Source organism: Mastigoproctus giganteus, chromosome 7 (assembly GCF_048544385.1).
Source record: "Mastigoproctus giganteus isolate SK-2022 chromosome 7, ASM4854438v1, whole genome shotgun sequence".
Taxonomy (NCBI): Eukaryota; Metazoa; Arthropoda; class Arachnida; order Uropygi; family Thelyphonidae; genus Mastigoproctus; species Mastigoproctus giganteus.
In genome coordinates this window covers 197,430,471-197,574,649 of record NC_143581.1, presented here as the reverse complement: position 1 = coordinate 197,574,649, position 144,179 = coordinate 197,430,471, and the positions used below count along the sequence as shown (strand labels likewise).

At 38.5% G+C, this 144,179-nt stretch overlaps 3 protein-coding genes across 4 annotated transcripts; 2 read left to right on the top strand and 1 right to left on the bottom strand.

Moving 5' to 3' along the window:
• The first annotated feature begins 11,750 nt into the window (after nt 1-11,750).
• LOC150083533 (large ribosomal subunit protein eL34-like) lies at nt 11,751-32,885 on the top strand. Its single transcript, XM_090377340.1, has 5 exons — nt 11,751-11,816; nt 11,951-12,020; nt 21,023-21,116; nt 30,405-30,508; nt 32,745-32,885. The coding sequence occupies exons 2-5, from the start codon at nt 11,956-11,958 to the stop codon at nt 32,833-32,835; spliced, it is 354 nt and encodes a 117-aa protein (XP_090233466.1). The 5' UTR covers nt 11,751-11,816; nt 11,951-11,955; the 3' UTR covers nt 32,836-32,885.
• A 10,696-nt stretch (nt 32,886-43,581) lies between these two features.
• Nucleotides 43,582-44,058, bottom strand: LOC150083532 (uncharacterized). The gene has a single exon (XM_090378518.1). It carries the CDS (start codon nt 44,056-44,058, stop codon nt 43,582-43,584), a length of 477 nt encoding a protein of 158 aa, XP_090234644.1.
• A 7,293-nt stretch (nt 44,059-51,351) lies between these two features.
• LOC150083531 (uncharacterized) lies at nt 51,352-133,846 on the top strand. 2 transcript variants are annotated; one of them, XM_090377339.1, is made up of 2 exons: nt 51,352-51,454; nt 132,333-133,846. In XM_090377339.1, exon 2 carries the CDS (start codon nt 132,551-132,553, stop codon nt 133,535-133,537), a length of 987 nt encoding a protein of 328 aa, XP_090233465.1. In that variant the 5' UTR covers nt 51,352-51,454; nt 132,333-132,550; the 3' UTR covers nt 133,538-133,846. The 2 variants fall into 2 exon arrangements, with proteins under 2 accessions (XP_090233465.1, XP_090233464.1); XM_090377338.1 differs by lacking the exon at nt 51,352-51,454 and adding an exon at nt 94,972-95,068.
• Nucleotides 133,847-144,179: the final 10,333 nt, after the last annotated feature.

The following is a 144,179-nucleotide window of genomic DNA, read 5'->3' as shown; positions in this document are numbered from 1 at the left end:
AGAAGTCTAAGGGAAGATCTGCCCTAGATAGAAGAAATAAGTGTTAAGCAAGTAGAAAGATTCGGCTACTCAAAATGGTGGGGGAATAGGGGAAAGGTGAGTTTTGATGTTGTTCTCGTTTAATTATTGTCCATGAGTTGGCGACTGCAGGTCCAGTTCGGACGTCCTCTCTTCTTTTGAAAGCCTTGGTGGCAAATGTGTTAAAGGCCTTGAAGTTACTTTCTGTTGCAATCAGGTTTTATTTATTCATTGGCGGTATGGCATCCACCAAGGAGGAGAGCTCTTATATGAGGCCTTGATACAGTATTCATCGAGGATGTGGTCGGGTGTATCTATTCCACCGCAATGGCAGTGCGGTGCTTGATCCCGTCCTAGTTGGTGCAGTTTGGCATTTATACTACCATGTCCCGTCATAAGGAACGCTGTGTGTAGGCCTGGTGCCATCCATAGCTTTTCTTTCTTGGTCAATTCTCTTGCTTCCGGGATGAAGCGCCTAGTCATATCCCCCCAGTCAAGCCGTGCACCCGGTTTCCTGCCATCTCTCCTTCAGTTTATTTCTTATTCTTGTTAGTTCCTCTTTCTTTCCCGCTTGTAGGTTGATGGTGATGTCATCCAAGGTGGTGGGTATATTCTTTATTAGCCTGTATTTAAGATACCGATATTGTATTTCCACATGGGCTGGCATCTTCCCATGCAGTGCCTGTAGAGCCATAATAGTTGTCCGGCAAGCTATGGACATGGTTAGTAGTGCTAATCATTGCGCTTGATTCAGCTGCTTAATCAGAGCCACCCTGTTCGCTCTATAACCCCAAGCCCCGGCACCGTAGGAAAGGGTTGTGAGAAAAATGCAGTTGTAATAGAGCCCTAATATAAGGCGCCACTCTCGTCTGGTTATCTGTTTTATTGCAAACAAGAAGGTTTTGTTTTTTTTTCTTCTTTTATATATTTGACATGAGGGAGGAAGCTGAGTGTCTCATCTACTATACTGGTGTGCAAAACATAAGGACCGACACTATTTCTAAAGGTTACAACCACAAAATCTTTACTTAAGGTACTCTTTACTGATGAGAGTAGATTCAGTCTCAGCAGCGATTCTGGACGTCAGCTAATCTGGCAAGAGTTTGGCACATGGTATCACTCCGCAAACATCACTGAAAGGGATCGACATGGCGGTCCAGGTGTTCTCATCTGGGGAGGCGTTACCTTTGATGGACGTACACAACTCCAGATACTGGAAGGCGGTACTGTAACAGGTGTACGCTACTGTACTGAGGTAATCCTTCCCCATGTGCGTCTGTTCCGAGGTGCCATTGGCCCCGAGTTCGTGTTTATGAATGATAACGTCACACCCCATCGCACTGCAGCTGTTGATATGCTTTTGGAAAGTGAGGAAATTGTTCGTATGGATTGGCCTGCCCGTTCCCGCGATCTAAATCCCATCGAACACACATGAGACGCCTATCCGCACGTCCACACCCACCAGAAAATGTTCACCAGCTGAAGATGGCGCTGACAGAGGAATGGACGACGTTACCGCAAAAACTTATCAACAACATTGTTCTAAGTATGGAGTGGCGGTGCACAGCCTGCATCGACATTAGGGGGTGGCCATATCTCCTACTGAGGATCACCTCTTCTCTTTGTTCCATCATGGCAGCCAGTGCTATGTTGCCATTTTTGAATAAAGTCCCTCTGTACCATTTTGTTTCCGTTGTTGTGTCAGTGTTGTTTCCTTCATAATTTCTCAACCTCACGAGGTTCCTTTGGTATGCTTTTCCCATATCCAGGCCACTCCTATGAGAAGCTACAGGATAAAACCTGACTGGTCCTTAAGTTTTGCACATCAGTGTAATAAGAAAAAATCATATTTATTATCACCTTTCTCATTTTTAGGGAATAATGGTCTGACTATTATCTATTTCTTCTGCTTCATTGAAATAATGGGTTGGGGTTTAAAAAGGGAAGTAATTCACTTAAGTAGAGTATTTTAAAAATATCACGGAAAGCAAATTTATTAAAATATTCTTAAAGGTTGAGAAACAGCTTTCTATAAAAGTATGTTTGTGTACTATGGGTAAAGTGCGAAATTAAATTGTTAGTTTTATTAAATGTCCTGCAATAAACAGTGAGCAGCTTCCTCCGAGAAAATGTGAAAAAGTAATATATATATATATATATATTTTTTTAATATTTTGCTTAATAAATTGATATTACTGAAATTCCACAATTTCATACACTTTACTTCTTCAATCTGCTGAAAGAGGGCGCCATCTCCTCTCAAGACAAAATTCAACAATGCTAGTAGATGGCGCCACAGTCATTCTTTAACGGCTGTTCTTTAGAGACATAATGTACTGACTTTGGGTTTTCGTAATTTTCATTTTAATTGTCTTCAGATTTTAATTGATTTTTTTTGTTTATTTTCAATGTAACAGTTTTTTTTATAAAGTTAGAATTAATCAGGGCTGTTTCTGAGATTAACTGTAATTTCATGCACTGTTCGAATATTTTTACATCAAATTATATCGTTTAAACTATAATAATAATTTCTAGTTTTATGCCTACACACACCACATCTTTGATTATCGCTTCTGGCTGAATATGAACCTAAAACGTAACTATAATTATTTTCATCCTTCATCCCTCTCTGAAATGTTTCACGAATGCATCCTCAGTTTATAATTCTAGTGAAAATAATTATCAGATGTATAGCTATAAACATTAGAACTTACAATTAATGCATTAGTCCATAACTCTTTTCATCAACGTCATTGTACTCACCTGTTATACGATTAGTCTGTAATCTTGGTTATGGCGCCATCTACTATCTAAAATGGAAATTATGTTTTGCGAAATATTTAGAAAATTCTATTATTTATTGTAGAATATAATTTTTTTTTTTGAGAGCGGCATGATAATTTCACAGAAAATAATGCCATGTGGACCATCATTGGCCTATTAATAAATTTTTTAAAACTCCAAATTTAAACTGCATTTAAATTGCCATTAATACAATAAATGGGGTATTTTTTTATAATTTAAGAAATGTATACTCTTACCATGAAAGAATTCATGCTAAGAGTATCCATGAAATTTAAGATGGATGAAACAGCATTAAAAATAAAAGACGACTTGGAAGGAATTCTATTACAATGACAGCAGATAGTCAATCCAATAGAAAGTCTTCGGAATAACACGATTATTGGGGATAGATGAGTCACAGCTGCCGGAATTTTACTGTCCCATAAACTAAAAAGTTGAAATAACTCGTGATGTGTACAAAAGCTTATGGTAAGCCTTTTAAAATAACCAGTCGGGGGGGAGGGGTTGATAGCTTTTACGAATTTTTTGGACAACGGCCCCGCAATCAGAAGTGATTCCAATCTTTTGGCACCCGAGGAGATCAGGAGGGAAATCCAGAAGTCACAAAAATCAGTTTCATCGTACTGCACCATAATAATTATTCAGTTCACAACCTGAGTCACAAATGCATATGTTTTCACAATTGCAGTCGTTATGAGCTACATTGTGAGATCTTACAATGTAGATCTCACAATCTATGGCTCCTATTTGTTAAGTTCAATGAAGAACGATATTCATGAAATGAAAATGGCATTGACTACTTGGGCAAGAAACTGAACATCCGCGTTTGGTGGAACGATGCTGCAAATGTTTTTAGCATGCCGTTATTAAGAAGATTCGAATGTAAAACTAATAACTATGATTAGTGAGAGGAGTTTTGGAAAATGCACTTATTTCGTTTTTAAAAGCATAATTTGAACAAAATTATATATGCAGCAAACCGTCCTAGAAGATGAATGGAAGTCATAAATATCCGATCATCCAATGTACATTCAATTATTTTACAAAAAAGATAAAATGTGTTTTGGAATGAAAACTGTTAAGCATTCATAATGGATTGGAGAAAACAAACTTTCCATAGAACATGATACTGACAATAGAATTTCAAGAACAAATATGTGTCATGATAATTATTCTTGTGCACTTTGGTGAACTCGTTGGTTAACTTGAGTGATATCCCTTTGTTATCAAATTTGGTTTCAACTGGCCTTCTATTGTCATAACTGTTCTCAATTATGTTCATTATATGAGCACTTTTTTAAAAGCATGGGGTGGGTTGGGACTCTATTCAACAATCTATGAAAAAAATATTAAATTGAAAAGGTAATATTCTGTGTGGCGTGTGTAGGAAAGCGCAATGAAACAACGTGTCTCGACTATTATCTAAATAGGTTTATGGGCAGTGGGGAACAGACAAGATCTCAGTCTTTAAAAGAGGCATACTTACCTGGCGCTGGGGTTTGCATTGATCAGTCTTTAAAAGAGGTTCGACTATCGGTGCACGTAGGTAAGTGCTACAGCAGAGAGGACACTTGTCAAAAACACAAGGTTTGCTATCATTTGCGTCTTTAAAGAATGAAAAAAACATCCGCAAACATCACAAGGTGAACAAGCGAGGTGCTCGATGTCTGGAACAGATTATCAATTGCAACCATTGCCAAACAACTGAACAATTAACTTCTGCATTCAATGGGGAACATCACATTATATCAGTAACCGTACTATGCGAAAAACCTAGCAAGAATGCACTACTGGAATTGGAGGCCTCAGTGGAAATCACTGATCTTGGACATCAACTAGAAAATTCAGCTGGATTCATGCCAGAAACGCAAAGGGTTAATGTAAAGGACGGGACGTAAGTCACGTGGTCCAGTGACTCCCAATTTCCACTAATACAGGAAACCACACCAGAGATTGTAATCATTTTGTGTACTAACAGTGCAGACTGCTGCAGAAGATGTGATGGAGAGAGACACGTTGTTATGCTACACCCTTGGTCCTCTGATCCTATTAGAGGGTATTGTGAATCTCAAAGCACATTCGAACATAGCTGCAGAGAAGGATATGTCATTTGCCCCATGAAATGCGGCATATTTAATCCTTAAGGACTAGAATACTTTCAACGTGACAATTCAAGCATCCACCGTGCCATGTATGAGAGTGTGGTCAGAGGAACACAAGTAAGGTTACAAGCATCTGCTTTGTCCATACCAGTCTGATCTCAGTCTCATTCGGCAACTGTGAGATGAACTGAGAAAATATTTATCAGCACATTCCTCTGCTTGGGTCACTCCAGGAATTGAGGAGCGTTTTCTAATTCGAATGGTACACAGTTTTCGTATCGTTTTTCGACACCATGTTGACTCCGTGCCACGTCGTTTGGCTGCTAATTACTCGTATTGATTTTCATCTCATTCTCGTTTGTAAACAAACACTTCAGAATTGATACTCAAATTAATAGTTTCTTATCTATGTTAACAGCCGTTACTCAATGTGGATGAACTCAACGCATACACTTGTTTCAGGCGGGCAATTTCAATGACGAGCAGTGTATGCCTACCCTATACAATATAGTAATCATAAATTCCTGGCCATGTAATGAGTTGAAAATCGAGATAAAGTGCTTTAATGTCTATGTAGACATTCGGAGTGTTCTTTTCCGTAAATGTGTTAATAATATATCCTTACGCTCATTTTTGTTTTTCCAGTAATTATGTAATACGAAACTGGTTCGGCATTCACTGGCAGCCCACAATGCCTTTTGGATACAGTGCCGCATACAATGCCTTTTGGATACAGTGCCTTAGAGTCTATATGCGTTTTGACCAAAACTCTTACTCTCCCTGCCTCCTCTTCTGTGTGTACTTTCTGTACACATTTTACTCACCATGGTCAGGTCCACATCCCCTTATGAGTGCAACATGTTTCTGATATCTCCCTGCAATGTTCACATTTGATGACTTCACCGATATTACAAATTCAAAAAAATTATTTAATGTGCTCTCAGCATTGCTGCCCAAACACATGTGCCTATATTTACTATTAAAAACCATAATATACCTCATATATTTGTTTGTCCCATGAGGGATCAGTTGGAAATTCTTATAATCTTCTGCACCTAACTATTCAGGCTGTTGCTGTTGATAACAATAAAAGTTCCATGACCAAGTCCTGAGGTACTCTTTCATCAAGTCAGCACATAAAGAGCAGTGACCATTTTTAACCACACTGTTTCCTTTACTACTTGACCGTTTGTTTCCTTATACTAGTATCTTTGCCTTCGTGCGTGGCACAGTTGGAATAATCACCATTCTCCCCGCACCGGGTGCAAAAGACCTGAGTTGGAATCAGTCGACCAAACGAGAAATCTTTATGGGTCTTTTTTTCGCAACTGGTTGAGTTAGACGGTCTCAGATGACGGTAGTAGGGTTTTTCCTCCCGGAAACAAGAGTTGTTCATACAGAAAAACAGAGAATCGACTACAGTTGTTATTGTAAAAAGGTTTCCCGAGCATCAGTGACTAAGGCCATATTGCTCCCTATATATAGTGTCTCTAAATTGTGTGTGCTAGATTTACTGTTTTCTGTACGAAAAACCCGAGTTTCCGGGAGAAAAAACCATGCTATCCATCGACTACAGAACACGTGCAATTTAGAGATATATTATATACGGCACAATATGGCCTAAGTTGCTGATGACCTAAAACCTTACAATAACGAACCAACGAACGAACGATTATAATCACCGTTCTACCACTACCATACCAATTGGAAAGTTTTGAGTTTGAAATCCCTAAATTACGCAAAGAATTTTTTTGTAATATGCGAAAATTCAGTTCGCGAGTAAGAGTAGCATGTTTTTTCTCTCAGAATCAAACAAACTGACCGAATCGCACATGCAATTGAAGACATGATATACTTTATAGCCTTAATTTTTTGATGCTCAAGACGACGCCACTAACGCCACTTCATCTGATATCTATTTTGGTCAAAACCTTCAATGATATCTCATGATTGGCATTAAATGCTTAGTGGATAAATGAAAATGTTGTTCTTCGTGGTATGGAATCAAAGGTATTTACAGGGTGCCGCAACATGCAGCACCCTGTCGCAAGTGCTGACTCATGCTGACTTGATAAATTTCCACAATTACTGGAAATTCGATGGTTGCAGATACTTTCTCAGGAGGCGTCTCTCACCAACCGATTCGCAATGTATTCATCTGCGAATGGGTTTCTTCCGAAATGATAATGTGCCATGTTACAAACTCAGAATTGTAAAGCATTCATTCCCAAACCACGAAAGTGAATTCAGACTTGTGCAGTGGCGTCCAGTGTCGTCAGTACATTATAAGCACGCCTCATAGCTTTAGTTGCTTTGACGTTTAACACACACTCACCAGACTACAAAGCTTTTTTCTGTTTCTCCACTGTCAAGTGTTGGTGTTCCAACTCTACTCTAACTGTACCTTCTTGTTTTCTGCTGACAGTAGTGCACCCTGGTAGCAAACGTATTAATTCGAGAGCATTCTTACTCATACTCACAACACGCATAAGAGTCGACAAAATATAAATTGATACACTGTGCTGCCACTTTATTAGGTACACCTACCTAGTAGCGTGCTGAGCCTTCTTTAGCCTTCAAAACAGCCTGAATTCGTCTAGGCATGGATTGAACAAGATGCTGAAAACGTTGTACAGGAATGGAGTACCATGCAGACATGAGTATGTCCAGCAGTTCCTGGAGAATCGCTGTTCCTTGACTCTCACATCTGGTAAGTATGGGCTTGGCAGATACGTACCAGATGTGAGCCCCGGAGGTGTAAGCTTGCAGTGAACAGTCCTTTCCACATCATCCCAAAGATGTTCAATACGATTGAGATCCGTGGACTGAGTGGGCCACTGCAGCAAAGATAAGTCATTGTCATGTTCCTGGAACCATTTCATAGTGATTCGGGCTTTGTGCACCGGCTCATTATCCTGCTGGAGTTTATCATCTGATTGAGGCTAACCTGTCAACATGAACGGATGCACTTGGCCAGCAACGATGTCGCATTCAGACGGGAATCTATGGGTATCAATGGACCCAAAGTGTGCCAAGAAAACATTCCCCACACCATAACATTGCCCCCATCACCTTGCACAATAGTCGTCAGACATAACGGGTCCATGGAGTTATGGTGTTTTTGACAAATTCTGAGCCTTCCATCAACATGATGCACTATGAACTTCGACTCGTCAGACCAAGCAACTGTTTTCCAATCCTCGATAGTCCAGTGCTGGACCCACAGTGTTGCTGTGCCCACAGGAGGCGTACTCTCTTGATCTTCATTCATAACAAAGGTATGCGATGTGGCCGTATGCTGTTGTAGCCCATTCGCGAAAAAGTGCGACTAGTGGTCCGTTACGATATTTTGTTCTGCGCAACAAGATTGTATTGTGACGTGATGTGCGACATTGTGGCCCGTCTGTTTGCTTGCACAATTCTAGCCATCCTCCTCTGACCTGTCTCATCAACAAGCGATTTTCTTCCACAGGAGTGCCTTTGAGAGAATGTTTTCTGTTCGTTGCACCATTCTCTGCACATCCTTGAAACTGTGGCGCGTGAAAATTTCAGGAGAACTGCCGCTTCAGAGATGCTTTGTCCAGCACGTATTGCACGTCACCTTCTACCATGCGAAGTTCGCAGTCCGTTAGATCATTCCTCTACCCCATTCTTGCTATGGTTTGTACGCTTAACTGATACAAGAAAGGTTCTTCTGCTACATTTATATAAACAACTGTGGTCATGTGATTTGCAACGTTGTGGGATAAACCATTTGTGTGCACAGCAGGGATGTACCTAATAAAGTGGCAGCACAGTGTATGGCTGGCTGCAGAATTATTTTTGCAGGCTCTAGGCGCCTTAGCTACTCAGGCTGTATTGTACTGTATATATTATGCCTCTATATTAGCATTAGCATTAATAGAGGCATATGATGCAAGAAAGCAAGTTTACACAGCATCAGCCAAAAAAAAAAAAAAAAAAAAAACCCTTCCCATTTCACCCATCCATTCGCTCCAAATATTGGTCTAGTTCTGCCTTGATTTCTTAAACTGTTCACTTCTACAACCGCAGATGGAAATTTGTTCCAGAAATCAACCACCCGCTAGCTAAAGTCAAATTTTCGCAGATTTATCTCTAACTGTGTTTCGTCAATTTGCATTATTGTCCCCTTAGGCGATTAATCTGGGGAAGAGGAAGAATCCCATTAGCATTGAGCTTGCTCAAACCATTCAAGGCCTTATACACCTCAGTCAGATCACCTCGCAGGTGCCCAGTCTCCAGACACAGTAGTTTGCATAACTTAGGCATTTTTTCACAAGTGCAATTTCTTTGTTCCATTCACTAATTTTATTGCCCATCTCTGTACTCGTTTCGACATCTCTACTTCCTTCCTGAAATGAGGCCTGCAGACCTGTACGCAGTACTCAAGGTGTGTCCTGACCATTGTCTTAAAGTAGGGGCTAATCGCCTCCTTATCCTTGCTAGAAAAAATCCTGTATATCATTGACAAGACACCATGAAGTAATCTTGAAGACCGTCTGCACTGCTCAGAAAACTTCATATCTAACTGCACTGCTCAGAAAACTTCATATCTAACTGCACTTCTCAGAAAACTTCATATCTAACTGCACTGCTCAGAAAACTTCATATCTAACTGCACTGCTCAGAAAACTTCATATCTAACTGCACTGCTCAGAAAACTTCATATCTAACTGCACTGCTCAGAAAACTTCATATCTAACTGCACTTCTCAGAAAACTTCATATCTAACTGCACTGCTCAGAAAACTTCATATCTAACTGCACTGCTCAGAAAACTTCATATCTAACTGCACTGCTCAGAAAACTTCATATCTAACTACACAATTACCCCCAGTTTCTTTTCATTCTCTACCACGCTGAGAGTAGTATCACACAATTAATACGTTACCCTGGGGTTACTACTACCCATATGCAGTACTTTACATTTATCAATGTTAAACTTCAGTTCCACCTCTCAGCCCATCTGCTCAAATTTTCTGGATCCTGTTGCAGTAGCGTACTGTCATTAGGGTCATTAACAACCCTGCCAACCTTTGTATCGTCTGCAAACGTTAAGCCTGATATTCCTTCATCAATATCGTTAATAAATACAGAAGACAACAATGGATCCAAGACGGTACCCAGTAATTGTGTTGTCTCAGGTTGATTTGTCCACATGCTAGACGAAAAATCCAAATTTCCGGGAGAAAATGCCATTCTGTTTTCGACTGGGACCACCTAACTCAGCCATGTCGTGAAGAGGGGCAATAAAAATTATTTACGTCATCCATGAGATCCGAACCCACGTGTTTTCTAAGCCGTGTGGAGAGGACCGCGATTACACAAAAATTTGCTACTGTCGAGGTAGGAGAATTGCCGACTGGTTGTAGTTATAATGGCTGTCACAGCTGACTACCTTGTCACGCTCAAAGTCCATTACACGGGTGTAATTGTGTAGTCAGATATATAGTTTTCTGAGCAGTGCAGACGGGCTGCCAGAGTGGATCATGGAGTTTGTCAATGATATAAGGGAATTTTGTTAGTAGGGAAAAGGCGGCTTTTGTAAGGCAACGATCAGGCCACACCTTGAGTACTGCATACAGGTCTGGAGGCTTGATTTTAGGAGGGATGTAGAGTTGCTTGAGCGATACAGAGAAGGCGAGAAGATTAGTGAGAGGATCAAAGGGTTAAGTTCTGCAAATTGCAGCGTCTGGAGACTAGGCCTGCGAGGTGTACTGATTGAGGTGCATAAGGCCTTAAATGGGTTGAGTAGGCTCAATTCTGATGTGATTTTCCCTCTTGCTCAGATTACGAACCCGAGGGGGGCATAAATTCAAATTGAGGAAAGACAGTTGTAGATGTGTGGAAATTTGCTTTAAGTCAGCGGGTGGTTTCTTGCTGGAACAGATTTACATCTGTCGTTGTGGAAGTTGATAGCTTAAATAAATTCAAGGAGGAACTGGACAAACGTTTAGAGGAAATGGATGTCTGAAACGTTTTTTTTGGTTGATGCGACATAAGCTTGCTTTCCTGCACCACATCCCCTTACTACTAGTATTACTATTACTACATCATTTTTAATTCTCATTCTAGTTCTGAACTGCACATACAAAGAGAGCCCCTATGCAACTGTCCACCTATTTGATATTTCCTGATACGGATACGTGATTCTGTTACTGAGGGAGAATTTAATAATGATTAAGGTAAGTTTATCTAATAAAGCGACCCGTCAGTGTATATAATTCTTATTGATAAGAAAGACCTAAGAAATGTAATCATTTACTGCTTTCAGGAACTGGTGTTAAGTTATAAGGATGTTGTTGTTGTGGGGTTTTGGGAGCATCAGGTATTAAAACCATATTGCTCCGTATATACCATCTGTAAATTGCGCGTGGTCTATGGTCGATTTTCTGTTTGCTGTATGAAAAACCCAAGTTTCCGGGAGAAAACTCCATGCCACGCTCGTCCGAGACCGTCTAACTAAACCATGTTGGAAAGCAGTCTAAAAAATTTCTCATGTGATCGACGGAACTCAAACTCAGATATTGTCCACCTTGTGTGGGCAGGGCGGCTATTCTACGAACTGTACTATCCACGAGGGCTTATAAGGATGCTTGAGTATGACTATTATTGTATACCTTGTTAGAAGTAGACAAGAAATAGCAAAACGATTACCATAACTGAATTTTATCATTTAGTATTTATTATAATATTAATAACATAATTTAAGTGGTATTGATTTTTTTATTTATTATGCATTTTGCTATTATTGGGCGAATTAATGTTTTAGTTTTTGTTTTTCGTTGATAATTAAAAGCGTCCTCTATCGTTTGTGATTAGTGTTCTTCCCGTCTGGCATTTCTACATTCTACTGTATCTGAACTGTAAGGTAAGATTTTGTGGTTTTACAATCGGTTTTCATCTGAAGTTTCATGCTTTGCTAATGTAGTTTCGTGTTATGTATAGTTTCATTCTTCGAAGTAAGATTTGTAAATAACTACAATTTTGAACTATATTCTTTAGGCAAGATGGTTCACCGGTTAACTTACAGAAGGCGTCTTTCTTACAATACGAGGTCTAATCGTCGGAAAATGTAAGTGTAATTTTGATATTAAAGTGCAAGGACGTTACAGAATTTGAAATGCTTCATTCTTAGGAATTTGAAGGTTCCATAAACCCTATTAGAAAATGAGTATCATTAAGATTTGAATTGATGTATCTATATTACTTCCTTTATGTGTAATGGGAACATCGGTACGTATGATATTGATGGCTTTATTGCACCGTCTTGAACTGCATGCAGTCGCATAAACAAGAGCTGACTACATATGCTACTTAATGTAGTATTACTCGGACGCGTACGATTGCATAGTTAAAACACCTGAGTAGTATTAATGAATCCCCCACGTATCTTAATGTGAATAACACTATGCAACATATTTTCACAAAGGTTCTGTGTATTCATTTCTTTGTGTTGCTTTACGAATTTGGCTATGCATTAAATGCATTAAAAATCCATGACTAGATAACTGCCATCAAAATTGTAGGGTGACATGCTTGATGTGAAAGCATTGCCAAACAGTGGAATAATTAACCTCTACATTTAATGTGGGAGCATCACAAAACATTAGTATCCAAACCATGTGAAGAACCCTACAAAAAAGTGTGCTGTGGGAGTAGAAGACCTTACGAAAGCTATTGATCTCAGGCACCAACTGGAAAATACAGCTATATTGGTGCTAGGAATGCAGAGGATTGGTCCAAGAGTACTGGAGGCATGCCACGGTCCTAATTTATGCTTTTCATTACCAATAGAAGAGTGCACATGCGAAGAAAGCAGCAAAATATTCGAACCATCCTGTTGTGTGCCTACAGTTTGTGCTGCTGGAGATAAGGTGTAATGGTGTGGGGCATGTTTTTGTGGCACACAGTTCTTCCATTAATCCCATTGGAGAACACTGAGTGCTGGGAGCATATCTGAACATTGTTGTGAATTAGATACATGCATCATTGCTGCATGCTTTCCCTTATGGAGGGGTACTTTCAAGATAATACATATTATCTGCTGTGCCAAATCGGTGAAAGAGTGGTTTATGGAACATGTGGAAGACTTCAAGTGCCTGCCTCAGCGAACCCAATCCTGTAATCTCAATTCCATTGTGTGTCTGTGGGATGATCCAGAAAGTCTTACTCCTCTGCTCATATCATTCTAGAAATTGAAGGCAGGTTTGTTGCAAGAATGGTTCAATTCTCATGTCGTTTTTTAGTACTTCATTGGCACCATGCTACGTAATGTTAGAGCAATGATTCAGGCCAATGGGATCCAACACGTTATTAGCTCATGGTCCTAATGAAGTGGCTAGGCAGATATTATTTATAAGAACCTGTAAAATCAGATCATTTTTGCTTGTAAAGTTTAAGAAAGCAACTTTCTTAGAAGAATAAGTAAAAATACGGTGCTCTGCACATCTTGCTGCCAACATAGTAATTAAATGTTGTGATTGGTATAAAATTTGTGCTAAACCAATTGCATATCATAACTACCAAGCAGCTGTACGAGCTGTCTGGTTTTAAATTGTGCAGACATATTTAAAGAGGGAAGAAATAATACATGCTTAAAATACTTAGTAGTTCATTTTGTTTATCAAAATTTTCTGTACTCACAGAACAAACTTTGTCATATGTTTGGTGGCTTATAGACCCTTAAGGATAGTCCACTTGCTCTTCTCATAAAAGAACAGACTAATGTTTTCCTTGAGTTGTCTTACTCTTTTAAATACACAGCATACTTGAAAGGGTATTTCAATTGAAGGGTAATCTCAATCTCATTGTGTGTCCATGGGATGAACCAGAAAGTCATACTCCTCTGCTCATATCATTCTAGGAATTGGAAGCAGGTTTGTTGCAAGAATGGTTCGATTCTCATGTCATTTTTCAGTACTTCGCTGTCACCATGCTACGTCATGTTAGAGCAAATTATTCAGGCCAATGGGATCCAACACATTATTAGCTCATGGTTCTAATGAAGTGGCTAGGCAGATATTATTCATAAGAACCTGTAAAATCAGATCATTTTTGCTTGTAAAGTTTAAGAAAGCAACTTTCTTAGAAGAATAAGTAAAAATATGGTGCTCTGCACATCTTGCTGCCAACATAGTAATTAAATGCTGTGATTGGTATAAAATTTGTGCTAAACCAATTGCATATCATAACTACCAAGCAGCTGTATGAGCTGTCTGGTTTTAAATTGTGCAGACATTTTTATATAAAGAGGGAAGAAATAATACATGCTTAAAATACATATTTAGTAGTTCATTTTTGTTTATCAAAATTTTCTGTACTCACAGAACAAGCTTTGTCTTATGTTTGGTGGCTTATAGACCCTTAAGATTAGTCCACTTGCTCTTCTCATGAAAGAACAGACTGTTTTCCTTGAGTTGTCTTACTCTTTTAAATACATAGAGTACTTGAAAGGGTATTTATTTTAAATATCCATAAAAAGTCCATTTCTTTCCTTCCATTATAAAATTGACAATACAGCCCATCAAGTGACTCAGAAACCTATGGCAGATATAAGCTAGTCTGTAATCAGGTCACAAAGGATGTTAGGCAGGTGAAGGCAGATAATGAGAAATCTTTGCCAAAGATGCTAAGAAAAACAGCAAGGATTTCTTTACTTATATAAACTCTAAAAGGAAGGGGATGAATCTGATTGGTCCACTTGATATCGATGGTTCGACTGTTGATGATCCTGCTCAGATAGCAAACAAACTGAAAGAGTTTTTTGCATCTACATTCACACATGAGGAATTATTAAGGTTTGAAAATGGCAGAAGGTTATCAAATTGTAGCAGGGTGCTTAATGATTTTGTAATAACTGAGAGCAAAGTGGAGGAGAAATTGTTGAAGTTAAACATAAGAAAGGTACCTGGTGTGGATGGGATCTATCCAGTTATATTAAAGCAGGTGGAAAAGCAACTAAGTAAACCCTTAGCCATAATTATGAGAGCATCCTTGGACTCAGGGGAGGTCCCCACGGACTAGAGATGTGCAAATGTATCCCCAATTCACAAAGGGGGGATCGAAGGGTGACACAAGTAATTACAGACCAGTTAGTTTAACTTCTGTTCCGGGTAAAATAATGGAGTTACTGGTTAAAGATGCATTGCAGGCTCATCTAGACAAGACTGCAGCAATAATTGAGACACAGCATGGGTTTGTTAAGGGAAAGTCTTGTCTGAAAAATTTGATAGGATATTATGATGTGGTTACAAAGGAACTGGATGCAAAAAATAATTTTGATATCATATATTTGGATTTCAGCAAAGCTTTTGACACTGTTGCGCATGGAAGACTACTGTACAAATTGGAGCAGAATGGTATTAAGGGTAAGTTGCTACAATAGATAAAAGGATGGTTAAGTGGGAGAAGACAGAGGGTGGTAATCAATGGGTTCCGCTCTTCGTGGACTGATGTTATTAGTGGAATCCCACAGGGTTCGGTGTTGGATCCACTGTTGTTTTGTTTATTTATCAATGATATTGATGAAGGTATATGAGGCTTAGTGTCGAAGTTTGCAGATGATACAAATGTTGGCAGGGTTGTTAATGACAGTAATGGCAGTGTGCTACTGCAACAGGATCTAGATAATTTGGGCAGATGGGCTAAGAAGTGGCAACTGAAGTTTAACCTTGACACATGCAAAGTACTGCATATGGGTAGAAGTAACCCCAGAGAAATGTACCAACTGTGTGGTACTACACTTAAGGTGGTAGAAAATGAAAAAGACCCGGGAGTAATTGTGCAGTCAGATATGAAGTTTTCTGAGCATTGCAGACAGCCTGACAGGGCAGGTCATGGGTTTGTGTCAATGATATATAGGAATTTTGCTAGCAGGGAAAAGGAGGTGATTGTCCTTCTGTAAAAGGCAATGGTCAGGCCACGCCTTGAGTACTGCATACAGGTCTGGAGGCCTCATTTTAGGGAAGATGTAGATTTGGTTGAATGTGTACAGAGATGGGCAACAAGATTAGTGAGGGGAATGAAGGGATCCTCTTACCAAGAGAGGCTTAAGTTCTGCAAATTGCAGTGGCTGGAGACTAGGCACCTGTGCGGTGATCTGATTGAGGTGTATAAGGCCTTGAATGGGTTGAGCATGCTGAATTCTGATGGAATCCTTCCACTTGTTCAGATTACGAACCTAAGGGGCCATAAATTCAAATTAAGAAAAGACAGATATAGAATAGATGTGCGGAAATTTGTGTTTAGCCAGCGGGTGGTTAATTGCTGGAACAAACTGCTGAAATCTGTCATTGTGGAAGTTGATAGGTTGAATAAATTTAAGGAGGAACTGGACAGGCATTTGGAGGGAATGGTGTGATTTTTTTTTTTTATTTTTTTTTTGGCTGATGCTGCATAAGCTCATACACTTGCTTTCTTGCATCACATGCCACTACTACTACCAGAATGAGATTCCTAATTTCAAGTGGTACTAGTATATGATCATATTCACTAAATACTTGGAGGCCACTGACAGAGAAAAAAACCAGAGTACTCAAGATCTGGCCAGTTGAGTGAATTTATGGCCTCAGTTACCTTATGATGAGATAGAGAAGAAATTAAGAACTTTGGCACAGGTGGGTTTTTTTCAAGTATTAGAAGGCAATGAATGAGCTCTTAGTACCTGAAAATAGAGATCCTCTAGTGGCCTTAGTGGGTGTCCTGAATACAGAGAGAGAGAGAGCTTCCTTGTGGCAAGGGAGACTTGTTACAGAAGAATTCCATGATTAAGACTTTAGAATGTCAGCTCATTTAATTTTCAAGAAAAGGGCTAATGCCCCCACTTTTTGATTTTAAATTTGTGATATGTAGATCGAAGGTTATTTGTCCTTCAAAAAAGTAAATTTATATGTGCATTGTATATGAATCAATAAAATAAAATACTGTATTTGTCGGCTTATAAGGCGCTGCGGCATGGAAGATGTACCCTATTGGAATGGTAGATTTAAGAAAAAAAAACTTGAAAAAAATTTGTTGTTAATACAATGGAAATTTAAAACTCAATAAAAATAAAACTCAAAAGCCAATAAAGAAAGGTATAGGATTATTACTCTTATTATTTTAGTATTCAACTTCAGATTCATTACTGACTTGATCATGATCCTCTTCACTGGTATCACTGTCACTCTCATACAATAAGGATCTTCAGTGCCATCCAGTGCATTACTTATACCACATTTAGACTATGTATATAAAGTGTTTAGCATCATAATACACAGCCATTTCTGTATAAACAGAAAATTTTTAAGGTGGCATCGTTTTAGGTTATATCTCATATTGTGAATACCTTCACAACGAGTTGCCATGATATTGCACTACTTCGAATAAGTAATGCTTCACCTAAGGAGAAGACTAGTGTTACTTATTCTCAGATAGGTACCACCACCCAGACAGCACTGTTTCAGGGCTATTTGGCCCTTCGTCAGTGAGTGGGTAGGTACCCAAGTGATGCAATAATGGCAAAAACAGTTATGAAGTATAACTCCACAATATGAGAGATGCCTGATGGTGTATGATGTATTTAGACTAAGGCGCATTTAGGGCTAGAGCCTCAAGCTGCGAACAAATTTAGACTATGTATATAAAGTGTTTAGCATCATAATACACAGCCATTTCTGTATAAACAGAAAATTTTTAAGGTGGCATCGTTTTAGGTTATATCTCATATTGTGAATACCTTCACAACGAGTTGCCATGATATTGCACTACTTCGAATAAGTAACGTTTCACCTAAGGAGAAGACTAGTGTTACTTATTCTCAGATAGGTACCACCACCCAGACAGCACTGTTTCAGGGCTATTTGGCCCTTCGTCAGTGAGTGGGTAGGTACCCAAGTGATGCAATGATGGCAAAAACAGTTATGAAGTATAACTCCACAATATGAGAGATGCCTGATGGTGTATGATGTATTTAGACTAAGGCGCATTTAGGGCTAGAGCCTCAAGCTGCGAACAAATTTAGACTATGTATATAAAGTGTTTAGCATCATAATACACAGCCATTTCTGTATAAACAGAAAATTTTTAAGGTGGCATTGTTTTAGGTTATATCTCATATTGTGAATACCTTCACAACGAGTTGCCATGATATTGCACTACTTCGAATAAGTAACGCTTCACCTAAGGAGAAGACTAGTGTTACTTATTCTCAGATAGGTACCACCACCCAGACAGCACTGTTTCAGGGCTATTTGGCCCTTCGTCAGTGAGTGGGTAGGTACCCAAGTGATGCAATGATGGCAAAAACAGTTATGAAGTATAACTCCACAATATGAGAGATGCCTGATGGTGTATGATGTATTTAGACTAAGGCGCATTTAGGGCTAGAGCCTCAAGCTGCAAACAAATTTAGACTATGTATATAAAGTGTTTAGCATCATAATACACAGCCATTTCTGTATAAACAGAAAATTTTTAAGGTGGCATTGTTTTAGGTTATATCTCATATTGTGAATACCTTCACAACGAGTTGCCATGATATAAGATAGATATAATATGATATAGATATAAGAATAAGTAACACTAGTCTTCTCCTTAGGTGAAGCGTTACTTATTCGAAGTAGTGCAATATCATGGCAACTCGTTGTGAAGGTATTCACAATATGAGATATAACCTAAAACGATGCCACCTTAAAAATTTTCTGTTTATACAGAAATGGCTGTGTATTATGATGCTAAACACTTTATATACATAGTCTAAATTTGTTCGCAGCTTGAGGCTCTAGCCCTAAATGCGCCTTAGTCTAAATACATCATACACCATCAGGCATCTCTCATATTGTGGAGTTATACTTCATAACTGTTTTTGCCATCATTGCATCACTTGGGTACCTACCCACTCACTGACGAAGGGCCAAATAGCCCTGAAACAGTGCTGTCTGGGTGGTGGTACCTATCTGAGAATAAGTAACACTAGTCTTCTCCTTAGGTGAAGCGTTACTTATTCGAAGTAGTGCAATATCATGGCAACTCGTTGTGAAGGTATTCACAATATGAGATATAACCTAAAACGATGCCACCTTAAAAATTTTCTGTTTATACAGAAATGGCTGTGTATTATGATGCTAAACACTTTATATACATAGTCTAAATTTGTTCGCAGCTTGAGGCTCTAGCCCTAAATGCGCCTTAGTTATACCACATTTTTAAAGGACTTGACCACAATTTCAGTCTTAACATCATGCCATGACTTCAGTACCCATTCACACACTTGTGCTGTTGATGGACATTTCATCCTTCCCATAGGTGTTGTATCATGGTTCCCCTCATCATCCATTTATTCTTGAATGACTTATTGATGCTGATATATAACAGATGTAACTGGGAAGTTAAGTCACCTGGAATTACTGCCAAATCTGTGTCCATCATTTCGGCCAGTAGTTTGATGTTTTCAGTCTTATGTGCTGTAAAATGATCCCATACTAGTAGTGCATTTTTACGCAGTAGTCCACCAGGATGCTTTGACCAAACTTTTACAAACCAGTCCTTGATACATTCTTCAACCCTCCATTCTTACAGTTGTACAAGTAAGTGAATTCCATTTGGCAGCTTATCATTCAGTAAAGTTTTTCTTTAAAAATTAACATTGGCAGAAGTTTGGTCCCATCAGCACAGGTTAAAACTGTAGTGTAGTGTGTCTTTTCATGTCCAGTGGTTTTAATAGTAATAGATTTTTCCCTCTCAGATTTACGGTTTTATTGGGTGGCACATCAAAAGTCAGTGGAATTTCATCCGTATTCCCGATTTGGCTGAGTTCGTAGTTGCTTCGTTTTCTAGCATTAAGGATAAATTTATGGAAATATATTTTCTTTTCATGAAGTGATAACACCAAGATTCATTTCCTTTAAAATCATTTATTCCAATATCAGCTGCTCATTTCTGTGCTTCTATTATCATTTTAGTATATCCACTGCAATACCCATGTCTCTAAGTTCCATTATCCAACTACACAAGTTTTCTTTTAAATTTAGCCATTTAGGAGGAATTTTATGAAGGTTGTGCATTGTTTTATCAGCTACTTCTAATAAAAGTTCCTGCTTCCTCATTGACAAATCATCTTCTCGGTGGTGGGAGTCTGAAATTTTGTTCTGCTGCTCTGTTACCGTGTTCAAAACATATTGTACTACTTTTAGCTTAAATCCAATAGTATAATTTTGCCTTCTTGATGCACCTGCCATTGATTAGGTCTTAATTGTATAACTGGAATTCACTTGTTATTCCAACAGCAGCCTGGTAATTACATATAGTAGTTTCCATTAACTACTATACGTTAACTCTCGGTTTTGCACATGTGCTGTTTTCCCACTTTCAGCTTCTAAGATGCAGGACTTCGTCCTGCATCTTAGAAGCTGAAAAAGGGATTTGTATCCAGATTTATGACTCCAGTGGCCAGTTTTATTACAGGTGTAACATGAGTTTATTGCTATATATCTTTGTTTTGAACCATAATATGCTTCACGAACTATTCAAAGCTCCTTCATTGGATAACTTGAACTGCTAAGGAGCTGAAACCAAACTTAACTGTGAACTTTTCTCACATTATTTTATTTATTTTGTTTTATTTTTATTTATTTATTTATTTATTTTTTGTCACAGTGATGAAAGAAAATAATTAATCTTCAAAACACTCGTGTATTTTAAGCTGTTTATTTGTTTGTTTTAACGCTAAAATAATAAAAATACAGGGTGTAAAAAAAAATTCAGGTTCAGTGCTTCATTTTCTATCTCACACTTTTCAGTTTCTGAACATAATGTAATTTTAGAAATTAACCAGGTGTTATAGGTCTTCCATCTTGCACACTGGAGATTTTATCATTGATATAGTTGTATGTAATAGAAAAGCTACCAGTATAACAGTATATAGTGGCAGCTTTATTACCAGTTCTATATACAGATCAGAGGAACTGTAATCTGCACTAACCACAGATTATTGAAAGTATAGTTATTAAAAATTATAAAGAATATTTGAAAATTTTTTCTTGATAGAAAAAGTGTAAATCATAAGGAAATGAGCTATGTTTTTTCCTTCCTGTTTAGTTCCAAAACTCCTGGAGGACGTTTGGTTTATCTGTATCCTAAAAAGCCTGGAAGTGTTCCAAAATGTGGTGATTGCAAGTTGAAATTAAGAGGGGTAAGAAAGAATTATTCCAGTTATCTTTAAGAGTTTTTTTTTTTTTTTTTTGTGAAGTTTAAATTTAATAACTGAAAAAACTAACACACTAACAATCAGATACGGTATTGTGCTATATTAACAGTTGGGAAAATCTGAAAAAGAATTCGTTATGGCAGATTATTGTTATATCCAAATTAGTAGTTAAAATGTACTCAAATGCCAAATAAAGAATAGAAAAGTTCAATAGTATATATGCAGTTGTTTGAGCTGTCAAAACTTTGACTTATACATTGCCTGACTAGTGCCATGGAAGTTTGAATTATATGAAAACCAAGTAAATCAGAGAGGTATTTTGAATTGTGTGAGATTATCACATGGGTGATATACAGGAAAGTACTCTGAAGTTGCTACCTATTTCCCAAATCAGCTCAGTAACAAGAGCAGCGAGGATCTCATTGGGTCAAGGTATGATTGTGCACATTTAGCAGACGCTACAGCAGAGAGAACTGCTGTACTTTTGCATGTTCAATGACCAGTGTCATTCAAGTCCTTAATAAATTTAAAAATTCCTGGAAAACATAAGCGAATGAAACTGTAACTGAAAGTTTAATGTGAATGAGCAAAGTGTTCAAAATCTAGAGAAGTTTGTTTAGTGTAATTATTGCAAGATGATGGAATGATGAAATGATAGTTAACCTCTGCATTTAATGCAGGAATATCACAATATAACTGCACCATTGTTAGGAATCCTTCAAAGGATCCACTACTGGAATTAAGAGACCTTTATGAATGCCACCAACCTCAGATTCCAGCTGGCAACTACAGCTGTGTTTGTGTTAGGAATGCAAAGAATAGACACAGAAGGACTAGGGGGTGAGTCATATGGCTGATATCCCAATTTATGCTTTGCAGCACTGAGAGAAGAGTGCACATGTGGAAGAAACCACGTCACTAACCATTCGTTTCTGTACCAACAGAGTAGGCCATGTTCCTTATACCAGGAATTCCTGGTACTAAAACATAACACTAAACTGATTGGCTTTTATCTGGTATAAATAAATAAAAATTATTGCACACATCTGTCGATTTTGCCTTCGAGAACTTTGAGCGTTATGGAAGTTGATTAATAGGTATTAATTTTGAAGCTTGAATATATAGATCCTTAGAGTAAATCTGTAAATTGTGATTATGTATCTGTGTAATATTTTCTATATGATATTGTAAATATATGGCCGTGTGGCCAAAGGTTGGCTGGGACTGTATAGTATAATAAATTTTAAAAAAATGTACTGATAGTACTGGCTGCTTGAGGAGGTGTTAATGGTGGGAGGCATGTTTTCATTATATACATCAGTTCTCTTATCTCACTGATGGGGAACTGTGGAAATGCCAGAGGATCAGGTACATCCAATGATGTTGCCCATGTATTCCTGTGAATGGGTATTTTCGAGATACACAGTGCAGCCATCCATGCAAGAGTGATTTGTGGAACATGAAGAAGATTTCAAACATCTATCCTGGACAGCTATTGGGATGTACTGGAAAGGCATGTTCATCAGCAGTCTTCTGCTCATGTCATTCCAAGAATTGAGGATGGTTTTGTTACTTGAATAGTTCATTAATCCTCATGTTACTTTTGAGCACTGTTGGCTCTGTGCTCCACAATGTTGAAGCAGTGATTCAGGCCAGTGGTGATCGAATGTTATTAGCTTATGTTCCTAATAAAGAAACCAGGCAGAATAAATAAAAGCTTTGACTAACAGATTTAATTAATAAATGATATGTTAATAATATACTGTACCATGTATTAAATCTATTAGTCAAAGTAATCACTAAATTTAACAGATATTTGTGCAGGGTTGATATTTTTAACTAATTCAAAACATTTAAAATTAAAGTAAAATTTGGCATCTAGCTGCACATCATATTTATTCACATATTTCATATAGTGTGTGCTTTAATTCATTTTTTAAATAAAAATTCAGTTCATTTTAATTCCAACTGGCATTATTAATTTTGTACGTGGCACAAAAATTTCAGATTGCTTACAATGTGAAATGTGCTTAAATGTGCAATATTAGTGATGATATATTGATGAAATATATCATCACTAATATTGTCTTGGGTTAACCGTTTTGGCATTACCTATGCATGTACATTTTAAAGGTAATTTCAAATAATGTGTCCATTAATGCGTGAATTGTCTTATCTTCCAGTAAAAGCTGCTCTCTTATCAATGTTTACAGCTAATAGCAGACAGTTTAATAGCTAATGTCATGAAAATAAACCTGAAAATGGGGGGGGGGGCTGCAGTTTTTAGCCTTAGCTATCTAATTTGGGCCCAAGAATTGAAGAAATTCTCTGGAATTCAAATCCAGAAATTAAAATTGAATCAAATGAAAAAATAAATAGGATATTATTGCATCAAAACCAAGAAGTAAGTTTTTTTTAAGTTCCAAATTGACTTGATTTTTTAAAATTTTATTCTGATGTTGGGCACTATTGAGTCAAAATAAGGACAAATTAATATTTACAAGCATTGTATGACGTATACATTTTTACACAAGTATGACATATACATTTTTACAAAACTTCAAATGCTATAAACTCTCCAGAGTTGGTTCCTGATTATTGCAAGGCTAGATGCTGATTACTCTTTGTCTAAAAGTTTTTTTTTTTTAAATCCAGTCTTCAGTTATCTTTCCTTAATTTGAATTTGTGTTTCCCCCTTATTTGTATCATCCAGAAAGAAAATGTTCCCCCAATCATTATGCTTGCTCTAACCATTTTAATTTTCTAGGCAGATCATTAGAGATGCTTAAATTTCAAACTTTTTAGCTTCCAGAACTGCATTATCTTCCTGTATCTTTTTGTGTTCACCACTAGCCTCATTGCCCTCCATTGTACCCTTTCAAGCAAATCAAAATCTTTCCTGAAATGAGGCTTCCAAACCTGTATATAGTATTCAAGATGTTGTATTACCATTTATACAGTGGAATAATTATATTTCTCCTGACAGAATTGCAGTGTTGCTGCAGAACTCCATGCTCATTGCTCTAATAGTCTTGTTATACTGTTGGTATTAGTATTGGCAAAATAGAGTTAATTAACGAGCTTTATGCAGCATCAGCCAAAAAATAAAACTTAACCCGTGTCACCTAACCTCACTTCATTAATCTGATTTTTTCTTCTGTCTGTAACCTCCTGGCATTTTCTGCCATGAAGGGAATTTGTCACTTACCAATGTATTATTATACAAGTAATTCCCGACTTTGAGTTAATTCGTTCCTAGCGCACCCTCGTAAAGCCAGAATTATTTCTCGTAGACGTAATGTTAAAAACAGGTTACGTTCTCAATGATGAAATGTGACCAAATGTTAAATAAAGGTCAACAAAGAATAGTTTATGCTTAAACAATGAAATTAAAACATAGCCTTTAAAATCAAGCAAATTATAATAATAAAGAAATTATTTGTCATCATCATCATCATCATCATCAGCCATTCTCAATCCACTGCAGGATGAAGGCCTCTCCAGCAACTTTCCAGTTCCTTCTGTTTTGAGCACTGGACATCCATTTACTACCCACAAACTCATGAATTTCATCTATCCATCTCCGCCTTTGTCTTCCAGGTTTTCTTCTAGCTCCTCTTGGATACCATTCTGTTATTTTCTTAGTCCATCTGTCATCATGTCTTCGAGCTATGTGTCCTGCCCAAGACCATTTTAGTTCTTTAGTTTTGATAAGAATGTCCTTTACTTGAGTTTGCTGCCTAATCCATGTGTTTCTCTTCTTATCTAACAGTCTGATTCCCAATATAATTCGTTCCATTCTTCGCTGTGTAGTTCTTAGCTTCTCTTCCATTCTTTTGGTGAGTGCCCAAGTTTCACTTCCATAAGTCATGGTGGGGAGTATACATTGGTTCATTATTTTACGTTTCAGACAAACTGGGATATTGCTCTTCAGTATGTGACTATATTTCCTGAATGCTATCCATCCAAAATTTATTCTTCTCTTGACTTCCAGCCATTTATCATTATTACAGCTAATAACTTGTCCCAGATAAGTATATGACTCCACCTTTTCAATTACTGCTCCTTCAATCATTATTTCCCTTTCCGTGGCATACTTGTTCATCATTACTTTTGTTTTAGCCATATTCATCTTTAGTCCAAAATCCTTACTAACTGTGCATAACTGATTAAGATTTTCCTCTAATTCTTTGGGATCGTGGCTTATAACCACAATGTCATCTGCAAATCGTAAATGGTTTAGGTATTCTCCGTTCACATTGACTCCTTTCTGTGACCAGTCTAATCTTCTGAAAGCTTCCTCAAGGGCAGCAGTAAACAGCTTCGGAGATATTGTGTCTCCTTGTCGAACTCCTTTCTCGATTTTAAATTTGCTACTGTCTTTGTCTAGTCTAATAAAGGATGTAGCACTCTCATATATTTTCTTCAAAATCATAATATACGGAGTATCTATGCCTTGTCTTTCCAGTGCCCGAAACATTGCCTTATGCTGTATGGAGTCAAATGCCTTTTCATAATCCACAAATGCCAGGCATAATGGTGTTTTATATTCATTTGCTTTCTCCATTAGCTGTGATATTACGTGAAGGTGATCCATAGTTGAGAATCCTGTCCTAAAGCCAGCTTGCTCTTTCGGTTGATTCTCATCAAGTATTCTTTCTAATCTGTTAGTAATGACCCTTGTGAACAACTTGTAGATATGGGATAACAAGCTAATTGGTCTATAATTTCCAATTTCTGATTTATCTCCTTTCTTATGCAGCAAAACTATGATTGCATTATTCCACTGCTTAGGCATCACACCTTTTCTAATGCACTTTGTGAAGAGCCTTGCCAGTTTTTGTGTTATGTCTCTTCCTCCCAATTTTAACAACTCTACAGTAACTTTATCTTCCCCCGGGGCTTTCCGATTCTTCATTTTCTTCAATGCATGTTCTACCTCATCAGGAAGAATATCGGGTATGTTGTATGTGTTGCTACTTTGCAATCCGTGTTCCCCACTGCTGGTATCATTCCCTCGCTCCTTGTATAATTCTCTATAGTAGTCTTCTGCTATTTGAATTATGCCTTCTCTGCTGTTTATAAGTACACCATCGCTATTCTTCAGTTTCAGTATCATTTGTCTTTCTGTATTACTGCTCATGGCTGCTGATTTAAATCCTTTGTTTTCCCTTAATGCTTGTTCTACTTTTCTTGTGTTAAATCTTCTTATGTCCTCTCTGAGTCTCTTTCTAATAGCTTTGCATAACTCAGTATACTCAATTTTCTCCCTGTCAGTGTTTTTCTTGATCTTCATTTGTCGTCTTTGGTTCATCATGACAAGTGTTTCTTGACTAATTTTTTCTTCTTTGGATTTCTGTTTCCCTATAGGTTTCTTGGGCTTTATCACTTTCAGAAAGTTGTAATATTCCTCGTCAATATCTTGGTCCTGAGCAGTCTGCAGAAGCTCAAACTTGTTCTTAAGTTCCAGTACATACTGCTTTTTCTCCTCCTCTGTTATTTCAAAGACCTTTGTATTATTTACTCGAGTCAGTTTTTTCCTTTCCTTTCCTACATCTATATCAAGTGTACATCTTACCATTCTGTGATCACTTCCAACATTTACCTTATTCAGGACGGTAACATCATTCACAATATATCTTCTGTTAGTGAGGATGAAGTCGATTTCATTAGTTGTTAATCCATTTGGACTCTTCCATGTCCACTTTCTGTTCACCCTTTTCTTGAAAAAAGTGTTCATTACTGACAGTCCTTGAGATTCTGCAAATTCCACAAGTCTTTCACCTCTTTTATTTCTTTCACCAATTCCAAAATTTCCTATAGTTCCTCTTTCTGCGCTGTTTTGCCTTTTTCTAACCTTAGCATTGAAGTCCCCCATAATAATAGTGTAGTGGGTTTTCTGCTCATCTAGAAGACTCTCAATTTCAGTGTACATTTCTTCAACCTCTTCATCATCATGGCTCGATGTTGGTGCATAAATCATTATAATCTTTAGCTTGTACCTCTTAGAAATCTTGAATATTAGTCTTGACACCCTTGGTGATGTACTTTTAAATTCCAAAATGTTGTTTTTAAAATCTTTATGGACCAGAAACCCAACTCCACCTTCACTCCTTTCACTGTTTCCATTGGTGTACAGCAGATTTCCACTTGATAAACTTATAAGTGATTCATTCTTGTATTTGTCATACAAGTGTTAAAGAATGTTTATTCGTCATCATCGTTATTGGTTTCTTGGAAGCACATGAAGTCGTCATCTTCGTCAGAAATGCTTAAAGATTTTTTTTGTTTCTAAGACAGTCTTCTCTTTTCTTCATAAATTTCATGATAGCATATGTAAGCATTTTTAAATCTATAGCAAATTTTCTTGTGCACCCAAAATTTGAATCATGTGACTTGAAAATCTCAATTGCTTTTCCTGTATGTTGAAAAGCTCTATCAAGCCCCTTGAAGGTGAAGGAATGGACAGTTTTAAAAATCTTCTTCTTCCTCAGTTTCTGCACATTTTGCCATTTAAGGGGGATTCATTTGGGATCTCTCCACTGTGTGCTTGAAGCAGATCGGTGACTTCAGTTGTAGAAACCTTAAGCTGCAATTGGTTAGCAATATTAACCACTGCTTCTGTTTCATTTTGTACAATCCCTGCTGTTTGCTTTTGATCTCATATTTTGTTTCCACTGAAATAAGACAACAAAAACGAAGTGCAATGCAACCACTTTTTGTAACGTCAGCGTGGTAACTACTTTATGTTATGTGAGTGAGGCGTTCTTGTGTGCCTGAACAAACAGTAGTACTGTATTGTATAGCTACACACGGGGTTTGAAATATCGCATTTATTGATGTTTAGCATTTATTTATTGCAATTAATGTTCATATTTTCGATTTTGTTGATATTTGATACTAGAAAAAAAATGATTCTTAAACCTGGGAACTCGTAAAGTGGGAACTGCCTGTATTTATATTTGATGGAACAAATAAAAATTTATTTAGCCCCTGTTTAGGTGAACTACCAATCTCCAAAAGAGTAAGAAGAAATATAATTTAGCAGCCAGTCACTTTCCTTTTTGACTAAACAGTTCTGCAGTTATCTTCTCTCAATTTAAATTGTTTGCTTTTGTATATCTTGTGACAAAGTGTAAATGTGTCCCTAGCATTTAATTTACTCAATGCTATCAAAACCCAATAAATTTAGGGTCTTAACACCTTAATAAGGTAATTTTAGCATATGCCTGGTTTCTGAACACTTAAGTTATGGTTGGGTTTTTTTTTTTTTTGTGGTTTTTTTTTTTTTTAGGAGCATTAGCAACTAAGGCCATATTGCTCCGGGATATGCGGTGGTCATTCCCTGACCTTTCTGCATCCTCCGTATTTGGTGGTGACGGGCTCGAACCCCGGTCTAATCAAGAAGCGTGTGCTAGCACTGCTGCTCCTTCCCACCTGGCTACGAAGGCACCACTTAAGTTATAGAATTCAATTCTCTTGATAATAATACTCCTTTGCACCTGTAATCTACCGCGCCTCCGTAGCCAGGTGGGAAGGAGCAGTAGTGCGTAGCACACGCTTCTTGATTAGACCGGGGTTCGAGCCCGTCACCACCAAATACGGCAAAATGCGGAAAGGTCAGGGAATGACCACTGCATATCCCGGAGCAATATGGCCTTAGCTGCTAATGCTCCTAAAAAACGAAAACAACAACAACAACTGTAATCTACCTTACTGCTCTTCTCTGATCCCCTTCCCAAATGTCCACACCTTCCTTAAATTTAGGCTTTCCAAGACTGTGTGTATTATTCAAGATGTGGCCTGATTGCTCTATGCAAGTATAATTGAATAATCACCTCTGTATCTACTGGCATGGTTACCTTTTATTTTTGGCAGAACCCCCATGAGCTGTCGTTTTCATTGTCAAACATTTTAAGTTTGGTGCCACCAAGATGCACGACCTTGCATTTTCTAGGTTTATACCTCATCTGCCATTTCTCACCTCAGCTCATTTAAATAATTTATGCAAGTCTTATTAAAAGAAAGCTAGCAAGACATTTAACATAAATCAAATCAAACTTGCAAACTATGAAGGTTTTTCTTTTGATCCTACCATCTTGATGTGTAACACTTTAAAGACGTAACAGTTGTCTTTTATCATTTTTTCTCAAGAAATTTCAGAAAAAGTTTTATGGTGAAGATTCTGCTTTTTGGATTTTGAAACACAAGTAGACTAACTATTCTTGTGTATGTGCTGTTTCCAGCTGATTATTATGATTATTACTCCACAGTTTGGATGTACATTTTTGTTCTTGTCACAGACATGCTTGAGATTCGTTTTATTTGACTTACATTGGTCAGTTAGGGGGTCATAGCACATAAACATGACGACATATGTACATTGTGATGTAGTTGAAAGTAATTCCAGTCAGCACGTGTAGAAAAATGTTCAAAGTAGCTCCAGAGTTACATTATTGTGACATTATTGGAACATAGCACATCAGAAGTGCAGTACTATAAGCTTTTAGGAACGGTTTTTGTCACTGTTTTGGATGCAATATGTACAGACAGCAACTTTAGTATATATATGGCCTTGGCAACCACTAGACAAGTTTCATGCTTGTGAAACATTGATAAAATCAAGATGTTGATGAGATGTGGAATCAGTCACTATTCTTGTGTATGTGCTGTTTCCAGCTGATTATTATGATTATTACTCCACAGTCTGGATGTATTTTTTTGTACTTGTCACAGACATGCTTGAGATTCAGATTGGAGGAGTAGGCAGTCCACTCTGTATAGATATCATGCTTGATTAACTGCATTATGAAAGTGTTAACAGTATACTATTATTATTTAATTTATTAATCACAGCCTAAAATGTGTATGCTCTAATAAAGAGCATTTTGTATGCTCTTTATTATGAAGTATTGCAAAATGTGGAGTGAATACTATCATGTTGGGAAGGGTGTGTGGTGAAGGAAAGCAATTTATATTTTATTAATTAAGTAGTGATTAATTGATAACAAGATAATTAGTTTTTTACTTTTAATTTCTCTTAATTACAAAAAAATCCCCAAGAAATTCAGTAAAGAAATTCAGAAATTCTCAAGAAATTCAGCCTTGCTACTGTAAGATTGAGCTGTAAAATACTGGGTGGCAAAGCAAATTTTTTTTAGTCCCAGTGTTTGGGATCTTGTGCTATTCAGGTTTTATTAAGAGCAACATAAGTTATTTATTTATTTATTATTTTTTTGGAAGTTAATGTTTTTTTTAATTTTTTTTTTTAAGATTACTCCTGCACGTCCTCGGGAGTTGTCATCTCTCTCAAAGAGACATAAAACTATTACAAGAACCTATGGAGGTTCTCGTTGTGGAAAGTGTGTTCGAAGCAGGTAAGCCGAAAAACCAATTAATTTGAGTTCTTTCTTGCAAATTCTTTCAGGAGGTTGTCAGAACAAACTTCTTAACATTGCTTAATATAATATAGAATTTTGCATTAAACTTTAATAACCAAAAATTTCATTTTCAATGTATTTGATATACAATAGTGACAAAGTTCTTAATTTTGTGTTATCTGAATTTAGCAGTTTAGTGGGAAGCCCATTGGTGTGCATAATTGATGCACTTACTATACTGTTAAAAATGTATGTGCTTGGAATGGATGGACTCTCTAGAATGGAGCATTATTTAGATATTAGAATTAACATGTTTTGTAAGTTTAGCTCCATTAACTAACCCAAAATGCTAAATACAGGAAACCCTTGATTAGTGCGGTTAATAAATCCTTGAAATATACCGCACTAATCAAACTTAAGAAACAATGGGAATAATTATAACGAATCCTTGAAAATTATAAAATTGTAAAAAAATATTTTTTCTTACTCAATACATACCTATAATGCACTGCATAATTCTTAAATTATTAAGGAATAAATTTTAAAAAAGATAGTATGATTTAAATTTTATTTTTTGCAAAAAAAACTTATCTAACTTCAATCGAACAGTGGTAGCTTTCTTCCTTTCCTCCATGATTTTGCGGTAACAATCAATTTGCTTATCTAACCCTCGACGAACGTTCATGCTTCTCTCTGCATCGCTCGTGATCCACCAAATATGGAGGATGTGGAAAAGTCAGGGAATGACCACTGCATATCCTTGGAGCAATATGGCCTTAGTTGCTAATGCTTCTAAAAAAAACCAAACCTCTCTGCATCTGCATCAATCTCTAGTATGAGTTCTTTTGCTTTTTCAAGTGTATTAAATAGTTCCAAGTTTTTTGAATGAAATTTCTTTGGGAGCAATTTGCTTTTCTTCTGCTTCATTTTCATCTTCTTCCTTGTATGCATGTAAATGCTCAATTTCAAGAAGATCGTCGTTACTTAAGTCTTTTGAATGCGATTCCAATAATTCTCTAACGTTTTCCGAATCTACTTCCTCAAAGCCGAGGTCTTTTCCAATTGTAGTAATTTCATCAATAACTTTGTTGACAGGATTAATGAAACTGCAAAAATCATTTGCGCATTCAGGCAAAAGATTCGGCCAGACTGCTCTCGTGCAGCTGTTCGCCATTTCTTCCCACGATTTGTGTATGTTCTCAACTGCTTCTTTAATATTGTGTTTTTTCCAAAATTCATCGAGAGTGATTGTGTCATCAAGTTGTAGCTTGAATTGCCTGAGCTAAAGTTTGTCTCAAATAATATGCTTTGAATGTAGAAATAACTCCTTGGTCCATTGGCTGGAGTAAAGAAGTCATATTTGGTGGTAGAAATATAACCTTCGTATTGTTATTTAAATCATTGAGTGAGGTAGGATGCCCAGGGGCATTATCTAAAATTAAAAGAACTTTGAAATCTAAATTAATTGCCTTGCAGTATTTTTTGACTGCGGGACAAAAATGCATAGTGAACCATTCTTCAAACAATGCTTTGTCACCCAAGCCCTTTTATTTGATTTCCAAATTACTGGAAGGGATTGCTTGTTACAGCCTTTTAATGCTCTTGGGTTCATTGATCTTGAACACAATTTGTGTTCCAGATCAACTACTTTCTACTTTATGACAACCAGGGACAGAGTAGCGCACTTCTGCTTCCTTGTGCTTATTTTAAAATTCCATTAAATTAAATTTCATCCCAACTTAATGCATTAACTTAACCATTCCACCTTATATTTAGCCATCAGTCTTTTCATAAAACTATTGCAGATTATATTCAAGGTGAGTACCGCACTTTAAGCATTTCGCTATTTTTTTATATTAGTCTATTATCACGGTACTATAAGAATTCTATAACTTTATATTTATAGATTATTAAAGGGAAAAAAGTTCTGGTATGAAAATTAGAATATATAGGGTGATGAAATGAGCTTGTTGCAGTCAGATAGGATTTTCTAACTGTTAAAGGAGTGGTGCATTTTTATGTTTTCCACTTTGTTACATTATCAAAATATTTTAAAAATTCATAGTTCATATTTAATTGCTTGAATAATTCAGTAGTAACATTTCCAAAAAGGAAACATTGATTTCTCTCAGTTTGTTTTGTCAAATTAATATTTAAATGTAATAATGTTAATAAAAATGCTGTTTATTGCAACTAAGTTTTTTGATTTAATTAATTTTCTATTTTATTTCAGAATTATTAGAGCATTTCTTATAGAAGAACAGAAGATTGTGGCAAGAGTTCTGAAGGCTCAACAGGCTGCTGCCAAACACCAGAAGAGTTGAGGATTGTATATTGTTGGACGTATATTAATAAAAAAAATGTTCTACTGCTATGCGTATTTATCTTCATTATTATCCAGTAAAGCTATGCTTGTAATGAATGAACACATTTAAAAGATGATTATTATTATTTCCCTATGCATCACCAGACTTGTGGTTAGGAAAAAAGAGGTTTACACGAGGTTCTGTCAAAATTGTTCCTAGTTATAATTCAGTGAATCTAGCAAGGGAAAGCTACTCTTCACATGGCCAACACAAATGAATAGTGGTTGTATTATGAACACTTTGAAGAAGTCATAAGTTATGGATTTGAAATGCACCTCACATTTCTTGATCTTTCTGTCTCCTAGATTTTTACCTGTGAGATTTGTACCATATAGATTATTGAAGAAGTTCAGAAATTATTATGTGGAAAATATCTTCGAATTTGAGAAAAAATTGTCCTAGAACTCAGGAAATTATTCAGACCAAATTTATTGCTGTGAGTTAGTCTGAGGTTTATTCCAAGTATGTCTCTAATGTGAAAATTTTAGAACAGGGGGTTTCCAAAAAATTTTTTTACACGTCTGGGTTGCTTTGGCTAAACAGATGTTTCTGGTCTTCCCTTTCTTTTAAAATATTTCTATTACATATTGCTTATTGATGAGTTGTTTCCTGTGGCAGGAGCATAGGGCTGTATTCATTCTTCGGGATTGGTGAGAAATTCTTTTGCCAGATTTCCCACATTTGGATGTGCAGGTGTCTTAGCATTTTCACAGGGGCGGTCACATCAAAGGTTTTCACCACAATATTACTGTAGTTTAAAAGCACGTTTATGATCTGTGTCATCTGATTAGAAGCAGGTGATTTTTAAAATGACCCCACTTCAGCATCCAATGTTTGTCAGACCTTGGTGCCTAGATGGCTGTTAGCATAGCTTAGACTTAAATTTCAGTGCTTGGTGGAGGATGTAGATTTATCATTTGTTGGAAGCTCTGATATATAATAGGTTGTAATTACTGGGAATCTGTTCCCAGTAACCAAAAGCTAGTAACAGTGAGGGACATCTAGTTGTGGGAAAACACTTAGTTATCAAATTATATGAATATGCTGCAGGTAACACTTAGTATTGCAATGAGCCTTTTCATAAGACAGCTTTTTTTTTATGCCTGTGCTAAAAAATGAAGTTCTACTATAGCTAGACTTATTTACAGACACAAAGAATATTTCTTAGCTTATTTTTGAAAATGTACTATTCATTAACTTTTTGGCATTTCATTTTGTGATTTGGTGGGTTGTTAGGTGTCTAGCCATGAGGTGTTGGTATAACATGTTATTGTGCATATTCATTTGGTGGGTGTTTGTAAACAAGTTTCACAGATGGAAAAACCAAACAGCCGTTATTATTAAGAAAATCAATAGTATTAGAACAATACAAAAATGATCCATAAATTCCAGTTGGCTTTATTGGAACAGTTATGCTAAAGGAATTTTTCAAACTATTTTTCAGTCGTTTGTTGTAAATAATGATATTTAGCTGTAGCTGATAATTTCTGATTGGCAACAAAAAATGCCAAAGTAAGGAAGCACATTTTTCAGAAATTCCATTACAATTTGTCTCAATATGGGTACAGTCACAAGGAATGTCCTTGTCAGTCTAAAGAATAAACCAAAAGTTATTTTATTTGTTTGTACATGGGGACCATGCAAGTTCTGCCATTCTCTGAATATTGAAGAAATGCATTACTGGCCGGAAAAAGAAGTTGAGGGCTAATTGCACCCTATAACAGTCTTACAAATAAAATGTATTGTCAAGCAGTCCAAGGTTCTGCTTTACAATGCATGCAGGCCGTGCCTCTGAGAAATGTGGCCTGTTAATTCTATTTTTGTGAATGGAAACCTGTCAGGAACATTATCAATTAGTATGAATAAAAGTGAAAAATGCCATTTAAACTGCCTTTTAGATGAGATTGTTAAACTTGCATGTTGTAGCCTTTTGTGCAGATTATCAACAAAAGATGCAAGTTTTGAATGCCTATATTTTTTGATGTTATGCTGGCATTGATAGGTAAGTACAGAAGTTTATTTTTCTAAAAAGAATATTTACTCCATATCTCTGCATTTAAGACCACATATTTTGATTGAAGATGTTCTCCAGAGTAGCTGTGATTTCACATTTCAGTTCAATGTTATTTAGGTTATTTATATAGAGATCCTTTGGAATCTTACAGGAAATAATCACATTTCTTTGGCTACAAATGTTTTATTTACAGTTAGGTGTGTTAAGTGCCAAGACAACTTAAGCCTATGAGGGTCACTATATTTGTGCCTAATGTGTATTCAGTCAGTTTGTATTTTGATGTACAAAAACTCCAAGGTGATAAGAAAACAGTGTTCCTTGCTTGAGGATAATTGGACTATGTGAAAAAAAATATAAAAGATATTGATAGATTCAAGCTCAGACATTTCTCACTTGGTGTGGGAAAACTAGTATAACCATGTACTACCTGTGGGAGCCTTGTACACAGTATTTTTTCTCAACAGTGCACTGACTGATATACTGTTCAGACTTCTTTGTTATCCTTTACTGATCTTTCAACCTTTTCTGTAGTCAAACCTCACTTTAAACTCAACTGTAAATTGCCATTTTGATAAAATCTTTTTAAACAAAAAACTGCTCTGGCATATTCCACTGTGCCAATAGAATTTTTTCCTGTGGAGGACACTAACTGGTAAAAATACTGCCATGTCTTATATGTTTAATGACTAGTTCCAGCTGAATACATAAAATATACACATTCTGAACTTATCTTTTCTTGATGACCTTGTAGATTTTTTTTGCATGTACAATTATGTTATACAGACTTCAAATAAAGATATTTGTAGGCATTTATAGGTACAGTGGGTAGAATTGCTGTTCGTCCCACACCAGGTGCAAAAGATCTGAGTTTGAGTCCCGTCGATGACGAGAATTTTTACAGGCCTTTTTCACAATGTGGCTGAGTTAGTCTCAGGCAAGGGTAACATGGTTCCCTACCCCTAGAAACTCATGTTTTTTGTTGAGCAAACAAAATCGACCACAGCATGCAATTTACGAATGAACGCTACAAATATTTTTATCTGATTGGTTAATGGCTATTTGTGGTATCCTAAATGCCAGATATGATTTGCTGGGCTGCTATTCTTGGCATATTCCTTCAGCCAATGAGATTCGTTTTGTAAAATAATATTGTTTATAGTAACATCTGTACTGGGGACCTGTATCATACATTTGTTGATAGCCACACCAGTTTCATGAACTGGAAATTCAACCTCAACTGACAGATGCAGTCAAACCCAAGCATATATTTTCATACGTTTTGTCTCAAACTGGAAAAGTAATATCCTTAAATTTTGCACGATTTCTTTTCGAATGCACCTCAATTTAGGTGAGGCTTGTTAAGTGCCAAAGCAGGCTAAGGCTGAGTGGTCAATATATTGCGCCTGTAATTTTTTGTATTCTTTGGTTGATTTGTTCATTGTTCCAAATGAAAAACTCGAGTTACTGGGAGAAACAACCATGAGAGTGTTCTGAGATGGACTAGTTCAGCTACATTGTGGAAAAAGCCCATCAATGTTCCTGAATATATTGACGGGACTAGAGTTCAAACATTTTCCACCAGGTGTGGCAAGGCAGTGATTGTTATACCTGTAATACTCATGGCTACTCAGTGAGCACTGAATTATGACCACCTGCCCAATAATGTGTTGGGCCACAGCTTGCACAGATAGCTGCTATTCCCCTAAGCATTGATTTCACTAGATATCTGAAGACATCCGTAGGAATCTGCATGCAAGGTTTTCCACTGTCGGAATAGATGATGGTTGCGTGTCCATATGGCTCACTTCCCAATCCAAAACATTCCCCAGTTTGATCGAGGTCATGCGAATTTAGAGGCAATCAAGATGGGTGATATCTTCACTGTTCTCGAACCACATGCACAGTGCAGCCTGATGACAAGACACATTGTCTTGGAGGATCCTGTTTCTGTACTGGAAAAAATGCCACATGGTTTCTTAAATGCTATCGGTAGACCTCAGCAGAGAAATGTTAGTTCGTAGGCAGCAGGATCTACTTTTGTCAAAAAAAATGCCCCATATTAAGCAACCACTGCCATCTGCTTGGTCAGTGGGCACCATGCATGATGGGTACATGGACTTGTGTTGCATCATACATAAAGCATCCATTGGCGTGTTGCATCAGGTATTTGGATTCATCCGACCAGCACTTGTTTCCATTTTTCTGGTGCTCAACCAGCATGTCCAGTGGCAGGGATGGAAGCCTAGCCCATTAGGAGAGGTGGGATGAACAATGAATCCAAAGTCTATTTCCTCTTGGCTATGGCCAAGTGGCATTGCGCTCTCCAATTTGAGTTGTGTTTAATTTGAAATTTTCTTGTTAAATAATAAATTGTTTTAAGCACAGCAAAAGTTATAAAATGATGTCATGAACCAAATATAAGCTACGGCTTGGGTGGTGGGAGGTTTTGTTTGGGTTTTTTTTTTTTAGGAGCATTAGCAACCAAGGCCATATTGCTCCGGGAATATGCGGTGGTCATTCCCTGACCTTTCCGCATCCTCTGGTGGTGGGAGGCTTACATGGTATTTTTGTATGTATGCCCAACTAGCACGTTATTGAGATCACAGCATTTGGCGGTGAAGAGAAGGCATCTCTTGGGTCGTTTGGTGTGAAACACATCTGAGTGTGGCGGCGCATTGTCATTTGAGACATTGTTCTTGCATTCCCCATATTGTATTGTGATGTAAACTGTGGCACAGTGACCTGTTAAACTGTACAATGTACTGCGCTCTTGCTCACCACAAAAATCCACCTTGCATAATCCTTTATAGTTCTATCAGCTGGAGGTGGTTTAACCCATCTGACACTATTCTTTATACATCTTAATCGCAGTGGGCCATGAAAAACTGACAAGAGATGCTATTTCTGATATGGAAGCACCCAACGCACATGTCCCACAATCATGCCCTTTTGAAACTCAATTACATTTTCACACTGTTCCATAACTACTACTTTATCAGTATGATTTGCATGACCAGATGCAATTTACCATTGCTCTAGTGTAGGAAGCTGCTCTGATTTTTATGCTGCAAGCTATGTGGCATAGTCCATTATGGATGGGGTGACCAAATGATTTTCTGATAGGGGACTAAAGCAGTTAAAGGGAAGGAATGAATTAGTGTTTGGATAATCATTAAGCTTTAATCATCCTTTAGCAGTAAACGATGCCACCTGGCCTCACAGAAACGATCCAACACATCACCACGGGGTGCAAGATGATCACCCAAACTGAGTACACTCATAGACACGAGCAGGTAGCCAGGATAATACATCAGAAGCTAGCGAGGAAATACCAGTTGATCGAAGAAAGTGTACAGTACTACAAGTTCGAACCACAGGCAGTACTAGAGACCCCAACCCACAAGCTGTACTGGGACTGCGTCATAATAACGGATAGGACAATCCTGCACAACAGACTGGACATAACCCTTGTGGACAACAAAGAAAAGACTACCTACCTGATTGACATAGCAGTGCCCAACACTAGCAATGTCCAGAAAACCCACAAGGAAAAATTAGGAAGTACCCGAACCTGAGACATGAGATCAAGGAGATGTGGCATGTGGAAGAAGTATCAACCATCGCAATCATCTTGTCAACCACTGGTATGGTAACAAAGACTACATAGCAGCCTAGCAGCAATAGGTCTCCCAGAGAACGCCTATAAGGAACTCCAGAAAGTCGCAATCCTGAACACCTGTAGGATAGTCAGAGATTTCCTCAACCAACAGACATTCCTCAACTAACACCAGACATTGCAACCACCCTGTGTACTTCGTAGCAGTACTCGTCACGGAGTGGAATCCCCCAATCAGGGAGAAATAATATAAGAGCAACAACAATAATAATAATAATAAATAGATAAAATTGCTTCCAATGCATGGCTCACGAGCGGGACGCTCTTCCCCCAGACTGAAGGATTCATTCTCGCCATCCAAGACCAGGTAATCAACACCAGGAACTATAGAAAATACATCGCCAAGGAACCTGGAGTGTTCGATGACACATGTCGACAATGCCACCCGACCTCCGAAACGATCCAACATATCACTGTGGGATGCAAGGTGATCGCCAAGACTGAATACACTCATAAACACGACCAGGTAGCCAGGATAATGCATCAGAAGCCAGCAAGGAAATACCAGTTGGTCGAAGAAAGTGTACCGTACCACAAGTACGAACACCAGTCAGTACTAGAGATCCCAACCCACAAGCTGTACTGGGACTGCGTCATAATAACGGATAGGACAATCCCGCACAACAAACTGGACATAACCCTTGTGGACAAGAAAGAAAAGACTACCTATCTGATTGACATAGCGGTACCATACACTGATAACCCATGGGGAAAAAGTCAGGAAGTACGCGAACCTAAGACAGGAGATCAGAGAGATGTGGCATATGCAACAAGTAACGACCATCCCGATCATCGTGTGAACCACAGGTATGGTGCTAAAGACCCTACATAAGAGCCTAGCAGCAATAGGTCTCCCAGCAAGCACATACAAGGAACTCCATAAAGTAGCAACCTTAACACTTGTAGGATAGTCAGAGAGTTCCTCGACCAACAGTAACACCAGCATAACAACCACCCTGTTTACTTGGTAGCAATACCCGTAACGAGGTGGAACCCCCAATCTGGGAGAAATAATAATAATAATAATACAACCACATAGGAGAGTACATATTGTGCTTTGAAATGCTGCTTTTTGTGTAGCGGATTATACTTACTGCTGACAATGTCATGAAGTGCTAGCAACCACAACAACAAAAAATCCTACTCATTTGTTCAAGAATCGAGATTAATTTAGATATGGAGGCTATACTCTGATGACTGTATTTAAATTATGGAAGTTTTATTTTAGTATATTAAAGAGAACTTTTCGATATATTGATTTAAACGATTAGCTGTTAAAATCCGAAATTATGATTCAGAAACGCGTATATCTGGTTTTTAGTAAAGTATATATGGAATCTAACTTAGTTCTAAGTGAATTTAAATCAAATGTTAATACAGTACAGTATATTGTAATTGACCAATATAAATCTTTATTCCTACCTTTTCTCTCCATAAGTTTAATGTTATGTCAGTAGATGGCGCCACGAGAAAACCGGGAATTTAAACCGGTATTTAAAATTCATTGTATTATTTATTTTGTTTTGTATATACATACAGTGTTATGTATATACTATATACATACAGTGTTATATATATTGTATTATTTATTTTGTTATTATTATATATTTATACGTTTATTTATAAATAGATAGTTTATGGGATTAAATAATAAATGTTTCTTAACTCAGTTACAAACTATTATGTTTTTTAGAGATTTTAAATGTGATTGTGATTTGTGATGGTTTCTCTATGATAACTAAGGTTGGTACTTGAGGTCCATGGCTAGACACATCATAAAGCGTCTGCACTAAAAGGAGGATTTTATTATACGAGTAGTTTTTAAATAACTACTATCTCAGTACATTATATTTATTTATTTATTGAATTGCTCCAAAAATAATAAAGAATGAACCAAATTATGTTCTTTGGAATATCGTATAGTATTCAATTATAAATGTAAATATTAGAATGGGGAGATTTACAACAGTAGCCTAAAGAAGGTTGAAGTCACTGTGCTGTGCTGCCATTATATATGATGTGATGGAACTTTTAGATAAGCCGTATAAAATGACATATCTAAAATAATGAAATTTTAGTGTACCCCCTTGTAATTATGTTTAAAAATTTTATAACAGAAAGATCATTTGCTAAAATTATCTTATTGTGACTTTCTCTTTGTACATTAATTATATTATAATAAGGCCGGATAACGCTATTAGCATAATCTACAGTACACACATACAACAACCATTTTCATCGACAAATCTATGTTAACAGAGTTCAGAGCTAGCAATAATTTCCAGAGTTGCATTTATCGATCAAACGTACCCGTATTTCGTCAAGTCAGCTAATGAACCCGTGTATATTGTCGGATCATATTAACAGAATTATGTTTAATCAGCACCACACTAGCAGCTAATTAGCTTTATAAGAGCTATTTTTATCAGTTTTACCAGCCTGTTCTCGTCAACTGCAATTATATGCGTTCTCCACTGTCTGAGGAAACCGGAATAACCATTGAGAGCATGGTCAATGCCTTTGGTCAGTGCATACGGATATTTTGACCTTTCCAAAAGACATTTTATTCAGTGGCTTACCTTAATATAATCTACAACTCTGGGAATAGTATTCCATGCTTTTCACTGACTTAGAAAAAATCAATTACAGAACAAAATATTTATTTATTACACTATTTATTTTTATTTTAAACATATTTTTAAAATTCTTATTTTATTCTTTTTTTTAAATAATTTAAATTTTTAATTTTGTTATTTATTTATTTATTTATTATTAAACTAAACCCTAACCAAAATAATTTCACATTTCTCTTTCCGATGCTGTCTTCATTTGTTATCACTTATCTATTACATTAATATTATTATTATTATTGTTGCTCATATATTATTTCTCCCTGATTGGGGAATTCCACTCCGAGACTGATACTGCTATCAAGTACACAGGGTGGTTGTAATGTCTTGTGTTACTGTTAGTCGAGGAACTCTCTGATAATCCTACAGGTGTTCAGGATTGCGACTTTCTGGAGTTCCTTGTAGGTGCTCTCTGGGAGACCTATTGTTGTTAGGCTGCTATGTAGGGTCTTTGGCACCATACTGGTGGTTGACACGATGATCGGGATGGTCGTTACTCTTGCATATGCCACATCTCCTTGACCTCATGTCTCAGATTCGTGTATTTCCTAATTTCTTCCTCATGGGTTTTCTGGAGATTGCTCGTGTTGGGCACCCCTATGTCAGTCAGGTAGGTAGCCTTTTACATCTTGTCCACAAGAGGTATGTCCAGTCTGTTGTGCGGGATGTTCTTATCTATTATTATAGCAGTACCAGTACAAAAAACTAAATTATGATATTAGGGTCCCCTGTAAATGATTACATCTATCAATGTTTATTTTGTCTATAAATTGCGCGCGTTATCTGATCAATTTGCCTGTTTTCCTGGACGAATAAATCCAAGTTTCTGGAGAGAAAAACCTTGCTATCTACGTCTGAGACCGACTAACTCAGCCACGGAGTGAAAAAAAGCCCATTAAAGTTCCTCGCGTCATCGACAGGATTCGAACCCGGGCTTTTTCCACCCGGTGTGGAGAGGACGGTGACGATACCACTCTGCTACGCGCGCAGACACGGTCACAGTACAGCTTGTGTGTTGGGGTCTCTAGTACTGCCTGGGTTTCGTACTTGTAGTATGGTACACTTTCTTTGGTCAACTGGTATTTCCTCGCTAGCTTCTGATGTATTATCCTGGCTACCTGGTCGTGTCTATGAGTGTACTCAGTATGGATGATCACCTTGCACCCCGCGGTGATGTGTTAGATCATTTCTGAGGCCAGGTGGCATCGTCGACATGTGTCATGTTACATTCTGGGCTCCTTTGCGATGTATTTTCTATAGTTTCTGGTGTTGATTACCTGGTCTTGGATGGCCAGCATGAATCCTTCAGTCTCGGGGAAGAGCGTGCCGCCTGTGAGCCATGCATTGGAAGCAATGATATCGATGTGATCTTGATGGAGGTCATTGTAGTATCTCCCATGGAGTGTCTTCTTTGCCCATCTTTCTAGCTTCGTTTCTTGTGCCGTCTGGGTGGGAGGGGCTCCTCGCTTAGGTTGAGTGCGATATACCAGTTATCTATCTTCCTTACGGCCTGGTGGAGTGGTGCTGCGTTGTTCTCGAAGTAATCCTTCAGGTTAACTATCACTGTTTTCTGTTGCTTTATCAGGCCCCTATCAGGCCTCTTCCTCCCTCTTTCCGAGCTATTGTTAGTCTCTCCACTGCTGACATCGGGTGGTGTTGGTGGCTCTTGGTCATCATTGTCCTTGTCTTTCGCATGATATCCTCTAGCTCGATGTTAGTTCAATCTATGACCACAAAGGAGTATGTTAGTACTGAAGTGGCCGCTCCTTTAGCACAGTGGTATCGTCACCGTTCTCCCAACACCGGATGGAAAAGGCCCGGCTTCGAATCCTGTCGATGATGCGGGGAACTAAAATGGGATTTTTTCACTCCGTGGCTGAGTTAGTCGGTCTCAGGCGTAGATAGCAAGGTTTTTCTCTCCAGAAACTTGGGTTTTTTCGTCCAGGAAAACAGGCAATTCGACCATAGAACACACGCAATTTACAAACACAAATACGGGTTAATGTATTCAATTAAGGGCAACCATAAAATAATAATAATAATAAAACAGTACTGGAGCTGCATAGGTGTTTATGGCTTTAACTGTGTTACCTCCGTTCAATTTTACTTTCAGCAGGCTTCTGAGTCTCTGACGATATTTTTCGTCAGGCACTTCTTGATTTCCTTGTGCTCTAATTGCTGAGCCTGCATCATCCCTAGGGATTTTTAGGCCTCTCCTTCTGTCATAGCTTCGATCTCTTTACCAGTCAGCAGCTGGTAGTTTCGGCCGACTAATTTCCCCTGGTGCAGTGCGTGGGTCTTGCATTTGTCTAGACCAAATTCCATCCTGATGTCCTTGCTGAAGTCTTCGGTGATCTGGAGTACTTGCTGGAGTTGCTTCTGAATCACATGTGGATGAATGAAATCACTTGTGGAAGTTGCTGATGAATCACTTGTGGAAGTTGCTGATGAATCACTTGTGGATTTTCAGTGCCCCAATAGCGGCTATTGTGTTTGTTAACATAACCACTGAGGTAGAAATGGGCTTCATCGCTCATTATGCTTTTCTCATGAAAATTTGGGTCTTCATTAGAGACGAATAAGATTGAATTACTGTAGTTGCGACGGCGTTCATGGTCTCGAGGCTGAAGTTCTTGATTCAACTGTATCTTATATGGATACATATGCAAATATTTTTTGAGAATATTCTGCAGAGACGACAGCGAAATTCCAATTTGTTGGGAACGTCGCCGTGAGGACGTTGTTGGTTCTTCAGCTACACCTTCATGCACGATTTCAATATTCTCCACTGAGAGTGCACTTCTAACGTGGCCTGATCTTGGTTTATCTGCCACAGCACCTCTTTCCTCGAAATTAGCCATTAAACGAATAATTATGGGTCTGGAAGGCGTATTGTTTCTGCCAAGAATTGGATGCAATTTTCTGAGGGTCACCGTTATTGACGACTGATTTTCGTTTAAATAATAAGAACGCGTTGTTGAATCTTTAAGCGCTCCATAACAAATTTGCCGTGTCTACACTGCTCGACGGTCAAATATGCACTGTCACGTTCGAACCAAACTGTAAAGTTATTTTTCGGCCACCCTGTACATTATAACTTAGACAGCAAACAAAAGTCGTACATAAATTATGTATATATAAACATTAGTTTCTATAAAATAATACCTCAAATAACATCTAATGCGAGCAAATAAAGCACATACACATATTAGCAGTTTCCATTTCAGTGATGTAGAGTCTCGTTTCAGACGTTGTATTGTCTCACTTCCATTGGTAGTACTTCCACGAACGTCTTCGATGTTTATTCCTGAAAGATAAGAAAGCCAGTGATGTATTTTCTTAAGGGAAGAGATGATAATGGTAAGAATAGCTTCCCAGAATGTTTATGACCGGCGATCCAGGCGAATGCTGAATTCTCACACCCACACTCCTAGCTAAATGTATTTCCGATAAATGTTCGGTATCGCTTGCAATTCTGACGTTCTAAGGTGAATGGACTTTGTTCCCAATACTGGGATTAATGTGTTTGTTGCAGTAACAGCTAGATACAAGAAGGGGCTAGGAGAAAGCAGCTTTTATTTTCTTCTTTGGTCTAGATTTACTTCACAGACCATATTAGTAATTAATATTGATTCTTTATTTATTGTTAAGAATTTTTATGAGAAATTATATATATAATTTCGCCTATATACGTAATTTCATTTCGAATCATTGTTTAACTGTTGTTTTCTGTAATCGATTAGCATTAGCATTAATAGGGGCATATGATGCAAGAAAAGAAGCAGAATCAGCTAAAAAAGAAAACCCATTTCACATATCCATTCGCTCTAAAAGTTTGCCCAGTTCCTCCTTGAATTTATTTAAGCTATCAACTTTCACAACAGATAGAAGTTTGTTCCAGCAATCAACTACCCGCTGGCTAAAGGCAAATTTCCACACATCTGTTTTTAAACAGTAGTGCAAAAAAGGTTGAAGTCACTTTGCTGTGCTGCAATTATATATGATTTGATTGAATTTTTAGATATGCCGTATAAAATGACATATCTAAAATAATGATATTTTAGCCCCTCCCGTGTAATTATGTTTAAAAATGTTATAACAGAAAGGTTATTGCTAAAATAATACTTATTGTGACTTTCTCTTTGTACATTAATTATATTATAATAAGGCTGGATAACGTTTCCTCAATTTGAATTTATGCCCCGTCAGGTTCGTAATCTGAGCAACAGGAAGAATCCCATCAGCATTGTTCAAGGCTTTATACACCTCAATCAGATCACCTCGCCCATGCCTACTCTCCAGACGTTGCAATTTGAAGAACTTAAGCCTTTCTTGGTAAGAGGACCCCTTCGTTTCGCTCAGTAATCTTGTTGCCCTTCTCTGTATTCGTTCTAGCAACTCTATATCCTTCCTAAAATGAGGCCTCCAGATCTCAAGACGTAGTACTCAAGACGTGGCCTGACCATTGCCTTATATAAAGGGATAATCACCTCCTTATCCCTATTAGCAAAATTCTTGTATATCATTGACAACACCCCATGACCTGGTCTGGCAGCTTGTCTGCACTGCTCAGAAAAAACTTTATATCTGACTGCACAATTACCCCAGGTCTATTTCATTGTCCACTATCCTGAGTATAGTACAACATAGTTGGTACTTTTCGCTGGGGTTACTTCTGCCCATATGCAGTACTTTGCATTTGTCAATGTTAAACTTCAGTTGCCACTTCTCAACCCATCTGCCCAACTTTTCTAAATTTTGTTGCAGTACCATACTGTCATTAGTAATCCTACCATCCTTTGTGTCATCTGCAGACTTGCTCATTAAATCTGATATACCTGCATCAATATATTTATACAAAACAACAATGGGCTCAACACCGAACCTTGGGGGACTCCACTAATAACATTAGTCCACGAAGAACAGTGTCCATTGATTACCACTCCCTGTCTTCTCCCATTCAACCATCCTTTTATCCATTGTAGCAACTTGACCTCAATACCATACTGCTGCAATTTGTACAGTGATCTTTCATGTGCAACACTATCCAAAGCTTTCCTGAAATCCAAGTATATGATATCAAAATTATTCTTGCATCCAGTTCCTTTATGACCCCATCATAGTATCAAATCAAGTTGATCACACAAGACTTCCCCTTAACAAACCCATGCTGTGTCTGAATTATTACTGCAATTTTGTCTAGATGATCCTGCAATGCTTCTTTAACCAGTGTCTCCATTATTGTCCCCAGAATAGAAGTTAAACTAATTATTCGTGTTACCTTCCGATCCCCCTTTGTGAATTGGGGATACATTTCCATACCTCCAGTCCGTGGAGAACTCCCCTGAGTTCAAGGATGCTCTCATAATTATGGATGAGGGTTTCTTACTTCCTGCACCTCGTCCTTCAATATAACTGGATAAACCCTATCCACCCCAGGGGTCATTCCTACGTTCAATTTCAACAAACTTATTTACTATTAATCAATAATTTCATTTTTAATTTACTATTCTATATTATATATTAAGTAATAAATGATTCAATATATAATATTGAATTATTCATCATGTATTATTAATTTATTATTGAATAATTTTTAATAATTTCAATAACGGATTACTAATCATGCGATTATATTCATCACTACCTGGGAGTTTCTCACTTCGGCCAAGAAATTAGTTCCTAGTGATGTGTTCTGATACACGCAAACACACGAAGACTTAGACATGTAAATCAGATAAATATCGAGTGAGAAGCCTCTGGAAGGAAATTATATTTCCTCTCGGTTAATGAGAAAAGAGATGAACATTCCGCGTTTTGGTCATTACATTTCGAGTTTAATGCATACCTAAACGACTTATATTCTGTTTACAGAACTGTATATCAGATCTACTCCACTTCCGACTAAATAGTCCCTTTCATTTTGTCTCGGAAACTTGGAAAACATCGAATAAATTGCTGTATATTTGTTTCCGTTAACTTGTAAATAGTCTTTAAAGCAGGAATGAAATATAAAGCTTTCCTCTTAATTTTAAATTTTGATAAACGGCTGTTTCAACCTTACAAACCTCTTTACATAAGGAAGCGGCAGATTACTACTGCCTTTGAATGGCTTAAAAAGAATTAAATTAATGGCGAATAATGAAATGTAAGTATACTTTCTCCAAGACTACGCTTATAATTAATTGCTAAACAAGAACGCAAAAATTATTATACATCAAATTTCTTATTTCAGAAATAAGATTTATCGATTAATTTAGTAAATATGCTTCCATCATGCAGTTCGCAAGAATTGACTTACGTGTATAATTAATATATTTTTCCAGGTTAATCTGCTTACGACGAAGTTGCTCATTCTTTTTATAATGTGAACTTTATAAAAGAAGTTCGTTTTCTTAAAATTAATATTATATAATTAAACAGAAGTTTTATTTTCCTAATATTTTATTTAAGAAATGCAGATTTATTCAGATATTTTTTCGTTTTCTAAAATGAGATGCGCTAATCGATTGCTCATTACATGCAGCGGCCATTAGTCATTCAGATACGATTTCGTTTGCTTATGGCATGCTCTTGTTATTAGTTATATTATTTTAGCCAACTTTTTAAGGTTTTTAGAATAACAACTATTGATGTTTTAAAAATAAGATGAAAAGCTTGTTGTAATACTGTTAAGATCAAGTTACGTTTCTCGTGGAATCAAGATTTCATTCAGTATTTCCAACTAGCAGTTAAAAAAAATGAGATCACAGGTAAGCAGCATTATTGGTTCTGCAGTGAAATATTTAGTAAAGTATTTGTGTTTTTAATATATCAAAAAATAATTTATAAAAAATATTGTATATAATATATTTATTAAAATATAGTATATTTATTAAAATATTGTAATTTTATTAAAATATGAGAAATATATATAATTTCGCCTATACGTCATTTAGAATAATTTTTAAACTGTTGTTTTTCATAATAGATTATTTACTATTAATCAATAATTTCATTTATTAATTTATTATTCAATATTATTTTAGAATAATAAATTATTCAATATATAATACTGAATTTAATCATTATATGTTATTCATTTATTATTCAACAATTTTATTAACCAATAATTTATAAAAAAAATTTAAGATGTATTAAGATGGCAGTGACTATCTTAATACTTTTTAAGGGGAAGCTTTGTGCAGTGAGGCCTGGAATGGTAGTTGTTAGGGGTGTTGTCGAATCACGGGGCCCTTATTTGTCTAGGTGTAACATCCACTGTCCTGAAAGTTTGAAACAGATTATCAGTCTCAATACTATCCGAACTGCCCTCGTGGGTAGCACAGTTGAAAGAATCACCACCCTCCACATACGGGGTGGAAAAGAGCTGAGTACGAGTGTCGTCGATGACGTGAGAAATTTTTATGGGCCTTTTTCACAGCGTGGCTGAGTTAGTCGGTCTCAGGCGAGGGCAGCATAGTTTTTCTTCCTTGAAACTCGGGTCGGTTTCTCGTCCAGCAAACAGAAAATCGACCATAGAACACACGCAATTTGCAGACAGTATATACTGAGCAATATTGCCCTAGTTGCCGATGCTCCTAAAACCCTCTTACATTAATCATCCAAACTCATCTCGTTTTCTTGTTTCTTTCGTCGAAATACATTATTATTTATTTATTTTTTTTTTGCAAGATCTTTTCTTTTCGATTAAGATTTTCTGAAAGAAAATACATTTAGATCTGTAGTCTCCTAATGTATATTTTATTCTCCGTACCCCATAATTGGCAATCGTGGGGAGTTAGATCAAAATATCTAGGCCACAACAAAAACCTACTTATTCCTGTCCATACATTCAAAACTGTTCATTTAGATAACTTCAACATATCGAATATGAGTCAACTCTATTCGCTATCACGTAGGAAATAATAACTTAATGTGGATTAAAGAAATATCGTATATTATAAAGTGAGCAAGTCTAGGTTTGCTAAGCTTTTGTGGATGTTTCTAATAGAAGATTTATAGCAAAAAGATTCATTAATAATTCAGGGTGGTAGAAAATGAAAAAAAGACCTGGGGTAATTGTGCAGTCAGATATGAAGTTTTCTGAGCAATGCAGACAGGCTTCCAGAGCTGGTCATGGGGTATTGTCAATGATTTACAGATATTTTGCTAGCAGGGAAAAGTAGGTGATTATCCCTTTGTATAAGGCAATGGTCGGGCTACGCATTGAGTGCTGCGTACAGGTCTGGAGCCCTCATTTTAGGATGGATGTACAGTTGCTTGAGTGTGTACAGAGAAGGGCAACAAGATTGGTGAGGCGAACGAAGGGGTCCTCTTACCAAGAAAGGCTTAAGTTCTGCAAATTGCAGTGGCTGGAGAGTAGGCACGTGCGAGGTGATCTGATTGAGGTGTATAAGGCCTTGAGCGATGCTGATGGGATTCTTCCTCTTGCTCTGATTACCAACCTGAGGGGGGAATAAATTCAAATTGCGAAAACACAGTTGTAGAACGGATGTGCGTAAATTTGCCTTTAGCCAGTTGATTACTGGAACAAACTTCCATCTGTCGTTGTGGAAGTTGATAGCTTAAATAAATTCAAGGAGGAACTGGACAAACGTTTAGAGGGAATGGATATGTGTGAAATGTTTTTTTTTTTTTTTTCCTCTGGCTGATCCTACATAAGCTTGCTTTCTTGCATCATATGCCTCTACTACTACTACATAACGATTTGATATCAGATAATCTCGTAGCCGACCGGGTTAACCGTGTGGGTAAAGTGCCTGCCTGGCAACCCAAAAGTCACGGGTTCGAATCCCGCCTCGGGCTTGGATCAGAGTAGAAAATGCAAAACCTTGGGAGGTGCAATATGGCCACAGAAGCCGATGCGCCAAAAAAAAAAAATAATAATAATCTCATCTGTTTCGTGCATGTTCCCGTATCAAATACTGACTAATTTCTTTGATGATTGCAGGTCATACGGTGCCATTAATGGATAAATCTCTAGTATTTGATTTCTGTTTCATTTAAGCGCACATTCCCTGTTTCTTCACCTTATTTCGACATTCATATTGGGGTTTTTTTTCGTTTTTTATTTTCGTTTTATCATTTCTGTCTCTCTCTTTCTGTATTAACTCTTGGAAATCTTTTGAAAAAACTGGTCTCGCGCCGGTTTGATTCTGTAGACCTCTCTCTCTCTCTGACGTCATCACAACGTAACGTAGCAACGCTCTTATTCAAGGTAGGCACTTTGTCGCGATAAATCTTCTCGTTGCTGTTCAGGTAGAGATTGGAAATTTTTTCCCTCCCTTTTCCATGCTCCTACGAAGGTATTGAGCCAGCCAGCCACACACACACACACACACACACACACACACACAGAAAGAGAGAGAGAGAGAGAGATGCTAAAATAACAAAACAATCAATAAAAGGCAAACACTCATGGGATTAGTGATTTCTCTGATGGAAATGTGCAATGGGATTTTATCATCTTCCAACACGCTGCTAAGAAAAACGAATCGTCTCTGAAGAGACTTTTTTTTTTGTCAGATAATGAGAGGTGCATCTCTTTGGTTTCAGAATTTAATGTAGGACAGGTTATTGCAAAACTTCTGCAGCAATTCGTGTCCTGATCTTTGTAGCAGAGTGGATTCATGTTCGACAGTGGTATTTATGTAGCAGAGTCGATTTATGGATATTACCAGAAATCTTTCTGGAGGAAAAGACATTTGTAAAAGAGAAAATCCTTCTTGGACCCTTAGTCAAAGACTTAAAAAAACTGAAGTCGTTTTGCTAAAGCTGCTGATTCTAATTTTTCGGGATAAAAATGGTGGATATTTGTGAACAACGTATTAAAGTACATTCATGGTAAATTCTGCGTATTTAGTTTGTTCCCGCTGCTAGGCATAACCGCTACTTTTGCGTACTTACCAGCACGTGAGCTTACGTCAGCCGCGTTCTAAACCAAGAAACAGCAGTTTCGAAGGGGATCAATAGGACGCAGCGGAGGACGCAAGTTTGTTAAGCTTGTCAGCCAATCCGCAAAAGAACAGGGCGCGCATAGAGATGCTCGACTTCTCTGTACTAAAATAGTTTAGTAATGTACTCACTAGGTGGCAGTAGAGGTCAATTTGTGTGTCTATTTTGATGATAGAAACATTCTGGGCACAGTCGCATGCGATGTTCATGGTAAAAGCGTATGGAGTAAACGCACGTGGTAAAAATGACAGTAAATTGTCCCCCGTGTGACCTTCAGGAAGATTTTGGAAGTAAAAACAGGTGAGTTTTTATTTTTTTACGGCTCAGAAGATGAACGTAAAAATGAGAGAATTAAAAGTTTGGTGTTTGATTTTGAAAAATTATCAGTATTTTATTATCTACAGAATTATTTTTGCTTATAAATGTTTTTTAAAGTTATATTAAATTAATATACCTTGTTGTCATACCATTTATTACGCTGTGAAGAGATAAAGTCTGGTATCTCTTATACACCGTGTCCTCGTGAGTAGCACAGTTGGTAGAATCGCCATTCTCCCCATACCGGATGGAAAAGACCTGAATTCGAATTCTGTCATTGAGACGAGGAATTTTTAGGGGACTTTTTTACAACGTGGTTGAGTTAGTCCGGCTTAGGCGAGGGTAGTATGTTTTTTTTTTTTTTTTTTCTTCTAGATACTGGCATAAGTTGCTGATGCGCGTAAACCCTCATCAACCTACCCACCAACTCTTATATACTACATTTTAGGTCTGGAAAATATAATTTTAATGAAGTGTCCCAATTTCAGTAATATTTTTCTTGGCTTTTTGGAATATCAGGATAATTATGCATATATATTATAGTTCACGATCCGATTTTTATGTTACTAGAATTCCCCAAGAAGAATATGATGGTGGGTACTTCAGTTTCTAATAAATACAATGAGTTTCATATCGGTGGTAGATTTTCCAAGTTTTATGAAAATTGTGGAAGGAAGCAATAAAAATAGCGAATATGTTTAGGATTTGTTAATTCTTTGAAATGACTATTAGAAACCAAAAACGTATGCATAACTGATGTAGGGTCAGACAAAAGAGGAAACTTTTATGGTATTACTTGCCGTTCGATCAGTATTTTTTAAAAATGAGTTCGGTTGTATGGTCTTATAAAATATTCAATGGTGTTTGTGTAAAAAATAGCAAAACGTTTACAAAATATATATTGTAAACATTAGAAATCTGATATACCAGATTCCGATATTGTGGCCATACAGGAATGAATGAATCCAGTATCGATATCGAAGAAGAGGACTTGGTAGATGACCAGGATACTGAATTCGTAAAGACTGTTTATAAGCGATGAATCCCAATTAGTGACTACACTGGATCTTTAACAAAGAGAAAAATTCATTTTATGGTTACTTTCATACAAGTTTGGTGTCGATGCAAGAGAATAAGAAAAATTTTGAAAAATTCAAGTTTAAAGTTTGGAAAATCAGGTCTACATTTGAAAAATTAACAATGAAATTTAAGGTGATTTTATTATTTCAAACCTGCATTCAAAGTTTTAGAAGTAGAGTTTTAGATGGGTTATCACCAAAATCAGAGTATGTCCTCATAAAATTGATGCTTCCTTAGTTTAAATTACTCTGGAAAAGTGCTCTAGAAAAAATATGTTGGTGTTTAAAAGGAAAAAATAAAAGAAACAATAAACTCTTGCGAGGAATGTTATAAGACAAAAATGATCGAAGATGAAAAAATAGATGAAAAGCTATACACGAATGAAAGTGAAATTGGAGAAAATAGTTTTTATGGTGTTAATGAAACCGAGAGAATATGTGGTAATGTTTCATCAAACGAAAAAATTCCAGGTAAAAAATCGAATTAGAAGTTTCACAGTATTTATACGATGGAAGGCGGATCGGTACTTGTTTATTATCCTCCTGCCAGTAGTTACAATGTCACCATTCTAGATGTGCAATCTTCGTCTCCATTAAACTTATGTACAAACTACAAAAGGTAAATATGCATAAATATACATATGGATAAATATGAGCATGAATATAAATAAATATATAATAGGTAAGTACAGAACTTCCTTTCAATTCACGCCTCTGTGAACTCCCCTGAATTGGCGAAAACTTTTAAAAAATTGTTGCGTTAAAAGCCAACAAACTTGATCAGTATGCTAAGATGAATTTTAAGAATCCCTCAGTACATCCCATCCGTTACTGACTGAAGTCGGTCTCTGGCCTTTCCGTATGAATGGAAAATGACAGCTACTATCTTCAATAGATGGTAGTTATGACATTTAAATCTTGTGTGATTATTGTTCCAGATGCGTCACATACTTGTGACAGTTGCTTGCGCGCTTCTCCAGATCTTTCATGTGAATAACGCTGATACCCTGAGCATTTGTTACTGGCCTTCGGGTATCATTGCCAACAGGAAGCTTCTTTTGAATAAGTCTCTGTAGGAAGGGACAATGATCCGATGGCGAAGGTTCACTCATTTACTGATCCCCTACAGTTAATTTCCAATGTATATTTCCAATATACATTGGAAATTAACTGTAGTACATACACTAGGGTGCAAAAGTTGGGGAACAAATCAAATTTAATTACTCTAAGTAAAACAAATAAATGGTGTGTATAATCTTTATTGACGGTTATCTTGTTTCAATATGGCTGATGGAAAATGAAGACATCTCCATCAGGGAACCATCACATCCTCCTCACCCCCACCGTTATTTTAAATTTGCTTTGCATCGGCCTCTAAGCACCAAAGTTATTAGCATGGAGACACACACGCATAGAACTCCTAAGCTCCCTTTCATTTTTGGAAAGTGAGCAATAAATTAACTTATGAATAGTTATGGCTTACAGTATCACTCATTATGCATTTGAATATAATTCTTCGTCCACAGCCTGTACATTTTGACAGCTGTTCCTTTCCACCAATGCATTGTTCTAAAATAGAAAACGTATGTCCATCAGATTACGTCAGCTGAAAGAGATGGCCTGTCTCGCGTTTGTTACCAGAATATTTTAAAACTGCGATAAAACATTAGAAGGGGCAAACGTCTCCTTTGTGTGCGTGGATTTGATTTGGGTTTTATTGGCGCATAAGCAACTTAGGCTATAATGCGCCAAGACCAAGTGTGTGCATGGATAAGAACAAGCTTAGTGTACAGCAAAATACATTAATATCATATTGGGATGCAGTTCATCACGAGTTGTTTCGATACTCCACTCTAATTAAACAGTATTTCTCCCTGAGGAAAAGAGTGCTGCTATTTATCCTTAACGCGCGTTACCAGAACAATGGATTCGAAATGAACGAACAGCTACGTCCTACGATAGTCCATATTGTCATTACAATGCCTGATGGAATTTATTTGTGACAGATGTTTCATTATTGATTTTAATTTGCTGAAGCCTTTCAAAGCCTTAAATACCTCAATCAGGTCACCATGTAGACGTCTGGTCTCGAGACTTTGCAATCCACAAAAGTGAATTATTACATAAGGATTCGCATCTCGCAGCGGAGATAAATCAGCATTCAAATACGACAATTAGTAAAAAATTGATATGCAGGTTGTCATAAAGTACTCAATTAAATATTAATGAATTTAAACACATATGTAAATTCTGTTGTAAGCACATTAATCTGCATTCAAGAAAACACAAAAATCAAGTTTCATCGGGAAGCTTGAATGAAAAAGGAAAATATACAACTAAGCAATACTGCAATCTATGCTGTACAAATTAATTTGTCTATAATTCCTAGAAACATTTAGAAAAAAAAGGCAAGCAAACTTCATGCCATAGATTATCCTCCAAAAAGTATCCTACGATGCACAAGTCAGTTTCATAATATTCCTCTTGCAGAACAGAGGCCAGTTTAACTACTGATATGGGACGTGTTGGCCTGATCCTCACCCAACGTTTCTTTTCTTCACATAGGATTCAAATCGGAACTTTGCGCCTGTTATTTAAATTTTTGTACTTCATATCCATGGACCATTCTCGAATAGCACCGGCGGTATGGCATGGGGCATTAATTATCCTGTCGGAACAAACAGGGGTCTGTACCAAACAACTGTCACACTGTAGAGAGCATGACGTTTTCTAAAATGTTAAGGTATGCGCCGGTGTTCATAGCTCCCCCCCCCCCCACAACCACCAAAGGTTTTAGGTCTTACCATGTAAAACAGCTCCACATCATAACCTCACCTCCTTCGAATTTCATTGTTGGCACAATGCATTCAGACAACAAACGCTCTCCATGCCCTTCACACGCAGATACCTATATGATCAGAATAGGGTGTAGCTCGTCACTTCATAGAACCGATTTCAGCTGCTCTTGACTAATTACAGCGTTCAATGCACCATGCAAGGCAATAGTGCTAATTGTAGTTGGAGATGTTTGGCTTATGGGCCGCCGCTCTACCATGAAACCCGAATTTTTGGCGCTCCGTAGTAGTGTGTTTGTACAGACTCCAACCCCTGTTGGCTCCTTAAACTCCTGGTCGATGTTTTTCAGGATGGTTCGATGAGATTATTGTAGTACCTTTCCGAGTATCCGTAGTCTTATGAAATGAGCTTCTGTGGCCTTCCGTTGCTGGATGGTTGCGGTATCGTTACTTCCATTTATGATAACATCACTGACAGTTGATTGTGGCTCATATGCCCTTTACATATCGATTTTCGTCACTTGTTTATCTGGGAAGATAAACACGTGACGAATTGGACTCTGAAAACAGGTGTGTCCGGATACTTTTTGGAGAGTATTGTATAAGGAAAGAGAAGTAAAATAGCGGAGTTCTCAGTTATCAAGGTGATTCTCCTGTTTTAACAACTTTGTCTTGACTATTTCTCTACAAATAGTCAAGACACCTTAAAGACAAAAGTCATAAATTGCACCCTTAAAATTTCAAACACAATTGAAAATTTCTTTCTCTCCGACTCGAAGTCTGTCTGAGTTTAAGTTTCGCAACCACGAAGTTTTGTATTGCCCAAGTTGAATATAATTACTTTTATAGTCCGACGAAGCCATCTTTTTTATCTTCATGGTTCTTTTGAAATGAAACCACCCTGCACCCAGTACTGTGCATACAAAAGTATGCACAGGACTGACGTAACTTATTAAATGCGATTCCCCCCCCCCAAAAAAAAACCCTGTGATATTTTATGGTCTATATTTCGTCAAGAATTTTTCATTTTGAGGACAATGATTGGACTCAGGGAGTCTTTATATGTTTAAAATGCTCTGATCGACAAAATAAATTCTTTCTCCTTCGAATGCTGAGAAACATTTAAGCACTTTCTTAACTGTTGGAGCAACCTCTAGAAAAGCCGCTTATAACATTGAAGTTTAGGAACGTTGTTCTATCTGCGTACAAAGCCTTTTGCCCGAACCTGGCGTCTCAGAGCTGTCATTCTGAATATACCGAGGGCTATGGATTTACTTTCATGAGAGTTGCATGTTACGTCCCGAATGAGACATTGCAATGAAAGTTAATATACGCATGCAAATCTTTGCCCAGAGACATTTCGCAAACACTTATAGAAGCTGGAAAGTAGTGCATCTTAGAACCAGAAGCGGAAATTTAAAAAAATAAAATAAACTAGTATTTTTAAAAAAAACTGTATTTGAGGTAATAGCTAATGTTGTTTATATGCAGCAAAAAAAAAAAAAAAAAAAAAAACCGGAAATAATACGTTCAATCGTCTGTCTTTCGCTTCCTTTTTTTCCTTTTCTTTTTTTTTTCCCCTGCTAGTGACTGACAAGTTCCCGAGGCAAAGAAGAGGAAAGAAATCTATAAATAAGGATACAGCGTCTCTTTGCATTTTCTGTATGGCGACTGAAAATGCAGGCGAGTCTCCAAATTTACAAATCTCATTTTCAGAGCTGCAAAACTTTAGCCGTAAGCACTTCCTTTAGTGCGCATTGTGTGTTTGACAGGTGTGCCGTAAATGTCGGACTCCGAGAATCTCTAACCCCGCAGTCGATATTGGACGTGACTTACATCTCTTTGTGTGGAGGTTCCGCACGCGAATAGATTTCTGCACATGCACGGGAAATGATTTCTTATCCAAGTGAGCAAAAATGTGTGCATGTTCCAAAGAGACTGAGAAATAAATTTCAAAAAGAGAGAAAAAAGAATTAAATACTAGATTTTTATTAAGCTGAAGAAGCAATCTTTAAGAGTTATGCAAATGAAACTGTGTGTATTTTACTTCGTATTTGCGAAACAGTATGCAGAATTATTGGTTTGGACATTTGTGCCAATGTTGTACAAAGAATTCTACTCCAACTACCTGTTTTCTGTACTTGTAACAGATAGTCGTAATCGCATGGAGGAAGATCTAAGTTGCGGGGTTGATGTCTGAGCACTTCCCAACGAAAGTAGTCCGACGTAGCCTTTGTAACAATTACCATGTGAGGAAGCTGTTAGCACAATAATAACGTTGAACACGACTTCTACTATATCGTGAAGCGTTAATTGACAATTTGCCTGCACGGGGATGTTCGCTGTTAAAATTTTCATCATTGGCATGGTATATTTAGATAGTGACAAGTTGCAGTGGATCGGCGATTGGATTATTTGCAGCCATCCCTGGATGCAAACAAGTCTCAGGAAGTCGATTAGATAGCATTGGCGACTTCGGTCTATATATTGATTTTCACATCGTTGCTGAGAATTCACTCTGGTACCAGTAAAATTACATAGTAAATTGTTTAGCTTCTAGTACTCTTTCTCTAAACCCTGGAAAATGGCTAAAGAATATTTGGGGTGGGGAGGGATGGATACATAAAACTAATTTAGATTAGATCGATTTATATGATTGGATACGTATGGTTGTTGTTCGATTTTAGGAACATCAGCGACTATGTTCATATTGCTTCGTGTATACTGTCTGTAAATTGTGTGTTCTGTGGTCGATTTTCTGTTTGAAGAATGAGAAACCCGAATTTCCGGGAGAAAAAAAAAATCATGCCACCCTCGCGCCTGAGACCGACTAACTCAGCCACGTTGGGAAAAATGCCCATAAAAATTCCGACAGGACTCGAACTCAGGTCTCTTCCACCCAGTGTTGGGGGAGACGCGAACCTATCAACTGTGCTACTCACGAGGGCGATACGTATGGATTTTACTTTCCCTTAAAGCACGAGAATGGGATCCCTGAAAAGTGACAAGATGATTCAAGTCATCTCTGAGTCATCCTGGTCTGATTCATCCGATAAATCATTCACTGTCAAGATTCTTCAGAAACACCAGTCAAGGATGGGTCCGTCACTTGACAACGAATTATATTTTGCACTGAACGTTTTCACAACTGTTTTGCGAACGCCAACAATTTTACGAAGTGCTTCACTTTACAAGTGTCAATCCCCCTCAAAATGTCCCACAGTTTTCGATATTTGACATTTTCATCACTCTTATGCGTTAATTTTGAACGAAGTAATTTTGATAAAAAAAATACAACGAATAATTTTCAAAGTCCACCCAAACTTAAAACAATTTACAACGAAAGGAAAAACTTCATTGGAAAATTACAAATGTTGTTATAGGGTTTTTAGGAGCATCAGCAAGTAGGGCCATATTGCTCCCTGTGTACTGTCTGTAAATTGGGTGTATTCTATGGTCGATTTTCTGTTTGCTGGACGAGAAACCGACCCGAGTTTCAAGGAAGAAAAACTATGCTGCCCTCGCCTGAGACCGACTAACTCAGCGACATTGTGAAAAAGGCCCATAAAAATTCCTCACATCATCGACGGGACTCGAACTCGAATTTTTTTTCCACTGGGCGTGGGGAGGACGGCGATTCTATCAACTGTGCTACCCATGAGGGCAATTACGAATGATGACGCTGTGTAACCAATATTGCAAATACGAAAATCATACAAATAAACCACCTATCTCTGCACATCTCACATTTCTTCATTAAATCTTCAAACTCCTTCCGTAAACACGCAGTTGGAACCATTAACCGATATCCAATTACAAACAGGAACTCCCAGTGTATGCAACCTCACAGCATATTAATTATAAACTCTTCCCGACCGCTTCGATCCATTCCACTGTACAAGCTTTGTTACACCCACAACTGCTTAAAGGCGTGTGTGGTAGCAATTGTTGATACAAAATACCTCCAGTGGCTTCGCTTGTCAAACACAGAACTACCATGGCTTTCGTATTCAACCTTACACGCAGCGAAGAGTTTATTTAACTTATGTTTGTGCAGCTGACGCTTGATTGTAGACTGCATTTTTTAGGAAGTCTGGAAGTATTTTTTGCCACTTTTCCCTTGAGATCTTTATTATTTATGTTACAGCGTTTTCATTGGCCACCCCCTTTTTAGATTGGTTTCTTCTTCCAGTTTGAGTACTGGCTTTTTCACATTTGTCTTTTACTTCCTTGTTCTTTGTCCAAAGTTTTGTTTCCTTTCACTGTAAAATCTCCACTTTCAACATACCCGCAGATCGCAGTTCCTTATTTACTCCACCAACCAGCAAACCTGACTTTTTTTTTTTCTTGCAATTTAAATAAGACTGAATGATAAAAGCGACCTCAGATATCCATTTAATCTTTCTATAAAGGCCCTATTGTAGTTAAAATGTATTTAAAGATTTTTGGTTCGTGGCAATGTTGATCTAGTGTAAACACATCAAAACCAGCTGTTTTTTCGCATAGATTTTCAATACTGTCTTTGTTTCGCAAATGAACTTAATTTCCTCAAGTATTTTTTGTCTTGATGTCATTGGAAAATTTTTTTAAAAATTTTTTCCTAGCATTTTGCGTTTGGTGATTACTTCTCTTTAGTATGTTAATTATTCTGTTGCTGGGTTCCCAAGATATTAATCTTACTTTGAAATCAGTTTTTCGAACTGCAAAGTTTTTCAGAGTTAATAAATTGCTAATTTCAATACTAGATTTTGCACTGAAGCGAATTAATGAGCTTCACTTCTGCAGATAAATATCCTTTAAACTACACTACATTTCCAAAAGTTAATGTTGATGGAGAGCAGTTAATTCACCTTGTTATTGCTCAAATGCTATTAAAAATTTACAAGTCTGGCGCTTTGTTTCTGTAGATCGAGTCCTTCACATCATGAAGACTTAAAAGTGTGAGGTGAGGGCAGGAGATCGGCTCATTTCTGTAGATCATGCGAAATCATGAAACCGGCCCGTTGTTTCATATCATGGTCCCAAAATATCATACGTCATGAGCACCTTTTTGGATCTAGATATCGTATTGGATCATGAATGTTTGGTTGTAATGTTTTTCAACCTAGATACGACAACCTGAAACCCATTCGATGGTTCCTTTGAATCTGCAGAATTCATTTACTTTCAAAATTAATGCTTTGGTGTCCAGTAAGTGTTCTAAGCTTCTCTGAAAGAATATTTGACTTTTATTAAGGACTAAAGTTGTTATAAAGTGTTTCTGCGAATGATTTTTCGTTGAGGATTTTGGTAAAGATAGTTTTTATTAAGCAGTGGATTCGATATTTTAATGATTGAATTTGATATTTTTGTTGTTTTTCTCCTGTTGAAGACAGTGACCTCTATTCGTTATAAAAAAAAAAAAAAAACAGTAAATGTAACTATTTTTTAAACAATAAAAAATTAATTTAACAATTATTTAAAAAAATAAGGACTATATTTGATTTCATTTTTTATGGGCCATATTGGATTTTTTAAAGGACTAAATTTCATTTTTCTTCCATTAAGGAAATCTAATTGTTTCTGAGTACTAAATAATTTTTAAATAAGGATTGGTAAGAAAATTTTGATTAAAACGTTCCTCTATTATCTACGAGATTAATTTTTTAACAACTGAATTAAATTCTTTTTGTTAAGGACAATATTCAGTTTTTTATATGAACTTCGTTGGATTTTCTTTAAGGGCATTTTCATTCAGAAGTGGATTTGATTTTGTAATAAACGACTTTGACTTTGTAAGAAGCGACTTTGACTTTTTTTCAGGATTTGTCAATGATGACATTTGGTTCCTGTTAAAAATCTGTCACAATTAGGGCCACCCAAAAATTATCTTATCTACTCATATGTATTATGCCTGTATATATATATGTGTGGTCTGTTTGCCTGTTTTGATGGACATAAAACACGAGTTACCGGGCGAAAAAACCTTTTGGTCTTCGGTTGAGACCGACTAATTCGGTCACAAAGTGAAAAAAACCCATAGAAGTTCCTGGCGTCATTGACGGGATTCGAACCGGGACTTTTTCCAGCAGATGTTGGGAGGATGGTGAGTATACCACTGTACTACCGTAACGACTTTGATTTCGGTTTTTAGGTATTAGGTATTAGGTATGTTCGGGGTCTGACGGCACCTGGGATTTCTCCCATCTCCGCGTATGTTCTCTGTATCGGACAAGCCAGAGATTTAAAAGTGTGTGGGATATGTACTGTGTAGTTTGTTGTGCCCATTGTTCGTCCGGCCTGTTAGCCGCCGGGCCCCTAGTGAGACCCGACGTTACCAATACCTGCCACAGGGAGGCCGGCCGGGTGTTACCAATATTTGTACTCTGGCTGGTCTTGCCACTTACTCTCCTGGGATTTTAGTGGCTAGGACCAAAAAAAAAAAAAAAAAAAAAAATCGAGGTTGATATTAGTGATACAAGTTAGTATTAATATTGCGCGACGTGGGGCTGTGCGGTGAAAGTGAGTTTTAAAAACCAAATAGGTTCGGGCAAGAATTTTGATGTTCTCTTTTGATTTTGACATGTAGGGCTAAACGCTGTGCAAGACAAAAGTTTGGGGGGAGGATGAAGACTGGGGGGAAGAAATTGGAAATAAGGGGCCGACAGAGTAGATGGCCCCTGCAGGTAGTGAGGCATTCCCGTGCCCCACCAGAGTGAAAAAATTGGGGAGGCAAGGAGAGGCAAGCCTCTCCTCCCCAGGAGTTTGGAAAGAAAGATCCGCTCAAGAGAGTGCGGATTTGGGTCGCCAATAGGCTGTTCCGGCGGGAGAGTGCCACGTATGTCGTCTCCATCAGTTTGCAGGCCCTAAAAAATTGGCCGTTGAGTCTCATCTAGGTGGGACACTAATAGGGGATTAAATCTGGATGTCATCCTTCCAGACTGCATGTGGTCTGGGGCTTATTTTCTGGTCATTATCTTGGGGTCATAATCAAGTCTACTGGCTGTCATTATGGGGTTTTATCCCTTCCGTGATGTTTGCTAGTCCTTACACTACCTTTTGTCATTATGTAGTGGGTCTATGCTGCAAGGTCTTGGGGCAGTGTCCCTTTGTTCTGATGTCACGACTATTTAAAGGTGTTTTTTCGCTTCTATTGGCGGTAATCATGACTCTTGTAGTTCGACAATCTATTGTCACTTGTCTTTTCCTAGTGCATTTTGTAGTCAGTCCAAGGTCTGTATAGTCGGTTCCTCTGTGTCGTCTCGCAGCTATTTGCAGTTTTGTTTTGTCTCATTCCGTTAAGGTCTTCGGTATATGGCGGCTAGTGTTTGGCGCCTGCTAAATAATCCCTGGGCAAAATCAGTTAAGGCTAAATATTCTTCTTGTGTATCTAGTAGATGTGACTCGAGATCCCTCGGTAAATAGTGAACTCTAGTTATTAGTCTGCATCTAAGGTCTTCGTATTGGACACACTCAAACATAATGTGCACCCAGCTTTCTTGTTCCCCGCAAGTACAACGCGGATCCTCCACTATTCCCAATGCTGTAAGCTTTGCATTGAAAGCCCCATGACCCGTAAGGAGGTAGGTCGTGTAAAGTCCGGGTTGCAGCCAGGTTGGAAGAATGGGGTATACTCTGTCTACGTCCGGGATGAACTTTTTGGTGATGTTCCCTTTTGTTGTGTTTGTCCAGCGGTATTGCCAGGTTTCTTTTAGGTATTTCTGCAGCCTGTTCTTTTCAGCCTTGTGGGTTGCATTGTTATCCACTGTGTAGTCTTGGTGGGTGCAAGGCATTCCTTTGGTTATATAATAGGCTATTCCAGTACGTATGATGTCCAGGTCAAGGGGAAGGGCTCCGGCCAAGACCTGTAGGGCAACAGTGCTAGTGGTGCTACAGGCTCTGGTAATGGTTAACAGGATAGTTCTATGGATTGAGTCGATTATGCGTCTATTTACGGCGGTTGATGCCTTGTGATACCAAACCGCAGAGGCGTATGTTATAGCTGGTAGGAATGTCGTTTTATAATATAAGGAGAGCACGCGACGTTTTAAGTCCCCAGTCCCGACGAACCACACGTGCTAACAGTGCAGAGTACTTCCTTATCTTTGTTCTTAAATGTGTTGAGATGCTGCTTGAAGGAAAGATTACAATCTAATATCACCCCCAGGTACTTAAGCTGGCTTTGGAGTTTCACTGTGGTGTTGTTCACCTTTATTTGAGGTGGCCTGTGCAGGTCAAGGGAGCCTTTCAGTAAATTTGATTTCGGTTAAGGAATTTTTGGTTAAGATATTCTTTTGTTGAGAACTGGATTCTACTTTTAAGGACTGAATTTAATTAATTTAATTTTTTTTACGCTAAAGAATTTTTCATAATGATTTAATTTGATTTTTAAAGGTGTTTTTTTTTTTTTTTTTTTTTTTTGCTGGGCGAACTGATTACAACTCTTAAGGGAAAAAAAGAAGAATTTTTATGAATATTTTATCATTAAGCACACACACACCACACATATATATATTTTTTTTTGAGGATTGCATTTGATATTTAAGGACTGCTTTTCTTTTTAAGAATGGAATAAGAGATTAAGAATTAACGATCTTATCGTAAGTTTAATGTTGATGCATCGGGGAAAATCTTACGAAACATGTTTAATTGGAAATTATTTTGCTTACTCTGAACAATTTTAAGTCTTACGTAACTTTCTTGGCTATTAACAAAGAACGTGACGTCATATCTTCAACTTAAGCATCGCCATAAATGCCAGAAGAGCATTTAAGCTGGACGGAGTCGACTTAAAGATGATTGTCCAATATATCGATTGGACGAGGCAATTCAGCCACATTATCTCTAATGACTGGAAAGAGCTTAGCGAGTGAATGATCACTGTTTGAACACCGGGGGAGCTGTCCCTGAATATATGCTTTCTCGTATGCAACCAGGAATAAATCTCCTGAACGGATACATTCAAAGGATTTATCCTTTGCCATAGGGAGTAAAGACAATAAGGGTAACCTAGCTGGCGAGTACAAACGATTCAGGCGAGTCATATAAGAAAAACGTCAGAATGTTTACGTGGAGGAGTCACATGGAATGTTATTGGATGTCGATCAATCGAATTAAAATTTTGTAAAACTTTGAATAGATTATGGAATTCAGTTGTGAATGGACAGTTTCGTTGATTAACAAAAGGAATGGATGGACAGAGAAAATTTAAAATGGCTTTGGTTCCGTTGTTCTAATTTAATATCACTGTTGTTACAAATGCCCAATTATGTGACTCGTTATGACTGAAATTAAAATTTTACAACAGTAACGCTTAGCTGGCAGCTCTTAGCTCATTAGCGAGCTAAGATGGATCGGAAAATTAGCTCTCTCTCATTAGCAGAACCCCATGGTGTATATTACGCGTCTACGACGCTCCTTTTCAAGTGTAAGCTCAGGAAACGCTTCCAACCAGCTATTAAAATTAAATGAAAAGGTTCCGAGGTCTCGCTCTGTGTATACACTCACCTCAGCTTTATTAACTTTAGAATTATTCACTTTAGAAATTGGACAATTTTTTAAAGAAAATTGGCTGAACAGGGAACGTTCTCTTGTATATCTTAAATTTTTGCCACTTCAGAGCAACAAGTATTAAAAAGACAATTTCGGAGCGTGTATATGCGTAAGTTTTTATGAATGGTCCCAAAAGTACCGCCGGGGGGGGGGGGAGGGGCGTTACCCTGCTCGCTATTCTCCCATAGAAGCCACTTTGTGTTTTCGATTAAGTCTCTTCCGAAAAACACGTTCTGTCTGTGCAGGGCACGGATCTCCGGGTTGCACAATTACTGTAATGGTGTCCGCGAACTCACTAACCTGTTCTCTTTCCCCGCGCTTGCGAACTTTGGTGATTGCAAGCGGATTAAAGAGGCGGAGAGAGGCGATGGGAAAAGACATCCCACTCCGTAGAGTAATTGCAGCTTTGCATTTTGATGCTTGTGGGAAAAGTACATCGAATCTCATTTCAGCTCACGAAGAAATCAATGTTGGAGTGAACACACTAGAACATAAACGAATCCACCCCTTTCCTTCCCTCCCACAGTGAAATGCACAGTGCCCCGTATTTCCATAACGCACTTTGTCATCGCCGTGATCCATCATTGTGTTACATTTGGTAACAGGTTGCCTTGACAACCGCATCCTTTCACCTAGCTACCTAAAGTCGATGCAACCGGTAAGAAGATTACCCGCTATGATACGATATGCTTGGCCGTAATTCATATATGGCCGTTCTTATTCATGTAAACGTGAATCGCAAGGGTCAAGGACAACGAATGTACTGCAAAATTAATAATCGGCAATGAATATCATTTGCACGTTTCGCTGTTGGTAACCTGCGATAATCAAATTAAGAGTTACCACTTCTACACAGAGATAAACTGTATTCCTCAATGGCTATTTGTAATAGCAGCGATTCTCTGCTAATGATATAGCAGCTCTGATATATCACGTTCTAGTATTTCTGCTTCTTTCGAGGTTCTGTAATTTAGTGGCGAATTTATACTGCCTTGTATTAATTTTAAAAATTAAAGACAAAATTTATTCTCATTATTGGCTTAAGACTCTCTCCTTCTGACGACTTTGGATACATTTGGTTTACTAGAAATCATTCTTGACAAAAATTGCCTACGTACTAGATTTTAAAGGGACTGGACTTGTTGCTTTCATTAAAATAGAATGAAAAGACTCCATATTTGAAGTTATCCATCATAAAAGGATTCCACCACGATCTCACTCTTTTCCAGTCTTCATTATGAGTCAATTACTTCGGTTTTCAATAAATTCTGTTAGGATATGATAATAACCGCACATTGTTACTTTTACGTTGAAGTGCCAAATTTCTTTTTGTTTCTATTTTTTTTTTTTTTTGAAGTGAAACTTCATTAGGCGTACTCCAAGCAGTTTTCAGATGGAAGTAACTTGCGTTCATGGGTTGACAAAAAACGCAACGAAAATGCGACCGTTGCCATAAGTAAACACATTACAGGCACTTTCAGCAACCAACTATCGTACTAGGCCGAATACCCCGGTTTTCGTGCATTCAGCGAAGTTAAGTAGCGTTCGGACCAGTTGATAATTCGGAGGGTGCCCACCTGGGCATACCCTCTGTAACTGACTTTTTGTTTCTTTTTTTTTTTTTTTTTTTTTTTTCTTTTGTTAACCTGTGGAAAATATTCTTCCGATTTTTACGTTATCATTTAATTTTGTTAATTGGTAAAGTAATAAAGTGTAAATCTGTGCTTTATATCTTTACTTCTATAACCTGTGGATAATATTCCTCCTATTTTCGCTTATTATAATGGCTTTAATAGAATTATGATTAAATTCGTAAACGTTGTCACAATGACCGGCGCTTACTACATATCATATCGTGAATAGTATTTTGTTATGGAATGTCCATCGTAAAGTGATTTGACCGTATAGTGGACCAAACGTAAAGCGGGGGGGGGGGGTACGTGCAGTGAGCAGTGTAAGGCGTATAGCTCATGTACACGTGCAATGCGTCCCTGGATTGACAAAAATCGCCAAGAAAATGCGACAAGAAATTATTCATCCCCACCACCACCACCACCATTGTGCCACTCCATACCAGGCACGAGCCACGCATGACCCAATCAGTATACCTACTGATTGCGTCATGCTATTTCTTTTGTCATTCTCCACCGTATTTAATAAAAAATTTCGACGGAAAACAATTTATAATTCAACATGTAGCCGAGTGGGCAGGAGCGGGAGTGCAGTAGCACACGCTCTTTGAGTAGATCGGGGTTCAAGCCCCTGACTGCTGAATACGGTCGATCTGACAACTCGCACTGGACCAGCGTGGCAGATTATGGTCCATTTCCCTCAGCATGAATTGTTGAGGAGGCTTCCATCCTGCAGTGGGTTGATAATGGCTGCACTTTACTTTTTTTACTTTATGCCGAAGACTAATAGTGAGCGTCATAAGGCGTATAGAGCACGTATACGTGCAATGCGACCACCTTCATTGAGTACAAAGGAGAGATCTAAGCTATTTCGACAGGGGAGAAATTACAGCGTGCGATAGAGTTGAACAAAGAAGCCGGAGAAGGTCCATCCACATCTTCAGAGCATTGTATCTCCCCAGAAATGTTAGAAATCAATTTGGAAGGTGTCACGGAAGTTGATACCGCAAATGAAAACGATGAAGAATCCTCGAAGCCCAGTCGCAAACGAAAAGCCAAGAAGCCAAAACCGACTGCCAGAAGTACTCCATTAAATCGTTCAACACATAGCGGGCATAAACAACAGGATTTTAAGAAACACCGAAGCATCTACGCACAGTTTAAACGTACATTCCTGGATAATGATTTCGGTACATTCTGTTCCGTGTGTGATCGGCTTTGGTTCAAGAACGATGTGAAGATTGTAGCAGCTCGACTTCAAACTGCATTTCCAAAGGAGGAAGGACGTAAGTCAAATGTCGGCCTGTAACAGCTGTTGTGGCTCTTTCAAGGGCGCCTCCGTAGCCAGGTGGGCAGGAGCAGCAGTGCGTAGCACACGCTTCTTGATTAGACCAAGGTTCGAGCCCGTAACCACCAAATACGGAGGATGCGGAAAGGTCACGGAATGACCACCGCATATGGCCTTAGTTGCTAATGCTCCTAAAAACCAAATAACAACAACATCTCTGAAGAACAAAGTGATTCCAACTCGGTCGAAGTCAAATGATTTTAAATATCATCCGATGCCACAGCACTTGCTGAAACTAGATTTGGTAACGGAACGTCTCAAATCTCCGAGGCTCCCATTCGTGCAGATTCTCGCCTGCGGCATTCATTCGGAAATAGGCGATAAATGTTCGCCTATTTCCGAATGCTCATATTTTCAAAAAAAAAAAAAAAAATAGGGCTAGCTTTATTTTACCTAAATCAGATGAACTTCGAATTAATTGCAAAAATCAGCGCACGTACTATGCCAAATAAAAATTCCATCAATACTGAACACATGTCTAAATGGGGAGCAGGTGAAAAGATTTGAACACCGTAACAATCTGAGCCTTATCTGCGACAGTAAGTTCACATTCAAGAAAAGTAAAGAATAACCCAAAAGAAATATGTATAAAGCCAAGTGAGCAGATCAAGAAAGAAGTTAGGGATTTCAAAACCCAGCAGTTCCATACTTTACAAGACAGCTGTATCAAATTGCGATGTACAGTGCCATTATCTGGTCTTCAGTCCCCTATAACAAAATTAAGAAGATGAACGCAACTAAATATCGGATGTTAACCTGGTTGAACAAAATCAACAACCAAATACTATCTTCTGGGCAATCCAACGTACAAACCTACATGTTAAACCGCTGAAAAGATTGCAAGAAATTAAACTTACTCTTTTTTTTTTTTTTTTTTTTTTTAATGAAAAAACTTGCTTGCTTATCACGCATACTAAATTCATAACAAAAGAAATAATTTGCTCCGGTTCTCGGTGACATTGTTCATGTACTAGATTATCTGGTTCCAGAACAAAACAAAGGAGAAACAAAAATATTAGGAACAAAATTAATGGAATAAAGTCCAAAGTTGTTGGAGTGTGCTTCCTACAAATACAATACCATTTTGCAAACATGTACCAAATAAATTTTAAGATGTTCTTAGAAGATAAAGCATAATGCCCTCGCGGGTAGCAAAGTTGGTATAATCCCCGTCCTTCACCCACCCCATGGAAAAGACCTGAGTTCGAATCCCGTCAATGACGCGAGGAACTTCTATGGGCCTTTTTCGCAAAGTGCCTGATCTAGTCGGTCTCAGGCGAGGGTAGAATGGTTTTCCCCCAGAAACGCGGGTTTTTTGTCTAGTAAAGCAGCAAATCGACCATAGATTACAGGCCTTTTCCTCCAAATGTTTAAGGACGGTGATTATACCCACTTGCTACCCGCGAGGGCTTGTGTAACAGATGGCACAGGGTGTCTAGCTGATTGGACGACAAACATCTTATGCCATTGCATATCAATGGTCAAAAAATGAGTTGCGTCCTTAAAATCTGAATAAGTGTAAGGATCTTTCCAAGGAGTTGCACAGAAATTAAAGCTTCACTCTGTTCCATCAGTACTTTTCACTTTTTGAAGAACCACATAAAGGAAAGCTATTCGCTCGTTGCCATGGTTTAATCCTTAAGGTAGGATTGTTTCAATGATTAAAATTTCAGACATTGCTTGAGATAATCCTATGGGATTATCTCAAATCATGGAAGCCATAAGTCGTTTGAGATAATACAACAAAATACGACTCTATGTTTGTATGAGTGAAAGTTAGAAGTGGTGAGCACCATTTTCTTGATATGATGTCACAAATGGGTTATCAACAATTATTAAACATTCAGTCTGATTTTTTTTGACTTTGCATCTAATAATTATTCATCTCATTGAAAAATCAATTGGCTTCAACTACATACACATTTTTAAATGTGTATGTATTTGAAGTCTTTAGTAAAGGATCTTAAAAATAATGCCCAATTATTTTTTGCTTCTTACGCCTGCTAGATTAACGATCTTCCCACATGTGCGTCATCAAGAATAAATGCTATTCACTATGCCAGCAGAGTTGACACCAAAATGGGCAGGAAATTCAATACACCAGAACACTAAAGATGAAAAATTGCGTTTTTCCATGCAAGTAAAAGAAAAAAGGTGGTGAACATGTCGAAATGAGAAGCACTGAGATAAGTGATACACTCAGCAATACTAATTAAATATGAAATTTTCCTGTCAACAACAGCTAATTACGTCTTTAATCCCACGAGTACTGGAGCGAAGAATTTTCCGTAAAAAATGTTTGTTCAAGGATAAAATTAATTACATTTGTGAATTACTAATGGCTGTTTTTGTTGGAGAGATTTGTTTTCGGCTAGGTTAAGAGAGAGAGAGAGAGAGAGAGAGAGAGAGAGAGAGAGAGAGAGAGAGAGAGAGAGAGAAACTAAGGGAGCTTCGTGGCCTTTCTTCAAGATGAACCTACTCGCTGTCTAGTAGCTCTCCCTAAGGCATCGATCAAATACGATCAATTTCTTTCATAACACAAAAGAACTATTGTGAATCTTTTGTGCACAAGATTTCTGTTATCAGCTCAGATTTCATTACCTGGATAGAATTAGTTTGTCATCATTATCGAAAACGGATACTTTAGGATTCGTGCTTGGTGATTTTAAACGCCAAAAGGAAGCGTATGGTTTACTACTCTTTGAATTAGCCGAATTAAAGAATTGGTAAAAATAATAGACACGTATTTTACTTGTATTTTGATATCCACTTTGTCTACTGCGCCAACAGCGGAACTTTGCCAAAGTTAGGAATGTTTTGAGTATAAATAAGGATTGCATTTCCAGCATAAAGTTTGCCACTTTCTAGATTTGGGAAAATGCTCAGTTCCCTTGTTGTTAATCCAAGTAATGTTCTGCAACAAAGGAAAATTGCTAATCCAGGTCGTTATTGATTGCAAGGCTACGGAGTTAAATTGGAATTCGTGTCTGATCAAAATGGAAATCCCACGCAATTCAAAGGGTTGCTTTACTTTTATCAGACTTCAGAGGTCTTGCGAGATGTGTGAAGGATCTTAACTGATGGAGAGTTAACTTTGAAGATACTTCGCACTTACTGCGTAGCATTCTACTTCATGGGATGAACAAGAAGAGCGTGACTGCCATCAATAACACCAAACAGTCGATGTTTACTCCACCCAGGGATCACTGTAACGATCAACTGTATGAAAAATTGCATCATTTCATGCTGGGTTTAGTTTTTGCTCATCCCGTCCCTGTCAAAAATACGACGCGTGTTAGCTTTACTAGATCCCGTCATCATCAGTGTAACCACGATCACATCAACGATTTCTCCTGCATCATTCACAAAGTTTTTTCCATTGTAAACATAAATTATTGATGAATATTCTAAACAACTCTAAGAATTATTCGTAGAATTAGTTTTCATTAAAAGTCAACTGTTCATTTTAAGCAATGGGTTTCAAATTCTCAATCACGATTTCAAGTTTTTTACTGTCAGTGTGGGGTGAATTAAATAGATACTTATCTACGAATGAAAATCAAAATGCATATGGATAAACTGAACAGACTGCCGGAAACTAACAGTTTTACCTCTAGCCAAGGGATAAGTTTTAGCAGCTGACCAAGTTTTCCATTATACTGAAGTAATGTTGGTGTGGAAAGACCTTCCTAACTGAAAATTTCAGCTCTAAAAACATAGTTTCAGTTAGGGAGGCCCCTCCCGAAACGTATTAATTGGCCAATACGTTAAAAATTAGAAATTAGAAAACTTTATTTAATATCCAGTAGGGCCCATCTTTTTGCCCGAATAGCAGTCCGTAGACGTTGTAGCAGGGATACCACCAGGTGTCTGAGGGAGACCAGCTCCAAATTTGACCATTCTTCCATCAGAATATTTGTCAGCTGCTGTATTGTGGTCGGTAGAGAAATGCGAAGCCCAACTGCCCTTCCCAACATATCATAGACATTCTCAATTGGGTTCAGATCTGGGTAATTAGGCGGCCATGGTTGATAAGGAGTAAAAGGGGTTGCTGTGGCAAACGGGCCGGAGTATGTAAAATAAAACTTCATAATGTCATCTAAAGGGCAAAATTAATTTTTCTACCGAAGAAATGAAATTAATTGGAAAAATAATGATTTACCAGTGAATTAATAAATCAGCGCTACCCAATATTAAGCCTAGCACAGCGAGTAGGTACGTTAATTGCCAGAGCTTCTGGTTTCGCCAAGAAGAGTGAAAATTACTTTATCATAAATCAGAAAAAAAAATTCCCGCAAACCTAGAAAATGTATAAAAGTTTTCGTGTATATAAAATTTTCCTCCGATTTTAATTAAATTTGAAATGATTCGACATATATTTCTACTAAACCCAAATACTGTATAAAGTTTAATTAAAATCCGTTCTCATTGGATAGAGTCATATGAGGACAGACTTCCTATAGTTCCAGAATTTTATTTTATTTTTCTGTTTTTATCATGCACATCTTTTGGTTTAGGATGACTGGTGGCACTTAAGTGAGAAAGTTTTGGGATTAAAAGTTTCCAGAAAGTTAGACCGATAGCCATAGATATTCATTGAGGCCATTGCGGGAAGAGTGTACAAAAAATACACATTTTTTTTTCCGTGTTGAATAATTAAGGACAAGATGTATAAAAACCGAAAAAAGTTATAAACCGACACAGTTCGATTATAAAATCGATGAATTTTGTAGTGGCCATATTAATAGATTGCAGAGTCTCTGTCCTCAAAACTTTGTGAAGACATCGTGCAATTTTCTTTTTGATATATTTTTTTTACTGGCTCCTAATTAAGCACCTAATCCTCTCCCTTCTACGTCTCCTTCCCTTTCAAGAGTTGATTCCACGATTTGCCTCCACCCCTTGAACATATATATGTTCCCACCGTCCCTAAACATTTAATCTTTATAAGTTTAAGAATAATTTGGTCTCTTTCCATCTTGGTTCCAGTGTTTCCTTCCTGACTGTTTCCCGTCCTCATGAAAATGCGAATAACTTCGAATAAAAGACTGCTAGAGACAGGAAATTTAGAAGTAACATTCTTTATTCTGTATTCAACCTGTAAAACTATGAATTTGTGTGCGCAGTAGAAGCAGTAAATAAACATAGCTTTCTTTCAGCCTAGAGGAACGTATATTCATTGTGGAATATTACCTCAAAACAGGGTAGCTTTAAAACTACTCAAGCTGAATTTTGTAGGCAATTTCGACTGTACATGTCCGTATGTCACTACGGTGGCTTGCACAACAAATTGAATGTCATACAGCAGGTGTTGCAGAGAGGAGGAAATTATATACTTGTCTATGTTGTATGGAAAATTTCCACGAAGCACATGGAACTACCGTACATCCGTGAAGATTTGGAGTGGGATGCGCAATGACCTGCTGCAGGATTGTTGGACCCATCTTTTTTGCAGAAATCATAGCCTCTCAGGAGATTCTTAAAGCGTGATTTCAGGTCACACTTTACGTTTTTGTAGCTGTGCTTTCCCTCTAGTTTGAATATCTCATAATTTTCAAAAGGAACATGGCCACTACGCTCGCCAGATATGTCCCCATTAGATTTCTTTTTTTGGAGACTGTGCCAAATTCAATGTCTACAGCAATAGTCCACACACTCTAGAATTGAAAAGCAACATTTCCAACGTCAATCCCAATGCGCTGTAGGCAACGATTTTAAACATGGGTTGTTTTGCTCAGTCATATTGTAATGACGATCGTGGTTATTTTTAACATTTTTGTGATGAATTAAGTAACGTCAGAAATTAAAGAATGTTACTTTTTAATTTCAAGTCTCGAGCACTGTTTTATTCGAAGTTATTTGCACTATTATGAGTTCTTGTTTAAGTTGATCACTCTGTGTTATTAACACGTGTCATACAATTTCTGACAAAACTTTTTTTTCCATCTTCTGTAGGAAGCCAAACTCTTGACAAAAACCTGGATGCATGACCAACGATTATTATAAAATTAATAAAATGGCGGGAAGTGTTTCAAAAACAGATTATTGCAACAGCTTCTAAAATAACGCTCAATGTTAACTTGGGCAGTCTATCGTTAGAGGACGCTGTGGCCTCTGGCAGACAAGATGGGATACCATACCTACTGGAAGAGTGAACAACTTGTTTATCCCGAACGTGACTTTTCTCAATGATAAAAAAGTTCGGAATTGGGTTACGCCTAGTTTACAGTCGTCATTTTTGTTAACAGGGCACGATGAATGAGAAATTATACGCATTAGGACTAAGTAACACGGACCTTTGTTTTTGCGGGGCCATGGAAGGCCGGCAGCATATACAATATGATTGTCGAATATATGAGAATGCTAGGACAGAGATACGTGAAATTCTTGAGAGTATAGCTATATAGCCAGGAGAAGAAGCTATATTTTTAAAAGACTGTAGTAAGTCTCAGATGTTCCAGGTATTTGCTAAAAACGTTTATCAACTAAGGAAAAATATGATTCCAGCGATACGAGGTTGATAAAATCCATCTGGCTGGAGGCATCGAAGTGTTTGGATGCTGCCGTTCTTAACGGTTGCACAACTGGAAGATCTACTCTTCTTTTCTTTATCTCTCTCTCTCTCATTTTTTAATTTTATTTTTCCCCCCCTTCGGTCCCTTTCGGGTTTTTTTCCCCTTTCGGTTTTTATTATATATATATATATATTTTTTTTTTTATTTATCTTATTTATTGATTTATTTTTATTCTTTTCTTTCTCTTCCTTTCGGTTTTTTTTTTCCCCTTCTGGAGTGGACCCCAGAGAAGGAATTTTTTTTATTTTTATTTTGTCTCATACTCTGAGACCATAGGTGTCCCATCTACTGGAACTGGCCCACCTTCCCGTGGTGTGGACGAGTGCCCAGAATCATCTAGCTAAGTGGCCAGAACAGAACAACAGAACACACACATAATACACACAAACCTCTGTCACACACATATCTGGCCCATTTGCAGTGATACTGTTCTTCACAGAGATACAAGGCGGAGTTGAACTGACGTTCTAGGAGCCGCCCCTTACATAAACACATGTCCACATGTGGCCTCTCCAGTAACGGTGACAGAATCGATTAAAAACGATATTAGTTACTTTAGGCTGACTATGTGGACAGTTGTAGTCGTTTCTAAAGACCACAAGTCTGAGCGCTGTGACCACTGGACATACTGCAACGTCCCCTGATGGTTGACTGTAAAAGTTCATTGTTAATTCAAAAGCTGTTTCAATTAATTATTATTACTATAATTAATTCAGTTCCATTTTGTTTGGCGATAAAGTATGTCGTATTATATTTTATTGTATTTTGTTATTATTAAATCTTTTATTATGTTTTGGTTACGCAGATCGTTTGGAAAGGTCTGGGTCTTTGAGACTGAACGATTTCCCAAAAGGCCTTTTGAAATGAGACCGTAGTCAACCGACCTCAGGTGGAAGGAGTAGGACTTCTGATTTATTCCAAGTTTTTAGCCTGCACAACACACAAATGTTTCCCTGAACACACACACACCCCTACAGACATAATACAATTGCCAAATATGACCTGAGATACTTATCCTCTATAAAACAAACATTCCAGAATTGTCAGGAAAATGGCAGTTTGTATTGAATGTTTCTATTAGTTCTACGGTGCAGTAGTCTTCTGAACAGGAAAACTATAAATCCTCTTCAAGATGTTATTAAACTCAATTTTCTTAACCTTTTGTTTCAGTTCTTTTCCTGAGCAGTCATCCGAACACACTTAAGTGTTCTTCTAAATCTATCATAAAAATTGTATATTTAAAATGGCCTCTTAGCTCCAGATATTCGCTCAAGTAACTTGAATTTTAATGCCTGAGTTATCAGTCTCAGCTACGTGGAGGCAGGTTCCTACTATTTGTGATCTGATCTGGCTGCAGAGTGCAGTCTCCCTAAAACGATGTATAACGAATAAAATCATATACATTTACAAAATTTCTCTATATATACTATTTACAATAAAAAATATAAAAGAAAACGTTGTATATACTGTATACAGTTTAAAATCCTCTACGTCTAAAAATTTCTTTATGGTTTTTACCATAAAGCTTTTGTATATCCTTCTAGTACTAAGTAAATCCTTCGACGTATTCTATAAAACAGCGTTAAAATTCTGATATAATAAACAATCGAACACACTTTTCTGGGTGGTCTACTCCAGCCCACATGTGCAGAATGTACTACTTTTGATTCCAAGTGAAGCTGAAAAAGGGTACATGGAGATTCATAGTATATAAGTAACGAAGAAAGGGAAGCAAGAATATGAATGAAGAAAATAGCATATCCTGTAATGAAAGGAAGGGAAAACAATATCAATTTATGTATGGGGGGAAAAGTCTTAAAAACCCATGAAGCGCCGTGATAGATGCAAGTAGTCCAGCTAGAGAATATGACGGGTTGTCCATCCACCGTTAGAGTTTCTGAGGCCAGATGCTGAGCTGCAAGTGTTGAATGGGAGCCCACACAATTATGATGATGAGTCAGCTGGGATGCTTGCAGTGAGGAACACATGGCACCTATAAGCTGCGTTGATGGCAAATAGATGGAGGTCGGCATCGAATTCTGGATGCTGTTAAGCATGTGATTCGGTAGGAAACGAACTGATAAGGCAAGCCTTTTTGAATGCACAGTTAAAGTTGGCATTGATCTTAGACGTGCAGGGGCCATTAACACATGTCCCAAATATTAGTCTCCGATATGCCAGTGATCATTTTAGCAGTGAGTACTAGTCTTCTATCTTCAAACAGTTTTGTTAACTTCCTTAGCCCTAGTTCTTGTGTCATTGCTGTTGTCCATTGTGAAGGTGAAGATTAAATTTGTGGGTGGCCCATTTTGTCAACCAGTATTCCTCGGCATAAATGCGCCTTCAGGTTATGTGGGCATCCGATGCTCAGATTTTAGCTTCAGGTTCATGGACGTAGAGGAGTTCGCACTTCGCTAGCCAGCGCATCCGACGGAATTTAGTAAGTATTTTTTCGATATGATAGTGAAATCATAACTTGGGATTGAAGATAATGTCTAAGTCTGAGTGCATGGGCACATTTCATATCTGGGATCTTCCAATAGTAGCTACTGGCTGTGTTAGATTATTTTTCAGTCAGAAGATAATCTGGGGCGATTTAGATTCATTGATGGAGAGCATGAAGTATTCTTCTCTGTCTAGCCTCCTCTTACCTGTCTGAAAAGGACGTCGAGTTCTGAAAGCTCCCTTTCTTTTTTCGGTAAGCCCAGGAGACCATCAAAGCCTCATGTTTAAACAACTCTTTCCTTCTCCTATAGATGCAATAGATTTTAAGCAACAACTCCGGTATCATATCCGTTCTTTCGACAATAATTCCATTTTTCTATCCATTCCAGTGTTACCATACTCCTTAATACTAAATCAAATTTATATTCATTCAGAGATCTCACCGAAAGCCTCTCCAGCGGAATGAGGCATTATTGTTTCCTTCATTTCTATCTCTAACATCCCATTTTGTACTCGTCTTACTAAGGATGGGAGTGAAGCGAGTTACATCTATGTTCGACTCACCAATAGTTGAACTATATGTGGTCATAATAATAAATTCATAATACATGAAGGAGACTGATTCCTATTGGGACAGTCCTTATGGATATGACCATACCCCTGCACACTGTCCCCAATATTATTGACCCTTACAAACTCTTGCCACATGGCCAAAACACTTAAAAATATCAACACAGTCACTATGTCTCTAATTCGGTACGATGTCCGATACGTGAACATACACCCCCTATAGACATGGTCTCTAGAGACATTTTAGGTGAAACATCCACTCCTTGTCCAATATGGCCTGATATATTTATGCTCCATAAAACTAAGGATCTAGAATTATCATCTAGTAGGAATACGGCAGTTTGTATTTGAATGTTTCTGTTAAAGTTGTATAGAGCAGTAGTCTTCTGAACAGGAAAACAATAAATCTTCTTCAAGGTGTTATACTGAAAATGCAAATAACTTCGAATAAAAGACTGCCAGGGACATAAAATGTTGGAAATATTCTTTATTTTGTGCATCGTGCTGCCATTGTTAGAATCCTGTAAAACTACGAATTGGGGTGGGCAGTGCGAGCAGAAAATAAACCTGCCTGCCAATATAGAGGAACGTACAGTACATCCAAGGTGAAACATTGCCTGAAAACAGTTTTTTGAAACTTCTCAGCCATCCCTATGGTTTCTTGGTAACCGGGGCGGTTATATAGTACTAGGAAAGGACACAGACCACTGAATATATGTAGTTTACAGACAAGAAATACGGACACCTCACGACATTTGTTTCCTTAGAAAAAGTACAAAACGAGTAACTTCTCTTTTTTTCGTTCCCCATTTCAATTTTTCTTTTATTCCCTTTCCATTTCTGGTTATTTCTTCCCTCCCCTTCCATTTATCTTTTTCTTTCATTCTCCTTGTTTCTCTCTCTCATATTAACTTTCACGTTCGCTGTCAGCGTAAATTAAAAAGATGTCCAAACCTGGCAAAAAGTCAGTCAGGGATTTTTTAATTTAAAAGTCTTTTTCTTTTAAGTTAACAAATCGCGCTTGCTTGCAAATATGCCGAAGTGACAGCTACGTGAGGTTCCAGTCTCAGCGTATGTTACATTTTAAGAGATTTGATTAATTGAAATCAGACAGAGTGCGGACAATGGAAAAAAAAAATAAGACGCCTTCAGATGAATGATGGAGCCATCCTTCCGCGGTTTCCATGACGACACAGCTTCTTCCTTTGAAATCACTCCGTAAATCAAAAACTTAATGAACCTCTATGATTTCTTGCAACCACTGCTAACCTTCGACCTGTAGCGTGTGTTGGTGCGAATCCAGTGAAACATATCGATGGTTGTGACGTCACTGGCCAAAAGACACACCGGGTCTGCAGTCATCGCCAAAAGAGATCCATTGTATAAGTGAAGAGAAGTGTGTTCAATGAGGCTTCGTCCATTGTTCTCAGCCTCGGAGTGAAGAATAAATTTAGTCGGGCGATGGGCGACAATGAGGAGAGGAATTTTATGGGCGGAGAGGGACTAATAATGTATCGAACTTGTCTTGCTCGACTTGTTCCTCCGCCACCCTTTTCCCAGCACAAAGACTTAATTGATCGAAATGCTAAGTGACAACGCCAGGGACATACAGTCTCTATTACTCGCCTCTGCAGCATTTTGATGGAGATTGGGTTATCCGATCCTTACAAATTATCTAAGACGTTGTCGTCAATGTCTTCGATAATTTGCTGGTAACACTTTTAATTCAGTTATTTTCCTGAGAGACTGTTTCCCATTTTATGGCCTTCGTTGTTTGCTTTTACTTCTGATTGGATCACTCGCTTCTGCGAATAGTGTCGGGTACCAAGTACGTCTAAGTTAACCGAATCGAAACTGCACTTTGATGTTGATCCTTAATGAAGTGGTGAGTCAACGCTTTTCTCCAAAAATCCTGCAAAAAAATCCCCATATTGGTTTTTTGATGTCCAGCGAATTTTCTGTTACTTCCATGGTTAATGTCTGTAATTGGAATGAAAAATTAATTTTAACTCCTCAGGGACTAAACTTTGGCAATATTAGCTCCAGTCGCGAGATTTCAATCTGTGGTACGCGTATCACTAGTATTAATACTATCTGGAAGAAATAAATAGCATTCGCCCTTCGTGTTTTTTTCTTATCAGGATACACTGATGACACATCTGTATAATTGTTTTTCCCGTGTATCACACCATACAAAATTCAAGTGGGACATACTCATAGTTTGAATCCCGTAGTCCACATACCTACATGACCAAAAATATTCACACACAAGTTATTGCAAAAACAAAGGGGGGGGGGCTTTCAGTTCAAGATCCTATTACATAGTAGAGCTACCTTTGGCGTAGGTAACAGCCTCAATCCTGGTGGACATGCTTTCTACCAACTTCCGCCATGTGTCGGCAGGAATTCGTTTCCGCTCCTCCTGCAAAGCAGTTGCCGGAGTCGATTTGGCCGAAGCGTAATCCACTGGTCCAGTTTATCCCACAGGTGTTCAGTGGAGTTGTGGTTCTGACCATTGCCGGCCAATCCAACTTTTCAACGCCACTGTCCACATATCACTCCTATAAGACCCTATCTATATGACATGAGCACTGTCAGGCAGATATTGTCAGGACCTGTTTCTGTAGTACTTGCGAAGTAGGTAACACATAATTGTCCGCAAACGTTCAAGTAGCTAATGGACTTCGTGGTTTCAGACACTACCACCAACAGACCAAGGCCGAATCAGTTGAAACAACCCCATCAGGTGCATCGACCAAACTTCACAAGATACACAAGAACAGGAAGCAGTCTCCCAGAAAATCTTCACACCGAGAAAATGTACACAATGGTTTGTTCCGTATTCATTGAACGAAACATTGTGTAGCGAGATTCGCCACTGTTATAGAATCCATGAACATCGCGAATTACGCCACTTCAAACGCATTTTCACTTTGGCGACCAATCTCGTGCTTATGAGCATCTTCCTTGCCTTCGAACCCAGTTTTAATTTGCCAAACACCCTCTGTGAGTTTGTGAGTCACAGGAAGGTTACTGATGTGACACCGAACCACCATCCCACGTTGAAAGCATATAAGTTGCGATCCGCACTGGTTTCTACTGTACTGCCTCTGCACAGTGTGAGAGGAGTTTTTTTTCTCCTTTTATTATTTTTTAAAATTTTATATTTATTTCCACCTGTACTTTAGTATTGCTGTCAGTGACAATTGTTATTACTTTAGTACCCTCAGGCACTAAGGTCCAACTGTCTGGTTAAAATATCAGAGAATTTCCAGGAGTTGAGGGATTTCCCCATATAATATATATTATACACCGATGAGCCAAAACATTATGACCAGTGAGTCATTATCCAAATCGAAGCAACTGCAGGTGAACTACGGTGCGTGCGCGGGTCGGGACACGGTGTAAAAAATACCTAATACTGAGCTCCGTTAAACAGTGTTACTCTTGTTCTTCAGATGGGAAAGGCAGCGGACTTAAGCGAGTTTCAAAAAAGGCCAAATTGTAATGGCCAGACGACTGCGTCAGAGCATATCCAAAAAAAAAAACAAAAACCAAACTATTATTTTTAGGCCACCCGAATAATTAAATTCATCTGCCATTCATTGTGTATTATGTCTGTAAATTGCGTGTGTTTTCTGGTCGTTTTGCCTGTTTTGCTGGACGAAAAACACGAATTTACGGGGGGGGGGAACCTTGCCTGAGACCGACTAACTCATCCACGGAGTGAAAAAAGCCCATATAAGTTCCTCGCGTCATCGACGGGATTCGAACCCCGGTCTTTTCCACCCGGTGTGGGAAGGACGGTGACGATACTACTGTGATACTCGCGTAGACGGTCAGAGCATATCCGAAACGGCACGACTGGTGGGATGCTCACGGTCAGCCGTGGTTAGTACCTACCGAAAGTGGTCCGCGGAGGGAAAACCCGCGAACCGCCGTCGAAGTGTTGGACGACAACGGCTCATCGATGCTCGAGGTGCGCGAAGGCTCTCCTGGATGGTACGTGGCAACAGAATGGCGATTCTGGCGAAACTCGCCGGTAATTGGAATGCTGGTGACGGGAGTAATGCGACACAACACACAGTACATCGAATCCTGCTGAAAATGGGGCTGCGTAGCCGCAGGCCGCTTCGAGTGCCCATGCTAACCACGGTTCACCGACGACAGCGCCTACAATGGGCACGCGAGCATCGAAACTGGACCTTGAGTTTTTGGAAGAAGGTCGTCTGGTTTGTTGAATCACGTTTCCTGTTGTGATGGTGCCTGGATGCACCATGGGACGAAAACAAGCCGGTGGCGGCGGTGTCATGCTTTGGGCGATGTTCTACTGGGATACCCCGGATCCAATCATTCCTGTGCTGTGTACTCTGACGTCTATCACCTACCTTTTTCTACAGGACAATGTGTGCTCCGATTCTGATTTTCACACTAATATTTAGTTCTGCCAATTCTCTGTATGTTTCTTCAATTAAGACTGAGCCTTTTAGTGCCATCGAGTTGGACACAGCGGTCAAACAAGTGAAAGTTAAGAAATGCCCAGGGATGGACATGCTGGAGAGTACCTTTATTGTACGGCTCGCCAAGATTAAGCCCAGTATACTTCTACAACTTTTCAATAAATGTTTAGATGCTGGGACTGTCCCGGATCTGTGGAAGACTGCCCTTATCAAGCTGATTAGGAAACCAGAAAAGCCCCCTCAGGAACCGAGGTCTTATCGGCCTATAGCCTTATTGGCCAACCTTGGTAAGCTATTAGAACGTTTAATTGCCCTGCGATTAAACAACTTGTTATTGGAACGGGGACTAATTGCGCCTAATCAATACGGATTCACTCCTGGAAGGTCCTGCGACGACGCCCTTATTGACTTCATTTCTTCTGTTGAACACTCCAGTTTCAAGTATACTCTTGCTATCTTTATTGACTTCGAAGGCGCTTTTGATTCTCTTTGGTGGGAAAGTGCCCTCAAACGTTTACGTCATGCCGAATGTTCCCAGAAACTTTATCTTCTAATTAACAGCTATTTCTCTAACAGATTTATCACCGCCAGATCTAAGTACAGACAAAATTTGCGTCAGGTCTTTCGAGGGTGTCCTCAAGGCTCCATTTTTGGGACCACTTTTCTGGAACTTTGTTCTGCAAGGTTGGATTACCCGAACCTTTGACAACGTGAAGATCATGGCATATGCGGATGATTTGACAGTCCTTGTTGGTGGCAATTCAAGATCTTCTATTGAAATATCCTCTGAGAAAGTTCTATCTGATCTTCAACAATGGATAGTTGAAAATAAGTTAAAAATTAGTTCTACGAAGACAAAAATTATGATCCTTGCCTCTAAATTGGACGTTCGTCGACAACCAAGAGTTAAAATAAACAATACACAAATACCTCTAATAACGGAAATTAAACTTTTGGGAATAACTATTGACAGCAAGTTAAATTTTCTCCCTCATTTATCCAATCTGCGAATTAAGGTCAGAAATTTCACCGGCGCTCTTGTCAGAGTTTCTAGAACTGAGTGGGGTCTTTCTAGAAGATGTTTAAGAATCTACTATAACTCTGTGTTCCTCCCTATGGTTGCCTATGCTGCTGGCGCTTGGTTCCATAGGGTGCGGACTGTACAACTTCAATCAAAATTGATGTCAATCCAGCGTACAATGTTACTTTGTGTTTTGAAGATTGGTCGAACGTTTCAACACCTGCTTTGCAGGTTTTAGCTGGGACGTTACCACTCAGATCCTTGGAATTTCTATTAACACTCAAGTCGATGTTAAAGCTGAACGACAAAAAATTTGGCAAGAGTTGATCAATTTGTGGCAGAGTAGGTGGGATGGCACAACACTGGGCAGTGCAACACGTAAGTTTTTTTTCTGAAGTTGACTCTCTTATGGATAAAAAATCTACAGTCTGGTTTAGCCTTGACTTGTTTACCTCCTATTTGATATCAGGACACGGATCATTAAATAAGAAATTGTTTAAATTTCGCTTGTCTCCTACGGAACTCTGTCATCGTGGCGATGTGGAACATTAGAAGCACGTGTTGTACTCTTGTCCCTCATATAATGAATTTCGAATAATTCTGTAGAATGCAATTCCCAACTTTTCATTTGGATTGGAACCTAATTTTGTATCAAATGCCACGAGTTACCGCGCCCTTCAGGATTTTGCTAAGGCAACCTTCAATCCTTACAATCCTTTCTGTAATGACTGTACCTGAAATGTTTCAAATTCAGCTCAAGACTCTTCACCTTCACTGCAATGACGTCCATTTTCTCAACAAGATCTATAATTCTGGACTTGTGTTCTGTCTATCGTGTTTTTTTTTTTTTGAAACTCTACAAGTGTCCTACAACTACAACTCAATTTGGCGATGAAAATTCCTGTGCTCCTTTGCTCGGATGGCTGTTAACTGATTGTGACTTTGTTATTGGTGATTGACTGTGACTTTGCTACTAATGACTGCAGGTCTTACTGGTTTTAACCTTAACTGTTTATATGGTTTGTGCCTGCTTCTGGGCTAAAATGCTTGTGTAAAGTATTGTCGGTTGAATGGTACTGTTATCCTTAATTATTTTCTTTGACCTTTTTTTTTTATTTTATTTATGTTAATATGCAAAAGATTACTTGCATTGTTTACTTTGAAACCTCAAAGTATCATCTGTGTTTACCTCAATCTGTTGAGGTTATCTTGTGTACAGTATTTAATTTTTGTATAGTTGTATGGACATGTGGACATGTGTATATGTAAAGGGCGGCACCTAGAACATTCGTTCAACTCCGCCTCGGATCTCTGTGAAGAACTGTATCACTACAGATGTATAGTTGTATAGGTTCCTTTTTTTTTTTTTTTTTTTTACTATTTTTGGCTCATACTTTGTTGGGCTCTTGGCATCCCTCTCTTCTGCTGCCGCCGGTTGGTTACTCCTGGTCTACCTTCTCGTTTCCGACCTGCTGATTCCAGGTAGCCAAACAGCCAGTTCACTTCTGGCCATTTCTGCAGAATCCTCTAATTTAAAAGTGAAACGAGGCGGAGATGAACTAACGTTCCAGGTGCCACCCAAGACAAATACATACATACCTAAACATCGGTTAAATGTAGTCAGCGAATCGAAAATATAGAAAAGAAGACTAACTGTACATCTCCAGCAAACCTGGCAAACAAGGTAGCAAAACTCAACAAAAGGGCAAATAACGCGTAAATTCCTCCCAACTGTCCCGGCCGTATACCCAAAATACCCAAGCTGGCTCTCCCCAGGATTGCTGGCCACGTACCTCCTAACTGGCCACGGCGCCAACCATCAGATTCAAACTGATGGCCTTTGGATTGAGCAACACGCCCCTCTGTCATTGCGGCTTAGTGGAAACGTGGGAGCATAAAGTGGTGCAAGTGTGAAAAAAAAGTGGAAGATGTGGTGCAAGCTTCATAAAGCTTGCACCACTGCAAGCTTTATGAAGACCTCCGATGCCGACTAATTACGGAATTACAGTATGTACCAGAGAATCAAGAGGAACGTTTACTGGAGGAGGAGCACAGCTACAAAGCACTGGAAAACTTTGTACAAGATCTTTTTGACAGAAGGCATACTCTTCCGCCCCCCACAGCCACAATAGCCATTCTCAGGCCCACAGTATATGACTTTGCAAACAACCATATAAGGTGCAAGGACAATCACCATCAAGGCAATCCACAAAGGGACTGCGTCCCAGGAAGAAACAGCATAAACTTAAGTAATCACATACTGGACAAAACATCCGCAACCACAGACCTGACTAATGGCTGTCCTGGTGCTAAGTGACAACTACGGACAGGATCCTACACGCGGACTCGACAAACTCGGATCCAACAAATGGACCCAGGATCCAACAATTAATGACCATGACTCCAGACAGAGACATAAGTAACCACAGACTGGACTAAATACCCACAACTACGGACCGGACTAAGGGACCTGTCCTGCTGCCAAATGACAACCGCAGACAGGAACCTACACCCGGATTGGACAAACTCAGACCCAACCAAGGACCTGACTCAAGCAGACATGCAGCTGCCAGGCCATACTGCGACTTGTGGAAAGTGTGCCCGACTCCCTTGCCGGGCACACTTTCCTCCCTCCCCTGGCAGAAGGGAAGGCGACAGCCTTCTTGTTGCCTCAATGGCACCTCCGTAGGCAGGTGGGAAGGAGCAGCAGTGGGTAGCACACGCTTCTTGATTAGACCGGGGTTCGAGCCCGTCACCACCAAATATGGAGGATGCGGAAAGTTAGGGAATGACCACCGCATATTCCCGGAGCAATATGGCCTTAGTTGCTAATGCTCCTAGAAACCAACATAACGTAACATAACATCTTGTTGCCTCCCCCCTGCCATCCCACATCTTTCTCTCTAGTGGGGCATGGGCATGCCCCACTGGCACATACTGGGGTCGTCTACTCTATTGACCCCAGTTTTTCCTAGCTATTCCCTCCCAGCCTTCAGTCTTCTCCCCTCTCTATCTGTACGTCAGCACAAGACCCACACCAAAATTCTAGCTTCTTTAAATTATTTGGCCCGCTCCTCGGCCATTAAATTCTCAAACGCAACCCCTTCAAACCGGGAAACATGTATGTGATCAACATAAAACGCGCAAAAATTATTTTATTTTATTATTATTTTTTTTTGAGGTTCTCGCCACTGAAATCTCAGGAAAATAGGTGGCAGGACCTGCCAGAGTAAATGCAAATTACTAGGTACCTGGTCTGCCTCCACGATGCGAAAGTGGAGCAACGTCGGGCCTCTGCAGGGACCTGGCGGCTAAATGGCCAGAAGAACAACGGCACGACACCACACATTTCAAGATCCATACACTTTTAAATCTCTGGCCTCTACAGTGAACTGTATCACTACACAAAGTAAACTACGCGGAGATGGGGGAAACCCCTGGTGACGTTTGACCCTAGATACACTTTACACTTTACCTAAACATCGGGGGGAAGAGAGACAACTCTCTGGCCCCCCTCTCCCTGCTGCTCCTCTTTTCTCCTGGTGAGGCAGGGACATGCCTCACTGACCACCTGGGGTCATCTTCTCTGTCGTCTTCACTTCTCTCTTTCCCCCAGCCTTCAGTCTCCTCCTCCTACTACTCTATCTATACACCAGCGTACGTCCCACACTTCTAAATTTAATCACGCAAAACCGAAACGCGATCTACGATATTTGGCTTTCTAATTCTAGCATTTCCTCCCCCCCCCCTTTTTTTTTTCTTTTTACATAGGCCCTAGCCACTGAAATCTCAGGAAACTAGGTGGCAGGGCCTGCCAGAGTAAAATATAGAGCTACTGAGTATCTGGTCTGCCTCCATGAGGCCAAGTGTGAGCAACGTTGGTTCCCATCAGGGGCCTAGCGGCTAAATGGCCAGAAGAACAACAGTACACAACATTACACATACACATGATCCATACACTTTTAAATCTCTGGCCTTTACAGTGAATTGTTACACCCACAATGAAAGCTACGCGGAGATGGGGGAACCTCTGGTGCCGTTAGACACTGAAAGCACTTTACACACCTAAACATCATTGCTGACCAGGTACACCCTTTCATGGCAACGGTCTTCCCCTCTGGCGGTGCCGTCTTTCAGCAGGATAATACGCCATGCCACACTACCTGGATTGTTCAGGACTGGTTCGAGGAACATGAGGAAGACTTACAGGTATTGCCCTGGCCTCCAAATTCCCCAGACATCAAACCCATCGAGCATCTGTGGTTTGTGTTGGAACAGCAACTGCGATCTGCGGCGTCTCAACCACGGACCTTACAGGAGTTAAAGGATCTGCTGGTTACGTGTTGGTACCAGATACCACAAGAAACATTTAGAAATCTTATAGCGTCCATGCCTCGCCGGATATGGGCTGTTTTGGCTGCACGTGGAGGACCAGCATCATATTAGGTAGGTGGTCATAATGTTTTGGCTCATCGATGTATATGCGAGCTGTGCGTTTCTCATGAGCAATGACACAAATATTATAAAGCAAAGCTATTTATTAAGCAAAACTACTAACAAGGATAAAAGTAACTGGTATTCATTTACATTAAATCTATTAATTTTCCTTATTTAATCTGCTAATACATGCTGCGATTTCCATAAAATTTCTCTCAATTAACAATATCAACGCTCTCATTACAGAAAAACTAAACTCATTCAATCTTAATCACTAACTCATATTTCTCTTAATCAGCAATATCAGTTCTCTTTACAACAGCAATATCAGTTCTCTTTACAACAGCAATCCATAAACTAACTTAATACTAACAATTCCATATATCTTTTTAGCAACATCAATTTTCTTTAAAATTTCACCCTATAAACCAACTAAATTCTAAACCTTTCCTCATTTCTCGCAATTTCTTCAATTTCAACCTTACTCTAAAATAATCTATTACTTTATCTAAGCACCGTTTCCAGTACAACACTGTTCAGAGGATTTACATTCCTTCTCTTTCACAGTGGGGTTTCTTTGTGCAAATTCCTTCCACGGAGTGCGATGAAATCTCTCTTCTTAGTTGAAGTCTGCTCTATAGCTCTTCCACTACTGTCTTATTTCGAGAACAGTTCTTTGCCAATACTGAAGGAAATTACCACAGCAGTAGTAGAAGCCAGGGGCACTAAGAGTAGAAAACTTGCTTCTTGTCTAAATAGTAGTCGAGCATTCTGGTCTCTTGCCAAAGCTATTGGCTGCAATTTTTGCCCATCTCTGTTCCCACCTCTGTCAAAACCAGATGATTCTGTTGCCACATCATCGAAAGATAAAGCTGACCTGCTAGCAGGGCCGACCCGAGCGATCGTCCGGGGTGCTGACGCTTTGGGGGCGTTGAAGGTTTGAGAGAGCGCATATGCTAAAATTTAATTATAGAAACTATTATTATATAAATTAAAGGCAAGCATAACTTCAACCCGCTGCTAGTATTTTGATAAATGTCCTTATAAAAATTTTAATCTTTCGTAAAATTTTTATTGTTAATATTTTAATATGACAATTAAAGCATATTATAAATATTCTGGTTGTCATTTTTTGTGTTTATATTTGTCTTTTTAACTTTTCTCTAGCAAAAATAAAAATATTAACTCAATAAAAACGCCTTAAATTTTTTCTATCTGGAAGGGGGCGCAAGAATGCCTCCTCGCCCGAGTTACCAATATACCTCGGGCCGGCCCTACCTGCTACCATCCTATTTTTATTCCAACTCATGTATTGATGATTTTGGTAAATCACCTCAAACCATTCCCAGTACACTCCATTCAAGCCTCCTGTGGTCTTCCGTCAAAAGGATGTCAGAAGGATTTTGATGAATCTGATGCTAAGAAAGCTCAAGGTCCTGATCGTATTTCTCCGCTTGTTCTCAAAACCTGTGCCCCTGACATTACTCCTGTTTTGTGTCGTCTTATTTCACTTTCTTATTCCGAAGGTGTTTTTCCTTCTGCTTGGAAATTCTTTTATATCTAGCCCGTTCCTAAGGGTGACAAATCCCTTCCATCCAGTTATCGTTCCATTGCGATTACTTCTACTCTTTCTAAAGTAATGGAGAAATCAATTAACCTCCAACTCTTAAACTATCTGGAAATCTTTCATCTGATCAACGATCGCCAGTATAGATTCCGTCAATGTCGATCCACTGGTGATATTCTGGCTTATGTTACCCATTCATGGACAAATTCAATGGAAAAGTTCAGTGAAACACAAGCAGTTGCTCTTGACATCTCAAAGGCTTTCGATCGTGTTTGGCATAAAGGTGTTCTAAATAAGCTTCCATCCTATTGTTTGCCAGCTGTTCTTTGTAATTAGGTATCCAGTTTTCTCTCTGACCGCTCAATGCGGGTGATGGTAGACGGCTCTCTGTCTTCTAACTTCTCCACTAAAGCTGGTGTCCCGAAGGGTCAGTTCTTTCTCATACTCTTTTTCTCTTGTATATTAATGACCGTCCTTCTTCCGTTTACCGGAAATCTTATCCATAATTTTGCTGACGATAGCACATTGCATTCCACCTTTCAGTTTAAGAAACCTTGCTCTGCTCAAACAGTTTCAACTTCTCGAGTATCCACTGCCAAATCCTTAAATTGTGATCTCCAGGTAATTCTCCAGTGGGGCAAAGATAACTTAAAAGAATCCATTTTGCGAGTCCTGTCTTATATCTTGCAAAAAGGATTCTTCTGATTCTTTGTCATCTTCTATGACACTCCGATTTCTAGGCATGATCTTGGGGATTATCCTGACTTCTAATCTCTCTTGGCATAAATCGCATTACAAATATTGCTTCCTGTGCATCTAAAAAACTCGGTTTTCTCTTTTGCTCTCGGCGTTACTGCGCCTCCGTAGCCTGGTGGGAAAAAGCAGCAGTGCGTAGCATACTTCTTGATTAGACCGCGGTTCGAGCCCGTGACCACCAAATACGGAGGATGCGGAGAGGTCAGGGAATGACCACCGCATATCCCCTGAGTTTATGCTCTTAAAAACCAAATAACAACAAACAAACAAGCCCCAAAAACCTCTCTCAGGCTTTTAGATTTCGTTCAAAAGAGGATAGTTAGATTTATTAATGTCTCATCTCTTACAGAGTCTCTCCGCTCTCTGTCTCATAGACTTTGTTTCTGTTGCATGCCTTTTCTACAGATACTTCCATGGGCATTGTTCTTCAGAATTGGCGTCTATAATTCCCTCTCTCTCTTTCTTTCAAAACGGTCTGAACACGTGCCGCAACCAGTCAACATCCTTTTACTATCCAAGTTCGAACTCATAGAACCAACTTTTCTTCTTCCTCATTTGTTCATTCAACTTCTGTTTTCTAGAAGAACCTTCCTTCATACATATTTCCTGAAAATTGCAATCTGCAGAAGTTCAAGTCCAATGTCAATAAGTATCTTCTTTATCTTTTCAACCTTCAACCCATGCAATGTACTAAATACTATAGGTTATAAAAAAAAAGTACCTATACATAACAATGATCCTTCAGAATGAAAAAAAAAAATTAGTATGGAAAACATTTATTTAATATGATATACTGTAAGATAGTAAACTAATTATAAGGAATTGTGGGAGATGTGGTTTCTTTCTCTGGAAATTCTTTACTTTTTATTTTATTTTACTTTATTATTAGTTATATTTTGTAGGTTACAATAATATACCTATGCAAATCTCATTATTTCATTATTCCTTAGGTGCTTTACTTCCACACACTATTCTTACTAAGAGAAATATATTTGTAAGACTTTGTCTTACAAGAGGCAGATCCACGAGGGGCCATCTGGCACAGTACACGAAGTTCGTGAAGTGGTGTCCAAGTACTTTTCGCATTATAGTATATTAGAGAGAAAGGAAGTTGCAGACACTTGTCTCCACCTACTTTCTCTTTTTCTCTTGTACATTGAAACCTCCCCAGCTTCTAACGATCCATGGCATTCCAAGTGTTCATTTATTAAAAGAGGAATGAGTTGGGACACACTTTTTCCTGACTGCCGCAACTTTACGAGTGATATTATGGCCTTCCCTTGCATTAGCGATCTGTGTTGAACGATGAATTCTCTTTATGCTGATGGTTTATTAGCCCTTTTATGCATACACTGCCCTATTAAAAGCAGTAACAGGCTCCCGACAGTAGAGTGCTCCGGAGAAATGTCTTCAAGTAAAATCTCTAAAAAGCTTTTCTTGTTCCGTCATGGCTGGAGAATTTTTTTGATTATCATTTGAATTTATATTGCTACGATTATTTGTCTCCTTTTAAATAACCCAGAACTGTACTTTACACAGCCTTGAGTTTTTTTTAAACTTAAGAGATATGAGCATTGGCATTGTTAGGAAAATTACTAAAGTGGTCGCTAGAGTGAGCCACTGTTCCAACGGACCATATTCGTTTCAGTTGTAACATTAATGAAATTGGGATGGAGATTTTTATTGACTCGTTATAAATGAAGCCTTTATGGAGTGTGTCGCTAAATTGATCAAATTGCTGCAATGAAAATTAAATTTGGAAGCCAACCGATGGCTGACATTGTCCAAGTTCTTCTAGATGAGAAATTTCGTTACTCATTAGATTAAGTCAATTTTTGTAGTTCCAGTCACTAACTGGAGGTTGGAGTCCTTTTAAATAAATTAAGTCGATATTTGTAGTTCCAGTCGTTAACTCGAGGTTGAAGTCCTTTTAAATAAATTTTATGCAATACAAACAAGACGATGCCAGGTTGAATTACTCTCCAACTTATTGACAACGTTTACAGGGACACATTGAAGACATCTTTTAAGATAATGCTGATGGGCAGCGCTCGTGTTTGTCGGAGGAAGTCGACCACTTTCGCAATATAACAGAGGAATGGGTACTTTTGTAGTTATTTATTACTCTTTCACGATGTTGTTTACTTAAGAAGATATAGATGCCGATTAAACAGATGGAAGGTCTACAGGCGATCCCTGGTGGACATAAACAGAAGCTGGAAATTACTTTTTGGGGTTAGCTTTAACTGAAGAAACGATAAAAACACATTTAGGTGAGTGTAGTTCGGACAGATTTTGTTACTTTTCGAACACACGCGTCTACAGTAACGATTGCTCCAATTATAAGTGAAGCGCGTGGTGTACAATAGGATACGAAGTAATAGAACTCCTTTGAGTCAACATCACTGCAAACAGTCGACCGGGTTTCAGGTGGAACGTACTGGTGTCCTGTTTAGCTCAAGATTAGTGGAGCTTAATAAGAGATAGGAGTCTGGGATCTATTATTAGGCGGATGTAGGCCATATGCTGGTCAACTGTTTCTCTTTTGCCAAATTCAATTGAGTTACAAACAAACAGAAAATTCTTCAGAAGTAACAGCATCAAATTGTATTACGAGAAATAACGCTTCCCAACATCCTGAGGAAAAAGACAAATATACACAATTGTATTTGGTTTTGCAATGACTATTTTAAAATACAGACTTATTGAGTCAACTATCAAAATTTATTATAGAAAAATGTAAACAGCCGCTGATGAACGTAGCGTCTTCATGCGCATGCGTCCATAAGATTATTTATTTACGTTCGGATATACCTAGTTTGTGACTACTTTGGGCATGCGCGCTAAGACAGTTTGTGGAGGTCGGAGAGGGTAGACGTGTTTATGCGCAATTCGCCGGAGTAACAGTTTTCCTAAGTTCACAAACTGACTGAGCGTGCATGTTCGAACCGGTCATCGGCTGCGTAAACCCGTAAATGTTCCCACTTGCGCAGAAGTGAAGGTTAATTTCAGTTCTTTGGCAAAAGTGTTTCTAAAGTTTAGGATTTTTTTTTTTTTTTTTTTGCTCAGCTATGTACGATGTACTGTTTGAGCATTTATTTTAATACTACAATGGAAATAATCAGAATGCTTCAAACAAGAAAAATAATGTAATAGGAGATATCGGAGTCAATTGTGATATTTTTTTGGATTTATTTCTATAATAAAGCGTAATCCTCTAAGTCTCCCGAGGTTCTCACTTAGGGCCTCAACTGTTTATACTATATCTAATGTCCAATACTGTACTCTCTCTGGTTGAACTAGAGCATGTTTCTAAATCATTATAAGCCTCTCTCTTAAGATAAAAATCTACAAGCCAGAAATTGCTACTGAATTCTGTTAAAAGTAATTTTCACCCTAAAAAGTCATTAGCTGAGACCAGGAGTGAAATCAAGAAGCTGGATCTACGTGGATCAATACTCATCAAGCCTTCTGCCAATTTCCATGTCGGACTTGGTTTATAGTTGCCACGTTCGCATTGGATAACCGATGAATTAAGGCACTTCGCTGCCTTAAACAAATTTACCCTCCCCTATGATAAACACGCCTTCTCGAACCGACACCTATGATTGGCCCTGCGCACAGACACTGTTAATGATCGTTCTATGGGCCCTAATACTGTCTCAATTAGCATTATTAATTACAGTGTCATTCCATCACTTATAATGAAGTGTTGACATTAGTCTCTAATTAAGTTTCAATCATGAGGACATCACGTTGGACGAGCTAGCAATGGTTGAATCACTTATGCGTGTACCTCATTCTCCAAAGCGTAAAGTTCAGGTTTTTTTGTTATTCAAACCAGTGCTTCACAGCCATGGGTCACGACCCTTAATTGGAAACACAAGAGCCTCTCTTGTGATAACGTATCCAGGAGTAAATATATAGAGTGCATATACCGTGAGGAGCAGTGGAAGTTGCGCTTTTAAATCCAACTATTCCAAAAGATCAAATGAAAAATATTTTTAACTTTTTTTGACAGGTGGACAAATATTGATTTAATATTAGGAGAAATACAATTCTTTTAACGTCCCTGGCTGGAACTGGCGAAAATCGAAATACAAAGTCTTTTCCAATTGTCACTTATATAATATCATTGTCTGAGCTGGTTTCCAGATATAATTAAGAACGCAATCCATCGCCATCAATTTGTGCAAGCAATTTCAGGAGAACTTTTTTCTTTATTATTGATCAACGCTCTTGAAGTTTGGCAGGATAGTTCTGAATTATCCTGTGAATGATGGCTGCAGAGACCAAATTTTTGAATGGACTAATGCGATTTACAATGCACCTTCCTTGCGTGACATTAAATGGGGATTATCTTCTCCTAATAACTCCACCAGGGTGCAACGACTTGGGTCCGATGATGAACGATGAATATAACGCGTTTAATATACACAGATCATTCAAATTTAACGAGATGTGTGAATTATAAAAAAAAGGTACTCGGATTGAATCCGACTGCCGTTATTATCGATCGACAGCCGACCGGGCTAGCCGGGTGGGTAAAGTGCCTGCCTGGCAACCCAAAGGTCGCGGGTTCGAATCCCGCCTCGGGCTTGGATATCACGATGGTGCTACACTATCCGGTTGGATCTCACCGCCACGATACACAAAGGAAGCAGGAAAAAACTGGTTCCTTCGTGTATTGCTCACATCATAAGATAAAAAAAAAAAATTATATTATTGACACCGATAACTAACAGCATTACTAAGAGATATATTGTGCCCCTTTATTGTTCTTTTGCTGATTACATGGATTTCGTTTAATAACTGGCCGAGAGAAGCTATTGAAGCAGACCTCATCGGCCCATTAGATATATAACCATCATCCATCCTTCCATGTGAAGAACTCAATGGGAACAAGTGGAAGTTCCTTAGTGCTACCTACAAAACTATGTTAGCACTGTAGATGGGCAAAAAGAAATTACCTTCCTGCGTCCAACAGCTGGAGAAAGTTTGTTGCTCTTCTGAACAACAGTCGGTTGCCTTCACAGAGTTCCGGATGTAAGCATGAGAGAAAGAGAGGTGGAATCCATAAAATCGATAATAAATAACACCGAGCAAAGGAACGGAGGCCTTCCGTCTTGGATAACTTTCGCGCACACGCTGCACGCGCGTGTATACGGATTCCAGGTATTACGGTGGGTTGCACACCTTGGCCGCGAGGTGGCGCTGCAGCCCGATTCTCTTCGATTCGGTCCGCAGAAGCGGCAGCGTCTTGATCGCTCGTTCGCACGCGTGTGTCGGAGAAGGTCTCATGGCAAAGAAATTGGCGAGCGGTACCTTGTCTTCCACGCCAGAGGATATTTTTTTGCAGCTGCTCAACACCCCCTGATAAGGTAAGATGCATGTTTGTGACGAGTCCAGATCAGGTGTGATAGACAGGCACGCGTATTTACCATTAAATCAAATACGCGAAGTGCTTAGAGGTGTGACCAATGGAGGTTGTTGTATATTTAATGAAAGGCTGAAGTTTCCCGGGGGCCAGATCACATCTTCTGGCAGTCGGGAGTACATTGGAATGCACAGGTAAAGAATTGAGGCTGTTTTTAGGGCCCTAAATAGGACATGAACTCCTTATGCGGTTTATTCATCTTGAAAATGTGAGTCGGGCCATGAGAGTTTCTTTTATAAAGAAACAGGATGAATTTCCACAATTTTTTGATAGTATAGTTGAGTTTCTTATCTAGTCCGTATATTGCAAATCCGATTACGTCTTAATCCCTCCTCTTTTAGCCTCCAAAAGAGATCATATTACGCATTCCAGTAACTTCTTTAGTTTCGATTTTTCCATTAAAACAATGCCCTCAATGTTCTGCCGTTATACTTCAACGAAATCTCTTTTCTAATACAGAAAAACTGTATTAGCTTTCTAGAACAGTCATGCTGTTACCATTTATGAAGATGCAATCTCTTAGTTGAGTCATTACTTCCCGAAGCTTTTAGTATAATTCTCGGGAGAATTACCACTCATTACCAACGGGCATTACATATCCCCAATGGCCATTCCACCATCACTGTATACTTTCATGATGTCTGCTTTCATCTTTGAACACTAATTATAATTACTTGTGTGAACACCTGGTGATATCGGAATGTAATAAATATTTCATGACACCCGAAGACGCTGGTTTTATGATACTGAAATGCTTTAGCGATAACAAGAGATATTTTATGATATCTAAAGATGCTGCAGCGATATCTAGAAATACCTTTGTGATCTTTGTGGTACCCAGAAAGAGAAAGATGCCTTCGTAATACTAAGATATTGAGCATCTCTTAGTATAATTAATGCGTCTCTTTCTCTCTCTCTCTCTCTCTGGATACCTATATTTACAACTTTATCAGGAGACGATCTACTTTCACAGACATGATTTCTTTTGTGACCGATCTATCTCAGCGTTAGACGATGGACAATTAGACACTGACATCCTTGACAAGGTAATTCATCGGATGACAAAAATTTATAAATCAAAAGGAAATATCAGTGACTATATAATTTTAAGTGAAGCTTTTCAGTTAGTAGTTCTGTGGTTGAAGAAGAATGGAATGGTAATTAATCAGGATAATTGTGGACTGATAAGTTTTGTCAATTCACACACACACACTCACTTGAAAAAAATTGGGTGTCCATGTTAGAGAATCACCCTCCTTTGATCTTACGCAATAATCTCTCGTTTTGCTTGTAAGATTGACGATTAATGTGCTTTTTAGTACTGCTTACTAGATTTCTGTATTTATTTGCTTTGCAATTGTCTTGCGATTTGTGACATCTAGGGATTAAGTGAAGTCCTGGAAATCTTTAGTGACATCTGTATGATTTAGTGTACCTACAGATATTTTCCCGAAATCGGTACTACATTAATATCTAAAATGCTTGTCTGATATCAGTATTCTTCATTAATATCTAGAGATGGCTTCAGTGATATCTTGAAAGAATGATATTTTTGATACCAGTAATACTTTTGATGATTCAATGACATCTAGAGATGCTAGTGTAATTCAGCAATAACTAAAATTCCTAGCTGATACCAAGAGGTATTCTATAATACTTGGGGATGTTTTAACGATATGTAGAGGGGACACTAGTAATACCGTGAAATGATTTAACCATTACAGAAATTTCTCAGTGATAGCAAGAAATGTTTTCATGATACGAAGAAATACCAAATCTGTTGATATCGCTAAATCTCTTAGTAATATCTAAAGATTACCAGGTTACACCTAAAGGTGTTTTGGTGAATCAAAATGCATTGATATTTAAGAATGTTTGTGATACCCAAAGATTCTTTAATGGAATCATTACGCTTTAGTAATAACTAGAATTGGGCATCTCTCTCTCTCTCTCTCTCTACATATAATTAAAATATCAATTGATATAGCTAAAATATTTCTTGGTATCATTAAAGCATCTATAGATATTATTAAAGAATAATGATATGGCACAGTTTTAATAAATCACACTAATATCCCAAGAAACATCTCAAGTTTCAGTGATAACACAAAAGTACCTCTGAATATCAATAAGGCTATTGTATCTTAAGGTTTTTTAGGAGCATCAGCGACTAAGGCCATATCTGTCTGTAAATTGCATGTGTTCTTTGGTCGATTTTCTGTTTGCTGGACGAAAAATCTGAGTTTCCGGGAGAAAAAACCATGCCACCCTTCCCTGAGACCGACTAACTCAGCAACTTGTGAAAACTGCCCATAAAAATTCCTCACGTCATCTATGGGACTCCAACTCAGGTCTTTTCCACTCAGTGTAGGGAGGACCGAGATTCTACCAACTGTGCTACCCACAAGAGCTTCTAGATGTTAGTGAGATTTATGGATAACTAAAAATTGGGCATCTTTTGGTATCACCAATTTTAGGGACCGTTTTTTTTTATTATTGCTGTCGAGGCCAGTGATGTACATCATTTTCAATCTGCACATATTCAGAAATTAAATCGTGGGCTCGCTCTACCATTTTCAACTCCAGTCCAAACATACTTTAATGCGATGAAAGCATCTTTCATCTTAGCAAAGGCTGAGAGCTGTACCGTCAACAGGGAAGATAATAGCGACTTTTTGTATCTGTTCAAGCCTTTTTACGCATTTTCAAACTTCTAAAAAAATTGATGAAGCGGTGGGACAAGTGTAAAAATATCTCTGGCGAGAGTGTTGAAAAATAAACTTTGTTTAAATCAGTTTAAGGATACCATAAATGTTAAATATTAAGTCAATAATAATTAATATTTAGCAGTATCTTAGATAATTTATGTTGTTTTGAATTATGTTTTATCATTATTATATTGAGCATCTTAGAAAAATTCAAAAGAAATTTTTCTTGGTCTTTTTTTTTTTTTTTTTTTTGCTGTCGATTCTTTGCATACTCCGAAAGTCCTTTATCTAAGGATGATAATGGAAATTGATCGATGTCTTGCAGTTTACGATAGCACTAGCTCGGGTCTAGAGATGGCCACTTATTTTTAAGAGGAGACGCAAGTTGTTCAAGAACCTTGTAGTCTTTGACAAATGGGCCATCTACGTAGCGAGTAGATATCGCCGAGATAAGTTGAAGAGTAGATGGTCTGAAGTAGATGCTCTGACATTTTCCCCCTGCCCGGGTAACCGGCTCGATACCTAGACACCACAGAAGCGAATTAAGCAGTAGGAATACGGGTTATCAAGATATCTTTCTCCCTAATCATTTTTACTCTTTTGTTCCCATGGGGATTGTTGCCATGGTAAGAGTTGTTAGCATTAAAACTGTTATCTTATTTCCAACGACATGAACGCTTGCTTTTCGTGTTTCTAAACTAGTAATCTGCATTACATATATATTTGAAATTAAAATTATTCATTACAAATGACGTTTCAAGGATATATACGTATTCCCATCATCAGGGAATTTGGGTTTGCAATAGAATATGAAATTGCTGTAGAAATTCTCGTATAAATATTTCCTGATGATGGGAACTTGTAAATATTCTCGATGTGTTAATTGTAATAAATAGTCTAATTTTAATAGTATATGGGATATTTACAGAAGAGTTCTTGCAGATTAAATCTGTTTAAATTTGCTATCCTTATAGTTCATATAACACTGCAGAATACTGTTAGAACTTCGCAATCCTATATTTAAAAATATAATCTTTATTACTAGTAAGTGTCTATAATATTGGTTACAATGTGTTACTAGTATATGCCCATCATGACAGCAGGGCCAGGAGATTTACACTTTGAGAAATTATTAATACTGAGATATTTACATACGCCTTGAAGCAGCGAAGTGTTTTGTTTGAAATTTGAAGTTCTTGATAGTTCATGCAACGATGGTGTTAGCATTGTACATGTCACGATAATTCTTACAGAAAAGGAGATATTTACACCGACAGGGCATTTGCATATTCATTTCTGCCTTCTGGATAGTGTCTTTTGTCTCTGAATTAAAGCACATCCTGTGCGCATTGTGTTCATTCAGCTACCTGGTTTCTTTTATAACTGCTCGACATCTTCAGCTGAATTGACTGCAGTTATTTAAAGCTCGGACCAGATAACCTTTCGGGTGTGCTTCAAATTGGCTTGTTTCTCATTCTGCAGTAATTTAGGATGCATTTTGCCAAGAAGTCTTTTCTTTTATCGCTTTATGGATCTCACGTTACTCATGATTTGTGGCCGGTGCTTGTTTTCTGCCGTGCTGACTTCGAATAGAACTTTCTCTCAGCAACAGCGGCCCTCCTTAGCGCGAAGATGTCGTCTGCTTTGCGCTTCACGCACCATTTCTTCAGTGACGTTGTCACGTCCAGGGAGGAAGTGATTCCTGTGTTGTTTTCCACATTACATGAGAAATTTGTATTCAAAACTTTATCCTGGTTTCTCTTAATTAGGTTTTGATACCTTGGAGCGATTAGTTTTTATTGGAATTGACGCCAAGATTCGCCTTAGTTGCCTACAATAAACAATCCACATTTCATCAATGCCCCAGGAGACAATTATTCTAAATCATAATATTGCGTGGCTGGAGTTTCTGCAATAATGAGTTCTGTCGTTAGAAATTGGCAATTTTCAAAAGAAATGTACAATTTATCAAACTACTGAAATGCTTTTTTATTGTTTGGAAACAAAAGTTCATTGTAGAATTCCTGCAATGATTGTTTTAATTGTTTGAAAACAAAAGTTCATTGTTAGAACTCTTGCAATGATTTGTTTTTGTTTGAAAACGTAAGTTCATTGTAGAACTGCAATGATTTTTTTAATTGTTTGAGAACAAGTTCATTGTAGAATTCCTGCAATGATTTGTTTTTAATTGTTTGAAAACAAAAGTTCATCGTAGAACTCTTGGGAAGATCTACAGTTCATGATTACAGAAATACCTCCCGAGGGTTATATATTTATTTAATATCGTATAATATTTAATCAAATATTTACAAAAATATTTAATAGCATTTAATATCGATATCGTGGGCGTTCCAAAGTTGCATGGAACAAATATAGAACCATATTCTACATCTAAAGATAAAGAAAAAAGTTCCTATAATCGCTTCTCAAAAATTTACGAGCTGTTAAACATTAATCATAAATTACAAAAATAAAATGAACCCGAAATAAATCTCTAAGAGAAAAATATCTAAATTAGATTTTTAAATATATAGCGGATTCATCATATTAAAATGATGCTACACAATTTAAAAAGATATTACCAACTTAAGCAGAACAATGGTATTTCTCTAATTTGAAAACATAAGCTCAAGTCATTTTCAACTAGTGAGGTGAAAAAAACCTGCGTGGATATCTGTTTCGCACAATATATCGCTGCCAGACACTTGTTTAGAGAGTTTTGGGTTCGATTCCCGTTGACAACTGGAAGAATTTTTAAATCCTCCTTCATTTTCGGCTTTATTTAACCGATCTTTTCTGTCTTGTGTAATAACGGTTTTTCATCCCGCACAACATGTAAATCAGCCTGTGAACACAACTTCTACAGACAGAACTTATGATTATGAGCGCACACTTGTTGGCCTATAATACTAATATTTATATTTATTTTATTGCGTTGAAATACATACCTTGCAATCCTATGGTGTTATACTGCGTAGGGTAAACGTGACCCATTTCTAAGGGTTAAAGGTAAACATAACAGTTGGTTTTAAAATGAAAGTTTTAGGTGGGACAGATATGATGCACTGGAGGCCTATTACGTTGACAAATATAGAAAAGAAGATGTATACAAAACTTTTAAATAATCAACCACCAGCTGGCTGAAGGCAAACTTCTGCACATCTAGCCTGCGACCATCCTTCCTCAACTTGAATTTATGCCCCTCTCATGTGTGTAGTCTCAGCAAGTGGAAGAATACCATTAACATTTGCTTATTCAATCCATTCAAGGCTTTAAACACCTCAATCAGATCTCCCAGCAGATCTGCCTAGTCTCGAGACGCTGCAATTTGCAGAATTGAAGCCTTTCTAGGTAAGAGCACCCTTTCGTTCCCTTCACCAATCTGGTTGCCTTTCTCTGCACCCGTTCCATCTTTCCTAAATTGAGGTCTCCAGACATGTATACAGTACTCAACATGCGGCCTAATTATGACCTTATACAAAGGGATAATCGCCTTCTTATTCCTGATAGCAAAGTTTCTGTATATCATGTGGTGGAGATTTTTATACTAACCATGTTTATGAGGTGTTAGAAAGATTTTAATATTAGGTTTTTAAGGAATTTGAGGAGATATGTATTGGAAAAAAGATGTAACGTCGCTTTTATTATGTCAGTCCACTTTGCAGGGTCTTTTAACAGTGTCTTCCATAAATATTTGTTTAATATTGAAACAGGCTAGGGCGAGTGATTTTCTGTATACAGCTATTAAGGCATTATATGTTACCGATTTTACTCGTTTAAACATTAATGGTTACCAGTTTCACTCGGTAAAAAATTAAAACTCAATCAATCACTTTCCGTTTGCATTGGCTTTTGAATCTTTTTTACTTAGAATCAGCACAAGCCAGTACATTCGTAGGATTTTTTACCAGTTTCAGCAAAGGATTGTAGGACTGAGGCATAAACACACAACGTGCAGGAGAAGGTAATAGATGAAGAATTCATGAATGCCCTTTCTCTGTGACTAATTTGGAGGAAGTTTTGGAATGTCGCCATTTGCCATCAGTTTATCGTGCCTCTCTATTTTGCGCCTTCCCATTGCTGCTGGGTAGGCAATCATTTGGCATAAGATTTCATTCGGTATCGGTACTTCCAAGGGAGACGAACGGTGGAATTTTGACTTGATATGATTCCAGGGGGGCTTAGATTGACATCATGCCATGTTTTCATCCTCGCTTTTTTTGTACATGCGGAGATCCAGCTACATTGGAAGCCTCAGTTCAGCAGTTTGTGAAGTTTAAGGTATATAAAACTGTACTGACCTCGATTAAGAATTTTTTTAGGGTGAAAAGGAAATGAATAAATATTCTGTGGTTCCAGAGGTTATGTGTACCATCTATTTTGTGCCAGGTTTAGTATTGGGCCTCAAAGTTGTTAAACGTATTAGTTTAAGCTTTAAGAGAGATTAAATTTTAACGGGTTGGATTATTTTAGTTTTATTTTATTGTTTTAGGGAGTTTAGTGATTTCAGTGCTTTAGTGCACAAGTTAAAACCAGACTGTCTTAGCATTGTCTCAGATTTTTAAATGTATGGCACATTCGCCTATTCAGGTAATTTTATACATTTTAAAAATATATTAACAACTTAGGAAGAGTGATAACGATATTTGTCTCTCAGTTGAACATAAGTCTTTGAGGGTAGAAGAGTGGTTATAATCACTATCCTCTCCATACCGGGTGGAAAAGGCCCGGTTTCGAATTCCGTTAATGACGTGGGAAACTATTAGGGCTTTTGCTCACTCTGCGGTTGATTTAGTTTATGTCAGGCGTGGATAGCTAGATTAATCCCCGGAAACTCGGGTTGTTCATTAAGCAAAATAGGTAAACCGACCGGGAAAACACGCAATTTATGAACTTATTACACATGGGTAGATGTGTTGCTTCTCAATTGGCCCTAACATGACAAGTTTTTTTTTTTTTTTGGTTTTTTTTATAAGCGTATTGCCAAATGGATACAGTTGCTGTTCTTGTAATGTCCTCCATACGCTTGTGGTAGCGAAATCTTTTACAGCACAAAGTATTTGCTCTTCAAACATTTGCAGTTCGTCGAAATCTCCTTCCAGCGTTTACGTTTAATGGTTTCAGCCTACTGTTTCTCTAAATCGTCACTCCACAGCAGCCAATGTTTTACGATATAGTGCTCGTCCAGTTGGAAATATTTCGATGTATTTGCGAATACAGAATCCTTACGAACCTCTTCATAAATTAAAATCATATCAGCTAAGTGAACAAAAGTAAGCATATTTGCTCAGCTACACTGGTCACTCACAACTGAACAATTGGTATGATTTATGTAGTAAAACACTATTCATGTTGGGTCAGAGCATATGTTTCGCACTCTTTAAAGCCCGTTTAACACAGTCATATTTTTATGATATAAAATGTTTCTGAAATAAAGATTTTTTGAAGCATGTGTTTATAGGAACTTTTTCCTTATTTTTATTTGTAGAATATGCTCCATTTGTTCCTTGAAATTTTGAAACACTCTTTGAAACTCTCAATGTATTGCACATGACTTTGATATGCACAATAATCAAATTAAAACGCTATTCGGTGTTTCACAGGGAAATATTCACATGACCAAGCCAAATAAACGAGACACTAGAACGAGTGCCTAGAACGAGACACTAGAAGATACCAGGAATTTTATAATGGAATGTGATTCGTTAATAGGTCAGGATGGTGTCCTAAATTTTTTCTCTCTCTCTCTCTCACACACATATACGCGCACACACAGAATGAAGACCTAAAGTTAATGGTTAGATTATACAGCCGTGCTCTAATGGATCTTGAAAGATTTTTTCTTTCCTTATTCGAGTTGTGTACCTCTCTCTTTTTTCCCTCCTTAATTGGATTTTATATTTTTCGTGTTCTTTGTAAGAAACAGCTGTCTGAAACTGTTCAATCTGTTCTCAGCCTGGTCTTGCCACTATCTTCAAACAACTTAACCCTCGTTAAAAAAAAAAAAAAATAAATAAAAAATGCGAAACTTTTATTCTTGTCATCCTACTATCATCGATTGAACATTGAGAGATTCAGTAACGATGATAGGCCAAGATTCTCCAATCTGGATGCTTATAATGTCAGTTTTGAACTTTAAAGTTTCCTGAGGATTGTAAGGATGGATCCGATATAGTTGTAGCCAAATTGAAGATATTAGAAATCAACAGTGAATAAAATTTTTCCTTCAACTTCCTTTAAACAATTTAGGAAAACAAAAATTTCTTGCAAGAGACTTCTGACGATGTTTATTCTTACCATTCTTTAAATAGTCAATAAATCAGCTGGCCAACCATACCTTACCATGTTTCCCTACGGGACACATTTCTGTTTCCATTATATTGAAATATTTACGCAAGTTTCTCCGAGAATACATTTGACGGCTTCCAAAGATATGCATCATCTATCTAAGAGCGCTCTAAGCTGTCTTCTTGGCTTACTACCCTCTGCACATATCCACACTTGGTCGTCCTGGCAACGGCCTCGCTGCCGAAAGCTAAGAAATTTATCCCACACGTCAGCAAGTAGTTAATAGAATTATCCCGTATTCCAACCTCTGCTATTGAATGACGTATCAAATATTAACATATTGGGCCCACGTCTGTCTATCATGGGATTGGCCCTGATGATAGAAATTGGAATAACTCAAGCGATATATTAACAGATATTGTGAAAGTGTTGTCTCTTTTTTCAAAAATTAGTTTAAAGGATAGAAAATTAATCTTATTCAGGTCTGCCATGAATTCAAAGAAATTCGTCTTCTAAAAATTCAGCTATATTTGCTCTTTAAAGATAAATGAAATTTTATAGCGTAAGGCATTTAGCGTTAGTTTTAATCCTAAAGGAATTTGTAAGACTACTGTAATTGAACAGAAAAGCATCTTTGATGAACGTCCATGCAGAAATGTATTTTAGAAATCTGAAATGAAGGAAGGACCACCAGTTTTGCGTAGTGTTTCTATACCACGGAATCTTATTCTTCAAAACATCATAAAGAATAATCCGAATAGGACTTAGTGTCTCTAACCTTGATGAAGAACACATTTGCTGGCTGAATGGTGCAGTATAGTATATTTCCTAATAAATGTTGGCTTCCTGGAGGAATATACTTGAAGTAACTTCTGGATACGGAAGGAAATAGTGGACAAGATGCCACATAATTTACATTCATCAGCAGTCAAAAGAATTTGGTTATATGTTAAAGATCAATCACAGATCACCACTTGTTACAGATCAATGCATTATTAACTTCTCTGCCTGGTTCTTACCTCAATCAAGTGCAACCAAAGAGTGATAATTCTGGGAGACTTCAACCTGCCTCTGCCATCTGCACCAAAGCTCTTTAGGTTAATAATAAATAGGTTAATTTCGAATCTGTCAAATCTCAATAACCATGGCATCTTTGTACCATCATTTCGTGGAGAAGACACATTACAGAGAATTTTTTCCAGCTATGGTAGTGTAGAAGCTATAATCAGCTCTAATTCAACATTTACCTCCGACCACAGGCCAATTGAAGCATCGCTGATTCTTGACAAGAATGCTGTAATCAATCGAGCCCAATTAAAAAATCAGTAAGGCGGTCTGTGATCCAAAATGCTTAAAAATTGAAATGTCAATTGACCTCTTTAGGCTTTACCCCTAGAAAGCTCTTAGTGAAATTAATATTGAGGAAGCAGCGTTTTGGTTTCAGAGATGGCTGTCATTCATTGCAAGAGTGGCCATGTCAAAAGTATGTGTCATCTGCCCACGCTCGAAGCCATGGTTGTCCAACACAATTATGAACCAATTTAAAGAAAAGCAACGAATACATGCTCAATCCAAGAGGTTACCTTCAGAGAGATCATACTCAGCGTATTCACTAGCCAGAAGCACCTTCCAGAAATTTAAGAAGCAGACAATCGACTAGTTCATGGAGAAGAGGATAGCCTGTAGACAGCGAGCCTGGTCGACCAATCAAATCGAGTCACCACAATCGTTACACCTGGCCGAATGGAGCGATCACGTAACTCGATTTTCAAAACAGACAAGAGTGAAGCGGCAGATATACCCTGGAAAAGTACCCACTACGACTCAATTAACCTCACTAAAGTGTCCGAAGAGGAACTAATCAAATCCATCAACACCCTGGTCGATAAGAAAACGATGGGAAGTGACTCTATTCTCACTTTTTGTCTAAAAATCTCCTTCTGCTTCATCAGCGAGGAGGAGACGGAGCTGTACAACAGAATTCCACAACAGGAAGTCGTCCCAGTCGCTTGGCTGAATTACAGAGTCGTCCCAGTTCCAAAAGTACAAAACCTCAACTCAACTGCTGACTACAGACCAATTTCTATTTCCTCACCTCTTCTCAAATGCCTAGAAAACTGCATTTTTAAAGCGGTCGCCAATCAGGTCCTCTCCCAGCGACCTCAGCAGATACTATGCACAAAGATCACCAATAACATGTCTACAGTCTCTAAACTTGAAACCCTTCAGGCCTGGGAACAAAGCTCTGTTCTTCTTGCTGTCTTCCTGGATCTGAAAGCTGCCTTTGGCTCAGTACAGATTAATCCTCTCATGTGCCTCCTGGATATCTACTACGGTTTCTCAGGTAATGTCGCTAAGCTCCTCAGAAGTCTACTCACCAAGAGATTTCTCACCTTTCTGCAAGGGAATCGCTGCATCACCAAGCAGGTGGAAGTCGTCATACCCCAAGGTGGATGTTTGTCGGCAGTGCTATTATAAGCGATATTTATACCGCTAATGAATGATATACCTATATTTATGGCCTACGCCGAGGATATCGTATGCTATCTATCAAGCCCTGCTAACACCTCACAGAGTTCGACCCGGGCTCATATGTTGGGACTCATCCAGAACTGAGATAACTGGACTTGATCCTGAAACTGACTGAAATAACCTTTGAGAAGACGAAACATAAGCCAACCAAGTGGCTGGAAACTAAAACATCACAACTGAACTGAACAGCAGCAATTGCTGCCACATGCCCTATTGGCGACCTGTGCTGGGCTCTAGCCCAACACACATTCATTCCCTCCCCTGGCGGGGGGAGGCGCGATAGTGTTCCTGTGCCCTCCTCTCCCAGTCACCCATATTTCTTCCCCTGGTGTGGCACAAGCATGCCCCACTGTTCCGACAGTAGAACCCAGTTGGAGGTAAAAGCAAACCATGCCATCAAGATACTACAGGACTGGACCACCTTACACTGCCTAAAAATCTCACCAATTAAGACAACCTCAATCTTACTGAAAGGCACCCTTGACTTGCACAGGCCGCCTCAAATAAAGGTGAACCACACCACAGTGAAACTCCAAAGCCAGCTTAAGTACCTGGGGGTGATATTAGATTGTAATCTTTCCTTCAAGCAGCATCTCGCACATCTAAGAACAAAGATAAGGAAGTACTCTGCACTGTTAGCACGTGTGGTCCGTCGTGACTGGGGACTTAAACGTCGCGTACTCTCCTTATATTATAAAACGACATTCCTACCAGCTATAACATATGCCTCTGCGGTTTGGTATCACAAGGCATCAACCGCCGCAAATAGACGCATAATCGACTCAATCCATAGAACTATCCTGTTAACCATTACCAGAGCCTGCAGCACCACTAGCACTGTTGCCCTACAGGTCTTGGCTGGAGCCCTTCCCCTTGACCTGGACATCATACGTACTGGAATAGCCTATTATATAAACAAAGGAATGCCTTGCACCCACCTAGACTACACAGTGGATAACAATGCAACCCACAAGGCTGAAAAGAACAGGCTGCAGAAATACTTAAAAGAAACCTGGCAATACCGCTCAAACACAACAAAAGGGAATATCACCAAAAAGTTCATCCCGGACGTAGACAGACTTTACCCCATTCTTCCAACCTGGCTGCAACCCGGACTTTACACGACTTACCTCCTTACGGGTCACGGGGCTTTCAATGCAAAGCTTACAGCTGGGTGCACATTATGTTTGAGTGTGCCCAATACGAAGACCTTAGATGCAGACTAATAACTAGAGTTCACTATCTACCGAGGGATCTTGAGTCACATCTACTAGATACACAAGAGGAATACTTAGCCTTAACTGATTTTGCCCAGGGATTATTTACCAGGCGCCAAACACTAACCGCCATATACAGAAGACCTTAAAGGAATGAGACAAAACAAACCTGCAAATAACAGCGAGATGACACAGAGGAGCCGACTATACAGACCTTGGACTGAGTACAAAAAGAACTGGGAAAAGACAAGTGACAATATATTGTCTAACCACAAGAGTCATGATTACCGCCAATGGAAGCGAAAAAAAAAAAAAAAAAAAAAAAAGACACCTTTAAATAGTTGTGACATCAGAACAAAGGGACACTGCCCCCAGACCTTGCAGCATAGACCCACTATATAATGACAAAAGGTAGCGTGAGGACTATCAAACATCACGGAAGGGATAAAACCCCATAATGACAGCCAGTAGACTTGATTATGACCCCAAGATAATGACCAGAAAATAGGACCCAGACCACATGCAGTCTGGAAGGATGACATCCCAGATTTAACCCCCATTAGTGTCCCACCTAGATGAGACACAACGGCCAGCTTTTTAGGGCCTGCAAACTGATGGAGACGACATACGGTGGCACTCTCCCGCCGGAACAGCCTATTGGCGACCCAAATCGGCACTCTCTTGAGCGGATCTTTCTTTCCAAACTCCTGGGGAGGAGAGGCTTGCCTCTCCTTGCCTCCCCAATTTTCTCACTCTGGTGGGGGCACGGGCATGCCTCACTACCTGCAGGGGCTATCTACTCTGTCGGCCCCTTATTTCCAACTTCTTCCCCCCAGTCTTCATCCTTCCCCCAAACTTTTGTCTTGCACAGCGTTTAGCCCTACATTTCAAAATCAAAAGAGAACATCAAAATTCTTGCCCGAACCTATTTGGTTTTTAAAACTCACTTTCACCGCACAGCCCCACGTCGCGTACTATTAATACTAACTTGCTAAGTATCACTAATATCAACCTCGATTTGTTTATTTATTATAATTATTATTATTTATTTATTTATTTATTTATTTTTTATTATTATTTTTATTTTATTTTTTTTTTTTTTGGTCCTAGCCACTGAAATCCCAGGAAAGTAAGTGGCAAGACCAGCCAGAGTACAAATATTGGTAACACCCGGCCGGCCTCCCTGTGGCAGGTATTGGTAACGTCGGGTCTCACTAGGGGCCCGGCGGCTAACAGGCCGGATGAACAATGGGCACAACAAACTACACAGTACATATCCCACACACTTTTAAATCTCTGGCTTGTCCGATACAGAGAACATACGCGGAGATGGGAGAAATCCCAGGTGCCGTCAGACCCCGAACATACCTAATACCTAATACCTAATGTTCTGGCTTAAGGGTCTGCGTGGGTAGCACAGTGGTATCGTGACCGTCCTCCCCACACTGGGTGGAAAAGGCCCGGGTTCGAATCCCATCGATGACGCGAGAAACTTTAGTGGGCTTTTTTCACTCCGTGGCTGAGTTAGTCTGTCTCAGGCGTAGATAGCAAGGTTTTTTCCCTCAGAAACTGGGGTTTTTTTGTCCAGCAAAACAGGCAAATCGACCAGAGAACACACGCAATTTACAGACACGAATACGGGTTAATGTAATCATTTACGGGTAACCCTAATATAGTAATTTGATTTGTTCTGGCTTGGGGGGCAACGTCAGGCCCCACTAGGGGCCTGGCGGCCAATAAGCCGGTCAAACAATTGACACAACATATCACACTGCACAGATACGGCCCACACACTTTTAAGTGTCTGGCTTCACAGTGTACTGTCCTCGATACAGCGAAACACACGCGGAGTTGGGAGAAATCTCAGGTGCCGTTTGACACGAACATACCTTATACCTTATACCTTATGTTCTGCTTTGGGACAACGCCACCGGCGTGCCATTAGATGTCAACTGTTTTTCTTGGCCAACTAGCATTCTGAACCGGGTACCGTAACTTGGTTCACGGCGCCTCCGTAGCCAGGTGGGAAGGAGCAGTAGTGCGTACCATACGCTTCTTGATTAGACCGGGGTTCGAGCCCGTCACCACCAAATATGGAGGATGCGGAAAGGTCAGGGAATGACCACCGCATATTCCGGAGCAATATGGCCTTAGTTGCTAATGCTCCTAAAAACCAAACAACAACAACAACTTGGTTCACTTTAACCCCCCTCCCCTGGTAGGGAGAGGGAGGGGACGGTTTCTGTCTCCTCCCCCTCCCTGCCACCTCCTTTTTCTCCTGGTGGGGCCAGTCCCCACCGACTTTTCTGGGGTTGCCTTCCCTATCATCCCCATATTTCTATCTGTCCCCCCCTTCTTGAGTCTTCACCCCTACTCTAACTGAATATGCATTTTATTATATTTATTTATTTTTCTTTTTTTTTAAGGCCCTTGCCACTGAAATCTTAGGAAATTAGGTGGCAGGGCCTGCAAGAGTACTTACTTCTAATGCGATCCCGCTATGCCTGACCTGCCTCCTCGGGGCTAAGTGTGGGCAAAGGGGGTCTCACTAGGGGCCCAATGGCTAAAAGGTCAGAGGAACAACACAGCATGATACTACACAACATAAACATGTACCTTACACTTTTTGAAATCTCTGGCCTTCACAGTGTTCTGTGTTTCACAAACAGAGTACACAACACGGAGATGGGGGAAACCCCTGGGGCCGTTAGACAATGAACACTTTACACTTGTTCTGCCTTGGCGTCGCCTTCTGTATCGTCCCCCATTCTTCTGTCTTCCTCCCCAGTCTCAGTCTCCCTCCATACACTGCCTGTATCGCCAACGAACGCCCCACACAATTAAAAAATTTTAAGTGTCTAAATTCTCACCGCATACGTGAACCTCTTTCGGCCTAACTAGATCCTAGCGTCCATCCCCCCCCCACTTGTTTTTTCTACCATAGACCCTAGCCACTGAAATCTCAGGAAACTAGGTAGCAGGACCTGCCAGAGTAAATAATTTCTCAATACTGGTGTACCTGGTCTGCCTCCACGGGGATAAATGTGGGCAACGTTGGGCTCCAGCAAGGGTCTAGCGGATAAATGGCCAGAAGAACAACGATACACAAAACTACACTCATACAATATCCATACCTTTTAAATCTCTGGCCTTGCCAGTAAACTAATACACCAACAATCAAAGCAACGCGGAGATGGGGGAAACCCCTGGTGCCGTTTGACACTAAATACACTTTACACTTACCTCACCAGACCCGGTAAAGAATCTATCGACATATGTCACCCTCAACAAATATCTGAACTCCTGTAAATACGCCGCTTTTTTTTGGGCTAAAGCTAAATCCGGAAAAATCAAAGTATATCATCTTCTCACCGAAAGCACAAGCAGACCTGAATCCAGCAGTCTCTCTGGAACCCCCAATTGCAGATCATCTACTCGTCTCCGCTCATTCAGTTAAATTCTTAGTGGTGATAATGGACGAAAATCTGACTTATAAGGTTCAAATGCAAGAACTGCGCCTAAAAGCGCTACGGGGCCTTCTGGGGCATGAAACTCGACCTCTGTAGATTGCATAATAAAGAAACAGTCAGCAAATTTCTCTTCTACTACTTCAGCTCTGGCAACCTCGGTTACGGTATTGAAGTCTGCTCCACAGCTCCTTTGTCCAGCCTGAAGATGTTTTGGGGTCTAGAATTCTGGGTCCTGAAGTGGGCCAACAATTAGGCTCACCTTCCCTATACGACATCAAGATCACAGCTCTGTGAAAATCTAAGCTACCACCAGCACTTGTCATATGCACGGAGCTCACAATGGCCCTCAATCTGTGCTCCTCAGTTCATGCCTTCATCAACATCTGAGAATTTGTGGGCTGGAAAATCCCGGGTAGAGCTCTCAGAAACCCTCCAGTGCTCTGCTCAAACCTGCAGAAGCTCTCGACCTTCAAGAGGCACTTTCCCAACAACATCATCGGCGCACTGAGCTCCGCCGACATTGATTTTGATCTGTGGTCCAGTGTTTCGGCCGATAGAGAAAAAAACAGAAAATCCATATTCACACTGGCGTCACCATTGTCCTAGATCACAGTATGAACCCCAAACTATTAGTGCCAAGCTCACTAAGACCAGTTAACCCTGCCAGTGCCTGGGCCCAAGGCTCATCTGGTAGGTATAGGAAGTAGTGAATATTTGTCCCAGATCACAGTAGCACTGCAAGAACAAGAAGGAATGATTGAGGCATAGAAGACAACAAGAAGGGAGGAAAGGGAAGGAAAGAGAGTAGAAGGAAAAGGGGAAGAAGAGAGACAGAATAAAATCAAGGGGCAGGTCACTGAATCACATTCCCAGTGCCCATGCCTCAGACATCTCACCCTGCAAGCAGTTAAGTGCCAATGAGAACAAAGCAGGTTGACTGCAACACTGACATCACAAATTACACCAAGGGCCAAAACTTTGTACCTCACATCAACAGTACCAGGCACAATAAGGCCAGTTAACCCTAACATTGCCAAAGCCAAAGGCACATCAAGTGAGCAGAGGTAATGGGGTGAAATTCCCAGGTCACAATAGTATGACATGGACAACAAGCAAAGATTGAGACATGAACAACAACAAAGAAGAAGGGAAGGGGAAGAGAAGGAGAAAAGAGGAAGAAGGGAAGAGAAGGAAGAAGGGGAAAGGAGGGAAAGGGAAAGAAGAAGAACAAGAGGAAAAGGGAAAGAAAAGACTAATACCAAGGGGCATAACACTGAACAACATACCCAGTGCCCATGCTTAAGACTTCATAGTATATCACCCTACAAGCAATTAAGAGTCATTGGGAACAAAGCAGGTAGACTACAGTGCAGTTATCACAGATAATCATACCAAAGGCCATAAATTTTGCATGTGCCATAAATTAACAGCCTTGGGCACAATAAGACCAACTAACCCTGACATTGCCTAAGTCTAAGGCACAACAAGTGAGTACAGGTAATGGTGTGTACCTATTAAATCACAACAGTAAAACATGAACCAGAAATATTGATCGTGATATGGAAGACAACAAAAATAAAATCAAGGGGCATGGTATTAAACCACACTCCCAGTGTACGTGTTCCAGGCAACACAGTGCTTTTACTATAAGTAGTTAAGTAATATAAAGACACACAAAGGCCAGTTAACCCGGTCTTTACTAAGCCTAAGGCACAACAAGAAAGTATAGGTAATGGTGAGTACCTATCCTAGATCATAATAATATTGCTTAAACAAAAGGAATGATAGTAACATCAAAAATAATAAAAATGAAGTCAAGGGGCATGGTACTGAGCTAAACTCTCAGTGCCCATGTTACAGACATCACAGTACTCTCACCATACAAGAAGTTAAGTGTCATTAAAGAACTACATGTTGACCTCAGCCTAATCCTCTCAGAGTACCACTCCAATGGGCATAAACCATGGATGTACTATTATTTAACAGTGCCGGGCCCACCAAGAACAATTACCCTGTCATTGCCTAAGCCCAAGACACATCTAGTAGATATAGGTAGTGGTAAGTAACTATCCTGGACCATAGTAGTTCTGAATGAACAAAAGGAATGATGTGACAATGAAACAACAAAGATAATACTGAGGGACAAGATACAGACCCAAACTCTCAATGACCAGATCCCAGACATCACAGTATGCATACCTTGCTAACAATATGAGCCCTAAGAAGAAGATGAAGAATGAGAGGAAGAGAAAGCAAAGTGAGCAGAAGAAGGAAGAAAGAGAAAAAGGAAAGAAAGAGGAGGAAAACCACCGATGAACGTGGCCAAACTACTGCACCTGTGCCAGCACACTACGGCAAAACAATGGGTGTTGGGTCACACAAGATTATGCCCAAGAGGAAGGAAGAGAAGAGAAAGAAGATGGAACATGGAAGAGTGGGGAGAAGGAAGTAAAGAAGAAATGGACAATGCCGTATCCTGATAGAACAATACCGTCCAGACTCCAGCCTTCCCACTCTTGGACAGGATTAAGCCCTGCGGGAGCTGGGGTACCACATCACATCCCCCACTCTTGGACAGGATTAAGCCCTGTGAGTTTTTTTTTTTTTTTTTTTCTTAGGAAATAAAACAATGCTAATGTGTGGCCTGGTGATTCCCGGGGGGATTTTCCCCGGGGAATTTCCCGGCAACACAGAGTCTACCAATAGGACTGACAGGCCTAGTCCGCGTCCTCATAAGTTTATAAATAGAAAGTAGATCCTGGCTGCCTCCACGTGGCTAGGGATGGGAGTGGGGGGCTGGGACACAACTCTGCCCGCAGCCCCTTACTGCTAAATGCCAGGTGCCGGCTAACACACAACGCAAACACAACACTACTGCACACCTAACTCAAAATTTCATCTATTAGATGCAAAATTTTTCTTTTTTTTTTTTTTTTCCTTCAAAATTCAAAAAATTTAAAATTTAAATTTTTTTTTTTTTTTTTTTTTCCCAAAATTCAAATTTGAACCGACTTTTTTTTTTTTTTTTCTTTCAGCCAGCAATTGGCAAAAAAGCCTAACAAACGGCGGATATAGGGGACACCCTGGAAGCCGCCATTAACTTACAAATACACTTTGAAACTTTGGCGTCACCATTCCTGTAACTGACTCCAAGTGAAAGTTGTCCGGCAATTATCGATGACTCAAAGCTATTTAAGTTAATCTGTTGTTCTATATATTATATGGATGTTATATACAATGGATGTTCTATGCATTCTTTGCAGTTTTTCTGTTTTAGCAGTTTTTATGTAAGTACTGTAAATATAATGTCTCCAATTATATTGTTAGATTCCTCTGGATGCCTGTAACGGGAATCGTACCCTTGTAAAATTTTGTGAATAAATAATTTTATTATTATTATTATTATTATTGCTCTTATATTATTTCTCCCTGATTGGGGGTTCCACCTCGTGACGGGTATTGCTACCAAGTACACAGGATGGTTGTTGTTATGTCTGATGTAACTGTTGGTCGAGGAACTCTCTGACAATCCTACACTCCGGGCCCCTTGGCGATGTATTTTCTAGTGTTCCTGGTGTTGATTACCTGGTCTTGGATTGCGACTTTCTGGAGTTCCTTGTTGGTGTTCGTTGGGAGACCTATTGCTACTAGGCTGTTATGTAGGGTCTTTGAAACCATACATGTGGTTGACACGATGATCGGGATGGTCGTTACTTGCTGCGTATGCCACATCTCTTTGATCTCCTGTCTTAGGTTCGTGTACTTCCTGATTTTTTCCTCATGGGTTTTCTGCAGGTTGCCAGTGTTGGGTACCGCTATGTCAATCAGATAGTAGCCTTTTCCTTCTTGTCCACAAGGGTTATGTCCAGTCTGTTGTGCGGGATTGTCCTATCCGTTATTATGACACAGTCCCAGTACAGCTTGTGGATTGGGGTCTCTAGTACTGCCTGGGGTTCGAACTTGTAGTACTGTACACTTTCTTCGATCAACTGGTATTTCCTTGCTAGCTTCCGATGTATTATCCTGGCTACCTGTTCATGTTTATGAGTGTACTCAGTCTGGGTGATCACCTTGCACCTCGCGGTGATGTGTTGGATCGTTTCTGAGGCCAGGTGGCATCGTCAACATATGTCATCGAACACTCCGGGCCCCTTGGCGATGTATTTTCTATTGTTCCTGGTGTTGATTACCTGGTCTTGGATGGCGAGCATGAATCCTTCAGTCTCGGGGAAGAGCATCCCGCTCGTGAGCCAAGCATTGGAAGCACTTTTATCTATGTGACCCTGATGGAGATCATTGTAGTGTCTGCCATAGAGTGTCTTCTCTGCCCATCTGTCGAGCTTCGTTTGTACCTCCTGGTTGGGGGGGGGGGTAGGTGGGCTCCTCGCTTACGTTGAGTGGGGTATACCGCTTGTCTATCTTCCTTATGGCCTGGTGGAGTGCTGCTGTGTGTTTCTGGAAGTAATCCTTCAGGTTAACTATCGCTGTCTTCTGTTGCTCAATAAAGTCTATCAGGCCCCTTCCTCCTTCCCGGGCAATTGTCACTCTCTCCACGGCAGCTGTCGGGTGGTGTTGGCGGGTCTTGGTCATCATTATCCTTGACTTTTTCATGATATCCTCCAGCTCGGTGTTAGTCCAATCTATGACCCCGAAGGAGTATGTTAGTACTGGTACTGCATAGGTGTTTATGGCTCCAACTGTGTTCCCTCCGTTCAGCTTTGCTTTCAGCAGGCTTCTGAGTCTCTAATGGTATTTTTCGGTTAGGCAGGCCTTAATTTCATTGTGCTGTAACTGCTGAGCCTGCATCATCCCTAAGTATTTGTAAGCCGCTCCCTCTGCCATGGCTTCGATCTCTTTACCACTCTGCAGCTGTTGGTTTCGGTTGACTAATTGTCCCTGACGCAATCCGTGGGTCTTGCATTTGTCTGGACTAAATTTCATCCTAATATCCTTGCTGAATTCTTAGGTGATCTGGAGTAGTTGCTGAAGGTGCTTCTCAGTTCCCGCATAGAGCTTGATGTCATCCCTATACATCAGGTGGGTGATGGTGTACAGGTTCTTCCTTTCTTCTTTGAGGTTATATCCGTACTTGCTACTGTTGAGCATGGTAGATAGCTGGTTAAGTGCTGGACAGAACCACAATGGGCTCAGGGCATCTCCCTGAAAGATTCCTCTCCTGATGGGGATTGGCCTGGTTGTGATGTTTTCGACCTTAATGGCGGTACTCCATTTCGCCATCGTTTCTCCTAGGAAGTTTGTCACTATCGGATTGACTTTGTAGATTTTCAGCGCCTCTATTAGCCAGCTATGAGGCACGGATTCGAAGGCCTTGCGGTAATCGATGTAGGCTGTGCACATGTTGTGGCACTTCTTGTATGCTTGCTCCAAAATCGCAGCATCTATGGTTAATTGCTCCTTGCATCCTTTGCTCAGCTGCTTGCATCCTTTCTGCTGTTCGGCCATTATGCTCTGGCTGTCCAAGTGGTCTGTTATCTTCTGGTTATGCAGCTGGTCAGGATCTTGTACATTGTTGGGAGGCAGGTGATTGGCCTATATTATTATTATTGTTGCTCTTATATGATTTCTCCCTGATTGGGGATTCCACTCCGTGACGGGTACTGCTACCATGTACACAGAATGGTTGTAATGTCTGGTGTTACTGTCGTTCGAGGAAATCTCTGACTATCCTACAGATGTTTAGGATTGCGACTTTCTGGAGTTCCTTGTAGATGTTTTCTGGGAGACCTATTGCTGCTAGGCTGCTATGTAGAGTTTTTGGTACCATATCGGTTGTTGACACGATGATTGGGATGGTTGATATTTCTTGCATATGCCACATATCCTTGATCTCATGTCTCAGGTTCGTGTACTTCCTAATTTTTTCCTCATGGGTTTTCTGGATATTGCTAGTGTTCGGCACCGCTATGTCAATCAGGTAGGTAGCCTTTTTCATCTTGACCACAAGGGTTATGTCCAGTCTGTTGAGCGGGATAGTCGTATCCGTTATTATGGCTCGGTCCCAGTACAGCTTGTGGGTTCTGGTCTCTAGTACTGCCTGGGGTTCGTACTTGTAGTATGGTACATTTTCTTTGGTCAATTGGTATTTCCTCGCTAGCTTCTGATGTATTATCCTGGCTGGCTACTTGCGCATGTCTATGAGTGTACTCAGTCTGGGTGATCACCTTGCACCCCGCGGTGATGTGTTGTATCGTTTCTAAGGCCAGGTGGCATCGTCGACATGTGTCATCTGACATTCCGGGCTCCTTTGCGATGTATTTTCTATAGTTTATTTTCTATTATTTTCTTGTATTTTCTATTATTATTATTATTAATAACAGTATTGCGAAGACACTATTTACAATAAAAAGGAGTCCCGTTTTAGCCTACAAACAATTCCAGACGTTATTTCACCTGGAGACACCGAGGAATGTGGTACCATCTCTCAAACATCAAATTAAGGGACACTTACGGTGGAGGCAGTGCTTTCGTGTCGAACGGAATAATGATCAACGGGCGCACTCCCCTCTTCACATTTTTGATAAGGGTACCGTAACGGCGCATAAGTACCGAGAACAGATCCCGGAACCCTGTGTGGGCCTTTTTAGAGGTATGCTTTTTAGGAATTGGTACAGATTTTCTTTTTATGCACGACAACGCCACTGCACATAGAGCTGAAGTGGTGGAGGAATATCTTGAAACTGAAGATATCCAACGACTGCCGTGGCCACCATGATGACCAGACTTAAATTCAATCGAACATGTGTGGGAGGCCCTTGTGAGTAGTATTTCACGCCGATAGCCAACTCGTCGGTTACTTGGTGAGCTAAGGTCTACGCTTTTGGAATAATGGGATTTGCTGCACAGAATCTTATACACATTCTTATATCGAGCATGGTCCGATAAGGGATAAAGAAACACGAAGTTGTCCAGTGCAACTTCGTAAAATACCTCTCCTCTGCTACTCTTATTGCTATCAATCATTGCATTTTCTGTTTTAATAATAATAATAAAAAAATAAAAAAAATTAAATAGAAAAAAATTATAAATACTGGTATACAGTAATAGGTAGAAGCAGGGTCATTCAGTGATTCTAGTGTTAGTTTCTTTCTTTCTTTCTTTCTTCTTCAATCAGTTGGAAATTCTTTAACAATACGTGCTATTAGAGGAATGACGTCAGCGTAGGCGGATAAGTGCTGCTGTAAGATGCGGACGTGGGTTGCAATTTTAGTTTTTGTAGAAACTACTCTCTCTCTCTCAGGGTAACTCAAATTTTTTTTTTTTTTTTGGCGGGTGCAGCATAAGCCTCAGGCCTCCTTCTACCATATGGCTAATAGTAATAATAATAATTTTTGCGGTTTAAGTTTCTTTCGGGGTCTATTATCATAAATTGCAGGAACCAATCCATTCTAGCAACAGAACCTTTCATAGTAGATGGTTCGATTACTTTAAGTCCGAACGAACAGATGATATAAACCAACTATTTGGAATGTATCCAAATCGGTACTCCCGACTACAACAACAGAAAAACTACAAGCTTTTCACTGATTTCGCCCTCGTGGGTAGTACTGTCGGTAGAATCACCGTCCACCCCAACTCCAGTTGGAAAAGACCTCAGTTAGTCCCGTCGATGAAGGAAGGTATTTTTCTGGGCTTTTTTCACAACGTGGCTGAGTCTGCCGTTCTCTGGCGAGGGTAGCATGGTTTTTTCACCCCGAAAACTCGGGTTTTTCTTTCAACAAACAGAAAATCGACCATAGAACATAAACACACACCCAATTTACAGACAGTATATACTGAGCAATATGGCCTTAGTCGCTGATGCTCCTAAAAGCCTACAACAACATCGCTGATTTCAACTAAATAGCACTTTTACAACCAGCTGCGAGAGAGTTTGAATATGATCCATGTTATAAGGATCAGTTCCTTATGAAACAATTGTCTCGCTAAATACATACCGTGGACCGTTGCGTTGAACGTTTTTAACTTAATACATCATTCGTGCAGTTTAAATTTCATTTGGAGCTGTACTGTGCTTCAACTGTATTATGCTTCCTTAACAATATCAAACTAGGGATTTTCCATGTACATCAACATCTATTCTTATAGATGTTAATCACATATTCAGATAGCATATCACAGCAGTGTGATCATGTGTGTTAAGCTCCAAAGTAATTAAGGCTATGAGGCGTTAGTATATTGTTTGTAAATCGCGTACATTCTGTGGTCGATTTGTCTGTTTACTGGATGAAAAACCCAAGATATCAACAGAAAAACCGTAGTCCCTCCCTGAGACCGACTACCACGGCCAAATTGTGAAAAAGCCCATAAAAATTCATTGCGTAATTGACGGGATTCGACCCCATGCCTTATTCAGCCGGTGTGGGAGGAGGGTGATTATATCTACTGTGCTACCCATGAGGCGTTGCTGCGATGTTGCTTATAGGATCCTCGTAGGTAGCTGCTTTCTTACATGTGAAAAGGCATGCCCAAAGGAAGCATGATTTCTCTCTCTCTCTCTCATTCTCTCAAAAAAGGGTTTTTTTTTGTTCGGCATAACAACAAAGCCGACTACGGAATGCATTTAATTTACAGAAACAACGTATTGACTCCTCATGGTATTAGTTACCTCTGTACAAAATCAAAAACAATAGCTCTCCTTCTAAAGCATGCGTCGCTAGATGTGATTTAATTAAACTTGTCACGCTTTCTGAGTGACAAGATGGTTCCCGTTCTGGAAGTTACCTTTTATTTTCAGAGAGGATTCAGTTGCTGATAGCCTTGATCATGTTTGCAGTTCTGATTGTACATTGGCATCCTCCTTTTCTAAATCTTGAGTTTTCTGAAGATTTATGCAGAGATCTAATTTGACGCAAATTTCTGTTGGAAAAAAAAAAAAAGACTGTCCAGATCATCTTTTTGTTCATTCTTCGAGAATGCTGTCTTAATCAACAACGGACGAAACCATCGTACATAAAAGTCACTTTGTTTGCCACCACACTATTAACAACTTTTTATGGATAGCAGGCGTGTAACCAATATGATACGTCTGCATTCCTTTGTAGTATGGTTCTAGAGTCGTCACTCTTTCAAAGATGCAAAAGAATCCATCTAACGTATACAAGACAGCAAAAATTTGTTTCTCAAATAAATGTACCAAAGTATTGAAGATGTACGAATGCTTGTTCAGAAAGTCTAAGAGTTCATTGCCTTGGTTCAAGAAATCCAACTCAGTTTTCCAAACTAGACTGTCAATATGGTTTTTATCGATTACTTTTAAGTCCGAATGAACAGATGATATAAACCAACTATTTGGAATGTATCCAAATCGTGTCAATCGGGATGGCACTGTCCTTATATAATGATAAAAATGAAGTTGAGTTGAAATGCAAACCTATAAAAAGTTTTACTTTTTATAGGTAAAAATACTGCAGTCATATTAAACATACATTTCACATTAATAATTCCGAATTCCGAGGTTCCAGTAGATGGCGTTTCTCTTCGGACTTTTATTTCTGACGTCATATTAAATGTACATGTCACATTAATAATATTAATTTCTGTAGTCACCAGTAGATGGCTTTTCCCCAATGTATTTTTCCAGCTGTTCTATGTGGTAATCTCGTGTACATACACAACTAGATCCCGGGCTACAAAAAAAAACTATTATATTAGGATCACCCGGTAATTTCTTATATATACCCATGTGTATTGTGTCTGCAAATTGCGTGTGTTCTCTGGTCGAGTTGCCTTTTTTGCTGGATGAAAAAACCCCAGTTTCTGGGGGGGAGAGAGAAATCTTGCTATTTACGCTTAAGACCGACTAACTCAGCCACGGAGTGAAAAAAACCCATTAAAGTTTCTCGGGTCATTGACAGGATTCGAACTCAGGCCTTTTCCACCCAGAGGAAGCTGACAATACCACTGTGCTACCCGCGCAGACAGATCCCGGGTTACAGTTAATATCCCAGAAAACACATAAAGGGATGATTTTGTATGTGTATTATTGCTTTAACTTGAATATTGAGGACCATTATGCCCTTAGTTACCCATGCGCCATAAAAACCAAACTAAACTTGAATATTGAGAGAGAGCTTACACGCCAACATAATGACTGCTACCTTTGTATGGTGGATATATCAAAGTTTAAAAAGTCAGCGGACTGACAAGCTGTAATTTATTCCACCATACCATCCTCTATTGCTCCAGCGCTACACAGTGATCTGTTAATTCCCAATCCAGTTTTCAGAGAAGCATCTTCAGAATAGGATAATGAAGCTGGTGGACAATAACTGGGATTACACCCAAGATTGGGATGCACCCGAGTAAAGTGTCACTTTTCCCAAATCAGCACAAATTGGATGACGTAGTGAGGAACTTGGATCTAACTAAATCTAGTGCAAAGCTCTTGATAATTCATTGAAAAGAGTGGATTCTACTCGATCCCAGCTGTGAGACTTCTACACGCAGAAAAAGACATATCACTTATGCACATTTTTACATGATTGCTGAATTCCTGTACTATCGTGATGATTTGACTGGTCTTTATATGAAGAAAGTGATATTAGTTACAATCCAGAAGAGTGTCATCTTTTCATAGCCAGTTCAAGTAGAAGTTTGAAAGCTCTGTTGCTTAACAATGGGAATATGCACGCATCCATTCCTGCTGCACACTTTGTTCGCATTACAGAAGTCTACGGAAATGCGAAGCATGTATTAGAGAAGATCATGTATGACCGGTATAAATGGGTTGTCTGTGTGGACTTGGTTCTGAGGTGCTTTGGGTTTGCAAAACGGTTTCACTAAGTTTCCTTGATTTCTCTGCCTCAGGGACTGCAGGGAAGACGTTCAGCACTACAAAAAAAAAAAAAAAAAAAAAAAGAATGGTCCACAAGAATTGAGTTGCACCTAGCGTACACAGCAATCCCTTGGTAACAAAGTGTTGCTTCCACCAGTCCATATCAAGCTGGGATTGGTCAACCAGTTTCTTAAGGCATTGGATCCTCAACGGAGACACCGAACAAATACAGTCTGTGTTTCCAAAAGAGTCTGATGCAAAAGTGAAAGGTGGCATATTTATTAGTTCACAAGTTAAGCAGAATTCGCATCACGAGAGCTGGAAGATAAAATGACCAATGTTGAGCGAAATTCCTGGAAATCGTTTCACCTTGCAGTCTTGGTAACATTAAGTGTAAAAATTAGAAAGAACTAGTTGACAATGGGATTCAGAAAGTCAGTTAAGCTCCGTTACTGAGTCTCGTTGTTTTCAGACCAAATCTGGGCGATGTTAATGAAGAGTTTGGGGAGAGGATCCACCAGAACATACAATCAATGGAAAGGATTCCGAGTAAGGTGGATATATGTCAAGGGTAAAGGGAAAGGCTTTTGCTTTCGTAAGAGTGCTACAGTGGTCTCAGACAGTTTTTAAATTCTATGCAGCGGGGACCAACTGATGATGTTACCAACAGCAAATTCTAAATGGGAATCATTCATGGAAGTAATCACAAAAGCTTCTAGGCTTTCTTACCAACGAAGAAATACTGTTCAAGGCTTAGACCTAAGTAGATGTCAAATGAACTGATGAGACGTGGCAGAGAAGAAAAGTGCATGGGGCACATATAAATTATCGGGTGATACAGAAGCCTATGATAGATATAAATTAGTCTGTAATAAAGTCACAAAGGAGGTTAGGAAAGCATCTGGCATCCGAGAACGATCTGGCAAAGATGCAAAGAAAAGCAGCAAAGACTTCTATGCTTATATTAACAGCAGAAGGAAGGGGTTGAATCATATTGTGCCACTAATGTCAATGGGTTAACTGCTGATCACCCTGCTCAGGTTGTTGATAAATTGAATGCGTATTTTACATTTACATTCACTCATGAGGAATTATTTAGGGCAGGGGATGCCAGAAGATTTTCAAACTCTAACCGGAAGTTGAATGACTATATGATAACTGAAAGAAAGAAGAAGGAAAATTATTGAAGCTGAACATAAAAATGGCACCTGGGATGGATGAGATTTATCCAATCATATTAAGAGAGACAGCGTCTGGAGGCTATGCAGCTGCGGGGTGATCTAATTAAGGTGTTTAAGGCCTTGAATGGATTGAGTAAATGTGAATGGCATTCTTCTTCTTGCTGAGACTATACAAATGGGGGGGGGGGCAAATTTAAGTTGCGGAAGGATGGTTGTAGGATAAATGTGCGGAAGTTTGCCTTCATTCAGCAGGTGGTCGATTGCTGGAAAAGGCTTCCATCTGTTGTTGTGGAAGTGAATAGTTTTAATAAATTCAAGGAAGAACTAAAGAACTAGACAGATTCTTGGAGGGCATAAATGAGTGAAGTGTGAAGCTGATTCTATATAAGCTTGCTTTCTTGTATCATTTGCACAATTACTGCTACGACTACATTCCGGGCATTGAGATGACGTCAGCAGAACGTTATCTTACTCCGGAAATTAATTTCCAAGTAATAATTTGTTTTTCCACTGGTTATCTCAGAAAAAATATTTAATAATATTTTTTGATAATGAGTGCAGCTCATTATCGGTACTTGCATTAAAACGGAAACTATCAGCACCAAGAATGGGCATAATCGAATTATTCTAAGAGTGTGGTCATAAATCAATCTTTTGGAGCCTTGATGTTTCTCAATAATAAATACTCTTCTTTTATTTTTATTGTATTTTTTTAATTAGCTTTACAGAAAAACTTCTTGGTCGGCCTACCCCGACACACAAACATACCAGATAAAGAACATCTCACCGGTATACTTACGTGGAACAGGGTTTATCCAGTTTTATCTAGAACATGATTTAATTTGGATGAATATACCCTGTACAGGATTTTCCTAAAGCTTAAGAGTTCTTTTATAACAATTAAGTTCATTTTGTCTGTTGTCTGACTTTGTTTATACAAGGTGCGTTCAAGTTGTAAGGCCTCCAAATTTCATTTCTCACAAAATAATCGATGTGTACGTGCGAGACTGATTTTTGTCTAACTTAAAATTAGTTCTGAATGTTTTCAGATTGCAGTATGTCACATTGATTGCAGCGCCATAAAGAGTATACAGTATTATGTTTATAATGCTGAAAATGGCGTCCTTCACTCATCAAGAACATGTCGTTATCCGATTTTTGAATCTCAACGGAAAAAGTCCAATTGAAATCCATCGGTCAATGTCAGATGACCGATGGATTTCAATGCCAGAACTATGACCTGTAGGCCTTCTGGATGTGTACAATGTTCGCAGCTGGGTTAATACGTTTCGCGAAAGACGAGCGTACTGCGAGAAGGAAGCACGTGAACCAAGATGTCGAACCAGTCATTCGATGGCAACATCCTCCGGGTTGAGGAAATGGTTTTGGGTGGCAGAAGATCAAAAGTAAATGAAATTGAAACAACTACAGCCATTTCAGTTGGATCCGTGCATACTATACCCCATGAAGATCTCAGAATTAGCAACGTGTCAGTGAACCATTCAGATATAATTATTGTACGGTGGACAGTTGCGTTGTGGTCTTGAAAGAATCCCTTGAAATCCGGGTAAAAATGAAGCATTGAAAGGTGAAGCATCCCCGAAGTGACAGAAAGATTTCCATTGGAGGAAACAAGACCTAACGGTATGAGCGGAGCCTTGTGTAGCCACAGAACATACCCCACGAAGTGGTATTATCACTTGCTTGAATGGTGGACAGAACAGTTTGGCTGCATGGATTCATGAAGTTCACGTCAAACGTTTACCCTACCATTGGCGCACAAAGTGTAAATCGAGGCCACATGATTTTTATCCACTATTCTACTGTCCAGTCTTGGCTTTAGCGTCACCGCTCCAGTCGAATATATATATTTTTTTTAACAGAAAGAAGTAGTCTAAATATAAGTATAGGTATAGGACTATCAGATCACAGATTCTTCAACTTCAGATGCATGGTTCCATTGGAAATGGGTCGTTCTTTGCGTAAATTGAACTTTTCAGTCATTTTCTGCATACTGGATCTGATATTCTGACGCAGAATTGGCTTCAGATTCTTCCAGTCTCATTCTCATCTGTGACTCCTCCTCTTAAACGTGCTCCAGCAATAACACTTTTATTTTATTTTAGAATCGACTAATCAGCTCCAGAAAGCTTACAGTATTTCTGTAATACAAAGGAATTTATGATCAGTATGATTCGGGATAAAAACCTTACCGAGTACCAAAGGGTTTCAATTGTCGGTTACCATATCAGCAATATGCCGAATAGTTAAACCAAGATCCAATAGGTCAATAAAATTCACAAATACGAACCCTGAAGAGGGTGATCACTACCTGCTTTCAAGAGACTAACTGTTTTTATCGTTGGGTTTTTAAATATTGCACTGATTGGTAGTTAGATGCCAATCAACGAATGAATAATGACACCTGAAACGGCTATGTAGGTAATAATATCCATTACAAATAAATATCACATGTTCTTAAAGGAATACTGCTGCTCAATTGTAATGTAAGACTAAGGCAACTCGTGATTTCCTTCGCAAAATGGAATGTACGATGCACTTGAAGCAAATCGATTTTGATATCAAAATCGAAATATCAAATATATCATTTCTATAAATTTTGATGATTTATCAGAATTTAGCACATAAATTTATATCAAAGCATGGGCCAGATTTTAATCGCTTACGAAACTATTAAATTGGTAACCAAAAAAGCAGAAGACTATACGTTTAAAGAACGAAACATTTCACAACATCAGGGAAATATGAGATTTTAGCTGAATCCAATGGTAACAGTATAGATGCTGATACCATAGAGATTTGCCCTCCACGCCAAGCCTGGTATCGGAATAAGCCATTTATATTTTCTTATCTTTTTTTTAGTCTTCTTAATGCACGAGCTCCAGCCATATGTGTGCAAATATCGTGCACTGTCCAGCGCCATTACGCTCAAAGTAAACAACCCCATTAGGGAGAGTTTCCAACTCTGTTTTTTTTTAGCTCTCTGTCTTTTATTTTCAGCTTCGAATATCTCTTTTTCTTTCCTTCATGCTCCATAATGGATTGGATCCATTTGTCACAAACAGAAGCGGAGCATTATGGGAGTTGCTTACAACAATCTGCGTCATTTTGAGAAAAAGCCGTAGTGTGTTATTGAGGAAGGAAATAAAATAATTGGGAGGCGCCTCTGAGTGGTTTTGAACTTCCTTACGATGAGGATACAGCTACTTTGAAAGTCGTTAGAGTTAGTGACATTTAAAACCTAGGATTAAGAAAGTCCGTGGGTGGACGCGGCGTTCGCAAGTTCAAATTTAAAGCCTAAACAACATTACGGGAGTATTTTGTTCTTTTCTTAACAACATTGAGCAGAACTACGACCAAAACCTTAATACCTTTGGGATTTCTGCACTTTTATCATTGAAAAACGCATTCCGAAACTATTTGGAACAAATAAAAGAAAACTTCTTATTCTGAGCATTTTTATAGACTAAGCATGCGCAGTAGCATTTCAGTCGCGTCATCAACAATACTCGACAGCGGTGTTGTTGATGATGCGACAATAGTTGTCGCACAGCAGCATTGTTGACAACAACAATGGAATCTTTAATACCAGCCGAACATGGAAAATGTCAGTTTCAAATGTCAAGTCTTTCTTTTTTATTCTTTATCGTCTGCTGACTTTGTAAGACTGCTCATATTTCTATTGTTGCAACTTTAGAAAGATTTCATTCTTTTAAAACAGATTAGAAATCTTAAAATTCGACTTACCTAATTAAAAACGTTGAAAGGAACTGAAGACCTACATTAACTTCCTCAGGGGATAAAAAGAGAATATTTTAAGAAAGCTTCTTTGCCGATCAATACATGGCATATGCCTACTCATTAATATGTATTAGGATTCCCATTTCACTCCCGATTTAATGAGACAGCTGGGAGGGTGGCAGAGCTTTGCACCAACCAACCGACATAGTACGTGGAAGGAAAAATTGATTTTCCTTCTACACACCTGGTGTGAAATACAATTTCATAAGACACAGGGCTCACACATTTGGGTTTATCTAGTTTCAACACGTAAAAGTTTTTTTTAAATAATTATACATCTCTCTGTTTATTTCTTATTTTATTAAATAAGCAGATTAGTTAAATTTGAAAAAAGAAATGCATCCACGTCTTTTCAATTTAAAATTATTATTTTTCCTATTAAGAAAATTTTTACAAAGGCAATTTTTGAGCGTTTATAAAACTTAGGAGTACGCGGAACCCACGCCATCTGAAGAAACTCTAATGAAACTATTAAAAAAAAAAAAAAAAAAAAAAAAAGACAGATAATAGAACAAGTTTCTTTCTCCAGTATTGTTACGCAACAATGCTTCTGGCTTGCCATTGTTGCGTGATGGTATTCAATACCATTGTTGCGTCACACACAACCAGGAATCGGATTTCTGTTTTTTGTGTTATCAATTCTGAAAGGTTTTTTTTTCCTACAGCGCATCACGTTATCTGAGGTATATTTATCACTATATAAACTCTAATATTTGAAAAAAAAAATAAATAAATAAAAATACGGATGATAGAATAAGTTTCTTTCTTCAGCATTGTTACGCAACAATGCTTCTTGCTTGCTATTGTTGCGTTATGGTGATCAATCCCATCGTTGCGTCACACAACCAGGAATCCGATTTCTGTTGAAATTGAGTATTTTTGTTAACTGAAATTGCGTTTGTTTTTTTTCTTTTTCGTCTGCTTTGTAGAGAGCGGGTTTTTGTTAGTATCATCGATCTTTTTGTGCTATCAATTCTGAAAGTTTTTTTTTTTTTTTTTTATACGGCGCATCACCTTATCTGAAGTATAATTATCACTATATTAACTAATATTTTAGAAAAATATAGGAAAAAAATACGGATGATAGAACAAGTTTCTTTCTCCATCATTGTTACGCATCAATTCTTCTGGCTTTTCATTGTTACGTAATGGTGTTCACTCTCATTGTTGCGTCACACACAACCAGGAATCGGATTTGTGTTGAAACTATTTTTGTTAGCTGGAATTGCATTTTCTGTTTTTTTTTTTTTTTTTTTTGTTCTTTTTCGTCTCTTTGTAGAGAGCCGATTTTTGTCAGTATCCTCGATCTTTCTGTACTATAAATTCTGAAAGGCTTTTTTTCTATGGCGCATCACGTTATCTGAGGTATATTTATCACTAAATAAACTGTAATATTTGTAGAAATTATAAATAAAGGCACAGAAGAAAAAAAAATGTAGCAAAATACAAATTACCAGGAAACTCTATCGATAAATGTTAATTTAATTATCTGTACGTCGGTTCTACGCGTGTCTACGTTTTGCATCTGTGAAGTAATTATTTATTATTAATAAGGACAATGCATCTATCTGGAGAGACTATCAAATTAATCCTCCGTGGGATTCCTTGCGTAATATGAAATTTTCGCTAAAAATACTATTCGAGGATTAGTAATATTATTGGTCGTTTAACCTCACATGATGCTTTTCTCATGTCGTAAACTGCCTCACTGTTTCTCCATTAATAAACAGCATCCTCATTAGAGAAAATACAGTACCGAAGGGTGGAGACATTGCATTATTAATAAGACATGTTGGAGCTCATTTCGTACTCGTGTATTAAGTATTTTTTTATTTTTTTATTTCATGGGCTTAGTGTGTCATAAATACATAATTAAAAGTACATTTTCTGGACAATGTAGATCTTCCATTTTGGTTAGTATTGACCACAGTGGTTTGTATATTGTTTGATATTTTCGGAAATCTTGAACTGGATAAGTTGAAAGGACTGTAAAAAAAAATAGTAAATGTTAATGATCAATGAATTCATACCGAAATAGGGACATTGAAGCAGTATGTGAAACTTCTAAATGGGAACATATTTTTAGCAAGTTTTTAAACTGGAATCTACACTATTCTCTCAAAAGTATCGGGACCCTAGTAATGGTGTGGAAAGTGCTCAGTAGGATCCAGACAGGATGTTGCATTATCATGGACATGGCAGGAACACAGAATTGACCGGTTCCACAATTGTCGGCATATAAAAATATTTAAAATTAATTTAGAAAAATATATATATGAAATTGGAAAAAGTTCACTGAATTTTCTTGAAATTTTATATAAATAAAAATATAAGCAAATACAGTATATCATAATGCACACACCTCATTGGTATCTAGTGGGATGCGAGGTAGCCATAGTAACACGATGTCATTAGATATGGCGGAAAATGTTTTTAGACAGGTGATAGAAAGCAGTTTCATTGTGACAGCAGTAGTATTTGAAAAGCAGTTATTAGTGCAGTACGTAACATGGATTTTCTCAAGAAGAACTTGTGATTATTTTGTTACATTACCTTCTACCTAAATATTTTTTTTCCAATTCCAAGATACATTCAGTAATAAATATCCAATCAGGCCTGTACCAAATCAGACCAAAGCAAAACACTGAGAGCTACATTGGTAATGAGTGAAACATGTCTACACGAGCAAGATGAACCTTTCAGGCGTTGAGTAGCAGTTTTTTTTAATTAAATTTTGCGTTCGATTTTGATAAATTTTGTTGTGTATTGCTAACTAGGTTACATTTTAATTCGATAACCCTATATACACTCAGTGATCATTGAATTATGACCACCCACGTAATACCGTGTTGGGTCTTCTTGGAAGACTCAGTTTCTGTCTGGGGAAAAATGTAACATGGCAGGGTGCACATGGTCTCCTAAGAGCCGCTATTAAAAAAAAAAACAAAAAAAAACCCCTTCAAACTATTATATTAGGACCATCTGTAATTTCTTATATATACCCATATACGTATTATGTTTGTAAAAATTGCGTGTGTTCTCTGGTCGATTTGGTCTGCTCGACGAAGTAACCCCAGTTTCTGTGGGGGGGAAAAACTTTTCCGTCTACGCCTGAGACCAACTAACTCACCCACGGAGTGAAAAAGCGCATTAAAGTTTCTCGCATCATCGACGAGATTCGAACCGTGGCCTTTTTCACCCGGTGCGGGGAAGAGGGTGACGATACCACTGCGCTACCGCACAGACAACAACTGCTGGTAGACCTCACCATTGAAATGTTGGTCCAAACACACTTGGTGTCCTGGTTCTTGATAGAAAAACATGCACCATATTAAGCAACCACCGCGATGGGCACCATCCACGATGGATTCATTCATGGAATCATGTTGCTTGTGCGTCCATCGGCGTGTTGCACCAGATATTTGGACTCATCCGACCAGCACACTCGTTTCCTATCCTCAGGTGTCCAACCGGCGTTTTGTTGACACCACAGCATTCGCCGTCGACGATGATCAGCAGAAAGAAAAGGGTGTCCCTTGGGTCGTCTACTGTGGAATCCCATGCATATGCCCTCGTGGGTAGCACTGTTGGTATGACCTCTCCACACTGGGCGGAAAAGACCTGAGTTTGAGTCCCATGGTTGAAGGGATGAATTTTTATGGACCTTTTATACAACGTGGCTGAGTTAGTCGGTCTCAGACAAGGATAGCATGGTGTTTTCTCCGGTAACTTGGGTTTTTCGTCCAGCAAAACAGAAAATGGACCTCAGAACATACGTAATTTACAGACAATACACACGGCGCAATATGATCTTAGTCACTAATGCTCCTAAAACCCCCCTACAACAACAACAACAACAACCATGCGTCTGAGTATAAGGCGCATCGTAATTTGGGATATTGTTCTTACGTTCCCCATATTGTATTGCCGTGTCAACTGTCGTACAGTGGCTTGCCGTTGAGCCCGTAGGACGCTCTGTACCCTTCATTTACCACGAACTTCCACTTTGTGTAATCCTTTACAGTTCTGTCCGTGGGAGGTGGTTTGATCCGTTCACCATTCTTTGATCATTGAATTTACTGTGTACGCTTTAACCACAACGATCCGTCAGCAAACTACTAGACATGCCGTTTCCGATATGGAAACACCTGATTCACTAACACCCACAATCATACCCTTCAGAAACTGAGTGGTATCCTCGCTACGTCCTATAACTGCTCCTTTAACACTTTGACCTTGCACGACCAGCTAAGCTGTATAGTCCATTGCGGATGGGCTGGTGTGGTCATAATTCAGTTATCATTTAGTGTATACGCTGTGAGTATCAACGCAAAAAATGATCATAACGAGTGACACACACGTTCTTCTTGGGAAAATCCCATTTTACATACCGCACTAATAACTGCTGTACAGCTTCTTAAATGATGCTGCTCTACAATGAAACTGCCTTCTGCCACCTGTCTAAAATTATCTCACGCTATCTAATGTCACATGAATGTCATAAGATACTTGAATCATATAATTTGTTGTGAAACATTTATGATCTGTAATTCGTTATACTATCTACTTAAAATTTATCAATAGTGTAACCCTTCATACCTATAGTAAGAAGAAAAAGAATAGGCGGCTAAGGTCAGTCATTTGCTTCGCGAATCTATTAACAATAGGATAGAGAGCAAAATTGGCAATCTCGAGCCGCCAATTATTTTTCTCCTCACTATAGTGATCTCTCTTATTTGCTGTATACATGAGCTGTTTAAGAAAGACTAAGAATGATGTCTTTTTATGGAAAACTGGGTTCTTCTGAAAACCCTTAGTGTTATTTGTCTACATTTTGCCTCATGAATGCTCTAAACAACAGTCTCTTCTGGTCACGTGCTTCTGCAGACGTCGTAATGGATTAATCTTGTTTTCAAGTCGCCTCCTAAATTCGCTATGGACGTAAATGCAGTTTTGCACACGATTAAAGAAAAATTCCACTGAAGCTTACAAAATATTATGGTGATGAGATCTTAGACTGCAAAAAACCAGCCTAATGTAGGCCATGACCGCATTTCAACGAATGTTCAATAAGTCATTGCATAAAAATCATTCTCTATCTTTCTTGAACAGCCCTCCTAAATACAGAAAGACACTTCTTAAGCTCGAACCCAGTTCTTGTTTAACTAACACGTGGTCCCTTATTTATTTTATAGAATGACACATCTGGAAGTCAAGAGGATATGTGAAGACCTTCAATAGATTCCTCACAAGCATTCTTCATTGCCAATCCACAGATGCAGATCTGATTTCAGCAAAGTAAACAATGGCTCTTAAAGTGCCCTCTGGTGACATTCTCCCTCGTTATTTCCTTGTCTAACAGGCATACACTCTCCCTAAAGATTAAAGCCTCCGGACTGGTCCTACAACTGCTATGATGTCTCTACAGCGGGACCCTTGCAAACTCGGGGATTCTCCAACGCGAACCGGGCGTCGATCGGTGAGTCCTCGAAGGATGATGTCCGTCGTGGCGGAGGACGAAGCGGAGAACGACCCCACATCCGACAACGAACCAAAGAGGCCTTCGACCAAGATCAACCGACGCGTGTCCGCTCGCTTACAGATGCAAGAGTCCGATCAGCCGGAAGCGGTACTTAGCAAGCTTTCTTCGCAGTCGTCGCCACCGAAACCGACCAAGCACGCCGGCTGGAAAACTTCCAAGTTCTTCAGTCGGACGATGGCTTCCGGCGAGCTGATCAAAGGATTGAAAAAACTGTCGACCTCTTCCAGCTCTAGCAGCGGCGAATCGGACAGCAAGGGCGACACGAAGACGTTCCGCAACAGATTTAGTTCGCTCCGCCGAAGGAGCGGCAACGACGTCGATGGCGGTTCGATGGTCGGCGATCCCACGGAAGCCGGCTTCAGTCACGAGAAGGGCATCATCTGCAAGAAGGAAGATATCCTGTCTATCCTGTCCGTGGTGTCAAAGCGGAAGTCTCCCGACAGTGCCGTCGATTCCAAGCGACTCCAGACTTGTGATAGCGTCTCGCCCGTTGCTAACTCCTCAGCGGAGACGATAGAGGAAGTTTTTGTCGAGATGCCAGAAGAAGGGGAGAAGCCAAAGCAGGATGTGACCGCCCCCATCGTGGTTGTGTCTCCGGCCAAGGGGAAAATCACGGTTAACGAACCCGAGACGAAGGAGGTGTCCAACAAGGCGGAAGTCAACGCTCCGAAGACGCCACCTGTCGAGAAGAACGAAGAGGAGATCGATCTACAACCGGTGGAGTGGGATGAGGGGAACTTTGTCGATCCTATGCTGCTAGGTGGCGCTATCGAGGCGTTTCTGAAAGGAATGGGGTCCTCTCCTACCGAGGGTGGTGGCGCCACTGTCGAGAAGAGGGTGTCCTTCAAGAGGAGTTAGATGTCTTCTCTGTCAATGCATGACTATTGTGGTTCGTTACTTTTTATACTGAATCGTATCGTGTTTAAGAGCTGTGTAATTAGTTCAAAGGTCTAGGGTGTTGTTTAAATACAAAACGTCCCTCTTCGATTTTCAGTGTCTGTATAGAGTTCCTATGTGTACAGTTAAGCCTTATGAAGTCCAAGGGGACTCAGTTGTTTTGATATCATTCGACTTGGGTCGTTTATGATTTTAGTCCATTTTTGCATGCCTCGTTACTGCTCCAGGAATGATACTTGTAGTATCTTGTATGTGATACGGGCAGCCAGATTTAGCGTCGTTCTATTGGTCCACTTCTCTCACAGTATTCGATGAAAATATAATTATATTTTCAGAGTCTGCCTATGGATGGTTATGGTTAATGTCTCTTTTCCATTTCTCTAATAAAGCGATGAGGTTACATTCAGCAAGTGGGACAAAATCTTGGTATTGTGACGTCATTTCAAAAGTCTTATAGAAATACACGAGTCTTACAGAAATCGAAGGTGTCTTTTATAAATCGGGAAAGAAACCAGAGAGAACTCTGTACTCCTGATCTACGCAATATTTACATTTCTTTAAATAAATATATATATTTTTTAATTTGTGTGCGAAGTCTGATAACAAAGTTCGATTTTTTATCAAATTGGAAGCACTGTCTCGGTTTCGCAATTGCACACATTTGCACTATTTTCACTTTTTAGTGGAAGGGTAGGGTCACTCGGTCGTGTTTTGTAGCCATATTTTTAGTTTTGAAAAAGCAGAGTGTTTCCACGATGAATTTTCCAAGGGTGCTTTGAAGCAGTACAGAAAGCTTGATAATATATAATGATTAAAATAAACGCAATTTTTAAATTTATAATAAAATTTCCGAGTAATTTAATCTTTGATCTTTATTGTCAGACTTCTTATTAATATCTAATAAACAACTCGAACTATTTAATGTTATTATAAAAACAAATATAAGACGTTAATCCAGTTAGAGTCTCATCGATCACAGACTATTTTGCGCGATATTTTAATATAATTTATTAATACACCATGATTTAAAAATGCACAGGTGAACTAACGTGACAAATTATTAGAACATTAATTGCGTCTCTGAGGAAGGTAATATTTCATTTGGATTTTAAGGAACAAAAAATGATTGAAAGTGATGGAATACCTGCTTTTGAGAAGACGTTTTAAAATTGGGAAGAAGCAGAGCAGCGCAACTCAGCTTATCTGCAGACAATCAGGAACTGCTTTGTCATTAGTGAGAAACGTAAATGTACAGTTTCTTGTACGTAAATTTTGTACGCTAACTGGACATTGATATTTGGCCCTACTGTGGCAGACAGAATAAATAGAAGAATAGAAAATAATGTTTAAAAATAACTGGTTAGTAATTAGCTGCTAAAAAAGATAGTACACCACGAATCCTTGCTATTGAGATCTTAAAACAGCGTGCGTACAAAAAACTATACCCTTTGTACACATTTTGTATATATACAATACCTTACAAGTGTATGGTATATTATTAAAGAATTTCTGGGTATTATGGTCAGTTGATTCAAATATATTTGCATAAGAAGTATCTCATTGGCTTTTTGATACATTTCGAAGCTATTAACATATTAATTATATTATTAAAATTAATAAATTATTATATTATATATTATTAAAATATATTTTTCTCATTATAACTATCACACGAAGAAAATTAATGGAAATATCGGAATGGAAGTGACATCAAAAATTTAACTATTTCGATAAAGGATTCTTTGAAGGCCACTAGCGCGACGTCTAGTGGCATAAAATGAAAACGAATGATCCAACATTAAATATAAATAATTCACACATAATTTCGATAATGGATTCTCTTTGATGGCTACAAGTACGACATCTAGTGGCTTAAAATGAAAAGGAACGATCCAAAATTAAATGTAAATAATTTCGATAATGGTTCCCTTTGACAGCCACAAGCGTGACATCTAGTGGCATAAAATGAAAACGAACGTTCTAAAATTAAATGTAAATAATTTCGATAATGGTTTCGATAAATGAAAAGGAAGTATCAAAAATTAATGTAAATATGTATATAAAAATAGAATTAAAGGAAAAAGTGTATTTTAAAGACACCTATATAACAAAAAAGATAAATATGATTTATTTATTAGTCGCAGGAGGGCGTCTGTTTGAATACGACGTAGTTATGAAATTTTTAACTGATCTTCAATCCAAATATCTGTTACTACGTTATGTGCAGAAATCTTACAAGATACTAAATCCAATCTTGGTACGTTCTCTTGTATTTAATGACGCATTCCCTTATCCGTCTGTAGAATGAATCCACGCACAAATTAGAGAACTCCAAGGCTCATCAGTTTTTAAACAGGTTTCCAAAAGGCGACACTGCGCAATTAGTGAAATGACGTCTGGGTTCCTTTTTTTATTTGTTTCAAATATGTTAAGTGATCTTATTTGTAAGATAAATGGAAGTAGCAGAAACTTTCCGAACAAATAATTACAAAAATAATTGATGACCAGATGGTTTTTTGATGTCCAAACTTTTAATTCTGTTCATGCGCACAAACGTCAGCTTTTTTTGAATAGCCAAAAAAACAGCTATTTAAGATCAATTTAAGTATTTCGTCATTTAAAGTTTGCCTCAGCTTTTGAAAGTCTCAAAAGTTTGAAATTTTGAGTCGTAGATTACGCTAATAGATTATATTAGCAAACAGTATAGGAATTAGGCTTAGCAAACTTCTCAATAGCGCATTCGATTTATCAGTGCAAAGAGTTACAAAATATATAATACCGTCCAAAATATTAAATATAATTTAAAACTAAAGTTTCTGACCAACTTATTTACCAAGTAAACTTTTTTTTTTTGCATTTTTTACTGTTTTTGTAGCTTCGCATTTAACCTGACGTACATTTTTACTGTAGCCAGGTAGCTGAAGTGGCAGTCAGGAAGTTATATCTACATTGAGTTGCCACTTTATTAAGCATCGACCCTTTTCATGAGAGGGTAGTTGTAGGTTCTGTTTGAATAGCTCAGAGGAGTTTATAACTAATAATTTTGAAAATAAATACGATGACGTGGACTTGACCAACAGCTAATTCAATTGCATTTGTTTTCAGTAGTTACACTTAAGATATGTAAATTGTGGAACGAGTGCTCTTTGAAGTAGAAATCCACCACCACAAAATTTGCAAAAACTGGGAAACAATTGATTCAACACAGACTTCGTTGAGTCCTTACCACGAAAAATCCAGGCTGTTCTGAAGGCTAAATGGCATACTCGCTATTATGTAGGTGTATTTAATAAAATTGCCACTCTGTATATACGTTATTATTTATACATTAATAGATATCAAGTTAATATTAAGATTTTAATAATTCGTTGTTTTTTTATGAAACCAATGAGCCATTCTAGCAAGTTTTTGTACGCCCAAAGATAATCATTAGGAAGAATTTCTTGAAGTGTACGATCTAGAATTTTCAGGGAGACGATCAATAGGACAAAACGGGATTCCAGATACGTCAGAGAGCAGGCCAAGTTTGCGTAGCAAAAGGGGAAAAAAATGAATCCTCTGTTGAACAAAGGTCATCAAAATAAAATATTACTGTATTGTTTATTTTAAACAGATGGAAAAAATGTGCTATGATTGTATATCCATACAAGAAGATATCTGTTCGGGTGGGAAATTCTGTGTGGTGAAAATGAAGATGTCTTCGTTCTGTTCTGTATCTGGGAGCTTTTTTAGAAAGGTAGGGAAAATGAATGTTTAGATTTTACTTATGGTACAATGCAAATTGGGAATTAATCTCTGAAACATAACCAAAATATCTCTAGAAACGTACAGTACTCCTTTCGGAAAATGGTGACAAACTTTCTCTGTCAGAGCTCTACAAAGAAGATAATACAGATAGGAGGACACACGAAATGCACGAAACGTCATAGGATGAAAGAAATTATAACTTTTATGACAATGATATAGTGATACAAGTTGGCAACAAGAGTAAATTGCGTATCAGTGACCAGAAGCGTGGTATGCATTGATTTGTGACGGATTTAATTATTGAAAATGCTCACTGACCAAAAATATAAGAAACACTTATTCAATATCTAGCAGGCCCAACTTTTGCGTGAATTCCAATAGGTGTCTGAGTGAATCTAGCTCCATATTTAGCTCCATTCGCTGCTGTTGTGATCGGTAGTTTTGGGAATGTTCCTCGGACCATTCAGATATAAATTTTGCACGGTGGATAGGTGTGTTGCCGCCATGAAATAATCCATCACAATCCAGGTGAAAATGAAGAGTTGAAGGGTGAAATTGATCAGACATGACGGAAAGATATTCATTGGAGGTTGATGGTTGCTTTCGACACACCAGAAACATTCTTTGTTTTCTTAATTGTGGCTCCTGCTAAACGTACTCCAACAATAACACCTTTCTGAATAATTGTAAAGATCACCTTCCCTATGACCGGATCGACTTTGAATCCCTAGAAAGCATACAGTATTTATCTGATACTAAGGAACTCATGATCATACACAGTGACAATTTACATTTGCATGTCATACGTTTGATTATCTCTTGATACCAATTGCAAAAGGGCTCTAATTTTTGGTCCTGAGCGTAAAGATTTACTATATTAATCTGTTTCTATTTCTGATTTTTTTTTTTCACTGTAGTGACACATTAATAAAATTTTGAAAAAAAAATTAAATTTGTATGTGTCCCCAAAAAAGTGGAGGTTTTCTTATTGCGACTACTCATGAACGTGCCAGTGATTAATGGTGAATAAGTTGGGCAGAAAACTCTCCAAAAATTAGAACTCTGGAAGCCTGGCAGGATAAACTACAGTACACTGCTCGACGATATTAACAGAACAAAATGTTTTCATGAATATTTCATGTGATAGGCATCCTGGCATGCAAATTCCGAACATCCAATATAAATCGATCTACCACCTTACAGAGCCGCACATTATGCAAATGATTCATGCCTATAAAAACACAGATTGCGACCACATCACTTCATTTCGTTTTTTGACTTGCTCAGGATAGCCACATCTCCAGTACTCAGAATGGCAAGTTTAGATGATTCTTTCAGATGATGGGCCGTTGGACGTCTTGAAGCCGGGCAGGCGGAGATGGCACATTGGCTTAATGCAGTGGTTTTCAACCGGGGTGCCCCAACAACATTCCAGGGGTGTCACGTAATTTGGGTTTAAGTTACTTAAACTTATTATTATTTTTTAATTTATGTTTATTTAATTATAAAAAGGTGTACAGTATCTTTTTAATTTTGTGGTCATCTATAATTGATGTTTACTTAGCACCTCTATATAAAGAATAAAATTATATACTGTATATATTATCAAATAATTATAGAAATATCTTAAGGTACCGAATTGATTTGACTCGAATTTAATAGCAATTTAATTTAGCGATACATGTACTCACCTTAGTATGATCTGCAATTGATGCTTGGGATAGGGAATTAAATAAATTGGGGTTGGAGTAATGAATTGAAAATCAGAATTACATACAAATACTACCCTAAATACAAAGTTAACAATACTATTCAAGCATTTGAGAAAAGAAGTCCACCTTAATCTCCAACGGAGATATTCTAGCATCCTTCAACGTAGTTTCACTTTACACAAATGTACACCTAACTTTCACTCTACAAGCTTTACAGGATCTCGTAATGAAAGATAATACCCTATCCAACCGCACCTCCGGTTCCATTTTCGGTTACATAATCAAATATACCAACAAATATTTGGCCTACCTATGGGTCTAGGAATCTCCATCCCCTTATCCGAAATTTACCTAGCAACCATAGAGAATCAAATTCTACAGCCTTACCCCCCCCCCCATAAATTAAATTATACATACGTTATGCAGACGATATATTAATAATAGGCAATAGAACCATAATCGATATCCTTTTCACTAAATTTAATTCAATACATGACAGATTAAAATATACACTTGAAACAGAAGAAAACGGACAGATCAATTTTCTTAATCTCACCATATACAAAACGGATACCAAACTTGGAACCAGAACCTTCAGAAAAAACGCACATACAGGAAAATACCTGCATTTTGACTCACACCATCCACTTAGTACAAAAAAAGCCGTCCTTTATAATCAGGTTTATAATGCTATCAAATACAGCTCCACACAAGATGATCTTATGGCCACAAGATGACCACAACTTCAATATCTTATGGCCAGGAAATACCCATTTCAGTTAATTCAACATACTATTTCTACCGCCAAAAATAACATCAATAATTCACCTAAACATAACGCAAATAGCAACGCACGAATTGTTCTCCCTTACCACAGCCGCCTGGTTGGACAGTTCCACCGGGTGTTTGCAGGCACAGACATCACACTCACATTTTCTGCTTATAACAAACTTAGCTCAATGTTTAACTCATACAAAGAAACATATCAATTTAATGACATGAATAACATCATATACCTAATAAAATGTCAACAAAATTGCAATACCTGTTATATCGGAAGTACCACCACCAAATACGGTTCCACAAAAACATCTAATACACAAGCATATTATCATTACAATAGTTTTAAAACAGGATATTCAAGTACCGAACTCACACAACACGTACATTCCAATAGTCACAATCCCCTAATTGACTCAGTCATTACTATTATTAAATTAAGACCCAGCTATAAAATTTTTCAGTACGAAGCCCTCATCATAGAATGGTTTCGCCGTCACTCCAAACTCAACGTCATAAACGCAAAACTATCCTACAATCTTTCCCCGGTCTGGAATCTCACGCACCTGAGATTCCCACATGTTTCAAAAAGCATCACGGGAACTTAGAACTCCTTTAAATATACGCGTTCTCTCCCTACTTCATTGCCAACTGAAGACGTTAACAAGCGAAAGTCAACTCGTTATGACTTTTGGCCTACCCAGTTTAAATTCCTCCCTTAATTAATTTTTCAACTATTTCATTAATGACAACCAAGGACGGAGTTGTGCACTCCTACTTCCTTGAGCTTATTTCAATTCCGATTTTCAGTTCATTGCCCCAATTTATTTAATTCCCTATCCCAAGCATCAATTGCAGATCATACTAAGGTGAGTACTGCTAAATTAAGCATTGCTATTAAATTCGAATACTGTTTATATATATATATATATATATATATATATATATATTATAAATGTAATTTTTATAATTATATTATTATAATAAATATCATATAACATTTATATTTTTAATATTATATATATTGAGAAAATTGAGTAGGGGTGTCGCAAAATAAAATAAATTACTTAGGGGTACCGTTATTTAAAAAAGGTTAAAAACCACTGGCTTAATGTGTCACGCAGAGTCGTCATAACACTATGGAAGCAGTTTCAGGAGACAGGAACCATTACAAGAAGAGCTGGCCAAGGTAGTCCAAAGAGTTATCAACCAGAACAGACCGCTGTCTAGCTGTAACAGAAAGACGGAACCGTACAATGCCTTGTCATAAACTGTCGCTAGAGGGTGCTCCGGCCACAGGTGAAAACATTTTCAACCGAACTGTGTTAGGAAAGCTCAATTCAAGTGGACTCTACGCAAGGAAGCCAGTAGTTTGTATCCCATTAACTCCAAACCACCGCAGAGCTCATCGAAACTGGTGCCATGAGCATGTGACTTGGAGCTCTGATAAATGGGATACAGTTCTGTTCTCTGATGAGTCCCGTTTTAGCCTACAAACTTTCTTCATGTTTTTGATAGGGTACCGTATTTACGCAGCGGTACCGAGAACAGATCCTTGAACCCTATGTGCGACTTTTTAGGGTTGGCCCAGATTTTCTTTTCATGCACGACAACGCCACTGCACATAGAGCTCAAGTGGTAGAGGAATATCTTGAAACTGACGATATGCAACGACTGCCGTGGCCAACACGATCCCCAGACATCGAACATGTGTGGTACGTCCTTGGGCGTCGCATTGCACGCTGATAGCCAACTCCTCGATCGCTTGGTGAGCAAAGGTCTGCGCTGGTGGAAGAATGTGATTTGTTGCCACAGAATCTTGTAGACACCCTTATATCGAGCATAGTTCACTGCTATCAGGCCTGTTTAGCCGTTGGGATTCATACGCCGAACTGATGTCAAGTGGCCAGCTTGTATTGATTTCTGTAACGTGGCCTATCTTTTTAATTCTTATAAAACCCCTATAAATGCCCCTTATACGTGTTTCTCGCTGTCTCCTCATTTCATAGTTATTCCATGGTACACCATCATATCAAATTTTGGGCTGTTTGAGTTACACCATGTTTTCTACGTGTTCTGTTAATTTTGTCGAGCAGTGTATTTAGCTAGTTTATCTTGTCATTTACAATAAGCAAATGAAGAATGTGTTGTGAAAAGTTTAAGCCTCAAATCGCAAAAGGTCAATTTTCGGATTAAGTTAGTAAAATGTTACAGACTAACCAGTTTCGAGTTAAGAAATCTTTTATGATCTCACGTGAATGGTACCATAACAAATTTCATCCTCTGTGTTATAGATTGGTAAACATTAATGTTTACCGACCTGTAAACGCCTTGACCTTGAAAATACGCCTTTTATCCCTGAAAGACGAATATAATACAACCAACAGAGTAAACAGATCCGACTATGAAATCACACTAATTGAAGCAGGGGTGGAACTCATTTGTCACAATTGACTTAAACAGTTCCAGGATCGGATTATTAAGCTATTGGAACTGCCATCATCCCTTGATTGGCATGGTAGCAAATTGGAACGCTACAAACCTTGATCTATCAAAGAGAATGAATCCTCGTACAACACGCCCAGTACGAGAACGTTATAATCAAATGGCATCGATATTATAACGTTATAAACGAATCGTTACATTATCGTTAAAAATCAACTGATTATGTTCCTCACTGTAACGCGTTTAAATATTACGTTCCTCGTTATTACGTTTTTTCCTCATATTGCGTTTCCTTGTTGCTATGTTTTTTCCAAATATTACGCAAAACTTAACGACGAGGAACGCAATGTGCAGGAAAAATGCAACAACGGATAATGCAGTGATGCAAAATGTAAGAACGAAGAACATAATATTATATTCCTCGTTGCTACGTTGTTTCTGCATATTACATTTCTTATTGCTACTTTTTTTTCCCGCATGTCTCGTTCTTCATTGCCACGTTATTCGTTTTTTATTTATTTATTTATTTTTCATGTATTACGTTTCTCGCCGTTACGTTTTCTGAACAAACTGTTACGTTCTTCTTTGCTACATTTTCCATCATATTACGTTATTCGTCCTTTCATTTTTCCCGCATATTGCGTTCTTCGGTGTTACGTTTTTCTTTCACTCGAATTCCGACTGTGCCCCCAATTTATGAGTTTGAAATCTCCTTATAACGTTTACTAGCTTATTACGAATCCACTTTGACCTCTGATGTATAATATCCAGCCAAATTGTGTTGATCATCAATCATAAACAGAACTTGTATTATCTGTTTATAGGTACTAAAGTGGTTCTGCTTTATATGAAACTTGATGTTACATTCTTTTGTTTTTTCTGATGCACAATTAGGTGGGAAAAACCATTTGGATAGATATTAATTAACATGTATGTTTGCAGATATTTTTTATAACTTATTTGTTCGAACAGACTTCAATGATTTGTCTTCCTATTGTGTGGATTAATATTGGTCACTAACATTAATACATATTGTTGATCAACAAATTAGAGTTCTAACGTCCTATTTGCATGATTGTTCTGAATTCCTGTGGGAAATGTTAATCGATCTGATGCAGCTTATTCGATGCAGCTCTCTCGATTATTTTCCAGACATTAAACAAGATGGATCTCTGAATGTGCCAATTTACATTTTAAGGATGAACACCACCACCACCACAACGAGATTGTCTTTGTTGTTGCTAATTATGGTTAAAGCATGCTGTGTAAATGTATTCAAACCTGTTGTATACTTTTAAAATGCTAACGACTGTACATATTTCTAATAAAGATGATAAATATAAGTATTTTAACAAATTACTAATATTGTTGTTGTTAAATGTCGCTAAATAAAAATATTGTTACAAAACACGAAGGGTTCGATTGTTTTCTATTGATTTGTTTGTGCATGAATTTTGTTCTCAGTTGTTGGTGTCTCTTAAGTGGCAACCAGTTACTTAGCTTTATCATCTTGAGATAGTTGAACATTACTTAAATATTCATGATTCGAAATCATTATGATGTCAAGGAATACCAAGCTTTCTTCTAGATGTAAACAACAAATCCCCTAGAGACACTTAAAAGCAGAAAGGATTTTTTTTTCATAGGATTAACTTGACGTCTTGTTACTAGGCAACCAATTCTCATTTTCTATTTGGAACCTGTCTGGATGCTGTAGGTATGTTCACAAGCTCCTTACAGTAATAGAAAAATGTAAAGAACTACTTGTTGCTATGGTACAAATGGCTGCCGGTGTCATGGCAACATCAGATATAAGAATACTTCCGAAGTGTAAATTTTAAAAGGATTATTTTTCTTTTTTTCAAGTTATGTATTCGAAAAACACGATACCTTTGTTGTCAAACACTTCCAGACAGGGG

Excerpts from the sequence above, each read along its gene's own strand:
- LOC150083533 (XM_090377340.1), top strand. The coding sequence starts at position 11,956 with ATGGTTCACCGGTTAACTTACAGAAGGCGTCTTTCTTACAATACGAGG. Across the intron at positions 12,021-21,022 it reads AGGTCTAATCGTCGGAAAAT|TTCCAAAACTCCTGGAGGAC; the intron begins GTAAGTGTAATT and ends CTTCCTGTTTAG. Across the intron at positions 30,509-32,744 it reads GGAAAGTGTGTTCGAAGCAG|AATTATTAGAGCATTTCTTA; the intron begins GTAAGCCGAAAA and ends ATTTTATTTCAG.
- LOC150083531 (XM_090377339.1), top strand. The coding sequence starts at position 132,551 with ATGATGTCTCTACAGCGGGACCCTTGCAAACTCGGGGATTCTCCAACG.
- LOC150083532 (XM_090378518.1), bottom strand. The coding sequence starts at position 44,058 with ATGGCTAATTTCGAGGAAAGAGGTGCTGTGGCAGATAAACCAAGATCA.